Source organism: Melozone crissalis, unplaced genomic scaffold (assembly GCF_028551555.1).
Source record: "Melozone crissalis strain CALT ecotype California unplaced genomic scaffold, PUWL_Pcris_2 ptg000103l_1, whole genome shotgun sequence".
In the NCBI taxonomy this organism is placed as follows: domain Eukaryota; kingdom Metazoa; phylum Chordata; class Aves; order Passeriformes; family Passerellidae; genus Melozone; species Melozone crissalis.
In genome coordinates this window covers 438,121-581,382 of record NW_026535880.1, presented here as the reverse complement: position 1 = coordinate 581,382, position 143,262 = coordinate 438,121, and positions in this window count along the sequence as shown.

The following is a 143,262-nucleotide window of genomic DNA, read 5'->3' as shown; positions in this document are numbered from 1 at the left end:
TGCTTTTCCATGCCCGGGACTGCCCTCCCACTCCGTTCACTGGAGGGACTTCTTTGAATTGCCAATGCCCGGGCCAATGCGCTTGGGGAATAATTGTGCAGTCTGATCCCGTGTCGGCCCAGAACTGAAACCCTATGACGTGGGGATCCCGACCGCCATAAAGGCGGCATGTCCCCCACACCATCAAGGGTTCCTTCCCTATTCTCATGGCCAGGGCCACCCAGGGATCCCGCGCTGAGGCGTCCCCTGCTGGTCCTGTGACACCGGCGTGGCTTGTGGTGGTGGGGAGTGTGAAAGCATTACCGGTGGTGTTGTGCAGTTCTGGCATTGTGTTGTAGGTGGGGATGTAAAATTGACTGCTCCCTGTGGGGGCATGGGGTATGAGGGTCCCCACTGGGGGTTGCTGTAGCCGGGCCGCTGCATATTCCAGGCAGGAGGGGGCTGAGCACGGCCCGGCCACCCCCTCCCTCTGCCGTTTCCCTGAAGCCTGGATCTGCATTCCTTAGCTAAATGCCCCTTCTTCCCACATGCCCAGCATGGTCCCCTAAGTTCTCCCTGGCGTGGTGGAGCAGCTGCTGATCAGCGCCTTGGCTGGGGGCAGTTTACTGCCACGTGGCCTGCCTGGCCACACTTAAGGCACGCCATCACACTGGTTATTGCAGTGTGGACTGCTGCTTGGATGGGAGCAAGGTGTTCCTCCTTTGCGACGTGTCTGATCATGTCTGCTATGTTGGCCCCAGGTGGCAGTGATCTTAGAATGTCCTTGGTGGCTGAGTTGCATTGCTGGCATAGGCAGTCTGCCAGCACGGGACCCTTAGCCTCTGGGGGCAATGAGGAGGAATCTAACGCTGCCTGAAGTCTGTCCACAAAAGTGAAGCTCTCACTTTCACTCTGTCTTATGGTAGACCACTGTGAAGGTTTGGCTACTACTTTGGCAGTAGCACGGATGGCTTCCCGGGCAGCACGAGTGGTTGTCATAACTTCATGGGCCCTTAATCCCTCAGCCTGAGCCTGGGGGGTGATCATCGTGGGGTCTCTACCCATCAATCTCTGTATACTGGAGCCGTGCAGTGGATGGTCAGGCCCCGTTATCTGGGCCAGCTCCTTTGCGCATTGATCCTCCCACTCTTGTTTAAAAACAGTCATCCCCGTGCCATCAAAAATCATCCTACATATCTGTTTGATGTCAAAGGGAAGCATGTCATCCCCCCCAAAAACACCATCAATGAGTGTGGTAACCATGGCAGAATTAATTCCCTTGTCTGCAATCGCTTTAATAATTGCCTGTACCTCTTTTGGATTCACTGGAGAATAGGTCCTTCTTTGGTTTTCGCCTGCCCCCCCCACACGGACAGGAAACACTAGCTTGGCTGAAGGGGTGTACTTGGCGCAGGCTATCTTTATTTTTCGCCAATCTGTAAGAGGGGTCTGGTCTTTCTCTGATAACCCCTTCACCCATGCGGGAGCGCTGTGACTAGAGATCTTGTATGCTGCTGCTCTCCCTCTGTTAAGGCTAGTATCCAAACCGGAGCTCCCCGACTCCCTCTCGGACTCGTCCCGGCTCGAGTCTGAGTCGGAGTCGGAAGTGGAATGGCCAAGCATTTCCGGGCTGCTCTGCCTTTTTCTCGGGCTCCGACCCTGCCCCCTCCTGCGGGGGGCGGACCGTTCCCTCCCCCTGGGGTCTCCCCGCCTCCTGCTGAGGGAGGTCCTTGCCTTATACGGGCTTAATTTGAATAGAGCGCTCTGATTGGTCTCACCCCTCACCGCGGGGACCGCCCCCCCTCCCCGCTCTCCCGCGCATGCGATGTTGAGCGGGCTGATCCCACTTCCGCCCTTTGTCCCCTCTTCTCTTCCGCCCTGACCACGCGGCCGGCCGCCATCTTCGAGCCCATACGGCGGCGGAGAGATTGTATCGATCCGGGCGGTTTCTGACCGTCCCGCCGCTTCCCGCGCCTCCTCCGTCAGCCCCCCCCAAAAACACCGCGCACGTTGCTCTGCCTCTTCCGTCTGGTCGGCAGTCGGCGGGGGGGGGACGGGTAGAGGGGCCGCGGTTTTGTCGAGAGGCTCCGAGGAGGGGCTGGAATCTGGCGGGCTCCGCGGGGGGGCTGGGGGATCTCCCGGGGGTTTTGGGCTCGGGCGGGGGGGAGGTGGGACGCGCCTAGCCCCCGCACATCCCCATCTGCAATCTGATCGCTTTCCGGGGTGGTCTGTGTCGCTGCCCCCACCCCTAGCTGCGGAGTGACTATTAAACAACTTCTGGCAGCTTTCCAGGTTTCTTGCTCTTGTCGAGCTTTTTGGAGAGCCCGGATGACTCTGCCCCACGATTTTAGGGCTTTCTCCGAGCCTGAACACATGGTATCCTCGGCCAGGGTTTTCGTACAATTATCCCACACCTCCGGGTGTAAAATATCCATGGGGCTCTCTATAGCCCCCAGCTTAATCAATCTCGGCAATGCGAGAGTCATATCCTTGAGCTTACAATCGATTCCCCATTGTGCATGCATTTCACTGACTACCTTTGCGATCGCTTCCATGATTCGAGGGCGTACCCTCCGATGCACAAGGCCAGCTGTGCAGCCGCCGTCCTCTCTCCAGGCGATCCCCGTTCCCCGGGCACTGGTTCGGTCCCGGGTTTCCGGCACCATTTGTCGCCTTCTGATGCAAGGCGAGGCGACCTGGTTCTGAGGAAACGGCACGGCAACCCAAACTCTCCAGGGTCACTCGGGCCAAGAACACACGCTAGCACCAGTATGGTGGACGGTTCAAGACCTTTATTGTCCCGTCTCGTCGGGTTTTATACTCTGCAAGTTTTTTCTCTACGTCAGGGGGTCTTACCTTACTGTAATTGGTTAGCAAGGAGTAAAAGTTACTAATGTTAGGGGGAACTACATTCCTGGGTGATCCCTTATCACTAGAAGTTAGGGGGAGAGGAATCCTGCTGCTTTCCGTGACATCGCGAGATTTTCCGAGCGCCTCTCCCTGTCTACTACACTGTCTCCCTTGCCCATTGTCAGTGTGGCAAGCAGGGCTGGAGCTGCCAGTGCCACTGGGGGCCCTCAGCATTGGCCACAGAGGGGCCTCCCATCCCTGCAGGCCCATCACAAAGTGCTGCCGGAGCAGCTGCTTGTTGGAGAGGCCGTGCAGGACACGTTGCAGGGCTGTCCAAGGACGCTGTGCGGCACCTGTGGAGGGCACTGCTCCCCCTGGAACTCCTCAGGTGCTCCATAGGAAATTTTTGCAGGAGCTTTTGCTGTAGCACCTTGAGAAAGAAGCATTTAAATCAGAGAGAGAGGGGAAGAGCCTCAGGAGTCAGATGAGCTGGGCTGGACTCCTTCCCTCAGCTCCAAGAGCTCTCACTCTGAGTCTCCTCCTTTTCTAAAAGCAGGTAGTTTTAAAACTTTTTAAAGGAAAGCTGTGCATCAGAGAGAATTTCTACTGCCAGGAGCCATCCCAGTTCACTTTCATGTCATGTACTAATTAATGCATTGACCCATGAGTATGGGAGAAGATTTTCCCCATGGTCCCTGCACTGGTCAATGGCATGGATGCAGGATGAGGTGAGGGTGATTCTGGCAGTGTTTGGGGAATAGGCCCCTCTGGCTACAGCGGCACTTTGCTCCAAGATGCTCTTCTGCCTCCATTTCCATGCTCAACACCTCAATCTCTCCTGTCTTCCCTCCAGGCTTTCAATATCCTGCCACTGCCAGGTGTGTTGCAGCCAGGAGAGAGCCAGCAGGTCTCCTCCACCTTCTCTGGCCACCTCACCACCACCTGCAATGTCCCGGAGCTGTGCCACATGGAGGGAGGCTCCACCTCCGAGGTGCTAGTGCCCAGGGCGGCCTCACGTGTCAGCTCCTCCCTGAGCCCCCAGGAGATCAACTGTGGCTCACAGGCCCCTCTCAGGGACAGGTGAGTCAGCCTTCCATGGGTTCCTGCTCTGCCATGGGTTATTGTCCCTGCAGGGCTTCCCTGCTCCAAGGCCTCTGAGCTCAGAGGAGCTGCAGAGCAAAGGCCAGCAGCAACACAGGGATGGCTACTCTGAGCTCCCTGGCTGCCAAGAGAGGAAGGACCTTCTTCTGTTGAGACAGAACATCTTCTCTATTTGAGTTCTGAGCCCTGCTGGCTTAGCTGCTGTCTGTGGGGAGCTGGGCTCTGGGCTTGCCTTGGCACCACCTCTAGAGGTGTCTTGAAGTCCATGGTGTTGAGTGGCATCTTCTTCATCATCTGCCTTCTTCACCAGAACAGTGGGATTGTGGTATGGGCAGGCGTGGGGCACAGAGCAAACCTTGCTTTGGGTCCTGCTCCTGCCACAGATGAAGTCCTTGCACTGCTGATCTGCCAGGGTTCTCCTTATGGTGGCAGAGCAGCCAGAAAAGCTCCTGTCCTTTAGGCTCCCCTGCAGCTGCAGCCGTAGGCAAGCACAGGAGAAGCTCAGCTCCAGCAAGGCAGCCCAGCTCAGGACACACAGGCACAAGTGTGGAGCTGGGAGTGGAGGCTGCTTAAAGCAAGCATGTGCATCAGGACTTCTTCAGGCCAGGCTGAAGTTGGTTTCATGGGGAGGAGATGGATGAGGCTGCTTCCAATGGTTTCCATGGCAGCCAGCACTGGTTTGCTTGGTCCCAGCCGGGTTCCAGCAGGAAATCTGCCTGACAAGAGCCTGGCTTGCAGGAGAGGAGTTCCTGCAACCTTTGCTTTCTGACTGATAGGATTGTTCTCATGAAGGAGCAGGCTAGGAGTCTTTAAAACCGAAGATCACGGACAGAGACTCTCTAACTAATTAAAGTTAGACAGTGGGATGTTTATTAACACCGGTGGGCAGCACCAGAGTTGTCCATAAAAGGCATGACCACGCTGTCCAAGGTTCTTTGCCCTCTCTTTATTTCCCAAGATCTTACATACAATACATCTGCACAACCCCGGCACCTCCCATCCCTGCTCTGTATTCAAATGAGGTCATTGGTCCTTCACTCCTGTTCAATTCTTCCCTTGAATTGGGTTGGTGGTCTCGAATTGGGTCAGTGGTCTTAAGGGATGAAGTCAGGAATGTCTTCATCAGATCTCTGTGACCCTCTGGCACCATCCAAGGTCCCCAACTTAGTGATTGATTGACATCAAGCCCAGGTGCTAACCATTGTTCTACTGGTTTCAAGATGTTCTTATAACAGTTCACTTCCTCCACTTCCTTCTAGAAAGAAGCTCCTAATGGTAAACAATAGAACAATCAACTCCAGCTTAAGCATCTCATAATCATTAACCTATGGTCTGCCTATCTAACCTACATCCTGATCAATGGGAATTGCTTCTAACCCTCAGCTGAAATCTGAACTCTTTAAAATCATGCTTCAGCTATGCCCAGGGAGAAGGGAGCTGAATGAGCTGAGTAAGAACTGTAGGAGAGCTAAGCAGATGTCAGCAATCTGTGCTCTGCTTTAAACTGGGAAGCCAAGAGACAAAGGGCGTTTCCAGGCACCAGCGCAGAGAGCTGCTGGATCAGCCTTTGGCAGGGGCTGGAGGGGTCTGGCTGTGCCTTCAGAGGGAGCTGGCACAGTCAACACCTTATGATGGCAAAGCTCAGGTTTGGCTGGTCCTGGAGGTCCCCTTCCACCCATGCCCTCACTTGGGATGTTCCCAACCTCTGTGGGTTGAGGAGAATTCACGGAAATGGCCTCAGGGTCAAGGAATGAAGTGCAGGGCCAGTCAGGACTAGGGAGCCCAAGGTTCTGGTGGGACTCTCAGCCATGTTTTCTGTTTTGTCTGCAGAAGGGAGCTGAAGCAGCCAGCTCCAAAGGTCGAGGACGAGGCAAAAGCCTTAGAGAAAGAAGAGAGGCAGAAGAAGGAAAAGAAGAGTGTCTCTGTTGGGAAGCAACCTCCAAAACCAGCAAAGGGGGAAACCAAGACTCGAGAGAATAAGGAAACCAAAATCCCCAAAAAGGAAACCAAATCCCCAGAGAAGAAAGAAGCCAAAGCATCAGAGAGGAAGAAAACCAAAATCCCAGAGAAGAAAGAAACCAAAGCATCAGAGAAGAAGGACACCAAAGCATCAGAGAGGGAGGAAACCAAAATCCCAGAAAAGAAAACCACAATCCCAGAGAAGACGGAAACCAAAGCCCTAAAGAAGGCGGAACCTAAAGCCTCAAAGAAGGGGGGAACTGAAATCCCAGAGGAACCACCTGAGCTGGAGAACTCTTTAGTTTTTATTCACACAACTAATTTTACACAGTTTGACAGACCTTGTATGCAACTTTAGTTAGTTCATGGATTTCTTTCTAGTTATTCTATTATTGGTTAATAAAATAGATTTTACTTGTGCATCAAATCTCTCTATTGTATTGTTTACCTCTTCACTGATTCTCATGGGACAAATCCCTTGTTGTTGCAGGTGCATTTGTTTTTCAGCCTCAGAATAGATTGTTCACAAAGTCTCATTCTCAAAATAGCTTCACACGGGAACTTGTAACTGCTTAGCTGCACTCAGAAGAGATGACAGGCCAGCTATTAATATGGCAGAAGAAGGCCTGATTTCAAAAGGACTTTCTTTTATCATTATTCTACCTGTCTATGACATCTCCCCCTTTTCGTTCATTTAAAAAAGGCTCCTATGTCCTGATGTTGAAACAGCTCACTCTTGTGAGGGTATTATCTCATCACAGTTGTCACTGGTTATCTGTTAAATATGGGATAAGATAGATAAAAGACCAATTACAATCAACAAAACTTAGCAAATTCTATCAAGTCATTGACACAGGGTTTTGCAGCATGAGAAAACAAAAGAAAAATGTCCAATGTCTCTTAGGGAAATGAAAAGAAATGACCATTGTTTCCAATTAGTTGAGAAGGATGAGAAAGTCTGAGCTGGAAATGCTGATCTTTGACATCACTGAATGTCCTCCTGGGCACTGGAACAGGGAATAACTGCAGAAGGTTCGTAGGAGCACTGTACCATGAGGATGCCATGAGGCTTTTGTTGGCAAATTGCCTCTGTCAGTTTCCAGCCACAGCCATGTCTTGGCAGTGCTCCTTCTGCTCCTGCTCTGGCCACAAAGGCTGCAAGGTGATGGGGTTATTTCTCCTTTCACTGGGCCTTAATTTTTCAGAGCTGATCAGTATCTGATGGAATGAACAGGTGACTGCTTTGAGCTGCTGATGATAAAACACAGGCACATCTTCTCCTGAAGTTAATGAATTAATTAGGCTTCACTGTGGTACAGCCAATTGGAATTTAGATATGATGATTTTTTTTCCAAATTTCTAATGTAAATATTGCATTATTCAAAATGATTATTTATCCAAACTTCTCTTGTACATATTGCATTACTTGAACGTTCTTAAGGCGATCATTCCTCTTCTTTTTTGTTTTTTAAGAATGAGATGCATGTCTTTTGTTATGAGTATGATGAAACATCATAGCAAAATAATACATGCAGTGGACAAGAAACTTACAGCAATTAGGAATAATTTGGATACAACAATCAGGAATATTTCAAGTAGCAGACAAAGCTAACAACATAGGTGGAATTAGGTAAATAGCAATCTCTGAAAAAATGTCCCATCACCTCAGAGTCTGCAAACAGCTGACAAACCTCGATTCAGTGGGGACTTGGATAATTATTTCCAGATAATAATTCCCAAACTCCCTTTCAAAATAGTTCAACTGTCATGTCTAGAGGGTGAAATTGCCAAGTCAAAGCAACTCAAATCTAGCTTTGATGCAGAAAACATCTGGGTCTGTTGGCAAATTCCCATCCAGGTAGAGCTAAGGCCTGGCCACCACCCAAGCTGAAAGTGGGAGAGAATTCCTTAAACGTAATTTAAAACAAGGCTCTTGGGAATAGCACTTAGGAGTAAAGGTCTAGGGGTGACAGACTAATGAACCATCCAAGAGCTGTCTCCTCCAAAATTTCGTCAGCACAGAGATGCTTTAAACTCAGCAAACTGTTGGAGTGGGTCTGTAATAATAATTGGGGCTCCATCTGATTACTGAGAGTAGATGTCACAATACCATCAGTTTAGAGGAGGCTTCCAACAAAGCTGAGATCTCATTTCTTGGAACTCTGAAAAATACTTAAAAATGATGAGACAGCACTGGGTCAAAGCACAGAGCCACAGTGTGAAGCCCAGCTAGAGGGGTAGTCTGGTCTGAGAGATACATAAGCAGCTAGGGAACAAAAGGAGGATCCTGAAATGACACGTGTCTTGTAGATAACTACACCAAAAGATGGTAAGGCATATGGAAAGCTGGCTATAAAAACAGTGATACAAACATTTATATATTTATGACAGAATAAATGCATCAAAGGAAAACACTGAACAGCTCACTAGTAAAATTGATGATACCTCAGTTTAAATAACACTCAAACCTGATAGAATTTTATTTGGACAGCACTAGAGCTTAACAAGAGGAACTTAAACTCAACCCTAAAAGGATTTCAAATTCATTATCACCTTGGTAGTACAAAAAGCGCACTCAAGAGAACTCAAAGTTAATTCCTATTCAATACCAAACATAACTGGATGCATAAAAACTGGAATAGAACATTGTTCAAACTTAGTAATACTGAAACTTAACAGAAATAAAATCTACCAAAATTACCCAAATAAAACTTTGCCTTATTTAATTTAACAGAAGGTAACTGAGCATCAAAATATTGGGCTTTAATTTAACAGAATTAAAATGAACATCCTTAAAAGTTATAGATATGACATGATGTAATTTTGTCCAAGGTTATTAACACAAAAAGACTACTTGAAGGTGAATAAGCCAGAAGTGAAATAACCGCGTGATGGTGTACTGGAGGGATTCAAGTTGTAACAAGCATATTAGAATTATAAGTAAATCAGTTATGAGAAAAACCCATGGTAACTGCAAATTCCATGGAAAGAGAAATTCAGTAAGACTTTTTAAAGTGCAGGGTTACTGGAAAATAAACATAATAACGTGCAATTTAGCATATTGCTGAACAGCCCAACAGCTTTTTGTGACTGCATCTGGCATAATTTTATATGGCAAATTTGTGCGCATTCTTGTTAAAGAAATCAGACCATGTTAAAATTTGATAGGTAATAAGGCATTGCATTTACTGCTTTTCAGTATAGTTGATAGTTATCCATAGGGATAGTTACAGGCTTTGTTAATTGCTGATATGTCTTTTTGGTATGTGTTTTGTGTCCGGTCAATTTTTGGCCAATTGTTTTTCAGATGTCTAAAGTAAAATTTGACACAGGATGTGGCCTTGGAGGACCCCAACAGGTCCAATTCTTCGGATTCCTCTAGAGCATTGGGCAGCATTTTTGTCCACCTGTCCCAAGCATCTGCCAGGTTGGGTCTCTTACCTGTGGTGCAGAGGAGCTCTGAGTTATAGACGGGCCAGGCGTCTGCTGCAAAGGTGTCATAGTTTGACACTGGCGCAATGCCAGTGCCTCCATGAAAATACATTCTCCCTGGTGTCTGCTGTGAGATGTGACCAGGAATAAGGCAAAGCAGGCTCCAGCCTAGGAATAAAAGGGGAAAAAAAACCACTTTATTAACTTAGAATATATAAAAGAAACACACAGAACTCAGGATTAAAACCTTCCAAACATTCCTCCTCCCCTGACCAAATTCCCAATACATCACAGTAAGCAACAACTTGGACTCACAATTCAGTTACCACCCCTCAGATCACAAACTCTCAGTCCATCACCACCCTTTAGATAATCAATTCTCAGTTCATCAAGAGGAGAGGAGTCCCTCTTGTGCCATAGGCTTCCCCTGGAAACACAGTTGAGACCTCTTGTGTTTCCATGTCACATGTAGCACCACCCGGAGATCATTTGCCATGGTGACATCTTACTTCCATGCCCAGTGCTCTCACCACTGCACATGGACCAGAGCTGCTTCTAGGGCTCCTCTTTTAAGGATGCTTTGCCCAGTTCCAGAAAAAGTACAGTCTCTCACTTTGGGACACCCGTCCCCCCCAAATTCACCCCCTGGGGCCGAGGGGTCTTGAGAACAGAGATCTCTTCCCTGAAGACGGAGGGCACCACCACCCTCCTCGCCCGTTGCCTCTGTTCACACACTCCTTCACATAACACCACCATACTCTCTTGGTTCCAAGGCATTGCCTCCCTCTAAATGCAGTCTCTGTGTCACAAGAAAAATGGTTCTGTCCATGGCTATACAGGAGAAGTCCAGCCAAAGGCCATTCCATCATCTCCTCCCACCTAGGATTCTTCTCAGCTCTCCTGATATCTTTCACTTGCATGGACTTTCATCACACTTGTCCATTTCCTTCTATTTCATCTCAATCTCTCATCATTCAGATCCAGAAGGATCAGTATTTGTAAGGTTTCATCATCCAAGAAAAGAGTTCAAATCTCAGGCTCTGCCTGTCCAGGACTCCCACGCTGGCCCTGCCGGGCACCTGCTTGCCGCACCCTTGCTGCACGCCTGTAGAGGCGAAGGGAGACGACCCATCCTCTGATCAGCATCGAACTCCCATTTATTGATCCAACCATGCACATTTTATAACGGTGTTAATTAAGTTCATACATATTGCAAAACCCAAGCTCATCATAGGTTACAGATTAGACATCAACCCCTCCTTTTGTTTTCAATACCTGTGGTTTGTTACTTTTGTTTTCCCATATCAGCCAAGGACAGAATATTTACCTGTTATGAAAAAACAGCCTGAGAACTTTGTTGTTTACAGAAATGTGCCTGAGAACTTTGTTGTTTATAGAAATGTGCCTGAGAACTTTGTTGTTTATAGAAACAGGCTTGAGAATTGCTGCTTTCAGCTGCCTTTTACTTTTCCATCAGCTGTATATTTTCATGGCCTCTTTCTATAAGCCATGTTTGAACAAAATTCTCCAACAATTCCCCGTTTTTTCTTTTATGCACAAGGAGGTTAGTCTGCTAGGGTTTTTCTATTATTCTACTGACCGTATCTTGAATACAATCAAAAATACAAGGCAAAATAAGCAAAAGCAATTTAAAGCACACTTAGTATCTCTGTAAGGTTCTCCAGCCACGGTCTGAGCAATGGCTTTTACCCCAAAGGGTTAAAACCACCCCCAGCTGAGCCATAATGTCCTGCCTTATCAGACATTGCACGGTAGGTGGTAATTGGACTAAGAAAAGAAAGCTGTTAGCTGTTTTCATTCATGCCAACCCGGAGAGGAGGCAAACTGCTAGGGCTAATAATGCTGGAATCAACCCCAGTGTCCAATAAGCTTGAAAATGATCCTTTCTGTCCTTGAAATTCCACGTCCACCCTTTTCTTGAGTTTCTCAGAAAAGTTCAAAGTCAGTAAGGTAAGTCCTCCGGTGGATTCAAAACCATTTCCCCCCTCTCTTGTCCTTTTACAGTCTGTAATCCCTTAGTCATTTGGCTCAAATGGCACCAGCTGAGCGATTCTCGGTCCTTTGTTGATTTGGAGTGGTGGGAAAGTAGTATGCACCATAACATATAGTCCCAACAAATGCAGATCATAAAATAAACACCTAGCATAAATCTATCTAACATCACTCAAACTTAAGAGCACTTAAACTTAAAGCACTTAAAATATTTAAACTTAACAGACTTATTTTCAAATCAACAGAACTTACATGTAAAATCACTTAAACTTAACTTTAACAGAACTTAACTGACTTTAAATTCTACATAATTTAAACCTGATATAATTTAAACTTAACAGAATCAAACTTCACTTAAACTTAATAACACTTAAACTTAACAGAAATTAAACTGAACAGCACTTAAACCTAACAGAAGATAAACTTAACAAAACTTAAACTTAACAGTATTTAACATTTAATGACACTTAATAGATAATCTAACTTAAACTACTTAGCAACGAATAAAACTTACTATAGAAATAGAATATAGCATTTACTATAACTAACTTACAGGCCTGATTCTAAAATACTAAGCTAAAACAACTTTTTTCACATGTTTGCTGCAGCATTTTTATACCAAAAAGCACACTCATAACATCTTACTTATACAATCACTTTACACATTTTTAACATTTTTAAATTTTTCAAAATGCAATTTCGGAGTCTGATGTTCTACCGACTGAGTTATCCGGGCCATGTTAATGCAGGTGATTCTGACCGCATAATGGATGCTAAGCCAAATTGGCCAAAATTTGGCCTATGCATTCAGTACGCTGATTTCTGTTTCACAGTCTGTGCTAGGAAGAACAAAAGGTCTTTTTAACTTAGGCAAGGAACGTCTGGATAGTAATGCTCCTTGGTGTCGCTTGTTTATTATCACTGGTTTCTTAATTGCAGTAGGGGTCTTTTCTGTTGTTGACAAAAGTCACATTTATTACGGCTGTTAGGTCTAAAACTGAAGCTTTTTGCGGCTGCGGGGCGGAGGGAGAAACGCTTGCGCTGGAAAAGCGCTCCGGTCCCGCGCCGCTTGTGTCAGAGCGGGCGAACCCCCCCCACGCTGGGCTCCTTGTTTCACGAGACTCGCCGGCAGCGTGTGCCGATTGTGTTGGAGCGGGCGACCCCCCCCGCACTGGGCTTCTATGGCGGCTCCCTTCCCCCGCGGCTGCCTCCGCTACTGCGGCTGCAGCGCAGCATTTCAGGCGGTCACTTGCCGCGGCTGCTCTCCATGGCGCAGCGCCCATGCTGAGTTCGGAGCAGCACAGCCCTGCAAACGCCCCGAGCCGCGGCTGCTGCCTTGCACTCAGAGACATGCTGAAGCAGTCTATTGTGCACTACCCGCCATAGCTTACTTAACTTCTTGGCAGTTTTATCACTCTCTAAAGTAGCCTCCCATAATAAATCACTGAATTTACGCCACTCCGTTAACTCGTAAACCGCATGGAGGTTAATAAAAACTCCTCTACCGTAGCCGTAAGTCCAAAGTCCTTGTAAATCCTTTTGCAAATCTACCTCCTTAACCTGCCTTTTTTGTAAATATGCTGCTTGCCTTTCCACACCTAAAATCGTCAGCGCTGATTGCAGCCTCTTCAAGGTCCGTGCAGCACGTATCAGTCAGGCTCACCTGTACGACACCCAAGGCACGATGCGTCTCAGCTTCTTTTTTATCCCTTTAGTTGCGTTTACTGCGCCCGGGCTGCTCGGACCTGACCCGTTTCTTCGCTCCTTCATGGTGCGTTGCCGTATCCCGATCGGGTGTCACAATTTGTAGAGGCGAAGGGAGACGACCCATCCTCTGATCAGCATCGAACTCCCATTTATTGATCCAACCATGCACATTTTATAACGGTGTTAATTAAGTTCATACATATTGCAAAACCCAAGCTCATCATAGGTTACAGATTAGACATCAACCCCTCCTTTTGTTTTCAATACCTGTGGTTTGTTACTTTTGTTTTCCCATATCAGCCAAGGACAGAATATTTACCTGTTATGAAAAAACAGCCTGAGAACTTTGTTGTTTACAGAAATGTGCCTGAGAACTTTGTTGTTTATAGAAATGTGCCTGAGAACTTTGTTGTTTATAGAAACAGGCTTGAGAATTGCTGCTTTCAGCTGCCTTTTACTTTTCCATCAGCTGTATATTTTCATGGCCTCTTTCTATGAGCCATGTTTAAACAAAATTCTCCAACACACCCCCCCCTTCTCCTTCAGCCTCGCTGCCGGCACATGATATCAAATTTCAAAGTGGCACAAGCACAGGCACAGGCTCACTCTTTCTCTGTCTCGGGGGCCAGGGGGCTGCCTGCTGCCTCTCAGTGCTCCTCCACCCTTCCATCCTGCAGGGGCCTTCACCTCCCCTCTCTGTACAAGGCCCCGGCCTACCTCACCCGGCTCCATGGCTTCCCCTTCCCCACCCAGCCTGCAGCTGGGCAGGGGAGCTCTGACCTCTTTCACCCACCGGAACCAAAAGAAAGTTTTCTTGGCAGTTCTCTGCTTTTAACCCCCTGTGTTCTCAGAGGCGTATCCATGCCTTCAGTGGCCACACCACGTGCCAATATTCAAATCTAAGCTCCTATTAGTTTGACCACAGCATCCCAAAATCTCACTTCCTTTTCAAACCAGGACACCAGGATAAACAACCCCAGTTCCCTCAGTTGCTACTCACAGGACTTGTGTTCCAGACCCCTCACCAGCCTTGTTGCCCTTCTCTGGACACGCTCCAGCCCCTCCATGTCCTTCCTAAATTGGGGGCCTAGAACTGGACACAGCACTCCAGGTGCTGCCCCAGCAGTGCTGAGCACAGGGAAAGAATCCCTGTCCTGCTCCTGCTGGCCACACCATTCCTGATCCATAGAAGTCCCAGAGCTTGGACGAGGGAAATGGTAGGGAGGAGTTAGGCATAAAGTGTGATTCATTGTCAGCCATGAAGGGTTTTGATTTTCATGTCTATTCAGACTGCTTTAGGAGGTTCTGGAGGTCAATATCAATTGGACATTGCTGGTATCAGTCTACAAAGTAGAAAAGAATACAGGACAAGACAATTCTCTCTGTACTGTTTTCCATAGTGTATTTTGCAGTATCAAAATGGTCTCCTTGGTTCCACAAGGTCCTGCAGAGCCCCTTGGTTCAATGAGGCTTTGAAATGTCACAATGGGCTCCAGTATTCCATGAGGCCCTGCAATGTTACAATGAAGCTTTTGTTCCTTGAGCCCCACATTGTTCCATCAGTCCTTAGTTCCATGGAGCCCTGTAGTGTCACAATTTTCTCCTTGGTTCCAGAGTGCCATGCAGTGCCACAATTGCCCTTTGGCCCAACAGGGCTGCGTAGTGTCACAAGGGACTCCTTGGTTCCATGAGGCCTTGTAGTGTCCCAATGGACTCCTTGGTTCCTTGGGGATGCAAAGTGCCACAATGCCCCTTTGGTTTCACAAGGCCTCAAAGTGTAAAAATGGCCTCCATGGTTTCACGGGGCTGTGCTGTGTCAAAATGGACCCTTGACTCCATGATACCCCAGAGTGTCACAAGGGCCTCCTTGGTTCTGCACTTAAAGAATGCTCCTTTGGTCCCTTGGAGCCCCACAGTGTCACTGTTGTGCCCTTCGTTCCATGAGGCCCTGCAGTGCCACAATGGTCCCTTGGTTCCACATGGCCCCATGTGTCACAATGGTCCTTTGGTTCACACGGCCCCATGTGTCACAATGGTCTCCATGGTTCCATGAGGTCTTGCTGTGTCACAATGGCCTCCTTGGTTCCATGAGGCCCTGAAGCATAGCAATGGTCTCCTTGGTTCCACGGTGTCAGAATGGCCCCTTTGTTCCATGGAACCCCACAGTGTCACTGTGTTCCCCTTGGTTCCATGAGGCCCTGCCGTGCTACAATGGCCCCTTGGTTCCAATGGGTTCTGAAGGCTCATAGTGACCGCTGTGGTTCCATGAGGCCCTGCAATATCCCAACGGACCCTTGGTTTCAAAGGCCCTGCAGTGTCACAAGGCTGCCTTAGTTCAATGAGGCCCTGCAGTGTCGTAGTGGCCCCTTGATTCCATGAGGCAAAGCAGAATCAGAATGGCCCCTTGGTTCCATGAAGCCCCTTGATTCCAAGGAGCACCACGGTGTCACCATGGTCCCTTTGTTCCATGTAGCACCACAGTGTCATGATGGTCCCATTGGTTCCATAGGGCCCCATAGTGTAACAATGGACTATTGATTCCATGAGGTTCCTCAGTGTCTCAATGGCCCCTTGGTTCCATGAGGCCCCACAGTGTCAAAATTGTCTCCTTGGTTCTGTGAAACCCTACAGAGCCACAATGGACCCTTGGTTCCATGAGCTTCCGCACTGTCAACAATGGTCTGAGTTCCACAGTGTCACCTTGGATCCTTTGTTCCATGAGGTTCTATAGCATAACATGACCACTTTGATTCCAGAAGGTTCTGCAGTGTCACAATGGACCATTGGTTCCATGCACCCCCAAACTCTCACAATGACCCCATGGCTCCATGAGCTTCCATACTGTCAGTAATGGTCTCTTGGGTTCCAGGAGACCTTGCTCTGATACAATGGACTTTTGGTTCCATGGGGTTCCACTGCATCACAATGGACCCTTTGTTCCATGGGGTTCCAAGTGTTACAGCTGGATCCTTTGTTCTGTGTGCCTCTGCTGCCACCAAATGTCCAAAATATCAGAGTAAGACTCCTTAACACTAATTTGGTGTTTAGGAGAGCATCATTTATTGAGGCTGGTGGTCCAGCAGGTGATAACTCCTCACAATGGACTTGAGATTCTACAAGTGTTATCGCTTATATACAGTCACTATGTGTATATTAAAATTTACCCATTTCCATAAAACCCACCCCAAGTTCCCAGATTCAGTCCTTGCTTTTTCTATCACTGCATTCTTGAGCCAGATGTCTTCATCTTCTCTTCCAACCATCCTCGCTGGGAAAGCAGCCCCTGAATGCCTTGTTCCTGTGCTAAAAGCTCACAGGCACAGTAAAAATTAATTAACCCTTTTGATAATAAGCCCAAGGCTTTGTGTGGGAAGGCAGAGGCAGGCAGGAGGCAGAGCTGTCAGCAAAGGAAGGGCCCAGCCAGCTGGGGCAGCCAGGGGATGCCGACAGCCTGCAGGGACAGAGGCGCAGGGCAGGGACACCGTAGCACAGCCTGGGCTGCACAGGGCACAGGAATGGGCAGCAGCTGCAAGACAGCCCTGCCAGAGTCAACTTGGGCAGCACTTTGGCCATGGCTGCTGGCCCTGGGCCTGAGGCCACGAGGGGACAAGTGACCCTTGCAGGGCTGAGGCCTCATTGCCTCCTTGTCCCTGCTCAGCAGCCTGGCAGGGGCCGCCCCATGCTCCTGCCCTTGGCATTGCCCATCCCCACATGCCAGTGCCCATGCCGGGAAGAACCCTGAGCAAGGAGGGAGGGACAGGATCTGCCTGGCCAGGGGCTGGGGCTCAGGCCTTGGCCCTGTGCATTCCTGAAACACATCAAGCTTTGCTCAGCACCAGACACCTTTGCCTTCTTTGTCCCCAGCTGTCATCACTGCCTGCAGGGTTCTGCTCTGGATGGAACCTGGGGACACTTTCTTACTTGTGTCCCTGACAGGGATCTCTTCAAAGTACAAGAAACTTCAGTGTTTCAATAGAACTGAGTTCTTGAGGGTTCTGTGACATCACAGAGCTGGCTGCGAGGTCACAGAGTAGGGTGTGAGTCCATAGAGCAGAGTCTGCCATCATAGAGGGTGGCTCTGTGGCATCAGAGAGTGGGTTGTGACATCACCTGGTGGCTGTGTTACATCAGGGAGCAGGCTGTGACATCACAGAACAGATTGTGCCACTACAGGGTGACTTTGTGAAATCAGTCTTCTGTGACGTCACAGCACTGCTGTATTACATCAAAAGGTGACATAGAGATGGCTTTGTGACATCACAGGGGTTGTGTGACATCATGGGGATGTGTGGCATCACAAGGGCAGTGTGACATCACAGGGGCTGTGTAACATCACAGGTGGCAGTGTGACATCACAGGGGCTGTGTGAATTCACAGGGGCAGTGTGACATCACAGGGGCTGTGTGACATCACAGGGGCTGTGTGAGGTCACTGGAGACGTCACTCTTCCCCGGCTCCCCTCACAGCTCCCCCCAGAGCAGTCCAACCCTGCTCGTGCACAGCAGGGTCCCCTGTCCCCCCGGGTCCCCTGCCCCCGGCCCCACAGCCTCCCCCAGAGGATGTTCCACGAGATCGACCCCCGAGCCTGACACGGGGATGGGGGCCGGGGGATGGGGGTGGCACAGGGGGACACGGACCCCCCGGCAGCGTCCCCGTGTCCCCCAGGGCCAGAGCCTGGGCCAGGGCTCCCTCACCCTGCTACCAACAAGGCCTTGAGAGTGCTGAAAAAATCCCCAGCAAGGGATCAGGAAAAACCAGATTTAATATTAAGGGACAGCAGCACAAAGTTCCTTGGCAAGAGTCACTCTGCTCCTGACTGGACACTTCAGGCACACCAGGGAAACAAAGCAACAACAAAACCAAACAGAATCCAGGCAATCAAACCAGAAATTAACCCAGAACTGTCCCTCTGTGTGTGTGTGACACAAGGACAGTGAGGGCAAGGATCAAAGGAATATGGCCTAAAACCTTAACAGAGCTCAAACTTAACAGGACTTAATTTATATCTTAACCTTAACTGATACTTTCAACTTCACAATTTAGCAAAAGAGCAGAGCGTAACAGCATTTAACCTAAATAAAACCTATGACTTTGCAATTTAACAAAGGAATAACACTTTACAATATTTTGCTTAGCTTATAACTTACACTAAAGGTAGCAACTTAGCAAAAGAACACCTTAGCAAAAGAACAACTCTTAGCAGCAATTAACTTCACTTAGGCCTTGTGATTTAACCTTTCCTACGGGCCTGACTGACTCAGCTATCCAAGGCACTCAAACTCCTCAGAGAGCAGCATTTCTGCCACATTTCCCCAGCACAGGCACTCCTGTGTGCACACAGACGCAAAGAGTCAGTGCAAGGCACCTGGGAGGAATTCCCCTGAGGGCACAGAATGCTCACTGAGGATGCTTTGGCATCTTCCCAGTGGGCAGAGGGCTGAGCCTGGAGGAGTGGGGGGATCGGCCCAGGCTCTGTCATTGTTCAGGATCCCCGAGTGCAGCAAACAGGAGAGTTCCCGGCTGGGAAAGGCCCCACCCAGAGGGAGTCGCTGGCCCAGGAGAGCTCCAAGGGCTCCTTTTGGAGCGCTGTGTGCAGGGCCCCAAGAGAGGGGCTTCAGTCCCAGCAATGGTTCATCCTGGCCACACTTGGCACCAACAGCTTTCTTTGGCAGTTTGAGAACAGGGATGTTGTGCCACTGAGGGAACAAAAACAGCTCCCAGGGCTGGTCCTAAAGGAACCAGGAGCTGGTTGGGCAGCAGCAGTGCCTGGAGCTGACTGTGTTTGTACTGAGCTGCAGAGGAGCTGAGCCAAGGGGCTGTTGGCTAAGGCCCAGGCCCAAGGAGCATTTCTCAGCTGGCAAGGCGGCCTGAGAAGGGGAGGGGGGAATGCAGCAGTACAGGGCCCATGGAACCAAGGGACTGTGGGGCCTTGTGAGACCAAGGGACCACTGTGACACTGTGGGACCTCATGCAATCATGGAGACCACTGCGATATTGCTGAGCCTCATGGAACCAAGGGGACTGTCCTGACACTGTGTGGCTCCATGAAATGTAGGGATCATTGTGACACTGAGAGGCGCCATCAAACCAAGGGTGCATTGTGACACTCCCGGGAGTCCTCAAACTGTGGAGACCATTATGACACTTTGGGGTGTCATAGAACCAAGGGGCCATTGTGACACTGCAAGACTCCATGGAGCCAAGGGTCCAAACTGTGACATTGCAGGGCCTCATGGAACCGTGGAGAGACCATTAGGACACTTCACAGCCTCATGGAATGAAGGAGACCATTGTGACACTGAGGGGCACCATGGAATCATGGAGACCATTGTGACATTACGAAGACCCATGGAATAACCAAAGCATTGTGTCACTGTGAGGCCTCATGGAACCAGTGAGACCACTGGGACCCTGGAGGTCCCCACAGAAACCAAGAGGACCATTGTGATACTGTAAGGCCTCGTGAAACCAAGAGGCCTTTGTGACACTGCAGGGCTGCCTGGAACCAAAGGTCCAGTGTGACATTGCAGGCCCTCATGTCATCAATGGTCCATTGTGACACTGTGGAGCCAAAGGAGACCATTGTGGCACGGCAAACCCTCAGGGTCCTGAGGTCCATTGTGACATTGCAGACCTCATGGAACAGAGAGTCACGTGACATTGTGGGGCCTGGGGAACCATGGAGACCACTGTGACACTGCAAGGCCTCATGGAATCAGTGGGACCATTGTGAGACTTCAGGGCCTTGTGGAGCCGAGGGGACATTGTGACACTGCTGGACCCCATGGAAACAAGACACCAATATGTCACTGATATTTTTTCATAAAAATCGTTTCTTTGGGATTTTTCCTCTTCTGGGAAGCTGAGGCCCCAGAAGAAGAATGTAAACTATTGTTATCTGCTGCTGTGGAATGTAGCAGGTGCACCTATGATTGGCCCATGTTCCATGTTTACAATTAAGGGCCAATCAGGACCAAGCTCTCTGGGACAAGTTCACAGAGAGCTCTCTTATTTATTGCTATTCCTATTCTTTTCTTAGCTTAGCAGCTTCTGAACTTTTCTCTCTATTCCTTTTAGTATAGTCATAATGTATTATATATAATGAATTAATAAATCCAGCCTTCTGATCATGAAGCCAAGATTCTCGTCTATCTCTTCACCCCTGAGGAACCCTTGCAAAGCCATGTAACACCATTATGGCACTGTGGGGCCTTATGGATCCAAGGCACCATTGTGACACTATGGGGCCCCACAAAACCAAGGGAAGATGGAACAGGTCTTGCTGGTTTGGCCTCCCAGGGGCCACCTGACTGGTCCAGCTGACCTTGGAACATTAAGACTCTCTTGTCATCTGCTTCTGAAACACTGGTCCTCTGTGCTTTTCTTCCCAATGGAAAAGAACTGTTCTTTTCCGCCAGGCACCCATGGCCAGAATTGGGATTTCACCTCCAAATTTCCCTATATCCAGAGATTGTTTCAGTAGGAATATTGCCAGGACAAGTCTAGTTGCCAGTGGTTTTATGAGGGTCACTTCCCATCTGTCCCCAAAATACTGGGGAAGACTCCATGCTTTCCTTCCTGTGGAAAGAACTGTCCTGCTTTTCCAGGTGCCCATGGCCAAGACTGGCCTTCCACTTCCAAAATTCCTTCAGTTCAAAAATGCCTCCAGACAAAATCTGCCCTTATTGACAAGTCTGCCAGGCCTTGGCCTTGTGAGGCTCTCAGCTGCCTTCCAAACACTGGAGCCCTGTGTTTTCCTTCCTGTGGAATAGAACTGTCCTTCTCCTCCAGGCACCCATGGACAGAATTGGGATTTCACCTCCAACATTCCCTGTTGTGACAAACTGGAGGAGATTGTTGGCTCAAAACATTTTTGCACAGGGGAGGAAGGGGCAGGTCCAGCCTTGCCCTGCCCTGGAACTCCAATGCTGCTGTGCCCTGGAACCCCAATTGCCCCAGAGCCTCTATCCCAGCCCAGCAGTGTCTGCCAGTCCCTGGCACAGCACAGGCAATGCTCCACAGCCACCTCTGCAGCCCCCAACCCAGCTCCTGAGGGACCAAATGAGCCCAAGTCCCACCTGGGGGAAGGGTCCAGGGAAACCAAGCTGACCACAAGGCAAGCACACATCTTGACCCTACCTCCACTTGGAATTTCCATCTGAACACTCCTGGAATCCAGGACTTGGTAGCTGTGTGGGTGCTTCTGTACATGTTTTTTGTTTTTCTCTTTCTGTGTATATTTCTTCCATTTCTCTTCTCTTGCAAATCTTGAGTAACTTAAAACTACACAGGCTTAGAGTTTGTGAAGGTGAATGGTCCAATTTAAAGCTTTGATAAGTGGGTTTTTTTTTCATTGAATGTCATATTAAACCATTTGCCAAGTTTCCATAATTTTCTAATATAACTAGTAAAAGCTGTCTTGTTCATTTGAGCTCCTGATGATCTCTTGTCAGATTTTCTGCACTGCGTCCAACTCAGAGGAAACAAACAATTGCAATTTCTTTTAAATCTCTCATTGAGAAAGTTTTTTAGTGGATGGGAGTCAGGGCTTGTCTGTCCTTCTGGGCACAGCCCAGGCAGGGCTTTCCCAGCCACATTCCACACTCCATTTCCCAGCTGGAGCCTCTGGTGCCTCTGAGTTGTGCTGCCCCAGCCCCAGGGACGCTCTCCTTGTCTGCCCATTCCCCCATGGTCTCTGGGCAGGGATGGCCTCAGTGGGGGCTGCTGATATCCTCAGCAACTTGGAGGCTGCTGCTGAATTTTCCGGCTCCAGAGGCTTATTCAGCCTTCAGCTCTTCAGCGCAGGAATTCAGTGTCCCAGGGCTCATTGACATTGAGAACACCTTAACAAGCCAAGCCTCAGGGAATAATTTGATTTAATTTTCCAAATCACTTGTTCAGCTTTCAGCTCTTCAGTTCAGGAATTCAGTGGCCCAGGGCTCATTAACATTCAGAACACCTTAACAAGCCAAGCCTCTGGGAATAATTTGATTTCAGTTTTCATATCATCTGTGGTTAACTTGACCGATTTCAGTAGTGTGTTCAAACGGAATATATTCTATTTACAAAGATAATGAGAAAACTTTTTTTAGGTCCTTCTTCAGTTTTTTTCCTGTTCATAAATCAGTATGTGTAGTCTCCAATTGACATTGAATCCAAGTACCTCCTCATGCAATTTGAATAAAGATGAAAATCAAGACTCTTCATGGCTGACAATCAATCAGACTCTGTCACTACCCCCACGCCACCATTTCCCCCATCCGAGCCCTGGCACTCAGAGCAGCCTTGTGCAAATCTGAGCTCCCTCCAGCCCAGGCTGCACCTGCAGCTTTCAGCTCCTTGGCTCCAACTCCCACCTGCTTTCCTTGGAGAAGGAGCTTCCCAAGAAAAAGAGGGATGTTCATTTCTTGTCAGCCAACAAAGCCAAGGGAAGGCACAGCTCCATCAAATGCAAAAGTCATTCCTCTGCTGGATATTGAATCCACTTTCCACAGCAGACAGTCTCAGAGCAATGGAAAACACCTTCTGTGCCCAGCACAGATCCCAAGGTCCCCCAAAACCCTCCCTGCCCCAATTCTGCCCAGATTTGCTCTTTGCACACACGAGTCACATGCTGAAGTCAGGAGCTCCCTCCATGCCCAGAGCGAGGAAAAGAGAGAAAGTGGATGAAGAGCTCTCCTGTGCAGAGCCAAGGTCCAAGTGCAGCCCCTGCAGTGGGAACCACAACTCATCAGGGTTGTGTCCTTTGTGGTCAGGGACTGGTGGCATCCAGAGGCACAGAAAGGTTTCTTGCCAACAAACACAAGTTGAACATTTGAACAGTTTAAGAACCACCACAGCTCTTCCCTCAGCTCTCTGGGATGTCCCAGAAGCATCTGACATACCCCCGATCCCCAAGGGATTTCTGTACAGGAAGAGTTCTAAAAAAAGGACATAAGAAAACACAATACTGTGATAAATATAAACAGAAATGAGATGATGTTTAATTATATATTTATTTGAACTTCAGAAATATTGGGCAAATTCTTGCAGCTCAAAGCATGAAATCAGTCAGTTGAGAGGTACTTCAATGACCAGAGAGGACCTAGAGGAGTAAATCTGGGGGCAACAGGAAGTACATAGAGCCACCTGCTTTAAAAGAAGAGATGTCCTTAGACATGGCCATTTACCCAGGAGGGCTGGAAACACCTGATGGAAAAGAAAGATTAAATCATAGAATGAATATTGTGGACACAAGCAGAGGGGAAGATCAGTATTTTTTCTCCTTCTGCCATCAGTATGCTTCCAGGAAATCCCTGTTTTTGATGGGAAAACTTTGCTATAACTTCAAAGTACTCAGATTACCCAGATAATAAAGATTTGTTTGTATATTAGAAACTAACAAGTATTTAAACCTGTGCCCCTTTCCAGGCAGACATCAGCTGTGTGCCCATGAACAGGCAGTGCCACTTGTGCCCTGAGGTGCTGTCCTGGTTTAGGACAAATTAGGGGAAATCTCCAAAAGGGAGCCCCCCCCAAAAAACAAACCTCTAACCACCCCTCCCCTCAATACCGGGTTCGGGAAGGAATTTCTCGGAGGAGCAAAGTGGAAAACCAAACCTATTTATTGACAAATAACAAAAGAACACTCCCCAACACAAGAAAAGAAAAGAAGAGAAACCAGGCAGTGTTATGGAGGGCACCGAGCTTCTCTCGCAGACTCCGGGGATCCCGGAAATCTCAGGTCAGGTCCGGAGCCGGTCCAGTATCTTCAGGGGAGGGTAAGAAAGAGAGGACGAAAGAAAAGGGGAAAAAAAAACAGTGCAGAAAGCAGAAAGCAGCAAAGGGAAAAAAGGCAGCTATCAGCTAGGGCTAAGGCAGTAGCAAGCAAGCAAGCGGCAAGCAAAGCAAGCAGGCCAGCCAGCCAGCAAGCAAGCGGCAAGCAAAGCCAAAACAGCCAAAAACGAAAGTGCCCCAGTCCCCCACACTCCTCCCTCCCTGCCCCACCGCGGCAAGACGGCCGGTGGGGGGGGGAGAGAGAGAGAAAGAGAGAAAAAACACAGCTGCCAGACACAACACACGATACTGGGATAAAGGCTGTCACCCCGCGACACTCCACCCCTTATCCCATATTGTGAACATACAATAAAAAACTCTCATTTCACTTACTCACACCTTTGACACTTACGCATTCCTCTCATCTTACTTGCTCAGACCTTTGACACTTACAGTTTCCTTCTGTCTCACATTCAACAAACAATGACATTCATATATGAGTCTCATCCCACAATCAGGTCTCCCTGAGGTACACATCGCGTTGTTCCATCTTTCTGCATTATCCACCATGTATAACCTGGTCCTTGAGCAAAAACAATCCCACGGATGGGTTTGTCTGTACTCGAGGCAGGGTTGATCCATACTGTCTTTCCCAACAAACCTCTGACATGGGCCACTGGGGCTTTATCCCCATCTACTATATTAAGGAGCTCAGACTGAGCAGGACCCGCTCGGTTGGTGGAACCTCAAGTGTTAACTAATCAGGTAGCCTTTGCCAAATGCTGCTCCCAGTTTTTTAAAGACCCCCACCCAATGCTTTTAAGGTGGTTTTTAACAATCCATTATACCTTTCCACTTTCCCTGCAGCTGGTGCATGGTAGGGGATATGGTATACCCACTCGATGCCATGTTCCCTAGCCCAAGTATTAATAAGATTGTTTTTAAAATGAGTTCCATTATCCGACTCAATTCTCTCGGGAGTACCGTGCCTCCAAAGGACCTGCTTTTCAAGGCCCAAGATAGTGTAACGGGCTGTGGCATGGGACACAGGGTAGGTTTCCAACCATCCCGTGGTGGCTTCTACCATGGTTAGTACATAGCGCTTGCCTTGGCGGGTTTGAGGCAGTGTGATGTAATCAATCCGCCAGGCCTCCCCGTATTTGTACTTAGACCACCGCCCACCGTACCAGAGGGGCTTCACCCATTTGGCCTGCTTAATGGCAGCACACGTCTCACAGTCACGAATAACCTGAGAGATACTGTCCATGGTTAGATCCACCCCTCGGTCTCGTGCCCACTTATAGGTAGCATCTCTACCCTGGTGGCCTGAGGCATCATGGGCCCATCGTGCTAAGAATAACTCTCCCTTATGCTCCCAGTCGAGATCTATCTTCAACTCCCCTATCTTTGCAGCCTGATGTACTTGCTGGTGGTTTTGCTGCTCTTCATGAGCTCTACTTCTGGGGACATGGGCATCTACATGCCGAACCTTCACAGGTAACTTCTCTAACCGAGTAGCGATATCTTTCCACTCTTCCGCAGCCCAAATTGGTTTTCCTCTGCGCTGCCAGTTCGCCTCTTTCCATCTCTTCAGCCATCCCCGTAGAGCGTTGGCTACCATCCAAGAATCGGTATACAAATAGAGCCTTGGCCACTTCTCTCTCTCTGCAATACCTAGGGCCAGTTGATTAGCTTTGATTTCAGCAAATTGACTGGATTCACCTTCTCCTTCAGTAGCCTCTGCAACCCGTCGAGTGGGACTCCATACAGCTGCTTTCCACCTCTGTTTCATCCCTATGACGCGACAAGAACCATCGGTGAATAGAGCGTAACGTGTTTCTTCTGCTGGCAACTGATTGTATGGCAGAGCTTCCTCAACCCAGGTCACTGGCTCTTGTTCCTCATCTGCGACACTAAAGCTTTCACCTTCGGGCCAATTTGTAATTATTTCCACGATCCCAGGGCAATTTAACTTCCCAATTCCAGCGTGCTGCGTAATGAGGGCAATCCACTTACTCCAAGTAGCATTGGTGGCATGGTGGGTAGAGGGAACCTTTCCTCTGAACATCCATCCCAGCACCGGTAGTCGGGGTGCCAGAAGAAGTTGTGCCTCTGTACCAATCACCTCCGAGGCGGCTTGGACTCCTTCATAGGCGGCCAAGATTTCTTTTTCTGTTGGGGTATAGTTATCTTCAGACCCCCTGTAGCACCGACTCCAAAATCCCAATGGTCGGCCTCGGGTCTCGCCAGGCAGCTTTTGCCAAAGGCTCCAGGACAGACCATGGCTCCCGGCTGCAGAGTAGAGCACGTTCTTCACATCTGGTCCCGTCCTGACTGGACCAAGGGCTACAGCATGAGCAATCTCCTGCTTGATTTGGACGAAAGCTTGCTGCTGCTCAGGGCCCCAGTGGAAGTCGTTCTTCTTGCGGGTAACCAGATAAAGGGGTCTCACAATCTGACTATACTCAGGGATGTGCATCCTCCAGAAACCTATAGCGCCTAAGAAGGCTTGTGTTTCCTTCTTATCGGTTGGTGGGGACATAGCAGTGATTTTGTTAATAACATCTGCAGGAATCTGACGCCGTCCGTCTTGCCACTTCACCCCCAAGAACTGAATTTCTCGGGCAGGTCCCTTGACTTTGCTCTTCTTAATGGCAAATCTGGCTTTCAGGAGAATATGAATGATCTTCTCTCCTTTCTCGAGAACTTCTATTGCCGTGTTCCCCCAAACAATGGTCTCATAAATATATTGTAAATGTTCTGGAGCCTCACCCTCTTCTAGTGCAGACTGGATCAGTCCATGACAGATGGTAGGACTGTGTTTCCACCCCTGGGGCAGTCGGTTCCAGGTATACTGCACTCCCCTCCATGTAAAAGCAAACTGAGGCCTGCATTCTGCTGCCAGAGGGATGGAGAAAAATGCGTTAGCTATATCAATGGTCGCGTACCACTTTGCTGCCTTGGACTCCAGCTCGTACTGCAGTTCCAGTATGTCCGGCACAGCCGCACTCAGTGGTGGAGTCACTTCATTCAAGGCACGATAATCCACAGTCAATCTCCATTCTCCGTCAGATTTTCGCACAGGCCAGATAGGGCTGTTAAAGGGTGAGTGGGTTTTACTGACCACCCCTTGGCTCTCGGATCATCTTGTGGATGGGGATCACGGCATCTCGATTCATCCGGTACTGCCTGCGGTGCACTGTTGAGATGGCAATTGGTACTCGTTGCTCCTCTACCTTCAAGAGTCCTACTGTAGATGGGTTCTCTGATAGTCCAGACAAGGTATTCAATTGTTTAATAGCCTCTATCTCCACTGCAGCTATTCCAAAAGCCCACCTGAATCCCTTAGGATCTTTGTAATAGCCATTCCGGAGGAAGTCTATGCCCAAAATACACGGAGCCTCTGGACCAGTCACAATCGGATGTTCCTGCCACTCCTTCCCAGTCAAGCTCACCTCAGCTTCCAATAAAGTCAACTGTTGTGATCCCCCCGTCACTCCAGCAATGGAAACAGGTTCTGTCCCCACATGTTCCGATGGCATTAAGGTACACTGTGATCCAGTGTCAACCAATGCTTCATAGTCTTGTGGCTCTGATGTGCCAGGCCATCTGATCCACACCTTCCAAAAAACCCAGTTTTCCCGTGCCTCTTCCTGGCTAGAGGCAGGGCCCCTCTAAGCCAGATTGTCCTTCTTTCCTTGGGCGTATGCCTTAGAAGTTCCTTCAAGGGGATCGGACATGTCATCGTCATACTCAACATCTCAGCTACGAGCAACCGGAGCTGCTCTCTTTTTGGTGATACTTCCTCTTTTCTTCAAATCACGCACCCGTTGTGCCAAAGCAGTGGTGGGTTTTCCATCCCATCTCCTCATGTCTTCTCCAGACTCACGCAGAAAGACCCATAACTCAGCCCGTGGGGTGTACCTTCTCTCCCCATCAAAGGAGTGCCAGCGTTGGATACCAGGGCCTCTAATTTGCACAGCCGAGATTTGAATAAGGTCCTCCTTAATCTCTTCCTGGAGTTTCTTATGATTCTCCTCTATTTTGTCCTCTAGTTTCCGCAGTTGGGTTTCCACTGCTGCAATTCTGGCATGAGTTGGTCCATGCACAGCATCTGCATACGCTCGAAGCTTCTTCGCCATATCGAGCACAGTCTCATATGTATCATCCCGCTTCATTATTGCTAGGGCAGAAGTGTATTCAGGTGGCCCAAGTCGCACAAGTTTCCTCCACATTACGGGTGTGCATGGTACCAGGTCCAGATTCCTAGTTGTTATATCATCTGAGAAAATGAGCTCTGCCACCGCCATCTCTCTCAGGCGTTGGATCCCCTGTTCTATGGTTTTCCACCGTGTCTGTTCTATATAGAGATCATCTGCACATAAGTATCTTTGTGCTACACTATCCAGGACCCGTTCCCAGAGGCTGTGAGGGCTAGCCCTGCTCATCATACCTTGATCGATGACAGTATCATGTGACAGGGATCCCAAATGCCTCGCTTCAGTACCATCCAAAATCGTAACCTCCCCTGCAGCATCCCAAAGGCGGACTAACAAACTAATTATAGATTCATCAGGTTTTCGTCTGTAATCCTTTCTTAGGCCTCTGAGGTCCTTCAGAGAAAAGGAGTCAGTATTAGCACCAGAATCTGTGCCCCTTGATGTGGCCTCTGATTTTGGTGAGGGTCCTACTCCTGCATCATCATCATCATCTTCCACCTTTCGATCGGTCTTGCCTTAACACTTTCCACCTCTTGTATTAGCTGTGACAGCCATGGGTTGAGGCCTATTGTCTGATTCAGCTGCTAGCCTGGAGCTTGGGATGTTAGCTGCAGCCTGGGTCACTGGGATAGTAACTAACTTATCTCCCTGTTCCCTTTCTGCTATCTGCTGCTCCACAGTATCTAGCAGAGTACAGTAAACAAACGCCAAGACCTAGCTCACTGCAGTAAGCCTTTCCTCCTTAGTCTTACCATGGCACTTCTCCCTCAAATACTTTGCCACCTCGACTGGGTTCTGAATTTGATCAGATGGAAAGTCCCAGACTATAGGATCAGAAAATTCCTTTAAAGTCTGGCCCATATCCTCCCATTTCCCACTCCAGTCAAGATTTTTCTTTCTTTGTTTTACTCCTGAATCAGGAGTCTCTCTAACCCCTCTAGAAATCTCGGCTTTCATTTTATATACATTCCAGACAGTATAGAAAAGGCTTAATAAATTAAATGCCAGAAAGATGGTTTATTTTAAACTCAGGGGAAATTCAACATTTCCTAATAGAGATGTCAACAATTTGGAGGAGAAGAAGGAAGACAAAAGCTGAGAAGCCCCTTCCCCTTCTTCTCCCCAAACAAACTGAGTACACAGCCATGACAGCAATCCATACATTCCTGAAACAAGGTCTTTCATAAACCTCCGACAAATCAGCACACATAAGACCAGCCCAATGACTATTCTGGTTAGTGCCCCCTGCTTACAAAAGCTACTTATTAGGGACAACACCAGAGCTATTTTTGGGTGAGGAAATAACCCTAGGGACCACATAGGTATTAAAGCTTCAAAAACCCCAAGGGACCAGAAATACTGGCAAGCTTTCACCCCAAATGACATTTTGAATACCAATATGCCCAAAAAACAACCAAAACCAAAATATTATTGTTATAGGGGTTTTTTTCCACTGTCTTTGGCCTCCTCTTTCCCGGCCAACGCACCAAAAGGATGTCCTGGTTTAGGACAAATTAGGGGAAATCTCCAAAAGGGAGCCCCCCCAAAAAAAAAACCTCCAACCACCCCTCCCCCCAATACCGGGTTCGGGAAGGAATTTCTCGGAGGAGCAAAGTGGAAAACAAAACCTATTTATTGACAAGTAACAAAAGAACACTCCCCAACACAAGAAAAGAAAAGAAACCAGTCAGTGTTGTGGAGGGCGCCGAGCTTCTCTCACAGACTCCGGGGATCCCGGACGTCTCAGGTCAGGTCCAGAGCCGGTCCAGTATCTTCAGGGGAGGGTAAGAAAGAGAGGACGAAGGAAAAGGGAAAAAAAAAACAGCGCAGAAAGCAGAAAGCAGCAAAGGGAAAAAAGGCAGCTATCAGCTAGGGCTAAGGCAGTAGCAAGCAAGCAAGCGGCAAGCAAAGCAAGCAGGCCAGCCAGCCAGCAAGCAAGCGGCAAGCAAAGCCAAAACAGCCGAAAGCGAAAGTGCCCCAGTCCCCCACACTCCTCCCACCCCGCCCCACCACGGCAAGACGGCCGGGGGCGGGGGAGGGGGGAGAGAGAGAGAGAGAGAGAGAGAGAGAGAGAGAGAGAGAGAGAGAGAGAGAGAGAGAGAGAAAGAAAACACAGCTGCCAGACACAACACACAATACTGGGATAAAGGCTGTCACCCCACGAAAGGTGCCCAGCTGGAATTGGATCTCTCCGAGAGCACCTGAGAGACAGTAGAGCACCTTGCAAGCTGCAGGTCCCTGACAGCCCCACAGGGCTCCTGTCCCATCAACATCTGCTCTGCTCCAGTCTGAAACAGGGCCCAGCATGGTGCCGGGATCATCAGAGACCTGAGGTGCTGGAATTCAATGCCCTCCCCATCCCGCAGCAGCCCTGCATTTCCCTCCTGCAGCCTTGGTCTCCAGCACAGCCATGGAGGCTCTTTGGGCTCTGGACTGTTCCTGCAGCCCCAAGGGCAGCTGAGCTCTGCCTTTGGCACAGTCAGGCCTGGCCAGCGCAGGCCATGCTCAGCAATTGCTTGTGTGTGCCTGGCCTTGCTGTCAGCCCCGGCAGCGGCTGCATAGCCCCTTTGTGGCCCTGTGCCAGCCCAGCCATGGTGGCCCAGCCCCTGTGCAGGCCCAGCCCAGGCCAGGAGCATTGCGGCTGGGAACGGCCCCTGTGCCGTGGTGCCCACAGCAGCCTTGGGGCTCTGTGCCCCATGGCCTCCCTGCTGGGCAGCCTCTGCCAGCTCCTGCAGAGCCCGTGGCACCTGTGGGGCTGCACAGACAGCCCTGCCCTGGGCTCTTCTGGCCTCTGGGCCAGCAGAGAGGCAGCCAGGGGTAGCCATGGCTGGAAACAGGCCCTGAGCCCCACAGGAGGATGGAGCTGGGCCACAGCAAAACTCAGCCCAGGCCAAAGCTGGGCTCAGCAGCCAGGGCTGCCAATGCATGGGCACAGAGGCTGGTGCTGACAAATGTCCTGGGCCCCCTCCCTGCTCTGTCTGTGCCATGCAGGGCACAGAGCAGCCTCCTCTCTGGGCCACTTGCCTGTTTGCAATGCCTTGCACAGGCTCTGGCCCTGCCCCACAAGGCCTGGCCTGAGTCCTGTCCCTGCATGCTCAGCCAGGCTGAGATGGACACTGATGGTTTCTGGGCCAGGCTGTCTGAGCCCAGCCCAGCTCCCTGCAAGCTCTGCCAGCTGCCCTGAGCTCTGGGCAGCACCAAGGGCCTCTCCCCAGCCCAGCCCAGCTGGCTCTGGCCCCACAGCTCTGCTCAGGCCAGGCTGCTCTGGCCACTGCCCCACGGCCTCAGCCCCTGGCAAGGGCACAGCAGCAGCTGCAACTGCCACAGGACTCAGCCCCAGCCATGGGGGAAGGTGCTTGGCCAAAGCCAAAGGAGGCTCTCTGGCTGCCCTGCTTCCCTCGGGCTGAGGTGCTGAGAGCTCTGCAGCCCCTGCTGCCATCCCATCTGCCCAGGGCAGCACAAGAGCCCTGGCCTTGGGGCCCTCAAGAGCTGCTCCTGCTCCAGGCCCAGGGCCCATGCCAAAGCTGGGGCAGCCACAAAGCTGTGCCCATTTCTGTTCATTGCTGCTCTGATGGATTCTCAGCTGCTTGGAGGCTGCTGATGAATTTTCCTACTCCAGGGCCTCTTCTTCCTTGAGCTCTTCACTTCAGGAATTGAGAAAAGATCATAAATATTTGTTCAAAAGACCCAAAACAAGAAAAGTCCATGGGAATAATCTAAGTTTTCAATTCTTCTGTGGTTATTTAGACAGATTTCACTAGTCTATTCAGAGTGAATATACCATATTGAAAACAATGCAGAGAGAACTCTTTTGTCCTGTTTTATTTTCTTCTTTATAGATTGATATCAGCAATCCCCAGTGGATATTGATACCCAGCACCTCCTAATGCAGTTTGAACAGATATGAAAATCAAGACCCTTTGTGGCTGACAATCAATCACACTTTGTCACAATCCCCTCCCCACCATTTTCCTCACCCAACCCCTGGCACTCAGAGCAGCTGAGGAATGGAGTCACATCCAGGGCTGTCCCCAGGGCTTAGGATTGGGGCCAGGTCAGTGAAATCTCTTTATTGCTGATCTGGATGAGGCCATCAAGGGCACCCTCAGTCAGTTCCCAGGTGAGCCCAAGCTGGGTGGGAGTGTGGCTGGAGGGCAGGAAGCTCTGCAGAGGGATCTGGACAGGCTGGAGCCATGGGCCCAGGACAGCTGGATGAGGTTCACCAAGGCCAAGGGCCAGGTCCTGCCCTGGGCTCACAACGTGGTTCTGTGATAGATAGAAACATAATTAAGTTCTTGTATCAGGATGCTTAACCTGGAGTGGGGGCAAAAAAGCTCAAACAATTCCTGATTTGGAAAGCTGCCAGTGGTGGATGGAGAAGGGAGGTCAGGCTGCTTTTTGTGTTGAGGAAATGCTAAAACCAGCCTGACTCATTTCATCTCCTCCTGTCCTGGCTGATCTCCCCTCTTTCCCCTTCCACCCATTGGCTTTTGTCTCCCCCCAGCCCCCCGGTGAAGAGCCTGGCTCTGTGTTCTCCATCCCCTCCTCACTGGCACTGCCAAGCTGGGATGAGGAGCCCCTCAGCCTTCCCTGCTCCAGGCTGGACAAGCCCAGCTCACTCAGCCTCTGCTCACAGCCCAAGGGCTCCAGCCTCACCCTGGAGGCCCTTCCCAGACCCTGCTCCAGCTGCCAGACATCTTTCCTGCCCTGGGCAACCCAACCCAGGCCACGGTGACCTGGATAATCCCTGTACTTGATGTCCTGGTCACACAGCCCTGGCCCCTTGTCCCCTGTCAGGCTCTGGGGTGGATCCTGTGGAACATCCTTTGGTGGAGGCTGTGGCTCCAGATGGGCCGGGGGAATCCCGGGGGACAGGGACCCTGCTGGGCATGAACAGCATTGGAGTTGTTGGGAGAAACTGTGAGGGGGAGCTGGGGCAGAGTGACCAACCCAGTGACCTGACACAGCCTGCTGGGATGTCACACAGCCCCTCTGGGATGTCACAGCCTGCTCTGTGATGTCACAGCCCAGTCTCTAATGTCACACAACTGGTCTCTGATATCACAGCCAACTCTGTGACGTCATATTCTGCTCTGTAATGTCAGATCTCTGCCCTGTGGTGTCACAGTCTGCTCTGTGATGATGTCTATAATGTCATACCTGCTCAATAACCTTACATACTGCACTCTCTGATGTCATAGCCCACTCTGTGACCTCATGCTACCAGATGATAAATAGTCTACACCAGGTGAGCTGACACCTGGAGCTTGTTCTCCAAAATTCTAGGCCTATGGAAGCCACACAATGCCCATTGTGTGAGAAGGGGAACTGGAAGTTCAGCAGCCTCAGTGTCCTGCCAGGTCTGCCAGGCCTACGGGAACACTGGGGTCCATGACCACCAGGGACCACCAGAGAGACCCCCAGGACAGAAGAATGCATGCAAAAGGGGAGGGGAAATATGTTAATGATTTCAGGGAAATTATATCATATGTTTAGTCCAGGACAATCAATGAATATGTGTGCAAAATACAGAATATAAACAGAAACTTTCCTGTACTCAGTCTGCATAGCTTTGGGAAGAGCTCTCCCCCATCCATCCAGCTGAATAAAGAATGCTGCTTCTTAATGCTACATTGGGGTTAAGGAGTTTTCTTTTTTACCAAATTTTTGGTAACACTCCCACTGCCAAGGAAAGCTCTGTCTGCTGCTCTTCACAAACAGAGAAGGGCTGGTGGCAGATGTGGGGCTCAGAGGTTGCCTGGAGCACAGTGACCATGAAATAATCAAGTTTTCAATGTTCTGGGAAAGAAGGAGGGGCAGCAACAAAACTTCTACACTGGAATTAGGAAGGGCAGACTTTGGCTTATTTAGGATGCAGATTTGGGGAGTACTGAAGCAGGCACTGAATTTTTTTTAAGGAAAACATCCCTTAAAAACAAAGGGGTCCAGGAAGGATGGACACATTTCAAGAAAGTAATCTTAAGGGGGAAGGAGCAGCCTGTCCCAGTGTGGCAAAAGATGAGCTAGTGAGGAAAATGACTGGCCTGGCTGGCCGTGGAGATTTTGTGGGAACTCAAGGGTAACAAGAGGTGCATCAACTTTGGACAGAAGGTCAAGCAGCTTAGGAAATGTTTAAGGATGTTGTAAAGTCATGCAGAAAAAAAGTTAAGAGGTGAAAGCTCAATTAGAGTTTAACCTGACCACTTCTGTGAAAAAAAAATAGACAATGTTTCCACAATTAAATTAATAGCAAAACATGGGATAAGGAGAACCTCTACTCTTTATTGGATGCAGTGGGGAATATAGTAACTAAAGATAAGGAGAAGGCAGAGCTACTTAACATCTTGTTTCTCTCAATTTTTGATATTAGGACAGGCTGTCCTCAGGACAAGTGCTCTGCTGAGCTGGTAGATGGGCACAGGGAGCAGAACACTCCCTGTAATCCAGGAGGAAGGAGTTGGTGACCTGCTGAGCCACTCAGATGCTCACAGGTGTATGGGATTGGATGGGATCCATCCCAGGGGGATGAGGGAGCTGTGGATGAGCTCCCCAAGCTGCTCTCCATCATTTACCATAAGTGCTGCCTCAGCAGGGAGGTCCCAGGGGACTGGAGGTGCCAATGTGAGCCCATCCCCAAGAAGGGCTGGAAGGAGGAGCTGGGGAACTCCAGGCCTGTCAGCCTGACCTGGGTGCCTGGCAAGGTTCTGGAACAGATCACCTTGAGTACCATCAACAGGGCGCCCACAGGATGGCTGAGGGGTCAGAGCCAGCCAGCGTGGATTTCAATATCTGCATGGAATGGTCTGGATGAGGGGATTGTGTCCAACATCAGCAAATCTGCAGATGACACCAAACTGGGTGTGAGTGTGGATCTGATGGAGGATGGAGGTAGGAAGGCTCTGCACAGGGCCCTGGACAGGCTGGATCCAGGACCCAAATCCAACAAGGTGAGGTTTAACAAGTCCAAGTGCCGGGTCCTGCACTCTGGCCACAACAACCCCTGCAGCAATACAGCCTGGGGACAGAGCGGCTGGAGAGCAGCCAGGCAGAAAGGGACCTGCAGGGACTGATGGACAGCAGGCTGGGCATGAGGCAGCAGTGTGCCCAGGCGGGCAAGAAGACCAATGGCCTAGATCAGGAATGGTGTGGCCAGCAGGAGCAGGGCAGGGATTCTTCCCCTGTGCTCAGCACTGCTTGGGCAGCACCTCGAGTGCTGTGTCCAGTTCTGGGTCCCCTGAGGAGGGCAATTAGAAGAAATTTGTATCAGGAAGAGTAAAGAAAGCAAAGGTGAAGCAGAGGAAATGCTGAGGGCAGTTTGGGGGTGGCTGCCAGGCAGCCCTGGCTCTGAGCAACAGCGTCTACAGTGGCACAGGAAACTCCCAGCTGATGGGAACAAACTTTCTGGCTGACTGCAGAGGCCAGGACAAAGCTGAGTGGTTTCCCTGGTGTTCCCCAGCCCTTGCTGGCCCCAGGGGCTGATGGCATTTGTGCTCCCCCTCAGGTTCATATCCCCACAGCAACAGCATAGGGGTGCTCTCCCTGCTGTGTGCAATGCAAACAGGGGCTGCTGAGCCAGTGCTGCTGTGTCTGTGCCTGCAAGGATGGGGCACCTGTGTGAGCTGGAGGAGAGGCCAGGGCTGCAGAGGGGGGATGTTGTTGGCAGCTCCATGAGGATGCTCTGGGACGCTGCCCTGGGCTGTCCAGCGCACTGGGGATGGATCAGCCCCCGCTCTGCTGCTCCTTCCCATCTCCCACAGGGCCCTTGCAGAGCCCCAGCTGTTGCTGCCCTCAGCTGCCATGGCAGCCCTCAGGACAAAGCGGTGCCAGGGCTGTTCCATGTACAATTGCAGTCACACTCATTGGTGCCACCAGGTGCCATGGCAATGGCCATGGGGCCCGGTCCTTGGTTTGGTGCCATGGCAACCAATGCCCAGCCCCGTCATGATGGTTAGTGGCCATAGAAAGCTGCCCTGGCCCCTTGCTCAGGGCTGGTGTCAGTGCCCAGAGCCAGAGGGGATCCCTTGCTGGGGGCTGTGCCATGGCCACCTGCCCTGTGCCGTGCTGGCCACTCAGGCACCAGGAACCAGCAGCCAACGGCACTGCCAGGGCCAAAGGCCAGGTCAGCCAGACAGAAAGGGGCAGGGCTGGGCACTGTTTCCATGGCAATGGGCACTGGTGGGACACCTGGGTCACCTGGCCTGGCAGTTGCCATGGAAACCCCTGGCAGGGACTGAGGGCACAGCCCTGGCACTGAGACACTGCTGGGCCGGGTGCTGAGCACAGGGCTGAGCACGCAGAGATGGTTTTGTTCTTGCTGAGCTGCAGCACAGCCAAGGCCTGTCCTGCCCCTCGTCCAGCCATGCTGGGGAAGGGCTGGGGCTGCGGGGGAGCTGGACAGGGACACAGCCAGGACAGGGGACCCCAACTGACCCCGGGGTACCCAGACCAGAGCACATCATGCTCAGGGTGTGAAGCGGGGGAACAGGGAGGAAGGGGGGAATTTGGGAGGGAGGGCTTGTGCCTTCCCAGGGAACACTTAGGCAAGAGGGGGCCCTGTTTCACCAGTGGGCAAGGTCACTACCAAAGACACAGACACCAACTGAAGGAATTGTGTCATTTATATCATGCACAGCTGCAAAGATTTACAAAAGGATAAGCTCAGCAAAGCACATCATCATTAGCAAAGAATTACAAAAGAAGCTCAGCAATCCATCATAAGCCATCATTACATTTTGATGACCAATCCCTTGGTGAAACACTAGAGGTGTTTGTGGCAGACAAAGATTCTGGCTGACTATCAAGGTACACCTTACAGACATCAGCAGTACTTTTGTGACACCGTTCTTCATTTTTTCTCAATCTCTTTCCAATTAGGAACAAGAATTCTGTTGCGCATGGAGCTGGCCCTTTGCTGTTCAGCTTTACCATGCTGTCTGTGGCTAACAAGGCTTGGGGGGCCCTTTCCCCTCTGGCTGGAAGGGACCGGGTCCCAGTCCCTGAGGGGCACCCAGGCTCCTGGATGGAATTCCTGTGCAAGTCCCTCAGTGTCTGAGCAGCCTTCACATTGAGCCCTGTGGATCAGAGCATTTCCCAAAGGGTCCCTTGGGGCAAACAGGGAGATCTGGTTTGGCAGGATGTGTAAAACAATATCCTGTCAGATTTACTTCTTCTCACACAGAATCCTTGGCTGCAGGGATACATTCCCATTGTTCCTGCCCAGGGTTCAGGACTCAGAGTTGTCTTTCCTAGGAGCTGCTCCTTCAGCTGCCTCGGGAGGGCCATTTGGCCTCCGACCCACACTCTGGCTCCATTATTAGGGCTGCTGGATCCAAACCCTTTATCTCCACAAATGGTGGTGACTGGAGCTGGATCTCCTTTTTTATCAATTGCTCTTAGAGTTGCAATATCAATAATTGTGCTACCCTGTCACACGGTTGAATAATCCAATCTTGTTCATTATTGTTTAACAGAATTACTGTAATTTCTCCTGGATATTCTGCATCAATTCCTCCTGCCATGACAGGAACACTTTGCAAGGCCAAGCTCCAAGGGAGCAGTTACCAAAGCAAAGTGTCCTGGAGGAATCTGAATTCCTGTTTCAGTATTGACAGCTCTCATTTGCTTTGAATTTATCCTAATGAATTCCAATGCATGAAGGCCCAGCCCTGCAGCCTCTGGGCTGGCCCTGCCAGGGGCCATCACAGCCAGAACAATTTCCCAGGCAGTCCAAGTCTCACTGCCCATGGCTGGATTTGAAAATTGGGGGCAGCCGTGCACAGCCAGGGGGTTTCATTTCCCCCGTGGGCCATTGTTAAGGGCATGGAGCACATCTGGGAGATGGGTTCTCCATGGGCAAAGGTTCCCTTCTCCTCATCTTTCCAACTGCTCTTTTAAGAACCCCTTCACCCTTTCAACCAATCCTGCAGCTTGTGCATAGTCTGGTACATGAAAAACCCTGCAGACAAAATCGCTATATTTTTCACATGAACAGACAAAACACTCTGCATCACAGTATCAGCACACCCTGTAAAAATAGCCAATTTCCTCCCTTCCTCCTTTTTCCATTGTATACAATCTCACAAAGTTGACCACTGACATTAGGGTCCTGGCCAATCCTGTTCTGTAGGGTATTTCGTGTTACATCCCTGAGCAGCCAAAGATACCAAATTAGTATTGTCAGCACTATTTCACATTATTATTATATGTACATATTTATATATAAATACAGATATAGACATGTAGATATAGACATATATACATTAAAAGCTATAAATATAAACATGAAGGTCTTATTATACTATAAATATGCATATAGTTATTTGTTATATTGATATTTCACTTGCACAAGGGCATCTGAGCTCAAGGTGAAAACCTTCTTCTGTTGCTCCATGTGGGAGCATTCCAACAATCATTGTTCCTTCTGAAGGTGCTGTTTCCTATGTACTCTCAACAAAATCATCTTTGTCGGCCCAAATCCACAAGGTCTTTTCCTTTTCCATATACAATTTTTGGATGCATTTGAAGACATCCAGGGGTGCAGCTTCTTTTATCCGACTGCCCCACTGCCCACACAGGGATCCAACCTCAGCCCACTCCAGAGCCAGGGAACTCCAGGGAAGGGCTTCCCAGCTGGGAATTTCTGATGGGACTGATTCCTCACACTGACACTGAACAAGTGACATTTTGTTGGGATCTGGCCAGACTGTGCCAGTTTTGTTTTACCAGTGGCCAAAGTCAGCACCAAAGGCACAGACTCCAACTGAAGGAATCAGTGTCATTTCCTGCAGTTCAGAGCAGCAAAGAATCACAAAAGGAGCAGCTCAGCAATGCACCCAACCATCCCCACCAAAGATTGCCTGCAGAGATTAAGAAAGATCCAGCAGCATTTACCCTCAGGCTTTACCATCCCCCAGACCCACACAGCAGCTGGGGAAGCTGTCACAGCCAAGGGCTGCAGAGCCACTCCTGGGCACTGGGCATTCCTGCAGGTGCCTCCAGCCCCAGGTGAGGCTCCAACCCCGCTGGGAGAGGGCCCAGCTCTGACAGTGCTGAATGAACAAACTGACAGCACTGCTAGTGTGGGAACATCTGCTTTCATGCTCCTCTTGGGTCCCTCCCAAAGCCTGGCCAGGGATCAAGGAGGAACCAAGGGAGCTGACTTTGACCATACAGCCCCAAACAAGGCCAGATGTCAGATTTCATGGCCTTGTCTGGCTTCTAAATACACAAAGGTCAATCCATGTCTCACTAATGAGTGGCTACATCTATCTCAGTGCTAATGACCATGCACATTTCATTAGGGAGCAGATACAAAGATAACGTTTGCTTGGAAGGTTCATCCAGAGGCCACCTTTGGCTCAGGGCCTGCTGTCCAGGCCTCACTCAGGGCTGGTGTCCAGGCCTTGGCACTTCAGGGACGTGGTTTAGTGCTGGGCTTGGCACTGCTGGGTGAGCGGCTGCACTGGCTGAGCTCAGAGGGCTTTTCCAACAGAAAGGATTCTGTGATTCCATGATTCTATCCACTGCATTGAGCTGGGGCTATTTTAGCAGCATTACTTTGCTCCAAAAGTTCCCTCTTGCCCAGCTCCTGTGGCCTGAGGCTTCAGCTCCTTCAGCTCCTGGTGCTGACCTGCTCATGCTCAATGTGACGACTCGGAGAGAAGAACACAGTCCATGCAATTCCTTCTGGGACACGGAGAGGGGAGGCTGTGCAAACAGGAGCATTGTTTGCTGTGGCCTCCTCTCTGCCCTTCACGCCTTTCAGCGCTTTGAACCAGCCAAGAGCTTTCTCCAAGAGTGCAATGGAGCAGCTGTTCCTGCTCCCAGGCCTGGCTCTCTCCAGTCTCTGCCCTTGCCTGGTTCTGTCCCTTGTGCTGTGCCCTCTGTTTCCCCAGGGCTCGCTGGCTGCTGCCCAGGACTGTGGCACTGGCACAGATCCAGTGCTCCAGAGCCTCCTGTCTGTGCCCTTGGAGCTGCCTGGGCACAGCAGCCTTTTCCATCTGGAAGCTCCCCATGGACAGGGAGTGCCCAGCTCCGTTCCCTGCACAGCCTCCAGGAGCCCAGGGCTGCCATCTCCAGTCCCTGCTGGCACTGGGGGCTCCCAGGTGCCTCAGGCTGCTGTGACACCGCTGCACACGGGAGGGAAGAGGGGCAGGGGCTGTGCTCAAAGTCAGCTCCATCTGCTGCTGCTGCTGCTGCTGCTGCTGCTGCTGCTGCTGCTGCTGCTGTGGGGTCATTTGTGCAGCCCTGGCCCGGAGTCAGGGATCAGATCCTGCCAGTCTCTTCCAGCCCTGGCTGCTCAGAGTTTGGGCCTTGGAGCCTCAGGTGGCCAAAGGCAGCTGCTGCTGCTCCCTCTGTGTGCCCGTGTTCAGCAGTGCTGCTCCATCAGTCTGTGCCCAGCAACGGGGAAAAGCCTCAGCCCTGCAGGGCCAGGAGCTGCTGGGCTCTGCCTGAGCAGCTCAGCCAGCAGGAAGGGAGCTGCTCCACACGGGAACCAGGAGCAAAGGACATTCCTTTTATAGGACATGTTTTCTATTTAAAGGAAAAAAAAAAAGGAAAAAGGAAAAAAATTGATAAATTGTAAAAGATAAGAATAAAATCCTAGTGTTAGTGAAAAAACATAACATACAGGTAATGAGAAAAAAACCAAAACATAAATGCAAAGTTACATTATTTGCATTAAGAGGAAAATTATCTTTTTAAAGAAAACAACTCAGTTATTTACATTTTCAATGTGCTGATGGCATGGATCCATCTTTGTCACCTCAGTAGACTCTTAAAAGATTTTGGGCTTTGTTTCCAATATTGGTATTTGAAATTGTGGTCGAAGCAAGAGGAAATTGCTTTGTACCCTTCCAGATCCAAGCAGGACTGGGAATGGAAACTCTGTCAAACCCCAAATCCTTTAGAAAATGACCTTCCTTCTCAGCCTGGGAATGAGCTGCACATTCCCTTTGAAACTGGCAGGGATTTCTTAGAGACACAAAGTCCCACTTATGGCTTTTTGCTCTGGTTTGGCAGTGCAGAAGGGCAATTCTCCATCCACCAGCTCCAGACTGCACTGCCTCAGGAGCACGGCCCACTCGCCAGCTTTGGCCCACTCGTGGCACTTCTAGAGGAGGAACAAAGTGCAATTGCACAATTCCAGCCAATCAAGAAGGAAGAACGGGACAGACAAAACACCCTGTGCAGATCCAGGCGTTCAGCTGGGACTGTGGAGAGTTTGGGTCCTTGCCAGTTGGATGTGTGTCCCCAGCTGCAATCTCTGGGCCTGCAGCAGAGTCTCACTCACCTGCCAAAGCAGAAAGCTCAGGCACTGTGCTCGCAATGGGCTCGTCTGATGCAGAGCTGTCAGAGCAATGTGAGGGCAGAGCCAGCCCAGCTGGGCCCAGGGCTGAGCCCAGCAGAGCCCTGGCAGAGCCCAGAGCAGCCTCAGCACCTGCAGAGCCTGGCTGCAAGGAGAGAAAGCAGAAACCGCCCGTCAGCTGAGGGCTCCTGTGCCCTTGTGCCAAGGCCTGCGGTGCCCCGGCCATGCTGGCTGCGCCCAGAGCTGTGCCCAGAGCTGCCCATCCCTGCTGCCTTTGGCAGCAGAGCAGAAGGGCAGCACATGTGCCCAGCCTGCAGCCAGCCACGGCACATCCAGCCCTCAGCAGCTGCCCAGAGCAGGATGCTCCTGTGCTCACTGCCAGCTCCCAAAAGCTCTGATCCCACCCTGCCAAGCACACAGGGACCCACCTCACGCCAGCCACGGCTGCAAGAAAAGCTGCTCCCAAACCACGGCCTCAGCCTTCTCCAAGGGCATGGCCCATCCACACCACAGCTGCTCCCAAGCACTTCCCCATCCACACTGGACCACGTGGAATGCTTCCTCTGGAAAAACAAACAACACATTCTTGAAAAGAGATGAGATGCAAAAAGGGAAAACAAGAAAAACAGTAAAAACTCTTATCTCTGTCAGGGCCTTGAGGAAGGCCCAACCCCTGCATGCCAGTGAAAAACCCAGCCACGGGTGAGGGAAGCCCACACTTTCTCTCTTCCACCCTGCACTGCCCCCCAAAATCACGGTGATCCCAAACCAAACAAGGGCAGTGGAGCAGCCCAAGCCCTTCCTTGCCTGCACAGAAAGCAGCCCCAGCACAGGTTCTGGAGTCCCACCTCTGCTCCCACCATGGGGCTTTGTTTGTGTCGGGCTGGCTGCCTCAGCCCCAGCCCCAGCCCGGGGCACGGTGGGTGCTGGGGGCTGTTGGCAGGGCCAGGAGCCCACTCCCATTTCGTACCCACCCCAGCCCATGCCCCAGCCCTGCCAAAAGCAGCTGGGCAGCAACTGAAGAATGAGCTGCATCTGCCCCAGCAAAGGGGGAGCCTTTGGTTCCCAGCCAGGCTGAGCCATGCCCAAATCTGGCAGAATTTCCCCAGCTGGGGAATCATCTGCAAATTCCCTGTGGGCTTTGGCTTTGAAGAAGGTGCCAGAATCAAAGTCCATCACCTTCAGCCTCCAGTGGCCAGGCTGAGGAAGAGCTTGTCATCCTTGATGTCACCCTCACTGTCTCCAGCAGCAGCAGCAGCAACAGCAGCAGCAGCAGCAGCATCCCCACCTGGTACAGCTTCTCCAGGGGCTCCTTCTCCTTCCCTGGGGGCAGACCAGGCTCTCAGGGCTCTGCCCAGGGCCCCAGCTGTCAGGGAACCAGGACAAACAAAACCAGATGGGATGGATACTCCAGGGACCTGGAGAGCCATTCCCAGCAATTGGGAAAATCCTAGGTGCTCCATCCACCCATAGATGCGGTCTCCAAATTTGCCCCAAAATTGGGTCCAGCTTTTAGAGGCCATAACGAGCAAGTCCAAGTGACTTGATGACATTTTTAGCCCAGAAAGCCCTGCAGCTGATGGCACACTTCACAATCAGCAGGGGACAGGGGACACAGCTAGGCCAAAGCCCAGACCTCTGCTGGGAGCCTTTCTCCTCAAATACCCTTCAAACAAACCTCCATGCAAGTCACTTGGGAAAGTTTCTTCAAATGATCCATTTCTGGCACATGACTACACAGGCTTATGTGAAAGATTCTAAAGCAACTGCTCTGGAGTCAAAGAGGCAGCACTAAGGGTCCCTGTCATCTCTTTGTAGCTAAATCCCACTCTGCAGGAGTTGAAGGAGTTTGGAACGAGCTAGAGAGCAGACCTCTGAGTATTTTACATGATGCCATTGCATTTTCTTCACTTCTACATAGACAGGAAGGGTGAGTTTGGCTCACATCTCCACCGCATGGCTCACAGGGCCGCAAGACTTGTAGTTACAAGAGCTTTGAAGGATTTCTTGGCCAAGAAGACACGGCCAACAAAGATATTTGTGGTTTGAAGCCAACCCTTCAATATTTCGTCTTAGGGACTCATGCTACAGTGTAAGCTTCCTTAGCCAATCATGTTATGACACACAAACCTACAGCACTGCATCCTAAGCTTCTTGTTTTCCATTGTAACTACTTTTATTTTTTCTAGATCTTGGACTCTAAAACTCTAAACTTTCCTCCACTTCAACATTCCTCCCCGTGTCTCTGCTATAAACTAGAAATCTGCATTCTCGCTTCTAGCACCTAAGTTTGGAAGCCCTTTCCAAGGTCTCAGATCAAATCCTGTGCTTAATTCTAAGCTTTGCTGACAAGACCAAAGGTCTGAGATTTCCCTGCATTTGGGTTTCCCATAGCACCAATGATGTTAGTTACACAGTGCCCGGGATCCCTCTTGCAAGTCAACTCTGTCAGGATCAAGGCAGCTGCTGGGGGGCTGCTTATGGCCTCTTACAGCCCATTGCCCAGGGCTTGCCAGCGCCCCAGCCCCTCAGGGTCTCCCCCAGCCTGGCCAAGCTGCCCGGCAGCAGCGCCGCAGCCCCACAGCAGCTCCAGAGCAGCCCCATCCAGAGGCGCCTGGGAGCCCTCAGCAAGGCAGCCAGCAGCACGTGGCCAGGAGGACACGGATGGCACTTCCTGCCTGGCACAGGGCTTGTGGCCATCTCCAGGCACCACTCTGGCAGGGATCCCCACAGCCCCGGCCCCTGCCCAGCTGCTCTGTGGGCAGCACAAAGGCTTCAGCAGAGCCACCAAAGGCCAAGGGGCTTCTGGCCATTTTCCCTGCAACACTGCACACCTGGGCAGCTGGCTGAGCACAAGCACCCTTTTCCCCCTGCAGGGCCTCAGGACCCCTCAGCCTGCTGTGCTGCTGAGCACAAGCTCCCTTTTCACCCTTTCCTGCCTCTTGTCCTGCAGACCCTGGGCAGCAAAGAAAAGCTCCTGGCAGTCTGTGTATCATAATACATTCTATAATTATTTACAGTAATCTATAATCTATAATAATATATATAATTATATATACCCTATAATTTAGTTATTTTCAATATAGATAAAACAATGAAAAGAAGAACAGAAAAATATTAAAGAAAAGGAAAATTACCCCTGGCTCAGGTTGCCCCAGCCTCCAGGATCAGCTCTTCTCCTAAGTCTTCTGGCAGCACAGCGAGCCAAGCCCCGACAGACGAGGCCGAGCCCTCCATGCCCTGCGCAGCTGATCTTGCAGCCTCTGGATGGTGGAATATCGCCCACGCTGTATTTCCCCATGGACATGCAGTGTTTCAAGTGCCAGCTGCGACACGGCACTGCTCGTGTCCTCCGTCAGGCGTTCCAGGGCTGCAAGAGAGAGGAACAGAGGCACGGTCAGAGCCGGATCTGTGGGGAGCCGAGGAGAGCCCCCTGCAAGGGCCATCCCAGCCGGCTCTTGCCGTGGTCAGGAGGGAGCAGGGAGCAAGGGGATCAGCCCGAAGCTGCTGGCCACAAATGGCCCACGGGGCCCTGAAAGCTCCTTGTGCTCTGCCCACGGGAGCTGAGCCCTCCGCAGCCGGGGCAGGGCTTGCAGCTCCCCCCAGCAGCCCCCGCTGTCAGCCCGCTGCCCTCACTCACTCACCAGTGCAGATCAGCTGCAGCTCTTGCTGCTGCCCCCTCAGGCGCCGCCCGGCCATGCCTGTGAACACAGAGCCTGTCACAGCCCCAGCGGCACAGCTCCCTGCCAGCGGCGCTGCCGGCGCTGTGGCCACACGGGCTGCTGGCCCAGCAGGGCTCAGCCCGGCCCTTGCCGCATGCTGCCGCCCCAGGGCACGGCTGCCAGAGGGCGGCAGCAGTAATGCCCGGGCCAGGCGGGGCTCCACGGCGCCCCAGGGCACGGCTGGCGCTGCCGGGACAGCAGGCGGGGCCGGGGCCGAGATGCGGCAGGCCGGGGAGGGGAGGGGCAGCCCGGGCTCGGGACTCACCCATGAACCCGACGGCCGCCTCTCGCAGGGGCTCCTGTGGGCTCTCCACGTAGCGCAGAGCCCGGCGCAGGTGCTCGGCCACTCGGCTCCTGTCCTCTGCCAGCTGCAGAGAGCAGCAGGAAGGAAGGGTTGGCGCGGGCTCAGCCCCTGGGCCGGGCGCTGCCTGCGCCCAGCGCCGGCCTCCCCTGCCCGCACAGCCCTGAGGCGCAGCCAGCAGCCGCTGGCCAAGGGCTCCCGAGGGGAGGGGGCGGAGGGCCGGCTGCTGCCCGGGGAGCCCTGGTGCCGGCCCGCAGCCCCGCCGGGCCGGGGCTCCATGGGCACCCGGCTCGGGCCCACGGGAGCCTGGAGAAGAGCCCGCGGGGCCTCTGGCTGCAGCAGCGGGCAGGGGCACAGCTGCCAGCCCAGCACACTGAGCACCACCCTCAGGGGCCTTCTCCAGCCTGAGGCTGGGGCATGCAGGCCCTCCTTACCAGGAGTTCAGTGAACTTCAAGAGTTTCTGTTTCTTCACAGTTTTTTCAAGATCTTTCCTTTTCAGGAACTTGACTGCACAAAGCAGCGTTTCCCGAGAAGTCTGGAGAGCAGCAGAGATGCGGACATGGCCCCACAGCCCAGGGCACAGGAGCCGCAGCCTGGAGGAGGCTGCGGTCCAGCAGGTGCAGGGCAGGAAGCAGCCGAGCCCCCTGCCAGGGGGACAGCAGCAGCCCACGAGTCCTCACCTGTGCCACACGCAGATTCTCATCATGGCAGTGGAAGAGCAGTGGGAGCAGGCTCTGCCACACTTGTGTCATCAGGGGCTTTTTTCCTTCTTCTTCTACAGCAGAAATCAAGGTGTGAAAGACAATCATGGAGAGCTGCTGCACCTGGCTATCACCCTGTAGAACAGGAAGGCAGCAAGAGCTCAGCATCAGCTGGTTCTGGCCCACATTGGCACAGGCCTGCATCTGCACAGGGCCCCAAGTGTCCGGGCAGCAGCCAGTGGCCGTGGCTGGGGGCACAGAGCCTTACGTGGTCAATGAGTGGCAGGAACACCTTAGCCAAATGCAGGGCAATGGGACTGGGTATGCGGGCACCATTATCCAGGAACAGATAGCCCAGTAGCATGGTGGTCATCCTGACCCGCAGGAGCTCCACGAGCCTTTTGGTCAGGCTCCACATTCTTTCGGCCTGTGTGGAACACGACTTTGTGAAAGGCCACCCTGCTGCCGCAGGGCCCAGAGGCCAAAGGCCTGTCCTGAAGCACTGGGGCAGCTGAAGCGGGAGGCAGGAGAGCTGGGAGCAGCTGCCACAGCGCCCGAAGGCCAGGCAAGGCCAAGCGACTGCGTTGCCCAGCCCCACGCTGCCTGCACGGCTTCAGCCACTGCCCCCTTCTCACCAGCGGGGAATGGTCCCTGAGCGGGAGGAGGGCCCTGAGCAGCTGGCTGCCAATGTCTGCGCGGTCCCTCTGCAGGTGCCATGACAAGACAAGATCCATGATGCTGTCCCTGCATTCCCTCAAGTCCAGGCACTCGAGGACCTGCAAGGCACAGGGCAGTGACGGGGGAGCCGGCCGGCAGGAACCCGGAGCCGCACGGGGCTGGGCCCAGGCAGCAGCGCAGGGCACGGGCACCGTCCCAGGCGGCTGCGGCGACGAGAGGGCAGAGAGCTGGGAGGCAGCTCAGCCAGGCAGCGCTGGCCATCAGGCTCACCTCCACAAGGAATGCCAGGGCAGGGAAATCCCAGTATGGCATCTCTATGCTGAGCATCTCAAGGAGGCAGCATAAGATCCTTTTACACAAGGGCCTGGATGCATGGCACATCTCCCTGGAAGGTGGAAAGTGTCACTAAGACCTTGAGCCAGGGGGGGAAGCCTCTCCCAGCACTGACTCACATGGTTCTTGTCCTTCCCCACCACCCACTGCCAGGGGACCTGGGCCCTTTGAGATGTGGCCGCTCCTGGGCCACATCTGGCTCCCCCTTTTCCAGCCTTTTCCAGTCTGCTTGGCTGTCGCTCGTCCCTTTGACCCACAGCCATGAGGACTGTGTGGGACAGCCCGGGCACAGGGCACAAATGCCAGGAGCAATGGGGAGAAGGGGGTGTCTCACCTGGCTAGCAGAGCCACGGCAGAGTGATGGGTATCAACGCAGAGCAGCGTGTCCCAGCCACGCTTGCGCTCCATTGACACCACCACCTGCTGACACTGGAGAAGGCAGAGCAGGGACTTCAGGGTCTGCACTGCAAACCTGTGTGCACAGCAAAGCCCAGGTCACACTGGCAGCACTGGCTCCTTCGCAGGCCACGTGGCAGGGACAGGAGGAGTGGGATGGAGCACCTGTTGGGGCTGGTGGCAAGGCCGTGCTCTTCCTGGCATTGCTTCCAGAAGGTATCAACCTCCTCTGGCATCTCTTCTGTGCTGAAGAACACTTGGAAGAGCAGATGCACAAACAGGTGGGGGAAATGCGGCGCCACTATACGTGGGACAGGGGCCTCCTGAAGGATCTTCCACATCACCACAGTTGCCTGCAAGGGACAAAGCCCCCCGAGACAGCACTCAGTGCCGAGGGGTCCGTGTGGCAGGGCCCAAGCTTAGCAGGGAGAGGCCCCGAGAGACCTTGGCAGGGGGAGCACGGAGCCTGGTGGGCCTGAAGCTGCCCCTGGGCCAGGTTTCAGATCAGCGCCTGAGGCAGGGAGATGCAGTGGGGGAAGGAGGAAGGAGAGCTACTGGAGAGGGAGCCTTGGGGCCAGCAAAGGCCAGTGTCAGAAACTCACAGCCAGGCCAAAGACACCTGTTTTGTCCCTGTCAGAGGTGCACATGCTGTGCTCTGGCCAGCTCCCCAGCACATCCAGGAGTATCAGCTGCACTGGCTCTGCAGTCCTGAGCGAGCACATGATGGTCTTCCAGATGGTCAAAGCAGCTCTGTAGGGTTAGAGCTCTGTCTCAGGGGGGGTCTCAGACACGGCACCATGGCCTGGGCATCCCTAGGGGCCCGGCTGACCACGGGCTCTGCCTCTGTCCACTGGCCCTGGCCAGCAGCAGCCAGGCAGCCCAGCCCTGTGGAGACAGGGCCCTTAGGGGCAGCAAGGCAGCACAGCAGCAGGCTCGGGGGCTGACGTGCCAGGGCTGGGAAAAGGAGCAGCCAGAGGGCCCTGGAACTCTCTGTTGCTCAGACACCTGGGACAGGTGGTACAGGCTGATGGGCTGGGAAGGCCTGAGCCTTCTGGGCAGGTGGGCCCCATACCTGTCACAGGACGGGGCCACACGCAGGAGCGTCACGACTGCGTCACCCGGGTGTGCTGCGGTGAGATTCAGCAGGGCCTTGTCCAGCCTGTGCTCGGCAGAATCATTGGCCATGAGCCAGCGGTGAATGTACCTCACCATGGCGGGCACCTGGAGAAGGCACGGGGAGACTTGGAAAGCTGCCAGAGGGAACAATGTCCCCAGGGTCCCCAGAGAAGTCCTTCCCTTCCCAGCGCACTGCCATGGCCTCAAAGGCTCCCAGGGACCACCAGGCGTGGCTGGGGAAGGCACGGGACTCATGGCGGAATTGAAGCCTGGCCCCAGGCTGCTTACTTGTTCTGGCCTGGCAACACCCTTCTCCAGGAGAAAATCCAGCAGGGCGGCACTGGTCTCATGACTGAGGAGCTCTGAGTGTGCTCTGAGCCCAGTGCCCATGGTGCTGGTCTCTTCCTGCCAAATGCTCCTGATGAAGTCGCAAACAAGCTGTAGGAGAAGGGCAAGAAGCCGGGGATGTTGCACGGAATGCTGCACACAGGGGGCTGGGCTGAGCAGGGACAGCAGGCCCAGCCCAGGTGGGGGTGGCTGCAGGTACCTGTGCTGTGCTGCGGAAGCGGCCACGTCTGCGCTCCTGCTGCTGTGTGCGCTCCAGGGCTGCATCTGGCAAAGAGCGAGCGCAGCCAGAGCTGAGGGGCTGCGGGAGAGGCCGGAGAACACAGCCCAGCCCTGCGCTCCCCAGGCAGAGAGAGCCCCGGGATGGCCCAGGGGATGGAGCACGGCCCCTGCGGGATGTCTGCCCGGCCCCTCTTCCGTCCTGTCCTTGGGCATTTCCCCAGGGGATGGGATGGAGCCAAGTTGGCTGCAGGCACCAGTCCTGCAGCCCAGCTCTGCCACTCACCCTCCTGCGGTGGATGGAATGGCACCGCCTCTTCATTCTCCTGTGCTGGAGCAGCTCCAGGGCCTTCTTCCTCCTCCTCCTCCTCCTCCACAGTGGCCAGCTTGGGCACTCTCGAGGCTCTCTGGCGCCCCAGCACCGAACGCAGCCGGTGCCGCTCCTGCAGGGCCTCCTGCGCCTCACCTGCGAGCGGGACGCGGCAATCAGCGCTCGGCCCGGGGCCAGCAACGGCCCCCGAGCGCCCCTCACCCGCCCCGGGCCGGCCATGCCCAGGCGTTCGCTTCCGGGAACGCGGCACGGGAGGCTCGGGGCCGGCGGCCGCGCTGCCGAGCGGCGGAGCTCGGGCCGGGGAAGCCGCAGCGGAGGCGGCGGGAGCGGCCGCGCCGCGTGTGTCCTCTGCGGGCCCCGGGAGGAGCCGGAGCCGGGGCCGGGGCCGGGGCCGGGGCCGGGGCCGGGACTGGACCCTGGGTCGGGGCCGGGGCCGGGCTCGGGCCAGGCGGAGCCGAAGGGCGGCGATGCCGCCCCCGCACCAGCCACTGATTCCCGCCCAGCAGCGCCACCGCCAGTACGGCCAGAGCCAAGCGGAGGCGAGACCGCGGCGGGACGGTCGGGGCCGGGCACGGGGCAGCCCCGCCCGGGGCCGGGGGCGGGCCGGGAGCATGGCCCGGCCCGGCAGGGGAGAGGGAGGCGGGGAGAGGAGAGGGATGCCGGGCAAGGGACCCCGAGAGAAGGGTGCCCGGCAGCGGGAAAGGGAGAGAAAGAGAAATAAAGGGACAAAGAGAAAGAGGAAGAAAAATAGGAGAAAGCGAGTTTTAAATTATCGGTTTCGCTGCTCTCGCCGCTGCTGCTGCCGCTGCTGCCGCTGCTGCCGCTGCTGCTGCTGCCGCTGCTGCCGCTGCTGCAACTGAAGCGCCGGGGCCGTTCGTCCCCGTGTCCGTTCCCCGCTCGCCCCACGAGCCCCACGTTCGAGCCCCGCGCGCCCCGGGGACAGCCCCTCCGTCTGTCCAAACACGGGAAGTTTGCAGCCTTGAGCCCGGATGCAGAGCCCTGACTCCTGCACTCTGGCACAGCGATCCCCTCGCCTGCTGATGTGCATTGTCCCTGCTGAGGGTCAAACACTGTCGGGGCACCTTCCCTTGGGGTAGGATTCCTACCTGACCCAAGCACTGCACTTACATCTCCAGTGTTGCTTTCCAGTAAAAACAGGGGAAGGAAAACTGTGTGTGGCTCATGGGATTTTAGAGTGTCTAAAAATCACTAAGTCATCGATCTTAGAGATGAGGTGCATCTGGAATTACTGGGATGCAACATAAAAAAGGGGAGCATAGAAATAGATAGGGGAAAACATCTTGGATTGTTTCTTTCATTTTCATTTCACTTCTGGAAAGCTGTTTCAGTTTTCCAGGAATCTTCTCCTGTCTGCTCTTCCCAAGAATCTCTCATGGAGAGCAAGGTCAAGCTTCTGTCGCAAGATTTTCCACCAGGAATTTATGCCACTGGTGAAGTTTTCATTGTGACTGTTTGTGCTACTTTAGGGCAAATTTTGGGAGGAAATCTCCAAAAGGGGTCCATCTAGAAAGCAAGTTCAAGCGTCCCCTCCCCCTACTAGTTCAGGGAAAGACTTCCCTTGAGAAAAGTGAAAAAACCCCAGTTTATTTAACAAGTAAAGTATTCACAAGCATGAAAAATGAATAATATTAAATAAAACCTCTGACAGTGCTGAAGAGATGTCACATTCAGAAAGTCCTTTTTGTGGGTTGTAGTTGGCTCACTCGGTCTCTCCTGAGTCCCTCTGGTTCTGGAATGCAGCGTCCCAGAACTCGGTGGGCCACAGGTGTGAGCTGCCGGTGTTTGTCTGGGTTTTCAGTCCAGAGCAGGTTTAAACAGTTCCAAGAAAAAGGAAAGTCACAGCCCGAGGAACTTCTCTGCCCCAGCTAGCTAAAAAACAATTGCTAGACCTGGGCTGTGAAGGCATCAGGAATTTTCCAAATCTGGGCACTGGCGGTCCCAGCAAACACCAGAGCTGGATGGTGCTGGAGCCAGAACCTGCAAATTTCCAAACTTTGTCTTTCTGTGCCAGCAAATCACTGGACTTGGGCTGTGCCAGCACCAGGAAGTTTTCAGATCTGGGGCTGGCGCTGCCAGCAAACACCAGATCTGGGTGGTGTCATTGCCAGCAACAGAAATCTGCTGGATTTGGGCTCTGCTGGCACCAGGAAATTTCCAAATCTGGGTTCTGGTGCAGCAAACACAAGATGTGGGCAGTGCCAGACCCAGTAGCAGGAAGCTGCCACGGGCTTTGGATTTCTGTGCCAGCAAATTGCTGCCCTTGGGCTGTGCCAGAATAGGGAAATTTCCAGATCTGGGCACTGGCAGTGCCAGCAAACAGCCCATTTCAGGCTCCAGGCTCCAGGAAGGACTGGATCTGGATGCCTTCCTCTTTTCTTTCCTTCTTTCCTTCCTTCTTTCCAGGGGTCCTGCTGCCAGCAAACTCCAGATTGGGCAGTGCTGGCAAGGGGAAATTGCCAGGTTTTAGCTTTCTTTGCCAGCAAATTCTAGGCATGGGTGGTGCCAGAAGAGGGAAATTGCCAGATGTGGGCACTGGCAGTGCCAGCGCACACCAGATCTGGGTGGGGAATGTGCCAGCACCAGGAAATTGCCAAATGTGAACTTTCAGTGCCAGCATATTGCTGGAATTATGCTGTGCAGGCATCTGAAAAATTCTGGATCTGGACACTGTGGTGTCAGCAAACACAAGATTGGGTTGCTGTAGGTACCAGGTATTTGCAAGGTTTTGGCTTTCTTTGCCAGAAAATTACTAGACTTGGGCTGTGCTGGCACTGGGAAATTCCCGCATCTGGGCACTGGGGGTGCCAGCAAACACCGGATCTTGGCATTGCCAATGACGGTAGCAGGGAATTGCCAGATTGTGGCTTTCTTTATCAGAAAATTGCTGGACTTGGCTCTGCCAGAACAGGGAAATATCCAGATGTGAGCACTGGCAGTGGCAGCAAACACCAGGTCTGGGCACCTGTATTGGCATCAGGAAATTGCCAGATTTTGGCTTTCTGTGCCAGCAAATTGCTGGACTTGGCTGTGCCAGCACTGAGAAATTTCCAGATCTGGGCACTTGTGCAGCAAACACCAGACCTGGGTGGTGCTGGCGGCAGCACCGGGAAGCTGCTGGGTTCTGGCTTTCTTTGCCAGAAAATTGCTGCATTTAGGTTTTGCTGGCACTGAGAAATTTCCAGATGCTAATTTTCCAGTGCCAGCAAACTGCTGGAATTAGGCTGTGCAGGCATCTGAAACATTCCCAGTCTGGGTAGTGGTGGTGTCAGCAAACCCGAGATCGGTTTGCTGTAGGTACCAGGTCTTTGCTTGGTTTTGACTTTCTTTGCCAGCAAATTGCTGCACTTGGGCTGTGCCAGAATAGGGAAATATCAAGATCTGGGAACTGGCAGTGCCAGCAAACCCCACATTTCAGGAAGGACTGGATCTGGACCCATTCCCTCCCTGCCTCCCACCCTCAGCAAGGTGCCAGAGGGGCTGGACAGCAGCCAAGCACAAAGGGACCTGCAGAGACTGATGGACAGCAGGCTGGACAGGAGCCAGCAGTGTGCCCGGGTGGCCAAGAAGGCCAATGGCTCCTGGCCTGGATCAGGAATGGTGTGGCCAGCAGGAGCAGGGCAGGGATTCTTCCCCTGTGCTCAGCACTGCTTGGGCAGCACCTCAAGTGCTGTGTCCAGTTCTGGGCCCCCAATTTAGGAAGGACATGGAGGGGCTGGAGCGTGTCCAGAGATGGGCAGCAAGGCTGGGGAGGGGTCTGGAGCACAAGAGCTTTGAGGAGCAGCTGAGAGAGCTGGGCTTGTTTATCCTGGAGAAGAGGAGGCCCAGGGGAGACAGGGCAGTGTCAGGGCACAGGTTGGACTTGATGATCTCCATGGCCTGTTCCACCCTTGCTGATTCTGGGATTCCATGAAACCACCCTTGGAGCAGTTGCAGGATGAGCCCTGGGCCTCCTCTTCAGCAGCTCCAGCAGCCCAGGTCCCTCAGCTTCTCCTGCCAGCCCCAAAGCCCATCCTGTCAGTCCTGCAGAGCCTCTGCAGCTCCTCCTCACTGCCCAGAACAGGGAGCCCCAGAGCCAGACACAGCAGCCCAGATGTGCTCCCCTGGCCTGGGGTGCCTCTGGCAAGGGAGCAGCACCAGGCACTGCAGGAGCCTGCAGACAATTGATCTGAAGGCCAAACCTCCTTAGCTCCTTCTGGAAGAGCAGGAACAGTTCCTCATTCGAGTGTGGTGGAATGCTGGGCACCACAGCTCCAGGTGAGGACTGGACACAAGTTTGCTCCCACTGAGTGCTGTGATGGGTTCTGCAGGAGCTCTGGCCTCCTCCTGTGCTTGCCAGGCACAATGAGGAGAGAAGGAGCCAAGTGCACTGATGTGGGAAATGGATTTGTAGAAAGCTTTTAGGGCCTAATAGAAGGCCCACAAAGTATGCATCTGTATATAACCCTTGAGACAGGAAACGCTAACTTAAAAATGCCATGGAATAGGACAGATATTGTTGAGAGAGAAATGGAGCTGGAAAAAAGTTTCAAAAGATGGCCTTGCAAATAAGACTTTGGAAAAACAGAGCTATGAAAGATGCATTGTAGTGGGACACACAAGAGGTAGTTTTAAATAATTGGCTTTAAGGCATCTACAACATGGCATGGCAAAAAGCTGATAGACCAAGAAATACTGTAATTAGGAAATAGTTGGCTTCTTAACTGTGATGGCGTGAATTATAACATCTGTATTGTCTCACCCTTCTAATGAGACTGAAAATGGAATAAAAGTTATTAAAACACCTCTCAGTTTCCCCATCTCTAGGTCAAGAAAAGAGTATTATCCAACACACTGACACACCTTTGCCCTGAGCATAACCCAGCCTGGACCAAACACATTGAAAGGTTTCCCCTGTGGCCCATGTCTCGAAACATCAGGTCTGCTGTTTGACAACTCGGGTTGGTTTGGTGTCAAGGAGTTCCCTCAGAAATACTGGGTTTGTCTTCCTCTGTGCCTTCCCCTCAGCAGCCTTGGGGATGCTCCTGTGTGAAGCCATCTGTCTCACACAGTTTGAGACAACTTCAAACAGGATATTGTGCAATAAGTCGTCTCCTCTAAAGTGTTCCAACAATCCCTTTCCAGCAACAGGAAATTATTACTAATAGATGAAAGTGGAAAACTCCCAACAGTTTATTAACAAACAGAATCCCCCCATGATACGCGTTACAAGAAGGCGCCGGGGTCTCTCTCGGAAGAACAGGAGCTGTCACGGAGCAGTTCCAGCAGCTGATGGAAGCTCGGGGGCTCGTCCGGCGTTGGCTTTCTCCCATGGCAGAGCTCCATGGAGCGGGCAGGGCAGTGAAGCAGCTGGGCTGGAGCCCCTCGCTGCCTTTTCTCCCCGGCGTGGCTCAGCTCACAGACTCTCGGGCTGGGAGCGGGGCCGCTCCGCTCCTGCTGGCACCATGTCCCTGGGCTTGGACAAACAGTTTCCTGCCTGGAGAGCCCTGCACACTGCTCCACAGATCTTTCATAAAGGCCCAAACCAACTCCAAACACTCTGTCTGCAGCAGCTTTTCACAAAGGGCTGCAGAAATCCAGGACAGCTGCACGTGAGTGTTGGAAGGCTCATGTCTTGTTCCTGACAGCAGAATTCTTGATGATCTTGTGCAATTTTATTCAGATGTAACATGACAGCTAAGGTTTTTTTGTTATAATACTTTATGATGAATAACAAGCCTTGGGAGCATGAGGTACAGGACTGACATGCGAAAGCATGAGCATATCCTCCAAAGTGGCCAGTTTAATTGTCCATTTTATTACTCTTATATTTACTCCACACTAATAAGGAAAACCCAGCTTTGCTTGGAGGCAAAACAGGCATGGGATACACTACAGTCCCTCACAGGCTCAGCAGGGCTGGCAGTGACACAGCAGGCAGTCTGCTTCATTGTGAACCACTACAGAGATACATCCCAATCTAGTTTAAGTAGCGTGGTATTATTAAGAGCTCCTTTTCTGCATGAGATACAAAAAGGAGATCCCAAATGATTTTCATGCAAGCATGCAGTAAACAACTGCTCCTGCTGTCCTAACAAAGCGTTTCCTTTGGCAATTACACTCTTCCCATTCATCTTTTTATGCAGGCACTTCAGGTTTTCCCCCACACCCCTGCAAGGCTGGCAGTCGCTGTTTCCCATTTCCTGTTCTTCCCTAGAGATGGTGCAGTGGCTGCTTTGAAACAAAAAAGTCCTGGGATCTGGACAGCTTGAAGGAGCATGAAATTCTAATTAGGTGCTCATATTGGTAACACCCAGGTCTGCACTGCCCAGTCCTCAGAAGCAGCAGCAGCAGCAGGACCATGCATCATTCTTGTTGGTGGATGTTCATGCTTCTGGTGTGCAAGAGCAATGACTTTGAGGAGGGACAAAAATGCCCCTCTTCAAACAGTGGCTGTGCAAGGAGGTGTGAAGTTTCACAGCCTTTTCTAGGATATTTTAGAAACATCTAAGAGAATATTGTGGCATGGAGTAGGTCACTAAATTTGCCTCCAGAGAAATCCCCAAAGGGCACATTCACTCTGCTGCTGATGGCAACCCCATAAGCTCATGGACCAGTTTTCCTTGCAACGTGCCACCCTGCCTGGGCTTTACTAGGCTGGGACTAGACCCAGAGCTAAGCAAGCACATGCAGCCAGGTGACATTGTGTGACAACAGAAGCTGGCAACCATGAGCACTTTGCTGTCAGAAGGTTACAGTTTGCACTGGGCCCAGAAGTGTTTTTCCCTAAGGCAAAGCAAATTGAAATGTGAAGTTTCAAAGCTTCAAATGACTATGAAAGGAAACTGCAGAATAATTTCTGGAAGGGCAGCATTGTCAATGATCATGCGGCCCACCAAGAGCTGGAGCTGAATCCAGAATTGCTTCTTCCAACTGTGCAGGAATTCATTCCCCTGGCAAGCACTGGTCCATGGGAACAAATGATCCCCTAGCTCTGGGCTGAATGGCGCTCAGGCTGCAGTGCAGATTTGAGGAACCCTTGTCACTTGTTATTGGCCTCCCAGTGCACTCATCCTTCTGCAAACAAGGGGCAAACAACACAGCTGCACTGCTGTCCCCAGTAATATACATACAGGTGATGTTGCCAAAGCAGTGCATCGTTTCCCAGTGAAATACATGACCTCTTCTTACCTATGGAATTGTGATTGAAGACACCTGTGAGCCAGAGCCGTGGGAGATTGCAAAGGAGCAAAGCTTTGGGATTTGGGCACACTTCTCTTGGTTTCTTTGCTCAGGCCTTTGGTGAGCACAGAACACACCTAGGTAGAAAACCTTTGACTAGACAGGATCTTTTGGATCCATTGTCCCCCAAATGTGTGGCCCTCTTACAATGACAAGTTTAAAATAGCAGCAGAAATGACACAAAGAAAACATGGCCAAAGAGGAAGAGGAGAAGCCCAATGAGGAAAGGATGTGGTGAGGCACTGGCACATTGAGTGAGCTGCACTCCCATAATCTCTAGGCTAGCAGGTCCTGGTCTCACATTCTCCTTTTGGTTTTTTCAATTTTGTTTATTTATTTACTTTTTTTCATCATCAAACTAAAATATATAGAATTAAAAATATGTCATCAAAACTTAAAGACAGAATCAAAACACATTAATTCATAACTACATCTAAAGATCAGAACATATGTACAGCTGTAAGTATGAAGCCTAAAACATCAATCCTATTCTTCAAACACTCTCCATACAGGCAGGAGCTTCTTCCTGAGCTTGGAGGAAAGAGAGCTCCTCTGGATGGGAGGCGAGGACTTTGTGGGTAAGGGAACATGGGAAGTGTCCGAGAAAACTTCTCGGTAAGACTGTAACCAGTCAGCTCTGCAAAATGGAGACCCAAAGTTTAACAGAGGCCACCATGTAAACCTAAAGCAGCTGAAGCTCCATATTTCATGGGACACATTTCCTGGAAATGTCTATACAGCTGCACAGGGAAACATGCTCCTGCTGGCAGACACTGAGGAAGGCCGGGGCAAACCCTGAGCCACTTGCCCAGAGCTGGCACAGGCACAGCCCTGCCTCTGGGCTGCCCTGGGACAGCAGGGAGCCCAGAGCCCTGTGCTCCCCAGGAATGGCTCAGCTGCACACGCACCCTCCTGCTCCTCTGCCTGCCCCACAGCTCAGCAGCCCTACAGCTCCAGGGGCACTGGCACAGCACAGCTCATTGCAGGGGCACATGCAGGGCACAGCTGTTCCCTGGCACTGTGCACAGCCTCTCTGGGCTGCCACAAGACCCTTCCTCCCAGCAGAGACTGGCCCAGCTCCCCCTCACCTCTGTGTGAGGCTGAGCCATGATTGCCTTCACCTTGTCCTCCATCTGGAGCTGCTCCAGGTCCCCCATGCCATGACTAGGAAGGGCAATGGAGAGAGCGGGGCCAGATGCACACCCTTCCTTAGGATTTTGTCATTTTTGGCACAGCTCAAAAGGCAAATCCAGAGGTGTCCAACTCAGCGCTTCCTCAGCCTTCTGGAGAACATCTCGCCTTCACCAGCCCAGCGTTTTGGAGAGGTTTTCCCGCACATGTGGAGGCTTGCTGGCAGCACATTTCTTCAGCTGGGTGCCCATCACCTTGCAGAGGGCAGAGGCCAGCTTGGTGGCCACGGTGCGGACATTGGCGCTCCGCACAGGCAGCGCCTTGTTCTCCAGGCAGGACCAGAGCACGGGCAGGGCGTCGCGCTGGACGACTTCAGGGCTCCTGGCACGAACCCCCTGCACAAGCACTGCCGGGACAGAGACACAGCTCCTTACCCACCAGCCTCCATGCAAACAAGGATCTGCCTCTGCTTCTGCTTCTTGCCAGCCTCTCTGGCCAAGAGCAGCAAAATAGCACCCAGAGCCCCTTGATCCAGAAAAGGGCAAAGCAGCTGAGCATCCTGGAAACAGAACCACCAACCCCTCAGCACTAATTGCTCCAACCAGAGCCTTGGCCCTGTGGCAGACTTCTTACCTTTACTAAATTATTTCACAATCTCTTTCTGCATGAACAATGAATGAAATGTCCAATTGCCTTTGATTTCCATTAAGAAATTGTCTAAACCCACACTGAAGATTTGGAAATGCACCATAGAGAGGAAATGGAGAGACTTCTAATAAAAGTGATGATTCCATTTTTGTAACTTTGATGCCAAGTGCCAAATGTCTAATCTGGCTCTTCCCTGTGCTCAGTGGCACACAGCAAGGGGCAGGATTAGAACACACCTCAAAACTCCAGCCCACCAGAGATGGCTGCTGCCTGACAGCTGGATGAGAAACATCAGTGACCAGCTGGTGTCTTTGGCAGAATGCTTTTGGGGCTTCCAGCAAAGAGCTGTTTCAAACCTCAGGGTGTCTTAGATAATTACCCAGACCCCATTGCCTTGGCATTTGGGCATCTCTACATTTTAATGCCACTTCCCCTCCCAATGGTAATGGCATTTTCTCTTATAATATTCACTGAAATAGGGGCATAGAGAAAGAAAAATGCTACACAGGGGACTGAAATGTAACCAAAATATGAGTGTTTTCTCACATTGTCCCTGAAATATCTCTGCTCATTTTCTGAACTAAACTGTATCAAACACAGACAAATATTTACTACCAAAAGGCTTCTTGCTTGGCAGATTTGGCTGAGAGAAAAAAAACTGAAATGCTCTGGAGACCATTCTTATTTTCTGATCAGACAAAATGTTATCGAGTAGGCATTTAATATTCTGTGGTGGAAGAGACTTCATTTTCTCTATGCTGTTAATCCATCAGCATTGAAGGAGCTCCTGCAAGTAACCAAAACCAATTCTGCTAAGCAGGAAAGGGTTAAGGTACCCATTTTAAGATGGCAATTCATTTGAGTTTAAATATAATTAAAGATATCGGTGACTACTGAACGTGAGGAACAGCTGTCTGTTCCTACTAAATCTCAGAGAGAACATGTGCTTTTTCTAAAGTAGTCCTAATTTATGGTTAATTCCTTTTTTTGAAAAAGAGATCAAAAGAACTGCTAAACTAAATTCCCTATTGCTGGAGATCTGCTTTATTCAAATGCTCTTTAAAGGGCCTTTGACATTCCCAATTGCTGAACATGCCCTTTTGAGATTCCTAATGAAGACACAAAGTGTATTAAACCTTGCATTCAAAGATGTTGGCATATTTAGCAGTGGATTTAGCCCCAGTTCAATCATGGCTATCAATCACCTTCACTACTGTATATTGAGATTATCATTTTTCCATTCCTTGGCTCTTTCTGACATAGCAAGCTCCTCTGAGGAATCAATTATCAGCTGCATTTGCAGCATTTTGCACAGCGCTGACACAGGCAGACACTGTTTGCACACCCTGAAAGGCTCAGTCCAAGGCCACTGTGGCAGCACAGGCAGGGAGCCTCAGCACTCTGCTTCTGTCCCTGTGCCCCAGAGGTGCCTTGCACTAAACCCGTGCCTCTGATACCTCTGTTGAGTTCTGGCCTAAGCTGTGACCCCCAGGCTCTGCACGGTTCAGCCTCAAAACTTTCCAAGAGAAAAACAAGAAATCTGTGAGGACAAAACAAACTGATGCCCTGAAACAGCACTGGCCACCATTTCCCCTCAAAAATCACAGATGTCCCTGAGCTTCCCAGAGAGGAGCCAGCTGGGGCATTTTTAGCCCTCCCTTTGCTGGAGGTGGTTCTGAGATGCCCCAGTGAGAGCTCAGCCCCAGACCAAGCGCTGCCCCCATCTCAGATGCTGCCCAGCTCTGCAGCAGCCAGGGAAAACCTGCCAAACCCACCTGCCTTGGCTATGGGGCAGCAGGGACACGCTCAGCACCTCCTGGTTTGGAGGAGCTGCTCTGCTGTCTGCTCACAGGCATTCCCTGTAAATGCTCCCTGGGAAGAGCTCTTGGCTCAGAAGGGGAGGCCGTACCTGTGATACGCTCGGTGACATCCAGCAGGGCTTGGCCACTCAGGTGATTCCATTGGTGGCTGGACTCTTTCAGCAGTGACACTTTATCTACAAGGGAAACACAGGTTTCTGCTCACTTTCCTCAGGTCATAGGAGAAAGGGCAGGGCCAACCCCATTTTATAAAATCAAGCACATTTCTGCAGATGTTTGAATCCTATTCTTCTTTCCTTCCAGCATACTTGGCAGGGTTTTAAATTCCAAAAGAAAAGCTCTCCTTTCACATTTGTAAATCCAAACTTGTCTGCTGCAGCAGGAGCTGTGTTAAAACATTTCACATCAGGGACCTCGAGAGTTCAGACACATGGAAGCAGTGAAAAGGTTTTGCACCCCAGAGCAAAAAGGAAGAGCCCCATACTTGGGACACAGAAAGGCACTGAGTCAGGCAGTTCCTGAGCTCACAGAGCAGCTGGGGAGGAGAAAGTGGAAACTCCTCTTGAAGACCTGCCTCTTCAACACTCCTTTGTTCAGGCATATTCCCCCAGTGCAGCATTCTCAGAGCTGACATAAATCTGTGTGGCACAGGAATTTAGAGCAGCCCTTGCCTATGCAGTTAATTGCTGTGGCCACCTTGCCCCATGCAAAACAACAGGTGGAACAAGGCATCCTTGACAGCTGGGTTTATACCTCTTTGTTCTAAAGAAATGAACTTGGTGAATCACAAGTTCCCCTTTGAAAATAGAAGAAAAGAAGAAAAGTGGAAAATAGGCAGCTAATGCCTCTAATGTAGAGTCTTCCAGGTGGCTGCTCTGCAGAAGCTCTGATGGGTCAGTGTCCCTTCATGCACACAGCAAAGCTGTTCATTTGGGAAGTCAGACAGGGCCCAAGCAAACTCCAAACCCCCTTTGCCTCTGAACTGTAGCAGAGCTGTAGCCCAGGACTTGCTCTTCAGACAAGCAGCACAGAGCCAAGGGCTCCTGGGACTGTTGGGAAATGCTGATCCCATTCCAGCCTGTTGGGGATGGTGCATAAGGACTGCACCTGCACAGCCTCTGGTGGGTGTCAGCTGCAGTGTTCCACAGACAAGAGCAGCTGTCAAGGCACTCAGCGCTCTCTTGTGCAGGAGAGACAGAGACGAAGCTGAGGAGAGTCCCTGCCAGGGCTCAGCCTTACCCAAATGAGCAATGGATTCTTCCAGTGCTTTCACAGCTGCCCCATGAACCCTGGCATCCTTTGAGTTCAGGTTCTTTGTTATTCCTTCCACCAAACCAACGATCACCGGGTTCAAGGCATCTTTCAGGGCTCCTGTGATTTCAGCCAGCACGTCCAGCGCCCTCTGCTTCACTTTCTTTGGCTGTCAGATATTCTCAGGACAGACATAAATAATCAAAAATCTGTGAAGAGAACAAGCAACGTGAAAGCTGGATTCAAATGTCCTTGTTTGAAGAGTGGCTGTAGCAGTCAGCAATGTCAAAGATGAAAGTGATTCTTTCTGTCAGGTCAGCACTCACTTGCACAATTTCACTGTTTTCCTGTGGGCCACTCACTGGAATGGTGGCACAGCCTCATGCTGGTTGAAAGATTTTCTTCTGTTTTTAGGAGGTTTGGCTGGGGACCGAATAGTTCCTATGGTATTTCTCTCCATCTATAAATCATTAAATCAATTCCATTTATTAATGCTAAGAATACCTTTGCTTTGAATGCAAGCAGATGTTTACAATGTCCGGTTTTCTATACAGCTGTCTCAAGTACTGAGGGCAGTTATGATTTTACCATGGCTGGAGGAGATCTAAGTTTTCTTTTGTTTGTCTCAGAGGCAGTGTCTGGAGAAGTGCAGGGCTCTGATCAACTCTTCCAGGATCCAGACCATTTCTCTAAGTAACAGGTGGACTTCTGAAATGTAATGTGTTGAACAGTTCTAGGAACATGGATGGAAATGAGTAGCCAGAGCTGTGCCTGTGTAAGAAACGATGGAGTATATAGAAGTATTCTTAAAAAAAACAACTGGGTTTAAACCAACCCAGCCTGATACTTCTCTTCCCTATGCAAACCCATTTTTGGTCTAGGGAACAATTGCCATGCTTTCAGGGGCTGGATTCCCTTCACCCAGCTGGGAGTAGGAGAGAGCAGCAGTTACACCAGCAGAAAATTCTGCCATCATCTGATGAACAGCATCAATAGGCACCCGCCAGACAAATACAGCTGGACTGAAATAACTTGCCCTGAAGCCTGGACCTGAATTAAATTTTTTCTGGGTAAGAGGGACCAGAGTGTCCCAAACAGCCCGGACGGAGTGCCAAGACACACTGAATTAACTTTGCTGCTACAGGCTCAGGAAAGGAGCTAAATGAAAGGAGCAGTGAAGATACCCTACATACTTGGGCAATGTTAGTGGAGATGAGCTGGGGGCTGGTTTTGCAGAGGTCTCGGAGGAGTTCCACTCCTTCCATCCTTGTCTGAAACCCCTTGGCTTCCAGGAGATGATAAAGCTTCTGGAGCAGCTCCGTTTCTTCCACAGCTGGAGGTGACGTGACCTGGGCTTGTGCACAGTGTAGGAGGTGTCCATCAGAGGGAGATTCCACCCTGGAAAATAAAACCAAATGAGGACCTGGTGGTGATAATTATCGTAGCATGGCATCCCCATAGTGGAAATAATTAGCATTGACTCCATGATTCCAGAAGGCTGATCAATCACTTTATTATACTGTACTGTACTGTACTGTACTATACCTATACTATACTGAAACTCATCACCCTTACAGACAGTCTGATACAGACAGACCAGATTGGTCAATTGAATCCAAAACACCATCACCAGTGGCCAATTAAGAAATTACTCTTTGGTAAATAAATCTCCATAACACATCCCACGTGTTCACAACAACAGGTGCAGCAAGTGCAGGTAAGAATTGTTTCTGATTCTTTTCTCTGATCTTCTCACAGCCTTCCCCAGGACAATGCCTGGGAAAGTTGTGCCTGCTTTTCTCTGTGGAGAGAGCTGCAGCCACAGACAATACCTTCAGTTAAGTGTGAGAAAAACATCTTGAGCAGCTTTCCTAATTATGTCATTTCAAGCTGGAAAGTCATGAGGCTCTGAAGAACAACGTGGACCTCATGACAATCACTACAGGAGACAATCTGCCAGTGACATTCTCACCACTGCTCACTCAGGAAAACCAAGGATGAGATGCATCTGATCTATCTTCAGATGGCTGCTGGGGCACATAGGTCACATTGCTTTGTGGAGAAAGAGAGACACTACTGCCAAGTTTAAATGCCTCCTCAGAAGGGATGTGTGTGTCTTAGAATAAGGAAACTCATCACTCTGGAGAAGTGTCTCTACAACCAGGCATGACAATCTGCAAAAGCAGCTCAGATGCATCTGAACAAATGAACAGGGCCATATTTAAAGGATTCAGAAAATCAGTAAGAGAGATAAAAACAGAAACCAGAAATCCCAGAACTACACTCACATTTCATTTGCTTCCCTAGAGATCAGATGCACAGCTTTATAAACCCACTGGGAACAATTCTCCTGGATCAACCTGTCTCTTCCATGAGCACAGGAAGATGCTAGCTGTGCTACTGAGGCATGTGGTCACTTTCCTGCCACTGCTGAGCAAGACAGAGCTAAATAAATCCCCTCTGCTGTCAGAGGAGAACAGGCACAAGCAGCTCTGCAACTGCCATGAAGAGACAGCAAGGAGCAAATTCCTGTCTTAAATGCTGATTGCAGCACAGGGGGAAATAAACCAAACATGCTGTCCATCAAGCAAATTACATGGACGGCAGGAATATCAAGACAAAAAGTACACATTCAGACACCCGTTGACTGAAGTTGTTCAGGAATTGCCTTGCTCCTTGCTACTCAAACTTGGTACTGTTTGAGTGTAAGAAAACCATGATTCAGCCTGGACAAAGCACACGGATGAGAACTGCATCTTTGTGGAATGGCATCTTGCTTCCAGACTGAGATTTCTCATCAAAACATCCATCTGAAAACGATTCCACTCAGGTGAAAGAAAAGCCCTGTTTGAATTTACTTGTCCCAAGTCAGGCAGCAGAAACTTGGCCCTCTCCCAGCCTCCGCAACACTGCCCTTGCCACTGCCCTGGATCGTCTGAGCTGCAGTCAATGGGTGTCTGTTTGTCTCTCCATTTTTGTGGAAACCCCTCCAGAGAAGTTGTGTTCAGCACAATGCACAAGTAGACATTTTTTATCCTAGAGCATTTGTAGGGAAAGGAAACAATCTGTGGCATTGGTCATCTCTGCCAGAAAGTTCTTCCTGAGGAAGAGACATGTAAAGCTTGCCATGTGCTTTCTCACATCTGACAAAAGTGCTCAGTACCGTTTGCTAGCAGACAATGTGGCCTGGGGCTCCTCTGAGCCATCGTTCCTCTCCTCCACCGGCTCCTTGACAGATGGGCCTTCAGCCTTCTGGTGTTCCATCCCCTACAAAGACATAGAGAAACCCCATCAATCTTTAGAACATAAACCAGGAAATTCCCTGTTGAAAACAGAAGTTAGAACCAGGATCACTGCTACCAAGGCTTAGGGAAACATTTCCTAACTTACAGATGGAAACAGACCAGAGATTCAGTGATGCCAACTCTTTGTTTTCAACAGCCCAAGGCAGGTTATGGGTGCTGCCAGACTGAGCAGCAGTCTAAAATCCCAAATTCCTTAGTCTTGAGCAGAAATGGGAATAATGCAAACTGGCAGGCAATGAGTGTTTGTGAAGGAAGCAGCAGAACAAACTGGACTCTTTGGGGGTTGGCGCATTGTGTTGGAAGTCAATTTGGTTCAACACTCACTCTCCCTGTGCCTGCACAAAGGCAAGCTCTCTTCTGTAATGTTAATAATAAATATAAAATCCCCCCCCCATCAAACAAACAGAGGATTTTCCACTGGATGCTGCTGAATTCACCAAGCTTCTTCCAGCTCCACAGGGCTGGACAGCAGGGCAGTATTCCCAGAAGACAGACCGTAATTGTAGTAACTAGGATTGACCTGGACGTCTTTTGTAAATTTGGGAATTTTCTTGGCACTACTACTTCCAGTGTCCTTTGCAAAGACTCTGTTGTCTTCAGAAGCACAATTCTCACTTAATTGCTTTAGAGGGGGCAGAGTAGGGAGAACATGGTGGGGGCTTACGCTTAAATGTAAACCCATTTTCTCCCCTTTCCCTTTCCTCTTTGTGACCAATATTGAAAATATGCAAAACCCCACTTTTCCCCTAATAATATCAGTTCCTTTGTGGTCTGCAGATGAACAGGCTGAGGATTAACAGCTCATTCCCAGGAGCAAAATGATTCAGCAGAAGAGGAATGAGCTAAAGACAGATTGGGTATGTTTGATCTCATATTAGCAGTGGCAATACTTGCACAAAGGAGACATTTCTCCTGCCAAGCACTTACTCTCTTCTTAATTCTTGTCAGAATATCTTCATGGTCACAAGGGGAAAGAGATTGTTCCAAAAGCATTTTAAATTGTTGATGGCTGAGCAACATCTTCACCATCTCCTGTCCAAAATGCCTAAGGAAGGAAGGCAGGAAGGAAAAAAAACAAAAGTGAACAAACAAAGGAAGAGTGTTAACAGAAGAGGCTGATAACTTAAACTCATCAGGTGCAATCCTTGCATGAGAAGGCATTACCTACTCAGCAAAGAGGGAGATTTACCTCACTTGACACTGCACAGTGCTGTCAGCTGAACACAAGAGGAAAGAGGAGAATGTGGGGCAACAGAAAAATAGCATTTCACTCTGAAACTGGGGGTGTGCTTCTGTGGCATCAAAGCATCCCAGGGAACAAGCAAAACACATCTGCTTTGTTGTCAGAGCCTGTTAGCAGTGTCTTGCTGCCATTGCACAATAATTTGCCTTTCTTTACCTGGCAGGGAAGCCAGGACACAACACCTCATGCATCTTCTTGATTATTCTATACTATGTGTATGCAGAGGGGCAGCTAGTTGCTCGGGTGTTCTTGGCAGCTATTCATGGGAATTTAATCATCAAAGGGAGGGGATTTTGGTGTTTAGGGTTGATTTTGCCACTAGGAAACCACAGTTTTTTTCAAGAAGAAATGTGGAGCTCACTAAGCCACAGATAACAGCATTCTAAAAATCTGCAGAACAGGTTTAGAAAGACTGAATATGTTGGCTAAAGACCCCTGAAATATTTCTAGGCAAGTCTGAAGTTAATGAGAAATTTATGTTTGGGATCCTTCAGTGATGAACATTAGCCACCACTTTGGCTTTGTTTTGTGCACCTAAGGCCAATCAGAACTGTTGGACTGGCTGATCTGAGCTCCTTTGATCTCAGTAAAAAATCCTTCAAGCCACAGGAAAAAGTTGGCAATGCTTCTTTTTTCTGGCCAACCTCAGGTTTCCCAGTACAGCCATTTGCCCAGGCAGCCCAGAGCAGTGGTCACAGTGCCAAGGCTGACAGAGCTCAAGAAGAGTTTGGACAATGCTCTCAAGCACATGGAGTGACTCTTGGGGTGTCCTGCACATGGCCAGGGGATGGACTCGATGATCCTGATGGGCCCTTCCAACTCAGCATATTCCATGATTCTATGACCCTTATTCACACCGTTAGGTAACTTCATTTTCCCTTTAGTTTCCACTCTTGTGTGGTTTCACTTTTATAGCCAGACACAAAACGGTTTTCCTGTTTTGGGAGGTGAAATGAAGATCATTACCTTGTGTCCTTGTGACAGTCCTGAGCAAGCTTCCCTGCCACGTGTGGCAGCCTCTCAGCCCTGGGGGTGCCTGCGAGCTGGGTGACTCCAATTCTCTCCATCAGGGACAGGAGGAGTTGGGCCGCACACTCGCGCACCGGGGCGGGGCGGCTGCTGGGGAGGAGAGAGCAAACCCTGGGCACATACCTGATTCCCACTCTTTCCCATGAGTGTTAGAATCCTACCCATTGGCCCAGGCCCTGCTCTAGGAAAACACATCAAGCCCTTTGTGATTCTGCAGCACAACCCAATGAATCTGCTTCTTGCCCGTAACAGCTGCCAGTGCTGTGCTCTCAGATAAGACCTGGTGGGGCTGAGACCAGAGCCCAGTGGATTCTGTGTCTGCCATCACCTGTTGGGACAAAAAGGGCACTGATCCACCCCTCGGTGTGGCTGATCTCAAAGCCCATCCTGGTGTGTCCTGAATGGGGGCAACAGCTTGTCCGGGGCCCAGGCTCACTCTGGCTTCTTCCCATCAGTGCCTGTCAGTGCTCATGCTTGGGCTTTGCCAGCCTTGTTGTGCTAACTGCCCTGTCCCTGAGGGCTGGAGGGGCTGCAGAGGCTGGAGCCTTCCTTAGCTGGGAGAGGGGCATCTTGGAGCTCAGCCTGCTCATAAACAGGTCAGGGTCCTGATGCTGAAAGCCCCGTCAGGATCAGTTACAGCTTGAGGTGCTCTGGTTTACAAATGGGAAGGCATTCCTTTTGCAAATTGCTGAAAGGTGGGGAAGATGTCCTCCTCTCCTGGGATTGCAGGTCCCTGTGCTTTGTTTCCTGTCAAGAGAACTCTTCAAAAGACTGTACAAATCAGTCTCTGTGCTGGCCACTTGTGCTGCAGAGCTGTCTGCCTGGTTGTGGTCGTTGTTACCCTGCTGACCACAAAGGGCTCAGAGCCCCAGGCGCTGGGGCTGCCTTTTGTATCTCCTGGAAGCTGGGATCTCTGCTTTAAAGTCAGCATCTTGCATTTTGTTTCCCTCAGGGATAATAGTGAACCCTACTGAAAATCCCCATATGAAATACACACATCTGAATTATATTTGCAGCGGGTGAGTCCAACAGCAGTTACTCCTGTACAACCATGGGCCAGGTGTTTTTCTGGTGGAATGTCTATCCAGCGTGAAGTCAGGCCAGCTGCAAAGATGTTCACACACTGGGGATAGATTGTCCCATCTCTCAATGCTGCTCAGAATTTGTGAGTGGGCTCAGAAGGCATTGTCAGAGATGCCTTGCTCCGAGGTCTTGCCTGCATCAAGGAACAGGACCTGGAAGGTCTCCTTGTCTCTCAAGTGTGGGACAGCTCTGTGTCAATTTCTTTAGCATTTTTTGTATGTCTCAAAATCATACTGGCACACTAATGAAAAGAGAAGAAACTTGCTTGCCTGAAAGAGCAACCTATGCCCTATCAAAGCTGAGAGATAACAGTTCCCAGGAACAACTCTTTCCCCTGGTTTGAGGAAGAAAACACTCTGTGGTTAGGATAGGAACCACACCGTTTAGACAGTGAAACCCAAGAGGAAAGACTAAACTCCCTTTAGAAGTTGAACCCCAGTGCTTCAGGAACAGGCCCAGTGCCCATGCACTTGAGAGGAAAATGCATCATCTGCCTTCTGGCAGAGCCCTCCTGCATCCTGCAGATTTTGACACTTCCAGCAGAGATTTCCTGTGTGGGCTGGCTTTCACTGCAAGGTCTAAACAGCTTCTCCTTTCTCTGCTTCTGTTTTGTTTCTAGGGGGTTTGGAGATGTTTACAGAGCACTCGACACTGCCACAGGAGGAGAGGTAAATGTCAACAGCCCCTGCAGGCTCTGCTGCACTCGAGGGCTTTCCCCTCTGGTGTGAGCTGTGGCTGGAGCTTTGGGCAGAGCTGTGCTGAAAAGGCACAAGAAGCACAGACTGGTGCCAGCCCACAAAACACATTTGGGACTTTGTCCTCCTCAGCTGCCAGAAGGAAGGCACAGAGGGCAGCGGTTCCTTTCAGAGAAGGACGCGCTCACTCGCTCTCCATTGCTAAAACAAAGGTGGTGCCTTTGAGCACCTCACTGCTCTCTGGGGCTACAGCTTCAGAGTCCTGAATTCTCATTTCTGGCTGCTGGCAAATCCATCTGAAAGTTACTGGTAGTTCCTTGGCCACCTGCAGTGCTGCTCTTGGGAACTGCACGTAGGGAGAGATCTGCAAGGCGTCCCTGAAAGCCCTAAGCCCTGCCCATATCCCAAGATGTATCCATAGAGTATTAAGGCATGGATTACTTCTTCTGAGTGCCAAACAAAGCAGCAGAGAGTGTGGTCAGAGGTTTGTGGGTGATAACTGAGACACTGCTGTTACCAAGTGGTCAAGGCAAAATGTCAGTGCCCCCACGTGTCCTGTAACTGGCTCCCAAGGGAGCAGAGAAATGGGCTGTTGGAATGTCAGTTCCTAATTACTGCAGTGCCTAATCACAAGGCAATTTGGCACAGCTCAGCCGTGTCATTGCAAAATCACTCGCTCCACGTGCCTTGTGGTCTCGTGCCACCAACCTCCCAAGTTACTGATTTTCAATGTCATTTTAGGTGGCAATTAAAAACATAAATCTTCAAGGAGTGAGGAGGAAGGAGCTAACCTTTAATGAAATAATGATCATGAAGAGGTATAGGAGTCCCAATGTTGTGAATTATTTAGACAGGTGAGAGGCCATGGTCTTATCCCATGGATGTGTGTTTACATAAAGCAAACATTAGAGGTTAAAAACCCACTTTGGTCAGTGGCAGCAAGTAAAGCTGTTAATTTTTATTTATTCATATTTTTCTACTCATCTCCAATGGATGAGAAGAGAGTGCATCTTGTCTGCATGAGTCTTCCCTGGCACACCTAGTTTGATAATTACTCCAAAATTATTCAATACCTGGATCAGCTGTATCTTCCTAACTCAATAGCCTCAAAGTTCACTGCCTCCACATTTATTTGGGATTGATTTTTTAAAGTTTCTTAAGTGCAGATGAAGCATCCTAAAGTGGATTTCCCTTGGATTGTTGCCCCTCTTTGCCATTGCTATGCATGCCAGGAAGACTAGGTGCTTATTTCCAGAAACACCATGCCTGACAGGTTTTTTATCTGGGCTGTTTCTAAACTGCACTTTTCATCTGCTGCCCATCTAAGACATCTCCTTTTTCACAGGTGTGTCTTTCTCTCTGAGACTGCACAGATTGCAAACAATGCACAGCCAAGAGGGAATATCTATTCCTTTGATTCTGTCCTGGTGACAAAGGCATCTGGAAATAAGAAACCTGGAAGCAAAAATCAATGTAGCCATGCATGTTCATCTCCATGCCCTTGTTTCCTTCTTTCAGCTACCTTCTAGGCGAGGAACTCTTGCTGGTTATAGAGTACATGGATGGAGGTGTCCTGAGCGATATCGTCAGCCAGACCTGCCTGTCTGAAGATGAGACAGCAGCCATCAGTCGGGAGGTCAGCAATCCCAGCTGTGTTTCCAAGGGCTTGGGCAGGATTGTCTGGGAAACAGGGGCTCAGAACAGGAGAGGTTTCCTGTGCCAAGCTTTGTTTCTGTGTTGCTGGTATGCTATGGGCAAGTAAAAGCCTCTCAAGTGAAAGGCCTGCCAGTGCCCCTGCACTCCCTGTACTCAGTGCCAGTACTCTTATCTCCTGCTGTTGTATTCTCGCTCTGTCTCTTGTATTTGTATTTGCTGCTCTCCACCTTGCCTCTCTAAATGTTTGCCTGGAGTTTGTCTTCACTGCATTCCTTGCCTGTGAAAGCAAAGGTGCTGGTGGCAGGATTTGAAACAAACAGCAAAGAAAAAAGAGAGAGACTCGTTTCTCTCAGTCCTCAGCTAAAAAGGATAGGAGTGCAGCCACAATGCTCTTTGCTTCTGAGCACATGCACTGCAGCAGGAGTCATCCTGGCTGGTTGGCAGGGGACAGCCTACAACAGCAGGTGCTGTTGCTCTTTCAAAAGCTGACGTGCCTTTCCTCAGAAAGGTCCTGCTCTGCAGGTGTTGGAGCAGCAAGCTCTTCCTCTCAGTGGCCATTACTGTTCTGTCATTACTCCCCATTCCCCTGGAGAGGGAATCTTTCAGATTCTTTGTTTCCTTTCTTGTGTGATGAAATCACATCACTCATTTTTGCCCTTCTGTTTCTGTTTTCTCGCTCAGTGCCTGCAAGGACTGGATTTTCTTCATTCAAATGATGTGATCCATCGAGATGTGAAGAGTGACAACATCCTTCTCAAAACCAACGGTTCTGTCAAACTGGGTCAGTATATTCTTGGTCAGGTGCAGCATTCCAGGGATGTGGGTGTGGGGCTGCTTGGAGTGACTGCCAGCTCCCCAAAAATGGTGCTAGTGGCAGTGCAGGGACCCCTGCTGCGAGCTGAAGGCACAGTTGCAACATGCACAGAGGTATAAGGAGCCACAAGCAGTCAAGAGTGGCCTTGCTCTGTGTGTGTCCCTTCCAGAGGGAGGGAGTTACAAGTCCAAAGTTTCCAAAGAACAAAAGCCACTGCTAGAGGCAGTGAAAAAAATGGGGGGATTTTTAAAGTCACCAATGCCAGGAGATTCAACAGCACATTTTCAAACTTCCACTGGGGAATTCTTTTGCTTGCTTTCCTAATTGCACAGAATTCAGATAAAACCAGTATTTTGTTTTCTCCTTAGCTGATTTTGGCCTTGCTACTCAGCTCACCCCTGAGCAGAGCAGATGGTGCTCGGTAACCGGGACTCCTTGGTGGATGGCACCTGAAGTGGTGACAGGTCAACCATATGGCCCCAAAGTGGACATATGGTCTTTTGGAATTGTGGGAATTGAAATGATAGAACAAGAACCTCCTTACCTGAGTGAAAGTTCTGGCACGGTAAGGAGCAAATACTCACTGATCCCACTGTCTTTCTCACCTGTCCCATGTCCTGTGTGCCACTGGAAAAAATCCCATTGCCATCTGCTGGAACTACTTCCACCAAGGTCCCCTCCTACAAATGTCCCTGCAACACATCAGCATCTGCTGGACTTTTGGTTGTATCAGTGGGGAATTCAAGCCTTACCACATGCAAACAAACTCCAAACAAACAAAGTGTTCTCAGGCAACACTTTCATTTGGGTTAGTGGTTCCAGTTCTTTTGTCTGTGTAGATGGCTTAATAACAGGAAAAAGGCATCTTAAAAGTGTTGTTATATTTCCATAAATGAAGGAAGGAAACCCAAACCCAAACCCAACAAAGTTTCTAAAACCGTGGTCTTTAGAGAGGAACCTAACCCTGTGTGCAGTTTCTTCTCATTGGGAAACATGGGCATGTGGCTGTAAAGGCCACAGAGTCTCTTCTGCTTCTTGTGCAGTGCTGTTGAAACACTCAGTGACCGTGTTTCCCTCCTAGCCCAAGCAACATTCTGCACGTCACCAAGCCAGAGCCTGGTGATGCGGAGAGCCTGCCAAAACCTCCCAGTGATTCCTGGCACTTTCTGGGATGGGCCAACCATTCATGCATTGACTTGAGTAGCCAAATGAGCAGAGGGTGGCCATAGGGATGGAACCTCTCCTTCTTCTGACGTAGACAATTTTTCTTTTGCTGCAAAAATGGGAAGCTGAAATTTTCAGACTGCTGAGAGACAGAGCTGCAGGTGGCTCCTGTGTGCCCAAGCAGGCATTTTCATCCCAATACATTTGTGCAGGCATCCTAATGTGTCTGTGTTGAAGAGGAGATTGTAAATGTTTGTTTCCCTACCTGGGTATTAACTGATGGATTTCCTTTCTATTCTTCCAATTACCATTGTTTTCAAGAACAGCACAAAAAGCCTGATGAGTTTTGTTCTAGGGTACGTGCGCTTAAAGGACCAAAAAGCACTGCAGAGATGCCTTTCATGTACTAACCCTTGAAATTAGTTAGTATAGCAAAGTCCCTCTTCCAAAAAGCCTCTGAAGCTGGCATGAATCCTCAGAGAAGCAAATGTCCTTTTGCTGATGTAGTTCCCACTAACTAGGTCAGGCAATGAAATCAGCTGCCAAGGCAAGATCTGAGGGATAGTGGAAAAGCTGTGGCTGCATTGGGGTTTGGGTTTTTTGGTTCATAAAGGAAAGTCATCTCTGGGTCTGTGCCAGGGCAGAAAGTGCCACTGCAGAACAGAGGTTAAACAAAGGGATCTGGGAGAGCCTTAGAGATGTGAAAGCAGGAGGTGGAGCCTGGTGTCTCCTTTTTCTCCAGGCTACACACCTGATAGCCACAGTAGGGACTCCACAGCTGCGGCAGCCCAAGCTCCTCTCGGCTTTGCTGCGTGACTTCCTGAGTTGCTGCCTGCAGACAGACGAGGAGCAGCGCTGGTCTGCCAAGGAGCTCCTGCAGGTAAAATGTGAAGGGGCTGCAGGTGAAACAGGCTCTGAGGGATGGGCTCCTCTTCCACTCAAGTCCAAGGCAGCAGATGAGCCCCCTTCCTCCTCATCTCCACTCTTGCTGCTCTTCAAATGAAAATGGTGAGGAATCCTAGACTGGGCTGGGCTGGCAGGGCCCTGTAAAGGTCCTGTGGTGCAAGTGTCCTGCAATGAGCAGGGACATCTTTAAAGAGATCAGGTTGCTCAGAGCCCTTTGCCACCAGAGCTGGAATGGTTGCAGGGATGGAGCTCCTACAAGCTCTTGGGGCAAGCTGTGCCAGGGTGGCACCATGCTCCCAGTAAACAAGTTCTTCCTTAGACCTACTCTGATTAGATGCCCTTTGTGTTTAAAAATATTTGTCCATATCCTATTGTAACTGGCCCTGTTAAAAAAGATGTCCCCCACTTTCTTCAAAGCCACTGTGAAGTCTTGGAAAGTGGCAATAAAGTCTCCCCGGGGCCTGTTCTTCACAAAACTGAATAACTCCAGCTCCCTCTGCATTTCCTGACAGGAGAGGTGCTCTGTCCTCTGACTGTTTCTGTTGCCCTCTTTTGTGATTTGTTGGAGTGTTCAGTTTTATCTAAAGGCAAAAGAATTGAAGTAGAGCAATGTGGGGTACAGAGACATGAAATGGTGGTGGAGGAACCCAAGGAAGCCAGTCCCAGCCTAGGGGTCAGAGATTTGGCTGTGGGCAGGAGGGGCTGTGGGGGGCTCACTGTGAGCCTCTGAGGGGCCCTGGCTTGTGCCCCCCAGCCCACCCTCAGAGGTTTCTGCCACGCAAACAGGGACAGCTTGGAGGGAGTTGTCCCAGCCCCATCTGCTGCCTGGCACTCTCAAGCAGACGGGAACTGCGCCAGGGTTACTGCCAGGTTGTGTGGCAGAGAGGGAACTGCAGGGCCCAGTGCCACTGGGCTGGCCCTGCTGGGAAGGAAGGTGCCATCCAGCACACGAGGGCCAGGGTATGGAAAGGTAGACACTGCTTTCTGTCCCTGTGGGAATCAGCACAGTGCCTGTCTTTCAAAGGCAGGGGCCTGTGTGAGTCATTGGAGTTTCCTGAAAGGAAGAAAACCCAGGGACAGAAAGCGCCATTTCTAGAGCACTGGCAGGGCAAAAATCCCAGCATGATGAAGACATCACAATAAACAGATGAGTGGGATTCTGGGCCAGGATTGCCTGTGATGGCAAGGTCTTGCACACTGGAGATGACTGGGGAGCAGATGGTCCCATTGCTCCTCTTTCTGGATCTTTCCAGGAACTTGATGTATCCTGATTGAGTCCCTGAAGCAATGAGCTTGGAAAGTAATGGTTCACTGTTCTTTGTTGTATTTTTTTTTCCGGTGGACAGCATCCATTTGTAACTTCAGCCAGGCCACCATTCATCCTGGCACAACTCATCAACTCAGTGAAGAAGATGAAAAACCCTAACCCTAAACCCTAACCCTAAACCCTAACCCTAACCTTAAATGCTAACCCAAACCGAAACCCTAACCCTGTCCCTATCTCTAACCCTTACCCTATCCCTAACCTTACCCTAACCCCAACCCTAAGTCTAAGCCTAGGCCTAAACCTAAGCCTAAGCCTAAACCTAAGCCTAAACCTAAACCTAAGCCTAAGCCTAAGCCTAACTCTAACCCTAACCCTAGGAGACGAGAACATAGCAATCATGTCAAGATGTTATCTCTGTTACCAATTAAGAGTAGGATTGTAGAGTAGGATTGCTGAACAGATTTGTAGCATAGAATTATAGATTAGAGTTGTAATTAATAAAGTTTCTGAAACATCAACTCATTTGGAAGATTCTCCTCCTTCTGGCCCCTTCAGAAAATTCAACATTTCCTTCTGAATTACCAATTGTTTTTTATTGGTGCTAAGTCACACATATGGCTTCTTTTGTATGGTTCGTAAGTGAGGAGGGCTCCTCTTCATTCATCCTCTCCAGACCACACTGCCTTTGGAATATGAGCCACTGGCTGGTTATGGCACAGCTGTGGTATTTCTAGTTGAGGCAGTAAGGGCAATGGCATTTGAAGGCAAAACCAAAGGAAGAATGAGGCAGCCCAAACATCTTGTGCAGGTTCAGGCCTTCAGCTGTGACTGCAGAGCATTGGGGTTCCTGCCACTTGGATTTGTATCCCTAAATGCAATAATCTCTTTGGCTGGAGGAGAGCCTTGCTCAAGTGAGAAAGCAGAAAGATCAGAGAGGGTGCTCGGGAAGGTCTCCTGTGGTGCAGAGCTGTCAGCGCCTGTGAGGTGAGAGCGGGCCCGGCCTTGCCCGGGCTGGAGCCCCAGCAGAGCCCCGGCAGAGGCCGGAGCAGCCTGAGCCCCGGCAGAGGCAGGCTGGAAGGAGGCCCTTGGAGCTGCAAGAGGCAGCAGCCGGGCCCTGGGTGCCTCTTGCTGGGAGCGGGTGAATCCTCCGCTCTCAGAGCCCAGGTGGCAGCTGGCTGCTGCTGAGGGGAAGCGCAGCCATGCTGGGCACAGCCCGGCCTGGAGGCATTGGCCGTCTGGAGTGTGCCCAGGAGCAGGGAAAGGCCAAGGGCAGCCGCGGGCCGCTGGGCTGGCTGAGGATTCCTCCTCTTCTGCCGGCTGCCCTGCAACCCCTGGCAAAGGCCAGCAGTGTGTGCAGCACTCTGGGCACCGGGGCAGGGAGCCGGGCTGCTCGGCAGGCTGGAGCACAGGGCAGCTCCTTCAGGCCGGCACTTGTGCCAGGGGAAGCGAGGCCAGCGTGAGGCAGGGACAGCTTGACAGGGCACATCTGCAGGAGCCAGCGCCTCACGCAGCTCTGGGAGGAAGCACCTGCAATCCTGCAGTTCTGCACTGAGCCAGAGCAAAGGTGTGAGATGCAGAGTGATTGGCAGAAATATTCAGGCCCACCAGGCCAGCCTGCTTTGTGCTTTGTGGTGCACAGCATGCGCTGTGCAATGCAGCTCTGAGCTGCTGGGAGAGAGGCAGTCGGGGATGTGCCTGAGGTTTGTGCTTGTGGAGTGAACTGATTTGGAAGGGGGCAGAAGGGTTTGAGCAGGCAATTTGTGTTTTCTTCATTAATTTCTGAAAGAAAGTCATAATCTGTTGCACACAGGTAGGGTTATTAGAAAAGAAAGGCCTTATAAAATCAGGCCCTACTACAGTAAATTCCCAGATAGCCTGTTACATCTTCTACGTGCAGCCAGCTAACTTCCCATGGGAACAGTCATGAGTGCAGTTAGCACAACAAGCTATTGTGCTAAGAAAACTGTTTGCATCTGTAATAAACAAGAAATCTCTCCCATGAGCATCCACAAAAAAAAATGTAATCACCTGAGTAAGAGTGAGTCTTAAAAAGAGTGAGTCTTTGCATGTACACACTAATACACCTTCTAAGCAATAAATTGTGTGGCAAGGAAACTACCAGCCAGCTGGACTGAACATGAGATCTGTGAAAACCCTGTAAGAATGAGTTATGTGAATAAAGAATTGGCTTTCCCTGCTTGAAGAAACTGAGTCCCAGCTGTTTTATTGACACAGCAATGTGGCTTCACTCAGCAAGAGCACTTGCAGGGTGTATTGATGAAACGCTTGTGTTTGATTCCCAGAATAGGAAGAAGAGGCGTGTAACAAACAGGGCTTAGTCTTTTGAATTCTTTTAGCTTTAACAGGAGTGCTGAAGCCTGTATTCCCCCACTGCAGTGCTTACTGTGTGCAACTGGCGATCTTGGCCTTGAGAATAAGGAGAGTGCTCCTGCTAAGAACATAGCTGGAATGCATTCAAAGGGAAGAAAGTGTTTTTAGGAGGCTCTTGACCACCAAAGGAGAATTTGAGGAATGGGAATATTGCCCAAATGACTGTGTCAGCAACCAGAGACGTGCCCGAAGCCCTGCCATATTTGATCCATGTTTGAGCAGGTTGACAAGACAGTGAAGGAAAGTGTCTTGTTTAACATGGGGGACCTTGACCCTTGAAAGAGAAACAATGTATTGGTCAATCGGTGGGCAGTCAAGCTGTGAAAGGGGAACAATGGAGCCGTCAGTGGCAGGGAGTCATGGAGTCATCCTGAGCCATCATCTCACACGCCAGCCATGTGTGAGCTGGTGCTGTAACTGGGAAAATTCCACATCCTTAGCAGGAGATACAAGGCCTGGTTCTGAGCTGGAAGGGTGAGAAAGATATGATGCACAGCGTTTTGATCCAGGGGATGTCCTGGAAGTGCACTGCCTAACTGCCCCTGCTGCCGAGCACCACGCTCCATCTCCTTCTCCTGCTCAGCGGATTTTTGGGAATCCAGGGGTTGGTATGTATTATTTGCTACTGCAACTAATGGAATAAATTTGCTTTGCAAGCCCAGTTGTGTCTTAGGTTCTTTTGTGCATGGATCGCCTCCTGAACCTGTGGCAACGACCAGCAGGGACCTACAGGACACTCCTATTCTCATGTCAGTAAATTCTGAGAAGTGATTGAAATATGTCAATAAATTTGAGGTAATGTTTAGCCTATGAGTTTCAGCAAAGTATTGAATATGTCTTAGTTCCATGGATACAAAACGGGTAGGTGAGATTGCTGGGTGTGCAGGGCTTAGGGAAGTGATTCCCTATGCACCCACCACTGAAACAAAGTAATGCCTCCTTTCTAGCCCAGAGCTGGCAACAGGGATCAGGCCCTGCTTGGAAACTTTCGTTTTGGCAACTTCTGTTAGCAGGTAAGAAAGGTCAAAATGAAACATTTTCCAGCTGGTTTATCCTTTTAGGCACCAAAGCTCTGTGCCACGGGTGGCCTGGGTGTGTGCAGAGCAATGCAGCCCCCACAAAGCCCTTGGTTTCCCCTCAAGTTGCCAGTTTGACTGCTTCCAAAGGGAAAGAAAGGCAGAGATGTACATCCACAGGAACCCTGGGCTGTGGGCCATTTTCTTGGTCTGGTTTCCTTTGCTTGTATCCCATCTGAGTGCTCAGCTGGGGTACAGACTGTAGGTGCTTGGGGCACTCTTGGAGCTCCTCTTGGATCCCCTGAACAAAAGGGTTTGGCCCATGAGGGGAATTTGTGCTGCTTTGTGACAGAGAAAAACTTCCCAGGCTCTTCTGTGTTTGCTGTAGGGAAGGTTGGTTATTGCTTGGCATAAATTCACAGACCAACATGGAGCGTTTGCTTTGTGATGTCAGGGCATGGTTGCCACGTTGTCATAGTGGCATCAGAAGGTTGCCTTGGTGCATGGAAGGCCTGAGTGTCAGAGCAGCCCTAGGCTTGCTGAGAGCAGGAGTCCCCCCCAGTCCAAGCATTTGTCAGTGGGAAGCTGCCCACTGACAAGAGGCTTGTTCTTTTAGTGTTGGGGCAAACTTGCACAACACTAATAGCATGATTCACCACATTGCCAAAGCAGCTTTTGCTGCTTGTGGCGTTTCCTTTTCTATTTATTATATGACACACTTTGCACGTAAGAGGTTTCCCTTCTGCTTAGGTTAGGGTGTAAACTAACTTGGCATTTGTAGGTCTTCCTGCTCTTTCTTAGTGGCTGAGTTTCTGATTTTGAAAGAGAAAGAGCATTAGGATACCACTGCTTTGGTAAAGCTCCTGCCAAGGCTTTTAGCTAAAAAGGGGGTGTCTGTAGCCACAGGAGCAGCATTTGCAGGGGAACCTGCAGGGCTTCCGTTCCCTCCACAGGAGAGTCTGTGGCAGCAGAGTCTGTCAATTCCTCAGTTTCTGGGACAAGCAAGACAGCTTTGAAAATGTAGACTGGCAGACCTTCTTGGAATGCCTTTTAAAATCTCTGCAGTTGTTCCCAGAATTCAGGGAAAGCTTCTTTCTTCCTCAATTTTGTCATGAAAGGATTTACCTCTCTAACTTGAGCCTTTACCAAGTGCTTAACTAGTGATTCTCTTTGCAAGGAAGTGCAATCTATAAAGCAGTGAGTGTCTGTCACAGCTCAGGGGGATTTTGGGGAAGCATTTCTGGGCAAGCATTTCCAGCAAATTAAAGAGAATTAGTGCATGCAACTGATTAAAAAAAAAAAAAAAAAAAACAAAAAAACCCAGAAGGAGTGGATTTAAAAAGCTGTTTTATGTCTTTGGTAGAACAGGAGCATTGAGTGTTAAAGAACAATTTGGATTTTCTTGGTCATGTTTGTATTCATTTACTGGTTAAACAGGCTGAAGTGTAGGCAAAAGCAAGAATATTGTCCATATTGTCCATATCCCTTGCTGGCTGTGTGAATGAAATGTGTCCGCTGGAGGGATGTTGTGACATGGGAAATCATCTCTGTTTGGGCTGACTTGTTCTGTGGGATTCAGCAGCCCAGGCAGTTTTCTGACAGCATCTGCTTCATTTTCCCTTCCCACTAAAGGTCACATGAAGCGTGTATTCAGTGGTGCTGATCCTGAGCTGAGTGAGAAAGGGACATTTCATGTTCCTGGTGTTAAAGAATTGTAGAGCAAGCTGTCAGCTTGGCCAGTAGCAGTAGAGGGCCGGCTAGGGAGACCGAAAGAAAATCCATTTTCATGCCTTCAACAAAGGTAACAAAGGCATAAGTGGATAGTTCCTAGTTTCCATCTCAGAGCCCTGAAGAACTACAAACTCAGTTTTGCAGAGAAAATGTCGCTTGCTGACAGCAGCCAGAGGGGAACACTGAACTAAGAGAAACTTCCTAGAGAGCAGAATTAGCCCAGTTCCATTTAGTCAGAGGGACTGAGAATTCTATTCTGTAAATTCAATGCCATCTCCTTAGAAGATGCAATTATGGAACAAGAAGGCCATCTTGAAATGCTGTATTTGAAGTCAAACAGGCAACTTTGTGCCCGGAGAGCTGCATGGGCCCAAAGGACGCAGGGCTGGCGGCCTTGAGCAGCTGAAGATGAGGCAGTGTGTGGCCAGATGGCCAAGAAGGCCAAGGGCACGGTGGCCTGAGTCAGCAGCAGTGGGGCAGCAGGAGCAGGGCAGTGAGCATGGCCTGTGCTGGGGAGCGCTGCGGCCACACCTGAGGGCACTCTTGAGGCTCCTCTTGGATCCCGTGAACAACAGGCTTTGGCCCACAAGGGGAATTTGTGCTGCTTTGAGACGCAGGAGAACTTCCGATGCTATTTTCTGTTTGCTCTAGGGATGGTTGGTTATTGCTTTGCATAAATTCACAGACCAACACAGAGCATTTGCTTTGTCTTGTCGGGGTATGGTTGCCACGTCATTGTAGTGACATCAGAAGGTTGCCTTGGTGCACAGAAGGTCTGAGTGTCAGAGCAGCCCTAGGCCTTGCTCAGTGCAGGAGCATCCTCAGGCTTGAGGCATTTTTCGGTGGGCACTTGCACACTTACAAAAGCCTTGTTTTTTCTGGTGTTGCAGCACAGCCTGCAAACTTGCAGAGCAGTGCTATAATGATTCACCATCTTGCTCCTGCGCTTTTTGCTGTATATGATGTTTCCTTCTCAATCTACTATGTGACTCTTTTTGCGCATAGGTAGAGATTGGAGTAACATAGAATGCCATTGTTAAAAATGTTGATGAACTCTCCTTAGAAGATGTGGCTGTAGATGCGAGGAGAAATGGGGTTATAAGCACTAGGTAACAGCCTGTCCCCCTGTGATTCTCTCTTGCCACAGGTGATGAGAGCAAGAGCCGTCTTTCCCCTGGCTCTCTCTACTATTGCAGAAGAGGCCAGAGAAGAGGAAAATGAGAAAGATGACCACCGCCTTTGTCCAGCTGTGGTCACACCACAGGCTGCTCATCATCCCAAGAGAGTAAGTGTCCGTTGTGGGGGGTGCTGTCTTTAGTGCAAGGCAGAGGTGCAAGTTTCTGAGCACCCAGCGCTTGATGTTTCTGGCCGAGGATGCTGAGTGCTGGAGTCCTGCAGGACGTAGCTATTTCCTGCAGGCAGTGACAGCTAGAAATTGGCCTTTGACCTGTCTTGTTGGGGCAGTGCCGAGCTGGGGGCTCCGGCTGAGCTTCTGGCTGCTTGGCTCAGGGAAGCTCCATCTCTGGGCTTCTGCTGTGTGACGGCCAAGGGCACATGTGGTAGTTCTGGAGGGTCAAAAAAGTTTGCTGGTTTCTTTTCCCTTTTTGGAAATGTGTCTTTGGCTTGTGGAAGTGTTCTGCAGTTTTCTTGAGTCGTTCTTCACTTGTAGAGTCACTGTTGACCCAACTGCCTTTTGGCTTTTGAGAAGCTGCAAACAGCAGAAGGGGCAAGTTTCTGCTGATCCATTTTGCGCTGAAGTCTGCAGCTTTGGCAAGTGCATTGGAGCACAGAGTGGGGGTGAAGCTGCAAGTCCTTGACTGCTGTCTTGTGTTGCTCGGAAAAGGAAGGCCGTCTTGCAATGCTGCCTGCAGTATCTGAAGTGCAATGGGCACCTTTGTGGCTGGGGAGCTGCGTGGGCCCAAAGGACGCAGGACTGGCGGCCCTGAGCAGCTGAAGATGAGGCAGCGTGGGGCCAGGGGGCCAAGAAGGCCAAGGGCACGGTGGCTGTGCCAGCAGCAGTGGGGCAGCAGGAGCAGGGCAGTGAGCGTGGCCTGTGCTGGGCAGCGCTGCGGCCACAGCTGGAGTGCTGTGTGCAGCTGTGGGCCCTGGGAAGCAGAAAGTCATGGAGGGGCTGCAGCGAGTGCACAGAAGGACAGGGGAGCTGGGCAAGGGGGGGCAGCACAAGGCCAGGGAGGAGGGGCTGAGGGAGCTTTAACCTGGCCAATGGGAGCCTCGTGAGGGACCTTCAGAATCTCCTCAGTGCATCCAAATATTTGAGCCACTTTTGGAAGCGACTTTACCCCCTTTTTTTCCTTGAGTTTTTTTTGTTTGCTTGGAGGAAGAGGCTTATTCATTTTCTTTTTCTCCCAATTAAGGCTCTTTTCATCATTATTTTCTGCCCTTTTATAGCACTACGACTAGGTCTGCTAGAATTTTAATTTCCAAGGTGTCACTTCTGGAGAATACAGTATTTTTGCATGAGAATACATCATTCTGTGCAGGGACCTTGGTGCAGAAGGAGCTGTTGTGGTCCCAGGCCAGCCAGTAGGGCCTTAGAGGTCACTTTGAGCTTAGTAGTGCTTGTGCCTTTTTGCAGCCCAGGGAATCAGTGTGTGTTGTGTTCAGGAATTGAGCAGGAAATCAATGCCCTTGCATTCCAGCTGGTGCTCAGAGATCACAGGAGCTGGGAGGGGCTGGGCTGCATTTCTGATTCCAGCCACTTCAGCACCATCAGTGTGGTCAAGGGCAAGAGAAGAACTTGCCCGAGCACAGATGCACAAAAAGTCCAGTTTCAGCAATGCTCTGGGTCTGATTGCATTCCATAAGGACCTACATGCTCCAGATGCTCCAAGAGTGTGGTTTTTTGAGGCAACAGGAGAGCAATCTCAGGATTGTAGTTGAGCAGGGCACTGGCTACCAAGTTCTGATGTGTGTACTGGCAGACAGGAAAGAGAGATTTCAGTAATGAGATCTGTCTATCTATCTATCTATCTATCTATCTATCTATCTATCTATTTAACATTTACATAATTGCATCTTCCTGGTTCTGGTCCAAGGCAGCTGGAGGTGCAAAGCTCATCGAAAGCATCCCTTTCAGGAGAGGATTAGAGACATGTTCCCTTGACCAATTCTGAGCAGGCAGAGATATTTTCCCCTCCAGATATGGTGGGTTTTTTTCCCCCTCAGAGTTGTTTTCCTCCTCTGGCCTCTTCTGCCCTCAAGTCCCCAGTTAATTCTTTCAATTTCTGCCTGTCCCAGAGCTGCAACAATTCCATGTTTAGGTGGTGTTCCATGTGTTTGGTGACTCTGGTCACACATGCTTTATGTGACACCTGGTTTCCTTCACTGGCATCCCCAGGGCTGCGTAAGTGCATTCGTTCATGGGGCCTTAGGAGAGTCTTCTCTTTCCCTCAGCAGCAGCAGCAGCAGCAGCAGCAGGGAGCGGTGGCAGGGTCAGGACGAGGAGGAGGTGGCTGCCCTGGCCCTTTGCTCCCGGGCCCCAGGCCAGGAGGGCTCTGGCTGCAGCAGGGCGCTCTTCGGGCAGCCCCTGGCAGCCTCTGCACGGAGCACAGCACGCTGCTCTGTCCTGCTGGTGCCACTTTTCTTCAGCACTACCCTAGCTCCTCTTCACAAGGAAAAAACTCCAGCAATCTAAAAAGAGACCATTCAAGTACAGTTCTACCTGCCTTTGCATTGTAGTTCAGGGCATGTATTTTTTGGTCTATAATTTCATGATTTTTATGAAAACATGCATTCATATCTTCACATTTTTTTGGTTTTAATTATTCATATACCTAAACACTCCATTTTAAACTCTTGATTTATTGCAGTTGGTAATTTTGAGGTAGTATATTTTAAAATGTCACAAAACAACACCTTTTGGGTAGTTTTTCTCACTCTTAAAAAAACCCCCATAAGCCATTTTAGTCTCTGTCTCTCCAAATTGGTTCATATCGGCCTATTTTAAATCAGGGCTACAATACTTTTATAGGATTGAGAGAGCTCCAATGAAATGCACACCAGTGATTCTTCTTGTGGAATATCACGGCCCCACCGTAAAGCTTCTATTTACTTTTTTTTTCTCTCATTAGCTCAACTGCAAACACGTTTAGTTGCAAACTTACACAAGATGAGCAAAATCAAAATGATGTGATGGGCCTTTGGGAGCTCCTTGCTGATCTTTATGCTTCTTCAGCTGAGCAAAGCTCTGATCCAGGAAAAGAGATTGCACTTAGTGCTACACAACCATTTGGCTGGAACTTGCTGATTTCTAGGAACAGCTGGAGGCCTCTCTCTCCCCAGGATGTTTTGGCTGAGCCAAGCTTTGCTGGGTTTTGGCTGCAAATACCATTGCCCTTGCTTTCTTCTATCCACAAGTACCATGGCTGGGCAAAAACTGCCACGTGGGCCATCTTCCAAAGGCACTTTGGTCTGGAGTTTGTGAATGAACAAGAGCCTCATCCACTTCCAAACCACATGAAAAAAATCAGGAAAGAAAACTTCCCATCCTTAACAAACAACTGACAATTCACAAGTGGATCTAGAGCTTCTTTACGCAATGAAAAGGAAGGCAATCTTCCAATGGAGTTGTGCTTTCGGGAGTTTTTCTTCTGACTCCCACTCCCAGCTGGCACTGGAAAAAGTCACGTCTCTGCAAGGTTCAGTGTGTTCTGTCTGCCATGAGTTGTTTTGCTGCAACAATCAGAACAGGCATCAGGCTGGAGAGAGGCTCAGCTGATGCTAGGAACAGGAGCTGCCCCAAGGAGAAAAAAGACATGAACTTTTACCTCCCAAACCCATCTCCCCAGAGGCTCAAGTAGGATTCCTCTGGTTCCCAGAAATACAAAGAAATAGGGCTGAGAAGACCCTTTGCAGCTACGTCTTCATGCCCAAGACTTTGCTGATGCCATTTGGGTTTTGCCTTTTTTCTTTTCTGTCTTTTCTGTATTCCTTGCACATTAATTTAGAGCTCTGTAGACTACTCGATTTGTGACTACTTTTCCCAGTCCTTTTCCATGGCCTTTGCCTAAGCAGAAAGACAAACTTCCAGAGCTCCAAGCGCCGGGGGGTAGAAGGCCCCAGTGTTATCTTGGTTCTTCCTGGGACAGACCCCTGCAGGGAGCTGGTGGACTCACCATCCCTGCAAGCCTTTGAAAGAAGACTGGATGTGGCACTCGGTGCCGTGCTTTAGTTGAGGTATTAGGCCACAGATTGAACTCGATCATCTTGAAAGTGTCTGTCTTCCAAGCCAGGGATTCTGTGATTCTGTGACTGAGGCAGCTTTTCCTGCAGCCCTGCAAAGGGCTGCGGGGGCCCTTGGCCAAGGACGGGGATCAGGGCTCATGGAAAAGAAGCAAAGGGCTCAAGGCGAAGGCTGACAGGGCAGAGCTGCCCCAGCGCGACCCAGAGCGAGCCTCATGTCCTCCTCCTCACCCTGCGCCCTCTGCACTGCCCTTTGCGGCGCCGGCGGCTCCTCTGGCTGCGGGGTTCCAGGGCGTGCCGGGGGCCGGGCCCCTCGCCTTCGGGAAGCGCCGGAGCCTCGGAGGCGAGCGGCTGCTGCTGTGGCCGGCCGGGGAGAGCTGCGGCTGCGGCCCCGGGCACGGCGAGCTGCCGCTATGGCCGGCTCCTGCCGCGGCGCCTTCCTCTGCTGCGGGCTCTGCTCCTGCCCTGTGCGCACAGACACGGCCGGGGGCTGCCCGGCAGCTCCATGCCGCTCCGCAGCGGGCCCGGCCGGGCTGCTGCTCTCTGCGGCCTCTGCCCGCCGCTGCCGGCCCCGCCGCGCTCCCGCCTGCCTCTGCCGCAGCCGGGCCCACACGGGAGGCAGCACATTGCGGCCGGCTCGGAAAAGCCCTGCCCGCAAACCGCCCGCCACGGCCTCGGTCTCAGGGCACAGGCTGCCGGCGTCGTCGCAGCTGCGAGCCGGCCCGGGCCGCCTGCCGGCCTCGGCCACAGCTCCCGCCTGTGTCTCCATGGCCGCGGCTGCTCCGCACAGCGGGCTGAGCACAGCCAGCGCCAGCAACAGCTCCTCAGGGGCCCAGGCTCTGGGCGCTCCGAGCCTGCCCTCCCCCGAATCCCAGCCATGAGGGGCTTGGCGTCCCAATGCATCCCCTGGGGACAGCAGAGTCGGCCGCTGAGCTCAGCCCATGGTGACACCACCAAGTGACCAATGGAAAATTCACCAAATCCTCATCAGAGACAAGAGAAAACTCCCATGGTGCCTGACAGCCTGAAGCAACTGCCAATTCCAGATCATTCCATCCATGTATGAAAAGAGGCTTTTGCATTAAAGCAGAAAAGAGTTATCAAAAAGGAGGGCAGGAACAAACAACAAAGTTATTTGGACTCATGCTTCTTGTGTCTGTTAGAAAGGCCAAGAAAATGCACTCCTTGCTCTTCTGACACAGCTCTCTCTGTTCATGATGTGGGACAGCGAGTGCTGATGATGTGCAGGAGCTGATGCAAGGGACAGGGACAAGGATGCAGCAGGCACAGTGCCAAGCTGACAGAGGGATGATCTCTGCCAATGGCACTGAAGAAGAAGAGTTTGCAGACAGCACAGAAAATGGCTCTTTGTTTCACCTCTTCTTTCAGTGCTGCTAAGAATATAGCCTGGAGCAAGCTGGGAACACCAGAGCATGGAGCCCTTTCCAGGCAGGGCTGCATCAGACACAAACCAGCAGGGGACTGAGGAGCCCCTGGGGTGGCAGTGAGCAACCTCGGGCTCTGCTCACTGCTGCTGGCATTTTCTATTGAACCATCTCCAAGGACTTCTGTTGTGCTCTGTATTTCTAAGGGTTTTCCCCCTTGGTTTGTTTTTTGTTGTCTCCTGCACCTTTTTTTCTCCATATTTTCCTATCCTGTCAGCAGCAGCCCTTGTCCAGAACTGGCTCTAAAATATCAGCAAAGTAGCTAGGAACAACAATGGGTGGAATCCTGCGGCTCAGGAATTCATATGCCAGAGCCCTGCCTGTGCCTCATGCTTTGTCAGGACCTCCTTCTCTGTGCAAAACTAGGGATTAGTGGAGTTTTTTTGCTGAAGACCTCCTGAGAAGCAAATGTTGTGCTAAGTGTCGGAGGAAGGAGACCCAGACACCAGTTGGTTCATCCAAGTCCAATTTATTGATCGAATACGGCGGGTTAAATATAGTTCTTAATAAGCTTCATACATATTGCAAAAGTTGAGCTCCGGATTGGTTAGTTACATATCAACAACTACACCTACTTCTACATTCTTGTGCTTATTCTTCTGTTACATTCTGCAGATATTCAGGACTAATCTCACCTCCCTTTCCTCATGTTGCAGCAAGGTCATCCGGCATTCTTGCCTGTCAGCAGTCACTGAATCAGAGACTGCTGACCTCCCTCTTTCAGCTTAACCAGCGGCATTATGTCAGTATGGCCTTTCTCAGCTAACTAACTCTTAATAAAATCCTCCACATTTCCCCCGTTTTCTTCTTGAGCAAGAAGACTAGTCTGCATTTTTGCTATCATACGACTGACCATGTTTTGAATACAATTAAAGACACAAGGCAAAATAAGCAAAAACAGTAAAACTACACCCAGTAGTCCTATAGCATAGATCACAAGGTTCCTCAGCCATGGCCCAAGTCCTAAGTTTTTAAGCCACTCATCAATTCCTAAACCTTCTTCTTCCTTGAGATTGTCAAGTTCTTGTTGCAGTTCTTTTATCTTAGTGTGAATGGACACCGAATGATCAGACAGATTCATGCAACACATTCCCTCAAACTCTTCACATCCATGCCCTTGTGCTAAGAGCAAAAAATCTACAGCAGCTCTATTTTGCAAAACAGTATGGTTAACACTCTGTACATCTGCAGTTAACATGTCTAGAATTTGGGATGTCTTGTTCAGCTCATTTTTTGCCCAGCACCCTAATTGCTTTGCTAAATTTATAGCCTTATTGGCAGATCCTCCTGGTAAAATAGTTGAAACTACTACTTGCCTGAATGTACCCCAAAACTTTGGGTCTCCTATCTGGCTGCAGTCCAAGTCATGTATACTACGCTTTTTCCTGTTTGATGTTCGACTGAGCTGCATTAGCAAGGACACATTAGGATGAAACAAGGACAATTTTCCCAAATAACAGGGTCCACCCTGTGACTTAGCTGGTACACCATTCCACGCCCTGTCTCCACAAATTAAAAATATCCCTGTAGGTAATTTCATTGGTGCCGTGATTTTTGTACTATTACATTGACTGTAATACTGCGGAGAGAATTCACTCAAATTCAGGGATGAATCTAAGGTGGCCCATGTTTCTTTAGGTTGATTTAAATTTTGAACATACTGGCATTTGCACTTCCAAAAAGATCTAATTCCTCAGGAGGAGAATGCAAAGAGGTGTTAAGTGATTGGATTAGTAAGCATTGGCGATAGCCATCACTCTGACCTGCAGTATACCCTTGCTGCACTGGCAATGTGATGTTTGACATGTTAGACATACATAAAGTTTGATTATTTATCAAACCGCAAAATTCTCCTGGAGACCACACCGGAAGTCCTACCAGGCATGTTCGAAATGGGTTAGTAATTCCTCCATGACTAAGACAAAGCGATGATTGATTAATTTGATTAGCAAGTGTTACCCATAAATTCTCTCTTGGCTGACTAAAATGCGTTATTCCTACTGCTTCACTTGCTACAGCATTGAGCAATATAATAAAAACAAACCTCATTTTTCTTTCTGCTTTCTCTCTTTTTCCTTTCTTCGTTGTCTTTTCCCTGGTTTGTTAGAATGTCTATTGTAAGGCTGAGTCAATTTCCGAATACACTGGTCTAATTCCAAATCAGCATCCTTGCTTACAGGTATAGTGTGAGGTAAGTTTAAAGGCAAATCAGCTTTACAGCGAGCTGCTATGATGCGTGAGGATGTAGTAATTTCAAGCTCTCTAAGTACTTGCTGTAATTTTCACCTTATATATGCTATGGCCACTTGTTCTGTACTCTCATAAAGTTGTAATCTTGACCTTCCTGGTAGACCAGTACTTTGCTTAAGAGCTCTATACCAGGAAGAATATCGAATCCACTTCCCAAAACAAGAGTGACACCATAAAATTCCTACTGTCCTCTGTGAATACCAATAAACCTTATTGCAATCAGCACAATGCAAAGCTACCCAAGCATAACACTTATCATTATCCTTTTTGCAAACATAACAAGGAAGTGTATATAGGAAAGGATCAGTATTAAAATTTGTCTGTGTGATCCAATCCAACCAGTTCAATGGTGGTGATTGCAAAGCCTCTTCAGCTTTCTTACTATATACGGCTACCAATTCAAGCTCCTTCTTTAATGCAAAATGTATCTTATCTCGTAATCGCTGTTCTTGTTCTTCAACACCTATAGCATGCCACGAAGCAGGGTCCCATGGAGCTACAGCATCCCACAAGGCAGGGTCCCATAGATGTGAAATTGCCCTAATCATAGAAAACTAATTAGCAATCACTAATAGCCTTATTTAGATGAGGTCGTTCCCTATCTTACCTTCTTTTTCTTGTGTGTTTTCAGTTTTGCTGCTCCTAACTTTACTGGTCCTGTTACTTGCAAACTTAATTTTTTCAACTTTTCAATGCAGCAGTCTAGTGCTCTTTCAGGATTCCTTCTGAAGTGTCCTACAATAGAACGTTGCGTTAAAGGTACTAATTTTCTACACCTTACAGAGACTATACGTGATTTACTTTGAACCTTAATTCTATTTACAACACATTGTACTTCCCATCGATAATAAGCAAGAATTTTCTGTTCAGGAGACTCATAAAGATTTAAAGCTATATATGCATTTTGCCCTGTTTGTCTCCTTAATTCATCTTGCCAGCTTTTACCCCACGTGTGCTCGTGCTTACAAAAGTGACACCATAAATCCCATAATAATGATTGTTCTAACCAAAAAGTTCTATCACAACCCCCACAACGTAGGGCTATCCAGGCAGCACAATGTGGATTGTGACAGTCAAGGCAATGTTCCTTTGCTGGATTTGTTAAACGAAAAGTTGATAATGAGTCAATATAACCAATCAGCTCCTGGGACGTCCGATAGTGACGTGTCAGTGCTTTGTCCAACACTTTCGAGTGTCCCTTCAACTGTAACAGTAGTGGTCGTAGGACTAGAAACAGTTTCTTCCCCAGTCACTCCCTGGCCTCCTCCGTGAGGTGGTCCACCAGAGGCTGCATCAAAAACAGGTTTAGTCCACTTAGCAGGCACCCACAAAGGTCCTGTAGGTGAGGAAACACAAAGATATCCCCGACCCCAGTATAATACTTTTGCAGGTTTTTCCCATAATCCTGTAGTCGGGTTTTAATTTCCTGACCTGACCTCGGATGATGTTTAATTGCAGGAGGGATATCGTCTTCCCCAAAAATACATAAATGATTGATCACATACAGAACCTTAGCTAAACATGATTGTGGGTCCTTTATATCTTGATGCTTTTCAATATACTGCTTAAGGTACCATTTGCTCTTTCCACTATTGCCTATCCAGTAGGAGAGTGTGGAATACCTGTCACATGCTTAACAGACCACTGATTCAACAATTTCTGGACCCTAGCACTTACATAAGCTCGACCATTATCCGTTTTGATACTCTTTGGGACTCCCATGACAGCAAAGCAACTTAACAGGTGCCTGATAACATGTGTAGCTTTTTCCCCGGCCTAAGCCATAGCCCATATGTAATGACTATATGTATCTATAGTGACATGCACGTACTTAACTTTACCAAATCTAGCTATATGTGTAACATCCATTTGCCATTTCTCATTTATTTCTAAACCTCGAGGATTAACTCCAATGCCTAAACCTATTCCACCATTATGATAACTACATGTTGGACATGCTCTAACAATAGCCTTAGCTTCTGACAAACTCAGCTCAAAGTGCTTTGCTAATCCCTTTGCATTTTGATGATATTTACTATGTGCTTCTCTGGCCAATGTATGCTTATCAATAGGACAAGAGTTATCAATGGGTAGGGTAACCAATTTGTCTGCATGTTCATTCCCTTCTCCTAAACCTTCAGACCATTTATGACTCCCAATATGAATCACAATACACTGCATTTCTTTCTCGTAGAGCTTTCCTTAATTGTATCAATAACTCATACAATCGTTTATTATTCACTTCCTTAATTGCTGCTTCCTCTATTCGTCTGACTACTCCTGCGACATACATAGAGTCTGTGACCACATTTAAAGGCTCCTGTAAGTTGGACACTGCCCATACTACTGCTAACAATTCCAAAGTTTGTAAGCTATCTGCAGGGTCTGCTGTGAGAAGTTGATGCTTCCATTGTCCTTTTTCTTGCCAGGTGACAGCAGCACGCCTTGATTTCTTTCCTGCATCTGTAAAAGCTGTAATAGCTCCTGTGTCCAATAATCCATAAAGGGTTATGCTTTGATGCCCATGGGTAATTTCCACTTTTTGTTTTGGTCTATTTTGTAAATCCACAGTTAAAAGTGTAACACCAGTAGAGCCAAAACCCTTTTCATCCCGCGTTTGTCCAGTAAATGATGGTATACCAGATGTCATTTGTGATAGTGGTATTAATTGTGCAATGCGTTGTCCTTTTGTTATTTTAATAGGAGGATAAAGGGTGTAAACCATGATTTGTATTTCCCCTGTATAATCCGCATCGATAACACCAGGTAATACAAATAATCCCAGCATAGTTATTGAAGAACGTCCTAATAACAATGCTCCACATCTTTATCCATTTAATATAAGAGGACCCTTTACTCCAGTTTGTATCCTCTCAGGCCAGTTCGTCATTAGTGTGACGTCTACTGCTGCTGATAAATCCAAATCGAGGCTCTCTGCTGTAGCTGGTTGCAGACAGGAGGTAACAGCGATGTTGCGTCGGCAGCTGGTGTCTCCGATGTCACAGGGGCTACTTGTGTCTGGGTGTGTATGTCCCTCATTGCCGCATCGGTAACACTTGATGAATGGTCTCGAGCTCTGCGTGTCCGCCAGTGAGCCGCTTCGGAGAGGAGCAAGAGCAGCTAACACCTGATTCTGAGCAGCTAACACCTGATTTTGAGTAGACTCTGCTTGCTTTTGTAACCCTAATCCTAATTCCTTTAAAGTTTCTGCTATAAATGCCTGTGAAGCTGTTGGCATTAATGCCATTCGCTCTAAAGCTTCCTCAATGGTCCAATTTGCCCCTAAAGTAGCTAACACTCTTGCATTTGCCTAACAGGTTCACTTTTTACTCCAAACTAACTAACCGTAGAACGTAATTGAGCTAACATCTTCCAATCTAAGGGATTATATTCCGCTATATTATGTGTAAGGTTCCCCTGTGCATCCTACTGTGGTGTGTATGTGACCGGACATGCAAGATTAGAAGCTACTTCCACCGCCTCGCCATCCCCCATCTGCATTACTTCTTTTGCCAAAGCAGCCCAAGCTTCCCTTCTCTGTTTAGCCATCTCCCCCCATAGGTCACTGTGTGCCCCCGGGATAGGATCTGGCCCTTTAAGGGTGCTATGCTGCTGGCACTTCGGTACCGAGACCGAGCTCTCGCATGGGGAAGGCGGTGGAGCAGGGGCTGACTCACGCGGGGAAAGCGGCCCCCCCGCTGCTGGAGCTGACAGTGAAACCGGAGATGACTCGTGCGGGGGAAGCGACCCCCCCGTCAGAGCCGGCCCACTCGGGGGAAGCGGCGGAGGCAAAGGTGGCGGCAGAGGCGAAGCTGGCTTGCTCCCACCCCCACCATCCGACCCGCCTGAAGCTGGCGGCGGAGGCAAAGCTGGCTGGCTCTTACCTCCACCATCCAACTCGCCCTCCCCCTCTGACAGGAAGGGTGCAGATGGTTCCACTGTATCTAAGGGAAAATTCTCCACACCATTTTGCTGGGGACCCTTAGGCATAAGTATCTGAGTTACAGAAGGTGCTAAGGGATCATCCTCATGACCATACCCTATATTCTTCTTATAAGCTTCTGTTGCCCTTTCTGCTGCCTTTCTCTCAGAGACCTGCTGAAGTAACGTATTATACACCACCCGCCATAACTTGCCAAATTTCTTTGCTGACTTATCATCATCTAACACTGTATCCCACAGGATATCCCCAAACTTTTTCCACTCTGCTATCTCATGAACTGTATGTGAATTAGCAAAAATTCCTTTAGAATGACCATAAGCTAATAACCCTGGTAATTCCTTTTTTAAATCTATCCCTTTTACTCCTCGTCTTTCTAAATATGAGGAGAAGGGATCGTATGTCGCTTGCCTATCCATACCTATATATCAGCGCACGCTGTTGCAGCCTTCCAGGCTTCCGGCGACACGTAGAGACTTGAGTCACCTTTGTGATCCTCAAGGGTGCTTTTAAAATCCGGCACCGTCCCGGCTGCAAGAACTCTCACCCAACTTCCTCGACCGTGGCGAATTTATAATCCAAGAAAGCGAATGTTCAGAGTGCTGCCCGCATTCTCCACCATTTGTCGGAGGAAGGAGACCCAGACACCAATTGGTTCATCCAAGTCCGATTTATTGATCGAATACGGCGGGTTAAATATAGTTCTTAATAAGCTTCATACATATTGCAAAAGTTGAGCTCAGGATTTGTTAGTTACATATCAACAACTACACCTACTTCTACATTCTTGTGCTTATTCTTCTGTTACATTCTGCAGATATTCAGGACTAATCTCACCTCCCTTTCCTCATGTTGCAGCAAGGTCATCCGGCATTCTTGCCTGTCAGCAGTCACTGAATCAGAGACTGCTGACCTCCCTCTTTCAGCTTAACCAGCGGCATTATGTCAGTATGGCCTTTCTCAGCTAACCAACTCTTAATAAAATCCTCCACAGAGGAGACTCAAAAATGGACCTTACAAGGAAAAGTTGAAGTACATACTCCTCATGACCTTAAGGCGGTACCGAGACAAAAGGCTCAGCAGTGGCTAACTGATGCCAGAATATTAAAGTATGAGATAATACTAATGAACACAGAGGACTTAGAATTTATGACTTCCAATACCCTCAATCCAGCACAATTCCTAATGGGAGAGCCTATAGAGAATTTAGAACATGATTGCCTTGAATTGGTTAACCTCCAAACAAAAGTAAGAGAAGATTTAGAAGATCAGCCTCTAGCAACTGGAAGAATCTTATTCATAGATGGCTCTTTGAGGGTAGTAGATGGAAAAAGGGCTTCAAGTTATGCTATTACAGATGGAGAAACATTGCAAATTGATGAAAAAGGGAAACTACCCCCAAATTGGTCAGCTCAAAGCTGTGAAATATATGCCCTGAAGAGGGGACTGGACTTACTGGAGGGGGACCGGGGAACTATTTATACGCACTCCCAATATGCATATGGGATAGTTCACACAGTTGGGAAATATGGGAGGAATGTGGATATTTAAGTTCAAAAGGAAAAAGCTTAGCCCATGAGAACTTAGAGCAGTGTTAGAAGCTCTTCAGAAACCTACAGAAATAGCAGTGGTCCATATAAAGGGGCATCAAAAAGGAGACAGTCTTGAAGTTAGAGGAAACCAACTGGCTGATCAGATAGCAAAAGAAGCAGCTTTAGAACCAGGGGATCCAGTAAAAAATGTTAAAGCAGGAACAACACCTGAAGAAGGAGAAAGAAGAGAAGAACCTGTATTTAGTGAAAAAGAATTGGAGGCTATAAAATATTTAAAGTTACTCCAAGGGCAACGAGGGGAATGGTTAACGTCAGATGAACGGGTGTTTTTGAATAAAGCACTGGCTCGGACAGTGCTAACAGAATTAGATAAATTAACTAATTGGGGAGTTCAAGGACTATGTGATCATTTCTTAAGAAATAACCTATGCATAGGTGTATATGGCCTAGCCAAAGCAATTACAAGAGGGTGTGTCATTTGTCAAAAAGGGAACCAGAAAGTCATGAGAAAAGTAGCACCTGGAGGGAGAGAATTAGCTTTAAGACTTTTCCAAAGCATACAGATAGATTTCACAGAGATGGCCCCAGTGCAAGGATACAAATATTTACTGGTTATAGTAGATCATCTCACCCATTGGGTAGAAGCCTTCCCAACCAGAAGGGAAACAACTCAAGTTGTAGCAAAAGTAATCCTAGACAACATTATCCCCAGATATGGAATGGTGAACACAATAGACTCAGACCGAGGTCCACATTTTGTGTCCCAAACATTGCAAAATATAATTGGAGCTTTAGGAATAAAATGGAAATTACATACTCCGTGGCACCCCCAGAGTTCTGGGAGGGTGGAGCGGATGAACAAAATTCTCAAAAATGTATTAACTAAATTGATTGAAGAAATAAAAATGAATTGGCGGAAGTGTTTGCCCCTAGCGCTTTTGCGCATCAGAACAAGACCTCGGTCTGACATAAGAATTTCACCTTATGAAATGATGTTTGGACTGCCATTCTTGTTAACACCCCATAGCACAGGAGACTATCTGGAAGGGGAAGAGGCTACCAGAAAGTACTTAGAGATAATTGGAAGAACTCTGGAAGGACTTAGAAAAAGAGGATACCTCCCCCAAACTTCCCCTCTTGACATGAAAGTTGAAGACATAACTAAGCCCAGGAGACTGGGTTTTGATAAAATCATGGAATACAGGACCATTAATGCCTAAATTTGAAGGCCCCTTTCAGGTACTCCTCATCACTAATTCGGCTGTGCGGACCAGACAAAAAGGTTGGACTCACATTACAAGAATAAAAGGGCCAGTCTCATCCCCAGGTATAGGACCAGATCTGACATCAGCTTCTCCCTCTGGCATTGGACCAGATTCTGCATCACTCTCGTCTCCGGGCACTGGACAGGATTCAACCACATCACAAGTTAATTCATCCAAGTATACTGCGATAAAAAGACCAAAAGATTTAAAGTTGACTCTCAGAAGGAGGAGTCAAAAAGACTGAACTGTATAGGAAAATAATTGGTATTAGAGCCCTAACATAGCTTAAAATGTTTCTAGACAGTTCTGTGTGTAAAATAAGTTTGTAAAAAGTTTAAGACTGTAAATAAGTCATTCTAGTTAAGTTCCCCAATTTGGCTCTAAAGACTCCAGGTTAATCCCCTACAGAGCACTCCGCTAAGAGAAACCAAAATTGGTAGAGAAAAGACCAAGAGAAGTTTAACCAGAGAAGCGGGTAGAAGAGACTCTAAAGAGCTTGGAAGCTTCTTCTCAGTAAAATTCCCCAAGAGGCAAGGCCGGGTGGGCAGGCTCTGCAAGATGACCCATACAGGACTCTTGGGAAGGGTAGTAATGATGACTCTGATTGCTGGTGGTGCTCTGGGGAGCCCAGGAGAGCCGGGCAGTGAGTGCTACCAACCCCTCTATGAGGAGGAAGTGAGCTCCTTGTCTGGAGTCCTCATCAATTCTAACCCTACTTGCGTTAACCTCTCCCAATTGGTCCTTTATCAGAAAAATAAGACAATGCATTAGATGGCCCAGAATACTGCCACTTTTAGGCAGCCACTCCTGGGAGAGTGCCCTATAGGAGAAGCCTGGTTGTGCTTTGAGTGGGATGCTGCTGAAACAAGCTCAGTAGATCTAGTAAAAAGAAAAGAAATTGTAAAAACAGTAAGAAAGATGGTTTGTAACAAGTATTTAGCAGTAAAATATTCAGCTACCCAGGGGATCCCAAGAGATCCAAACAAATTGGAGTCTGTTGAAAAAAAGAAAGAACAAGTGTACCCACTATGAAGTATATGAATGTTATGAGTGTACTGAAAAAGAGATAAACTCGTTTGGAAAATGAAAGAACTGTGTAAATATTGGAAATGCCCAACAGAAACTGATGACACATTTCGGGAGAGCTCTAAACACCTGGTTTTGATCTCTAGTACTACAGCATACACTAAATTGTCAGAAGACTGGTCTGGCAGCTGCACAGCTAGAATAATAAAACCAGCTTTCTTCTTATTACCCAAAGAAACTGGATCAAGTTTAGGAGTGCCTATATGCAATGATTTAGGAGAAACCAAACAGAAGAAGCAAAGTGCAATAGAAATAGAGAAAGTCCAAAATTGTAAAGCCAAGTTCAGACCCCAATATCTATGTTAAATAGAATCATCAGGCTCCAGGGAGTATTAAAGATGAAGGATGCAATTATTAGAAACATTTCAAATGAAATAAAAAAAAAATTAGCATGTGTAAATAACCAAGAACAAACTCTTACACTTGATTCCAGTTGGTGAGATAACCTATGGATTTTCAATAAGGATGTATGGGAAAAAGTAGTTTTTCTCACTCTGTGTATACATGGAGGATTGCTCTTTTTACTGTGCTTGTTTTCCTGTCCTGGAGTGACGTTATGATGCTTGTATCCCCATTCATCTGTTCTGTGCCTTTAAGACTGGCTCTGAAGAATGGAAGTTTTGTTTGGGTTTCTCTTATCAGGGACACACAGACGGGCAGTACTTGGGGCTGTTATTCACTTCTTGCTTTCAGCTTGCTGCTTTGCTTGCTCTCTTTTCTGCTCTTGCTTCTGCTCTCGCTTTTGCTTCTGCTTATTAGCTAGTTCTAGCTAAACAGTCCAAATTCCTTCCTGGACTGTTTCTCCTCTCCTGTTCCTGTGACCACCTCGAACCTGCTCCGGACTGGGACCCGGGAACACCGAAGGTTTGGCTGCAGCAGCTGCCCCAGCGCCGGAGGGACTGAGAACAGAGCAACCACCCCCGAAAGAGACTTTCTGATTTTGTCATCTTTCTCAGAGCAGTGTCATCTGGTATTGTTCATTTTGTGTGCTGGGGGGTGCTGGGCCAGTCAAATAAACAGGTTCTTTCCACCTCTCTCCGAGGAATTTTTTCCCGAACCGGTTGGGGGGAGGGGCCGTGTGGGTTTTGCTTTCTGGAGGATCCTTTGCAGATTCTTTAACAAATTTGCCCTAAACCAGAACAATTAAAATAGTAGCATTGGCCATGCAGACCAACCTAAAGAAACCAAGAAAGGTAACGAAGTTAAGTAACCACGATTACCAGAGTGCGCAAGAAATTTATAATCAATACCAAAAATTAAAGAAATATGAAGCTCATCGGTCAGAAATTGCAAGTTGATGCAAGCTTAAATTTAAGCTCGATCAAAGAAGAAGAGGGGGGACTGTTATAAACAAAATTCTGCCAATTTTTCTGTAAAAAAAAGTTACAAAAACTAGTCAGACCACTGTTGCTGTGCTGCTAAAGTGGTACTTGTTTGTTATGATAATTACAAGTCGTTATCATTAATGGTTCTTTTTTGTATCAGTAAAGGCCCCTGCTGGAGCTAAATTAATGGCTCTTCTCCTGAGAAGGGTGGGGACTTCCCCAAACGGTGAAGAGAAGGGACTGAGACTTGGGAGGGGGTGCATGCAAACTAACTTCAGGACCAGCATGCCATGAGAAGCTACTACTCCAAACTTACTGAAAAGACCCCCAAAACAATGAGCTAACATAAAGTTAGGAAATTAGAGTGATGTCTGAATGTGAGGAGCAGAGTGCTGAGCCTGCAGAGATACTGGAGACCTTTGTAGCCCCTCACCCTGAGCACAAAAGTCATCCTGAAACCAGGACCTGGAGGGGGCGAGGCTGCGAAGATTAACATTTGGCTCCTACGAGGACTGGACCCCCAGCTCTGCTCCTAGTGGATAAAGCTGTGCATATCCTTCTCCTCCTCATCACGCTGGGACAGCCGACGGAGACTGCAGACCCGTGGAGCTGCCCAATTATGAGCTGATCACTTTAATTAAAGGCATTAAAAGGAGAAAAAGTCTCCTGCCATGTTTATTTCATCAGGGAGATAAGACTTCTGTTCCCAGAGATGAAGATGATTTCAGAAATAGATGAAGAGAACCTTTGCTCTTAAACAAGAGAACGTTTGCTCTTAAACAGCTCATCTTTAATATCCCATAAGTTGACATGGCCCATAAACACAGCTGTGGAAAAAGTGGTGATAAAATTGGAGGGACTTGACAATTTCAGATTTTTTAGGCGACTGCTATTTGTGGAATTGAGAGCCACGAGAGAACGGTTTTCTTGTGGAGAAGTCTCCATAGCACAATAGAGAGACTCCTCTCCTTAAGTGAACTGAACAAAACTATTCCCGAGGTGCTAAACTGACTGAAAATTTTACGTTTTGTCTCCTTACATTTTCAGTAAGGAAGAAAAGTTTTTAAGGAGAAGAAAAGTGTTCTGAAAGTTTTGTTCTGATTCTTATTCCTCTTTCTTTTAGTTACCATTGATAAACTTTTCTTATAGCCTTTTATTACTTAATCTTTTAGTTACTATTATAATTTTTCTTTATACCATTTTAAAGTTTTGAGCCTACTTTGCCTTCCTCCTAATCCTATCTCACAGCAAGAAATGAATAAGTATATTCCAGTGAGTGCACTGGTAATTAGCCAACACTGAACCCATCACAGTAATTAAAGCATTTGCCAAGAAATCTCAAAATGGCAAACCAAAACCACTACAGAAACCTTCCTGATGAACGGCACAAGAATAGAGGGAAATCGAAGGAGAGCCATGGTTTGTCAGGACTTGCCTGATTCTAATGAGCTCCGTGGTGCATTTGGAGCTGAGCCCTTGAACCTCAGGGCTTGAGAGGAGATTGCACAAACCTTGCCAGGAGTCAGAGTCAGAGGAAGCACCCAAACAGTCTCAAAGCATGAATGGCCCCCACTGAGGTCCATCCCCAACACAGACTCCTCATGGACTCCTTGGAGGAGAGAATTGGAGGCCAGGATGGCACAAAAACCTCTCAGAGAATCAGTGTGGAAAAGAAAATCAAAAGTCCCTTAAAAACCTTGAGTATCTCAAGGTATTAATAAGCTCCACTGAGTGTCAGTACAAAACTCTCAAGGGACTCATTAAACCAGATAATTGGGGCCATGATTGCACAAATTTGTCATAGAGTTTGTATGAAATGGGGAAACACCAAGTACCCTAAAGTAACCAAAGAACCTTGAAGCATTAATAACCCCATGGACTCTCATTAATGATAAGGCCTCTACAGGGACTAATTAAAGTAGATAATTGGAGGCTGTGACTGCACAATCCTTCTCATAGTCTGTATCAAAAGTAAAACACCAAGTAGCTTAAAAAACTGAAGTACCTTGAAGCATTAATGAGCCCCACTGTCTGTTGTTACTGACAAAGCCTCTCCAGGGACTAATTAAAGTACATAATTGGAGGCTATGATTGCACATCACTGTCGCTTTTCCAGCCTCCTCAGGGTTGCTCTGACGTTGCCATCTGATCCTGCAGAGCCAGAGCATCCGCTGGGCAGTGCTAGAGCTGAGAGGGGTCTGCAGGGCAGAGTTGAGCCCCCAGGGCTGGGCTGGGCTGGGCTCTGGCAGCACTGGCAGGGCCCAGCCCTGGGCACAGAGAAGCAACTGCTGGCAGGGACAGCTCCAGGCAGCAGAGCCCTGGGCAGGGGGGGAAAGTGCCCCAAGGCTGTGCAGGGATATTTCAAGTCCTCTCCAAACCCAACTATTCCATGGTTACTTTTTGTTACAGATCCCCATGCCAAGACACAGCAAATGTCCAACAGCAGCTCCATCAGGCACTTCCTCCTGCTGGCATTGACAGACATGCGGCAGCTGCAGCTCCTGCACTTCTGCCTCTTGCTGGGCATCTCCCTGGCTGCCCTCCTGGGCAATGGCCTCATCATCAGCGCCGTAGCCTGCAGCCACCACCTGCACACGCCCATGTTCTTCTTCCTGCTCAACCTGGCCCTCAGTGACCTGGGCTGCATCTGTACCACTGTCCCCAAAGCCATGCACAATTTCCTCTGGGACACCAGGAACATCTCCTACACAGGATGTGCTGCACAGCTCTTTTTCTTTTTGTTCTTCATCTCAGGAGAGCTTTCCCTCCTGACCATCATGTGCTATGACTGCTCCGTGTCCATCTGCAAACCTCTGCACTACGGGACCCTCCTGGGCAGCAGAGCTTGTGCCCACATGGCAGCAGCTGCCTGGGCCAGTGCCTTTCTCACTGCTGCATACAGCCAATACATTTTCCCTGCCCCTGTGCCATGGCAATGCCCTGGGTGTGAGAGTCTGTCAGAATTTTCCCTCATCTGCCTCAGGATCGTCCTTGGGAGACCACTGAAGAGAAGACCCCTCCCGTCTATATCTGGCTCTGAAGGAGAAAAGTCACACGCCACGGGCCCTGAGACCTGAAACCTCAGTGTTGAGCTATTGTTTTCACAGGACTGTTTGCTGTATGCTAGAGAAGGGGGCACCATGCCCCGTTTGCAACAATAGCGGCTCTGGAAGCTGTCCCATCTCTCGGCCTGACTGGACTTCTCCTGAGTTTCAGGTGGTCTCCTACCGAAGACCCTCACCTGTTTTACAACCACCGTGACAGACAGATGGAGATGTGAGAAGCTTCTCCACCAAGGACTGAGACATGAAACTCCTGAAAGGCCCCTCTGCTCCTTCCAAGGACTGGGACTGAAACCCCCAGCCCGGGGGAGGTGTGTGGGGCAGGCAAGCTGACCGAAGCGAGATGTTTGCCTGCAGATTGTGATCACTGAACCAAGAAAACAATGGCTCTCGCTTACTGCTGAGAACATAGACTACCTGTTACATCTATCAAGCTCATTTACTGCTGAGAACATGGACTACCTGTTACATCTGTTCCCTATTGTATCTGTTTCTCCCCCCCTCACAATTTTCAGTAATAAAAACCTCTGAGTTAGCTAGAGCCTTTGAGATCTCCCCAGCGTAGCAGGCGGACCCTCGGCTGGACTGCACCAAAGGACTTCATCTCTGCGTTGGTAGCTATATTCCCTCTCCCTCCCGCTCTCCCTCTCTCTCTTTCTCTATCTTTTTCTCTCCCTTAATCCCTCTATCGCATTTTTGCTGTGACTATTTCAATAAAATTGCATTTGATTTGATTATCACTGCAAACCCCCTTCTACCGTGTTGGTGTTTTTCACTCTGAGATCATTCCTACGAACCATCAGGTCATCTGTCCACTAGGACAGACCCTGACAGGCCAAAGGCTTTTCCCTCAGGAGGTTGGACTGTCCCTCTCTCTGTGGACTCAATTTCCATTTTGTGGGATGGGAGAAGCCGGCTCTACCTTGGAAAGGTCTGGAATGGTCTCTACACTGCAGTGGGAGCTGCTGGCTCGGTGCATTCCTGGTGTTCTGCTCACCAAAGGCGCTGCTGGGAATTCACCCCAGGAACAGGCAGTGGGAATTTCCTTGTCCAGAAGCTCTGAGGGGTCTTTAACCTTAGAAAATTTAGGAAATGGATTGGAAGTGGAAGCTAAAATCCCTTTGATCCACAGCTGATTCCTCTTCCCATTCTTTTCTTTCCGCTTTTCCCCTTTCCCCCTCCTTTTCCCTCCCCTCTCCTTCTCTTCCCTCTGGAATTTTTCAGATCCTTCATGCACCCCATCCATTCCCAGGGGCCTCCATCTCCAGGATTCTTCTTGCCGAGCTCCTCACAGTGAATTCCCCTGACAGACCCCAAGTCAGGGAATTTTCCCAAATCCTGGTGGAAAATGACTCAATCCCTGTCAGAACAGGAACCCCAGAAATTTTTCCGCGTCATGGGGCCCTTGCTCATCCGTGTTGGCCTGATGGGAATTCTGCTTCATTCTCACGCTTTGCCAGCAGCTCTGCTCTTCCCAATGGAAGATTCCCAGATCCCAGGATCTCCCAGCCTTTGCCAGCAGCTCCGTTTTTCCCAATAGAAGAATTCCAGATCCCGCCCCAGCTGGTGGATGAGATGTTTTCCACACTGCCTCCATTATATCTAGGGAATATTGCACTGGGCTGAGGAGCTTCTTCCCAGCTCCCTGGAAAAGGGGTGGGAGAGGAATTCCATGAGCTTCCACCCACTGAATCCAAAGCTTTTCACATGGTAATTTCCCATAGAATGAAGGAAAAAGAGGCTATTCCATCCTGTATTGGGAAATGCCAGAACCTCCTGCTCTGGGTAGAGCCCCTTCCACATTCCCAAAAAAAGGGATTTATCAGAGGAAGTTGCTCCTGGAATGCTGCTGGGAATGGCTCTCCTCAATTTCCCATCCATCTCTAAAGCTGCCAGAATCAAAGGCAAGGGGGCAGGGAGGACCCTCAGGTGCTGGCTGCCACCTGGGGCTGGGCAGAGCAGGGCTGGGCAATGGCCATCCCTGTGCAGTGGGGCTGGGCCATGACTGGGCCCCACACATGGATGGCCACCCCAACAACATCAGCCACTCCACAATGCACATCACTGTCCCAACAACATCACAATATTTAATCAACAATATGATCAATAATGTTATATCAATTTGTAAAATATCCAGCGAAAGTCAACTTCCATTAACTTATTTCTCACAATACATACCAGTGAAGAACTGTTATTCCTGTTCCCACATCTTTGCCTAAAAGCCCCATAATTTCAAAGTTACAATAGTTCAGAGAGAAGGGGGTCATATTTTCCATTCCGAGGGAGGTTCCCACCTTGTTCAGCTTCCTTGACAGAGCTGAACAAAGAAACACCATTTCTGCCAGGTTAACCAAAGAGCTGCATTTTTGTCCCAGGAGCAAAGAACCAGGTCCTGTGCCCCCTTGGAACTGGGACGGGCACCAGTAAGCCACCTTAGCGGGAGCACTGGGAGGGGGATTGCAGAGCCACTAAGCACATGGGGGTTAAGAGGAACAAATCTGGTTTTGATTTACGTCTCAACATACGCTACACATGAGGTGGAAAATGACTCTGTGGATTGTACATGTGCTGGGAACCCTGTCCCTGGCTAGGCTTCACATAACAGAGAATCAGGGGAGAGAAAGCTTCAGTGATTGGGCTGTGAGTGACCCCCACTGGCTGGTGGGACAGATGGCCAGGAAAAATGTGTGGGGAAAAATGCCTGGGAAAATCGGGCTCTGGAAGGACCCTTTGCAAATAAAAGCAGCAGACTGTGACACAACAGGAGCGTTTTGCTTTGGGTTTCTTGGAGGGATCAGGGGCTCGCTCAGAGGGTCAGCTTCACCCTCCTTCCCTGTGCGATTCACATTCTCTGAACCTGGGAGAAGTATTGAGAGAAGGAAAGAATGATCCAAACAATTCTTATCTCATTTACTGCTCCTGTGTTCTTCGCAAGCAGAATGAATTGTGGAAGATTGTTTACCTGAAGGGAATTAATAATTGGATTCTGGTGTGAGTGTTTTGATTCACTGACCAGTTGAATCCAGGTGTGTGTGTGTGTGGGGACTGTCGGCTGAAAGTCATGAGACTGTGCAGTGGAGTGCAGTTGAGTGCTTGTCAGATTCCGTTTAAATGTAATGTAATATCATATAGAATAATTTAGTATACTAATTATTAGCCTTCTGATAAGATGGAGTCAGATGCATCATTCCTCCTAGTCGTCAGGCAAAAATATCACTGGTACTCCCCCCGCCTCAACTTTTCCTCCCGGTGGTCCTTCTTCCCTGCCTGCATCCATTCTTCCCTGCTTTGCTGCTTCCCCGAGGCAGCTCATTCCTGTTCGTCCTGGATGTTCCTTCATTGCTCCCCAATGGAGCAGATGCTGCCTGCACCCACCCACCGCCTCTGCCGCATTTCCCGTGCTGCCCACAGCACCGAGCCTGCTGCACCTGCCCACTGCAGCCCCAGCCCACAGCAGCCAGCCCAGAGCCACCAGTGCCGCAGCACCAGCCCGCAGCCAGCCCGCAGCAGCCAGCCTGCAGCCATCGCTCGCCCATGCCAGAGACACGCAGGTGCCCTCCTTGGAAATCACGCCCAGCCACTCACAAAAGCCATGTGGGCTTGCCCTGGCTTGCAGCACACACACTCCATCTGCTTAGCTGATGCCCACAGAGCGCCCGGGCTCCTTGCGGTAACGCTGTCCCTGTCTTCTGTTTCTGTCTCTATCCTTTTCCCGTTCTACTCCCTTCTCTTCCCCTTCGGTACAAACGCTTATCCTCCTTTATCAAGAAACTGTTCTCAGATATAATTTTGCCACTTTTGTGCTTCATTTTCATCTGAGAAACCTTTCAGCAAAATCTTCCCCGACTCCCCCTTTTACAGCGGGATGGGACAGGGGTAGTGGGAGGGGGAATGGGGAAGCCCTGGGTGTACTGCAAGCACTGTGGGGAGAGAATGGGGCAGTCCCTGAGGGTACTTGGGCACTTGGATGGGGCTGGGGAGCCCCTGCAGGTAGCAGCAAAGGGATGGGGGAGCCCTTGGGGGTACTGGGAGAGGAAATGGGGAGCACAGGGTGCCCTGTGTAGCCTCCCCCTGACTCATGACCACCTCCCTTGGAAGGATGGGCAACCACAGGAGGCATGGAGGGAGCATCCCCAGTGTCACCCAGTTCCTCCCGCTTCCCAGAGCATCACAACTTTTGGTGTAGATTTTCATAGATGTCACTGGGTTCCCACGGTTGCCTGTGCAGCTCCATGTACGTTGCCTGAGGATCCTCCACTGGGAGTGCCAGGGGATCTAGGGGGGGCCTGTGGGAATAAGGGGGTGTGTGGAAGGGGATGGGAGGTGCTGGGAGTTTGGGTAAAAGGTGTATCATGGCTGGAGGCTGCACTCACCTTTCCTGGTGCTTCCTGGCATCTGCAAAGGAAAACTGGAGGGGTGAGTTTGGAGACCCAGGGGCTCCCATCCACCCTTGGGAATGCTGAACCACCACCAGACACACAATTCCTCCCAGGGTCCCCCAGTATCCCTGATGCACCCCCAGTATCCCTGACCCACGCCACTTGCACCAACACCCTGAGCTCCCAGAACCCCGCGCCTGGCAGGGAGGGGGACCCCTGATAGAACCCCCAACATCCCTGCAGGACCCTCCAACAGCTCCCAGAGCTCTGAGCCATGGTCACTGGGGGCTCAGCCCCTCCCAAGTCAGGGGCTGTGTGTGCAGCCCTATGGCCCCCTTCTCTGGGGGCCTTCCCACTGATCTCCAGGACCCCTGTTCCCCTATTGTCACCTACCCAGGCAGTGCGAGTGGTACCAAGCCACAATGACACCCATAAGCAGGAGCAGGAACAAAAAGGCCCCACTCACCCCTGCGGCCGCTGCAAGTAACAGAGGGAGACACATCAGGCTCACCCATCACCCCAGGGGTCCTGCACTCCCTGGTGACACTGTGTGACCCCACCTGTGTCCCTGTGTGTCCCTGTGTCCCGTGGTGTCAGCTCCAGGACACCGGGTGTGATGGTGGCATTGTCCACAGGCACTGCGGGGACACAGACAGGGCTGAGGCCACAGCGAGGGGCTGGCAGCCAGTGTGAGGGGATAGGGAGGGAGGGGATGGGTGTGGTGGGAGATGTCAGGAATGGGGTCACACCACAGAGGGGAGAGGGGACACTGGGCAGAGGGACCCAACAATGTGTCTGGGGGACATGGAGGTGCCCAACCAGAGCGCTCAAGGAGGCTGTGGGGGCTCCCAGTGCCCATCCCCGCTTTCACTGCGCACCGTGACGTGGAGCCGGGCGCTGCTCTTCAGCACGGCCCCCCCCTCAGAGCGCACCTGGCAGCTGTAATTCCACGAGTGGGAGACCCCCACGGTGGGCACCAGCAGATGTGGGGACCCCTGTGGGCCCCCCATCACCTGCCCGTCCCAATAGAACATGTGCAGGAGGGGGGCTCGGGGCCACAGGGGGCTGGGGGTGCTGAGGCAGCTGAGAGTCAGGGGGGACCACAGAGTGGGTTTGGGGGAATCCTCCAGCACTTGCACAGGGAAGAGCTCAGGGAAGGAGAGGGGAGGTGAGGACTGTCACTCTGAGTCTGCTGGGAGGTATTTTTGGGGGTATGAGGAGATTGGAGTTCCAGCCATGGGGGTGCTCACCATGCACTGTCACTGTCACTGGTGCTGACCGTGATGGCCAGGACCTCAGAAAGCCCTCGCAGAGGTAGTGGCCGCTGTGGTGCCGCTGCAGGGGTTGCAGGGACAGCTCGGTCCCTCTGAGGGACTCTGTCAGGTCCTTCTCGTCCTGGTAAAATCGCATCCTGGGTACTGGGCTGTTCCACCGGCCCCGGCAGCGCAGTGTCACTGTGTCCCCCTCCAGCAGTGCCCATGCTGGCATCTGCAGCACCAGCTCGTCTGTAGGACAGGAGACTACCATCTCACTGAGGGGCTTGAGAGAGGTCCTAGGTGGGTCCCCACGGCACCGAGGACATCTGGGTGCACTGAGGTGCACTGGGGTGCAATGGGATTTCCCTGTGTGCAGGGCACAGGCTCTCGCCATGCGGGGGGTGTGAGGCCACCTACGAAATGGAGCCCACCCAGACCTATCAAGGGCCACCGTGATGAGTTAAGATTCCCCCTTACCATCTACGACTCTCACGGGGGGGCTGCGCCCACTGCCAGGCCTGTCACATGTGTAGGTGCCACTCTCGGTGACATTGAGGTGGTCGCATTCCACCTGCCCCCAGTGCTTCCCGTCCTTGTACCAGGTGGTGGCACCAATGGTCCCCGAGCCCTGACAGGTCAGTGTCACCCGGTCCCACAGCACCGCTGGCCTCCAGGGGGGCTCCACGAGGAGCTGGGTGGTCTGGGCACCTGTGGGTGACAGGAGACACCAGCCTGCCAGGCCCAGTGTGGGACTGGGGACAGCAGGGTGGGGACATGGCATCCCCAAGGACTCACCAGTGAGGCCAAGGGTCTGGGCTGGAAGGCAGAAGGGACATGGCTCAGTGGGGGTGGCACCATGGGGACAGAGGCACAGGGGTAGGGGGGGTGGGGGGCTGTCCCCACCTGTCCTTGTATGACATGGACTCCTTGTGGACAGGGACACTGCAGCCACCCCTTGCTCAGGCAGGACATAGGGACACTGTGGACACCTCTGAACTGAGGATGCCACGGCCACCCTGTGCTGGCACAGGTCACCCCCACCAGCCCCATGATGCCTCCCCAAACCCTTGTCCCGCCTTTTTTGTCCCCATGTTCCTGTCCCCCTTCTCCTGTCCCCATGACCACTCCACGACCCCAGCAGACCCCATGCTTTGGCTCTGCTGGCATTGAGGACATCAGGGGACCCCACAGCCCCTCTGTGCCCCCTCCCCTCCCCATCCCTGGGGTGTCAGGCCCGTGCCCAGGGCACTCACGCCACAGGAGCAGTGCCACCTTCCCGGCCATCCCGGTGTCCCCCGCCATGTGCACTGGCTGTCACTCGCTGCAGGGGGTGGCTGTCCCCTGGGTGGTTGCTCTTCAGCCAAAGGGGAAAGAAGCGAGGTCAGGTCTCATCCCCATGCGTAGGTGGCCCTTGGTGGGGGCAGGATGGCCACAAGCTGGGCACAGGCTGTGAGCAGGGCGGGGACAGGATGGGGACAAGCCTGGGTGGGACAAGGTGGGACATGGGGTTCCCAGGACTGGGGGGCTCAGGGCCTTGGGGGGACATGGACATGACTGTCCAGGGGAATGGGGGGTCCCTGGGAATGGGGGTGCTGATGAGGGGGAATCACTGGGGATTCACTGGGTTGGGAGGACTCAGGGATGGGAGTTCCAGGGGAATGTGGGCTCCAGGGATTTGGGGTCATGAGGTGGGGATGCTGGGGAAATGAGGGATCCCGTGGGAATAGGGGTTCCTTAGAGAATCAAGGTCCTGGGGAAAGGGGCCTTTCAGGGGTTGGAATGAACAGGAGAGGATTCCTTGAGAATCGGGTGCTGGGACAGGGAGGTCCTGGGGAATGGGAGTACAAGGATGGGAGGCCCAGGGGAGGGCGGATGGAAGGAATCGGGGTCCCATGATTGGGATCCCTGGGGAATGAGGGTGCCAGGAATGGGCAGTGGCTTGGTGAGCCCGTGGGTCAAAGCTCCTTCCCTGGCTGGATCAGATTTTGGGGTGACCCAGGGCTCAGCAAAGTCCCCCCAGGGTGCTTGTGGTTTGGGAGGGTCATGGCAGGGAGATTCTGACAGGGTCTGGGTCTGTGTTCCCCCAGCCCCCAAGGGCTTTTTCCCCACTTTATTTCCATTTCCATTATTTTTCTCAATTTCTCTCAATTTCACAAGACCCCAGTTCATCCCTTCATGATCCTGGGGGGCACCTGAGCAGGGAACAGATTGAGGGAAGCCCAGCGTGGGGGAAGCCGAGTTGAAGGGTGTGCAGGGAGGGCTGAGGAGGCTGTGGGGGATGTGGGTGTCTGACAGTGCCCCCCCAACAATTTCTCTTTCCTGCACAGAAGAAGGAAGAGGCCTTTTGTGCTGAGTGTCACACGGGGGAGGGCAGATTCTGTCCTGGGAGGGCACAACCAGGGGGTACCTGTCCTGGGGGAACCCTATTCCAGGGGCGACACATGCTGGACAAGGGACTCCTGTCCTGGTGCATGGCAGCTCCGGGGGGGTCCAGACTTCTCCATTCTTGCTCGTCCCCTGCAGGATCTGAGCCGGCAAGAGCCGCTGGGGAATGGAGCCCTGGGCAGGAAGGAGCTCCCAAACTCCTGCTCTGTGAAGCCAGTGGCCATCCAAGGGTGAGGCTCAGCCATGGTCCAGCCCCACTGCACAGGGATGGCCATTGCCCAGCCCTGCTCTGGCCAGCCCAGGTGGCAGCCAGCACCTGAGGGTCCCCCCTGCCCCCTTGGCTTTGATTCTGGCAGCTTTAGAGCTGCTGCAGAGGTGAGAATTCTGTGGGTGGAAAAAGGCCTGCCTGTGGTTTGCTCAGCTCTGCAAGAAGCACAAAACCCAAAGGGAGCCGAAGCAGAGGCTCTGGGAGGGCCTTTGATGGTTTTCAGAGCAGGGCTGGCTGCAAACTGCCGCTGCAGGGGGACATGTGGGGGAACCAGTCCAGAAATGCAGCAATATATAATTTTGTACCTGTCCCCAAGACACTGAGATAGCCCAAGAACAACTGCAAATCCCACACCAGTCTGCTCAACAACCTGACCTGGACCCTCCTCCTCCTCCCTGCCTGGCTGTGGATGGACAGTGGCCGGATGCCCTGCACCCACCACAGCCTCTCTCTCACTGCTCTCCACACCTGGATGGGGAGAGAAAATTGAGCAAAGGCTTCCTGGGTTGAGACAAGGACTAGGAGAGATCACTCATCAAATCCTGTCACGGGTAAAACTGCTTATGATTTAGAGATATGAATTGAATTTATTGATGATAAAATCAGAGTAGGATAAGAAGAAGTTAAATAAATCCTCCAGTACACCTTTTCTCTGTTATGAAGGACTACGTAGTCATTGGCTTTCACTATTATATTGGTTATTGCAAATTATTCTGATATAATGCACTTTCTAGTCACTTTTTAACTGTTTTGATACACTAAAAATTGTCAGCCTTTTTACCCTAATCTCAGTGTAGAAAATATATTTTAATGTGATAAATATTTTATAGTTTAGTGTAGGAAACACATTCTGTGCTGTTCTTGTGAGCCGGCAAAGGCTTCCTGATTATAAGGAAAGTCCTCTATCTCTCCTGAGGAAGACACAATGGTTGTCATCATGGAGACACGATGAAGGAGAGAAAGACAAGAGATACAGACTCTAGCTGGCTTACAGAATGATGTAGCTCCTTGGTCACTCACTGAGAACTTTGTTTCTCTCTTATGACCTATGGGCACTGAATGTGTCTCAAGTAAATGTAAATATCTTGAAAAACTATAAAAGCAACATGTTGCTCTAATAAATCTCTCTTTCACACTCTTCTGATGGAGTTGTGGTGTTTTGCTCTGTGTCGCGCTCTATAGCCACATCTGGTGCCTGCCCCCTGTGATTGCAACTGGACTGTAAAAAATGGAAAGAAAAAAGAGAGAAAAAAGGTGAAGTGTACCCTAAAACTGAGTGAAGGCAGCAAGGATGCTGCAGAGGTCCAGACCTAATTCAGACATCTGATTCGAGGTGAATAATTGGGAAAAATAATGGGACATAATTTATCAAACAAGGAAAGGACTATTTTGTCCACATGGAAATCTTTATTGAAAAGGAAAAATGTTAAAGCTTCTGATTATGCTCTTTGTAGCTTACTGATATGGTGTAAATCACAGGACTTTGAAGCTGATGCCGACAATGCCTTCAGTGTCTGGGCATGGAAAGAGGTTTGGAAGAGACTATGGGAAGTGATATCTAAGGGGGATAAGACGGTTGTCCATTTGGCTACTACCTGGAGACTGTTGTATGAGGCATTGAAGGAATGGAAAGCAGAATAAGATAGCGAGGAGGAACTGGAGGAGCAGGAATTAGAGCAAGAAACTGAAGTAGAGGAACAGGTGGAAGATGAGGCCGAGCCTGTCAATGTATCTCCCCCTGAGGAGGCTGCTGCAGCTGTTGTGGAGGTTCCCCCAGGGTTTGCTATTGTGAGAATCAAACGGCAGGCTAAGACTGTTTCTTGGTATTTATCTCCAGAAGACCATGTTAAACCTGTGCATAGTTCACCTGCTCAGCTGTTAATTGAACTGAGTACAAAACCAAAGTATCTTACGCCTGCACAGCAGTTAGCAAAAATGAAGTTACAGAAGTGAAGTGAAAAACAGGCTGGGTCATTGGCCCTTTTGTCTCCCCCTGGGCCATCTGCTCCCCCCTCACCCTCCTCTTGGTCGGCTGCTCCAGCCCCTGCTTTCCCTTGAGCCATCCACCCCTTCTCTGCCCTCCTTCGAGTCATCTGCCTCTGCTCAGTCCCCTGTTGCACCGTCTGCCCCCCTCCTCCCTCCTGAACTGGTTGAAAAATGCAATCCTTAACATTGTGTCCTTCTTTGTCTAGTGATAGTTCTGACAATGAACTGCCAGTTGAAAGTACACCTAAAAAGACCCAGGAATTTGTTAGACCTCGTAGCAGATCCAGGCCAGTTGTTTCTTGTGCTCTGCCTCCCTGCCAGGTGGCTGTGACTCCTTTACACTCTTTACAATTTTGGGAGCATGTGAGAATGAAAGCAGCTGAAGTGGGAGATTGGAATTTGTTAGAGAAAATAGGTCCACCTAAAAGGATGGAGATGGCTGCTGCTGCTGCTGCTTCTGGTGGGCTTGTGGCTTTTCCTGTTTTCAAAGCTGCTCCTAATTCAGGACAAGATAGTCATCAGGTTTTTGCATGGAGGGTTGTACAGGACTTTCAGTCAAAAGTAGATCAGTATGGTGTTAACTCTTCACAGGTGATGCAAGTGATTCGTGTTTTAAATGCTGATGTACTCGCCCCTTATGATATTGTTCACCTTTCTAGGATTCTGTTTCAGCCAGTGCAGTATGGTGTGTCTCAAGCTACCTGGAAACAAATGGTTGAAAGAATAGCATTGGACAATATGCAGTTACCTCAGCACGATCCACGTCATGCTTTGGGAGTTGATGCCTTGCTGGGCAATGGAACATTCTCTAACCTGGATTTGCAGGCAAGATGGGACCCCCTGGTTCTGGCACAGGCCCAGCAGCTGGGTATGAGTGCCTTACTTAAAACAATGGAGATGGCAGCTCCTAAAACAAGGTATATTACCATCCAGCAAGGGGTGAAGGAACTTTTTCTGCAGTTTTTGGAGAGGGTTGCTGCAGCCCTTGAGAAGCAAGTAGAAGATGATAAGTTGAGGTAAATTTTATGCAGACAGCTAGCACAGGAAAATGCGAACAATGATTGCAGGGGAATTATTGATTCTTTACCGGGAGATCCCTTGCTGTCTGATCTTGTAGTTGCTTGCTCAAAGGTTGGTTCGGTTGAGCATAAAATGACTGCTTCGGCAAAGTCATAAAGTCCTCACCCAGATGTTCAGCTTGTGAAGAATCAGGGCATGTGAAGACCCAATGCCCTCAAACTGCTGGATGATGTGTACACTCTAGTTGGTTTGGTTATCGCCCCAGAGGAAGTTCAAAGACAGATGCCTTGGAAATATTTGGGGTTGATAGTCACCAATACACAAATTGTGCCTTAACCTGTAAAATTGGACATTGAAATTAAAACCTCTGCTGATGTGCAGAAATTGGTTGTTGCAATAGGTTGGCTTAGGCCATACTTGGGGATAACTAATCACCAACTACAACCTTTGTATGACTTACTATCAGAGAAAACTTCCTCTACCGATGAGAGACATTTGACCACTGCAGCAAAAAAGGCTGTAGAAGTTGAATTAGCCTTGACATCTGGATTTGTTACAAGGATAGATGTTTCTGTTGGTGTGCAATTCTTTATTTTGAGAGATGATGAAATATCATGCAGATTGTTGTGTCAATAGAATGATAAAAGGGAAGAAAAATTGCATATCTTTTGGACTGGATATTTTTATCTTTCAGGTCCTGAAAAACAGCTCCAGGTCTGTACAAGCTTTTTGCAGATATCATTATCAAAGGTCGCAGACGCTGCCATGACACCTTAGGCCGTGGTCCTGTAACTATTGTCATACCAGTACAACAATGGTATTTTGAGTGGTGTTTTCACTACTCAATCATGAGCTACAATCTGCTTTATCTTCCTTTACAGGTCAAATAGTATATCATTTACTTTCTGTCATGGTTGGACTCTGACACAACGCTAGTGCCTCTATGAGAATACCTTCTCTCTGGTGTCTGCTGTGTGATGTGACTAGGAATAAGCAAAGCAGACTCTTCAGACTCTTGCTTAGAAATAAAGAAAACTTTATTAACTAAACTACAAGAAAAGAAGAAAAAAAATACAAGGAAAATGAAAACCTTACAAAAGTAATTTTCTCCTCCCCCCCCCCCCCCCCAATTTCTCAAAGCAATACATTCTCCTAAATCACTCAGTCTGGCACCACTCTTTAGAATACTCAATCCTCAGTTCATGAAGAGGAGAGGAGTCCTTCTTGCACTATAGGCTTCTCCTGGAAACACGTTGAAACTTCGTGTGCTTCTATGTCACTCAGCACTGCTCGGAAAGTTCTTTGCTATTGTGACACCTTCCTTCTATGCTTAGTGCTTTCACTACTGTGCATGGACCAGAACTGCTTCTAGGGTTGTCTTTCAAGGATGTCTTGTTTCACTCTAAAAAAGGCACAGTCTTTCCTTCCGGACATCTGTCCCCTCTAGTTTTTCCACCCCCTGGGGCTGAGGGGTACCCACACTGAACCCTCCTGGTTCTGAGGCACTGCCTCCCCCTAAATGCAGTCTCTATGTCACAGGAAAAAAAATGGTTCAGTCTATGGCTACACAAAAAAAGTCCAGCCAAAAGGCTACTCTATCATCTCTCCCTTCATTCAAGAGTCTTCTCTACTTTCTTCGTGGCTAATCCCTTCTTATCTCATCGCTTATCTCTCTTCTCATTCAGCTTCAGGAGGATCAGCATTTGCAAGGTCTCAATCATGCAAGAAAAGGGTTAAAAATTTCAGTCTCTGCTTGTCTTAGAGCTCCGGAACTCCCACGCTGCTCTGGCCGGACACCTTCTCCCCACCCTCCCCCCTCTTCTCGTTCCGGGCCAGCCGCTATCAAATTCAGATGCCGGCTCTCCCTCTCTCTCTCTCCTGGGGATGGGGGGAGGGGAGGCTGCCCGATGTCTCTTGGTGCTCCTCCACCCTTCTATCTTCAAGGGCCTCCTCACTCCCCCATCTCTGTCCAGGCCCAGGCCTACCACATGGCTGCCTCTCCCCCACCCAGCAGCAGCAGCTGGACGGTGGAGGGAGATCTGACTTCTTTCCCTCGAAGTCTCAAGACAGCTTCCCAGGGCTGCAGCTCTGGTTTTTAACTCCTGCGTGTTCTCAGAGGTGTGTCCAAACCTCACTGGCTACATCAGGTGCCAATATTAAAATCTGAGCACACATTGGTTTGACTACAGCATCCCAGAATTTCCATTTCCCCATCAAACCAGCACACCTTCTCATCCTATTTTGAATTTCACTAAGAGGATTCCTTTTCAGGGGAAACAACTTTGCTCTTCTGTGCCAGGGGAAGTTGTGACAGTTTTTAGCTGTGCCAGTTTTTACAGATGGATCAGGAAGAACTGGAAAAGCTGCTGTAGCCTGGAAGAAAGATGACCACTAGGAATATGAAGTAATGGTTCAACAAGAGTCTCCTCAATTAATTGAACTTTGTGCCATACTCTTAGCCTTTACCTTATTTCCTAGTTCCGTAAATATAGTTACTGATTCTGTTCATGATGCTAATTTAGTAATACAGTTGGATCAAGCTGTGTTTTATAATGTAAAGGAGAAACCATTATTTGTTATGTTGTTGAAATTGTGGACTGTTATTCATAATTAAAAGCATTCTTATTTCATTATGCATATTTGTAGCCATACATCGCTACCTGGATTCTTTGTTGAAGGTAACGCCTATGTGGATTCCCTTGTGGCTGCCTCAGCAGTAAAAATGGTGCCTAATGTGTTATAGCAAGCTGTTCTATCTCACCAAATTTTCATCACGGTGCTCAGACACTACAGCAGCAATTTAAATTATCACATAGTGAAGCAAAGTCAATTATTTCTTCTTGCCCTCATCGTCATACATCTCATGTTTCACAATATTACGGTACTAATCCTAGAGGCTTACTCCCTTTGCAAGAATGGCAAACAGATGTTACAAAAATGCCTGAATTTGGCTGTCAAAGTATGTTCATGTTACAATTGACACCTTTTCTCATGCCATGGTTGCCTCAGCGTTGGCAGGTGAAACATCTCGGGATGTTATTTATCATTTTTGCCACACCTTTTCCATCTTAGTTGTTCCATCACATGTAAAGATGGATAACGGCCCGGCATATGTTTCAAAGAAATTCCAGGTGGTTTTTTGTGCCTGGGGTGTTGATCATTCCACTGGTATTCCTTATGCCTCAACAGGCCAAGCAATTATTGGACGTGATCATGGTGTGTTGAAGTGCTAGGTACAAAAACAAAAATGGGGAATGCAAAGGGAATTGCCTCAAGTGAGATTAGACAAAGCCATTTATGTCTTAAACTTTTTGCATCCTTTACCTGACTTACATGTGTCTCCTATATTCTATCATTTTCTGTCTTTGAATTCAAAACAGCCAAGCTTTAAGAAAGGTATTAAGGTATGGGTAAAAGACTTAATCACAGAAAGGTGGACTGGCCCAGTGGAATTAGTAACATGGGGAAGAGGATATGCATGCATTTTAACAGAAAATGGAAATCGTTGTGTCTCTGTCCATTTCGTTAAACCTTATTTGGAACCCAAAGAAAAGGACAGGATAAGTAGTTCTACAGCAGAAGTAAAATGAGTAGGTAATTGCGTTGATTATTAGGTGGATGGAAGCATGGACCCTCAAGGAATGTATGGTAAAGATGGTAATTCAAGACAGAGTAAAGGGAGTTACAGGCTTACGCTGAAAATCAAAAATTTAAGGTAATGGATGTTACTTTTGCTTCTTTTCTTTGAATTCTCCTATAGAGAGGTTGGTAGTACTGAGAAATGTGTCTTGTACCATTTCCTTTTGCAGGGCACACACAGTTCCAAAAATAGGGGAATTTGATGTACCTCAGGGAGAAATGTTGCCTTTGCATAAGGGTTGAATTAGTTGCTGAAGTCCAGACTTCGAGCAATTAGGTTGGTTATGAGAGCAGCAACCAATTGTAAAGTTAAGTGGATGCTACTTGGTTCTAAGTGGTGACTAGGCAGATGACTTGGTCTCTGATTCTGTGTGGGAGAAAGTTATTTGATTAGAGGTGAAGGTGTCATTCTGCTACAAATGTGTCATCTGAAAATTGTGAGGTCTGTAACGGTATTTGAAGATCTGTTTTTATGGACCTTGTTTGTATATGAATGTTAGGATTGTGAGGGTGTGTGTTGTGGAGTTGGAAGAAGTTGGTTATCTGTAAGTGAATGAAGAATGGATCCTCTGTCTGCTTGGATTATTGCAAGGACCCTGCAAAAGTCCTTAGCAGTTGTGTTTCTGGGTCAAATACAAAAAGGGGGAATTGTAGGAAAGGCACTTTGTGCTGTTCTTGTGCGTCAGTAAAGGCTTCCTAAAGATAAGGAAAGCCTCGTATCTCTCCCGAGGAAGATGCCGAGGCTGTCACCACGGAGACATGATGAAGGAGAGAAAGCTAAAAGATACGGACTCTAGCTGGCTCACAGAATGACGTGGCTCCTTGTACACCTACTGAGAACTTTGTTTCTCTCTTACGACCAATGGGCACTGAATGTGTCTTTTAAGTAAATGTAAATATCTTGAAAAACTATTAAAAAAACTATAATAAATCTCTCTTTTACACCCTTCTGATGGAGTTGTGGTGTTTTTTGCTCTGTTGTGCTCTATAGCGACACCCCCACAGTGCCCCAAACCAACCCCTTCCTGAGGTCCCCCCTCTTCTTCTCCAAGTGTCCTCTCCCTGAACCCGCATCCTTCTTCAGAGTTCCTTTCCATACCCCTCATCTCTGCACCCCCTTGCCCTCACTGGGGTTCCCCTGCCCCTCCCTGACAGCCCCCCAGGTCCCTCACTGTCCCCTGCTGTCCCCCCCTCCTGCAGAGGTCCCACACTCAGGGGTCCCCCAGTGGGCGCAGTCCCCCAGGGGCACAGGTGGCACTCAAGGACCGCCTGGTGTTGAGCTGTGCGGTGGCTGCTGGGACAGGTCCTCTGTCCTCCTGGCACCGGGAGGGCTCAGGGGCACTGCCAGGCACCGGCCCCCACCTGGAGCTGCGCCATGTTGGGGACAATGACAGTGGTCAGTACCAATGCCAGGACAGTGTGGCTGAGTGTCCTCCTGAATGTCACCATCCTGGGTGAGCAGGACCCTCGGGCTGGGGGTGACTCCACCCACAGCACCGCTATTCCACCTTGCCCAGTGCCCTCAGCCCTGTCTCTGTCCTCGCAGTGCCCGTGGCCAATGCCACCATCGCCCCTGGTCCCCTGGCACACCAGGTGCATGCAGGTAATGCCGTGACCCTGCGCTGCTCAGTGCAGGTGGGCTCAGCACTTGTCACCTGGCTGCACAAGGGGCACGAGGTGGCTCGGGGTCCCCTCCTGGAGCTTGGGGACATCGATGTGAGACATTCAGGCACCTACCAGTGCATGGCCACCAACCTGCTGGGACAGGACGGGCACTACGCGTTCAAGGCACTCACACCTTAGGTGGTCCTGGAGGTGACATCTGGCTCACCCTGGGTCACAGGTGGAGTCACGCAGGGTCGCCGGGATGTTCAGGACTCCCAGGGTCGAAGGTGTGTCCCCTCTGGCCCCAGTAGTGGCTGTGAATATTGGCAGGACCCCCCTGTTCCTGCTCGTGGCTGTCAGTAGGGGCTGTCACTGGTGGCACCACGGAGTGAGTGACAATGGAGGGGATGGGCATCCTGAGTGAGGAAAAGCCCTCAGAGTGGGGAAAGAGACTGGCAGCACCCAGGTCTCCTGAGCTCGGGGAAACTGAGCCCACAGTGGCTTGGCTGGGCGTTCTAGAGGAATATAGAGGGTCTTGGTTCTGCTTCAGGGTCATCCAGAGTGGGCTTTGAGGAAAATTGGGATGTCACTGGGATGTCCTGCAGGGTTTGGAGAGCTTCCGGAGGGCTGTACAGAGATGTGGGGGATCATTTTGGAGTCCTGGGAGTGTTCAGGGATCTGAACTTATTTGGGTTCGACTTATTTCCTAGCTTCCAATCTTCAAGGGTATTGCTTTCTGACTGCCCTAACTCTTGTCTGTAGCTCAATTTTCATAGGGTCTGCTCGTTTGGATTTTCCTGGGCTATCAGTATCCCATACTCTTGGGTATACCTGATTCAATACTTCCTCTAACTAGTTCTTCTTGTTTGTTGGTCTGGTGTCAATTGTCAGTCCTACTGCTAAAACCGCACATTTGTCTTCAGGTACCTTCCATTGAAGTTTTCTTTTTCTAAATGGAACTGTTGCTTCCAAATTTTCAAGCAAATCCCTGCATAGGACAGATTTGGGTGAGTTTGGTAAATAAAGAAACTGATGTATTCCCATTTTCTTCTTGATTTTATATCGAAGTGGTTTCAGGAAGAATGCATTTTATGGATGCTCTATAGTTGCTCCTAGTGCTTGACGATAGTTTTCACTTTTGGGTATCAGTGCTTGATTCAAGAGTGAAAATGTGTTTCCACTATTTCTTAAAATTTCAACTTCTTCATCATTCTTTAGCTGTATTTTAAACAGTGGCCTGCCAGGGTAAGAACTGCCAGTCTCGGTCATTTCTTATCATCTAGAGTGGCTGCAAGAGTTTAGTGTACTTTGTCTGCTAACTCTGGGCACTGGCCCTATTTCCAGCGTCCTGATTTCTTACAAGATGCACATTGATTTGGCCCCAGCTTGGTCTGTGGCTGCTTTGAACCTCCTCTGCCTCTGCTATTTTCGCCCCTGCCTCTGCTTCAACCACGCCTACATCAGTCCTCTCCCTGGTGCCGATCCAGAGCTGCCACCATGGCTGCAGGGAGCTCTTTTTCCCGCTCTTGACTATCGTACACTTTCTACTTTTGATGTAGTGTCTAAAAGCTTGCGTGACTGCTCCAAGTTGTTCAAACACTTCTCAAAGTCAGACGGGATTGATGCTGTGCCCATTTCCCTGGGGTGTTCCGGTTCGTGTTTATTTATCAGTTATGGTAGAATGGTTTCTTTTCATGTACCCCGTATTTTCCCCAAGTTGGTTTACCCCTAGGTTTTTCCCTCCCTCAAAGCTGTCCCTCATGCCATTCCCCGCTCTTTGTTCCAGCTCCTTCCCTGCCTCTCAAGATAATCCAGCTCTTTATTCCTGAACCTTCCCTGTCACTTTTGCCTTGGACCAATCCCTGACTGCACCACCCCTTTGGAATTCCCTATTGCTGGAAGTCCCTCTGGCCCATGTGACCTACCCTTTCCTCTCATCTGTCCTAATTAGTGCCAAGCAACTGATGGAATCCCCTCGCTCCTCCCCTGCAGATTCCTTTTTGCTCAATCCTTTGTATCCGCCCCCCTGAGTTGTACCCCGATAAAATCTCATGAACACAAGTGCGGGTGGATCTATGCTGCTGAATCCTTCCCTAGGGATAAACTTTTCGCTGTGGAACCTCACAACTGAGGAGCCTCCTCCTTCTTTTTGGCTGCTCCGTGCTGCAGTTAGTAGATCCTGAACCACTGAGCAGTGGCTCAGCAGGGTCAGCTGCAGGCAGGACCCACGCCTTGGCCGTTCCCCACTCCTGGCGCAGCGCCGCAGTTTTCCCAAGAGCCAGCCCGGGCTCCGCTGGGCTGCGTCCATGGGGAACCCGTCCCAGTGCCCGACCGTGCTGCAGCGTGCTACCCAGGGCCCTTGCACACACTGCCTTCTGCCCTGGGGCCGCCCCCAGCCCAGCCAAAGTGGCCCAGGCTGGAAGGAATGCCTGGCCCCCCCAGGAGTCTAAGACAGCCCGCACAGGATCTTTGGGAAGGGCTCAGACCACCAGCAAATGCTGCCCGGCTCTGCGGGCACAGTCCTATCCCCATATCTTTCCCTGAGAGCATTTGAATTACTAAATGAGAATCATTTGAAGGGAGGACATTTACATTTTCCATTTCAGAGAAGGCTTCTGCCTTCTTTAGCAGGCACCTCTCTCTTCAAACCAAGACAATTGTTTATCATCTTGCAGATGCGCAGTTGCTGGGGAGCCCCGTTTTACACCAGGGACCCGGAGAACCATTCCCAGCAATTGGGAAAATCCTAGGTGGTCCATCCACCCACAGATGAGGTCTCCAAATGTGCCTGAAATTGTGTCCAGCTCTTAGAGGCCTAAAAGAGCAAGTCCAAGTGACTTGATGATATTTTTAGCCCAGAAAGCCCTGCAGCTGATGGCACACTTCACAATCAGCAGGGGACACAGCTAGGCCAAGGCCTGCTGGGAGCCTTTCTCCTCAAATACCCTTCAAACAAACCTCCATGCAAGTCACTTGGAAAGTTTCTTCAAATGATCCATTTCTGGCACATGACTACACAGGGTTAAGTGAAAGATTCTAAAGCAGCTGCTGTGGAGTCAAAGAGCCAGCACTAAGAGTCCTTGTCACCTCTTTGTAGCTAAATGCCACTTTGGGGGATTTGAGGGAGTTTGGAACGAGCTAGAGAGCAGACCTCCGAGTTTTTTAGATGATGCCATTGCTTTTTCTTCTCTTCTACATAGACAGGAAAGGTGAGTTTGGCTCACATCTGCACTGCATGGCTCACAAGGCCCGCAAGACTTGTAGTTACAAGAGCTTTGAAGGATTTCTTGGCCAAGAAGACACTGCCAACAATAATCTTTATGTTTTGCCACCAATCCTTCAATATTTCGTCTTAGGGACTCATGCTACAGTGTAAGCTTCCTTAGCCAATTATGACACACAAACTCAAAGAACTGCATCCTAAGCTTCTTGTTTACCATTGTTACTACTTTGATTTTTTCTAGATCTTCAGCACTAAAACTCTAAACTTTCCTCCACTTCAACGTTCCTCCCCGTGTCTCTGCTATAATAAACTAGAAATCCACATTCTCGCTTCTAGCACCTAGCTTTGGAAGCCCTTTCCAAGGTCTCCCTTCAAATCCTGTGTTTAATTCAAAGCTTTGCTGACAAGACCAAAGGTCTGAGATTTCCCTGCATTTGGATTTCCAACAACACTGATGCTGTTAGTTCCAGAGTGCCCGGGATCCCTCTTGCAAGTCAGCTCTGGTAGGAACAACATGGCTGGCAGGGGGCTGCTTGTGGCCTCTGACAGCCCATTGCTTAGGGCTTGCCAGCGCCCCAGCCCCTCAGGGGCTGCCCCAGCCCGGCCAAGCTGCCCGGCAGCAGCGCCGCAGCCCCACAGCAGCTCCAGAGCAGCCCTATCCAGAGGCACCTGGGAGCCCTCAGCAAGGCAGCCAGCAGCACACGGGCAGGAGGACACGGATGCGCTTTCTGCCCGGCACAGGGCTTGTGGCCATCTCCAGGCACTGCTCTCACAGGGATCCCCGCAGCCCCGGCCCCTGCCCACCCGCTCTGTCACCAGCACAAAGGCTTCAGCAGAACCACCACAGGCCAAGGGGCTTCTGGCCATTTTCCCTGCAACACTGCACGCCTGGGCAGCTTGCTGAGCCATGGCACCCTTCTCCCCCTCTTCCCCAATGCCCTGCAGACCCTGGGCAGCAAAAGAAAGCTCCTGGGAGTCTGTGTATTATAACATACTCTATATTTATACACTAAAGAAAAAACAAATAGAAGAAAAGAAACAGAACAATCTTTCAGAAATGGAAAATTCCCGCTGGCTCAGGTGGCCTCAGCAGACAGAGCCTCTGGGATCAGCTCTCTGCAGAGCTCCAGCAGCGCAACCAGCCGAGCCCCGACAGACGAGGCCGTGTCCTCCATGCCCTGCAGAGCTGATCTTGCAGCCTCGGGAAGACGGAATATCGCTCACTCTGCAGTGCCTGGATGACATACAATGTTTCAAGTGCCAGATCTGACACGGCACTGCTGATGTCCTCTGTCAGGTGTTCCAGGGCTGAAAGAGAAGGGAACAGAGCCATGGTCAGATCGCGGATCTGCGGGGAGCCGAGGAGAGCCCCCTGCCAGGGCCATCGCAGCCGGCTCTAGCCATGGCCAGGAGGGAGCAGGGACCAACGGGACCAGCCCAAAGCTGCTGGCCAGGAATCGCCCAGGTGGCCCTGAAATCTCTGTGTGCTCTCCCCACGCCGCCCCTCGTCCGCACAGGGAGCAGAGCCCTCTGCAGCCGGGCCAGGGCTTGCAGCTCCCCCGGCAGCCCCCGCTGCCAGCCCGCTGCCCTCACTCACCGTGGCAGATGAGCCAGAGCTCTTCCTTCTTCCCCCTCAGGTGCCGCACGGCCATGCCTGTGAACACAGAGCCTGTCACGGCCCCAGCGGCACAGCTCCCTGCCAGCGGCGCTGCCGGCGCTGTGGCCACACGGGCTGCTGGCCCGGCAGGGCTCAGCCCGGGCCCTTGCCGCACGCTGCCGCCCCAGGGCACGGCTGCCAGAGGGCGGCGGCAGCAATGCCCGGGCCAGGCGGGGCTTCACGGCGCCGGGTCGGGCTGGCGCTGCCGGGGCAACAGGCGGGGCCGGGGCCGAGCTGCGCCGGCCGGGCCGGGGAGGGAGCCCGGGCTCGGGACTCACCCGCGAACCTGACGGCCGCCGCTCGCAGGGGCTCCTGTGGGCTCTGCAGGTAGGGCAGGACCCGGCGCAGGTGCTCGGCCGCTCGGCTCCTGTCCTCTGCCAGCTGCAGAGAGCGGCAGGAGGAAGGGTTGGCGCGGGCTCAGCCCCTGGGCCAGGCGCTGCCTGCGCCCCGCCCTGGCCTCCCCTGCCCGCACAGCCCTGAGGCGCGGCCAGCAGCCGCTGGCGCCGGGCTCCCGAGGGGAGAGGCAGAGGGCCGGCTGCTGCCGGGGAGCCGCGGTGCCGGCCCGCAGCCCCGCAGCCCCTCCGGGCCGGGGCGCCATCGGCCCCCGGTTCGGGCCCAAGGGAGCCTGGAGCAGAGCCTTCACGGCTTCTGGGTGCAGCACCGGGCAGGGGCACAGCTGCCAGCCCCACACACTGAGCACCGCGCTCAGGGGGCTTCTCCGGGCTGAGGCTGGGGCTTGCAGGCCCTCCTTACCAGGCACTCGCTGAACTTCCACAGATTCTGCCTCTTCACCAGTCTCTCAAGATTCCTCCTCTTCAGGAACTCGGCCACACAAAGCAGAGTTTCCTGAGAAGCCTGGAGAAGAGCAGAAACGCAGAGATGGAGAGATGGCCCCACAGCCCAGGGTGCAAGGCCCGCGTCCCCTGTGCCAAGGCCTGGAGGAGGCTGCAGCCCGGCAGGTACCAGGGCAGGAGGCAGACGAGCCCCCTGCCAGGGGGACAGCAGCAGCCCACGAGCCCTCACCTGTGCCACAAGCCGCTTCTCATCGTGGCAGTGAAAGAAGAGGGGCAGCAGGCTCTGGTGCAGGGGTGTCTTCAGGGCCTTTTTTTCCTTTTCCCCTTCTGGAAGAGTCACCAGTGTTCGGAAGAGCAGTATGGAGAGCAGCTGCACCTGCCAATTGTTCTGTATGGAAGGAAGAAAAAAAGACCTCAGCATTGCAGCTGCATGGGGCTCAGCTTGGCGCAGGCCTGCAAATCCACAGGGCACAAAGTGTCCGGGCGGCACCCAGTGGCCGTGGCTGGGAGCAGTGAGCCTTACGTGGTCAAAGAGTGGCAGGAGCGCCTCAAGCAGCTGCAGTGTGATGGGGCCGGGCATCAGCATGTCTTTGTCCAAGATGATAAAGCTGAGTAGCATGACTGTCATGAAAACGATCTCTCCATCTGCATCCCACAGGAAGTCCACAAGACTTTCAGTCAGGCTCCACATTTTTTTGGTCTGTGCGGAACACAAGTTTGAGAAACGCCATCCTGCTGCCGCAGGGCCCAGAGGCCAAAGGCCTGTCCTGGAGCCCTGGGGCAGCTGAACTGGGAGGCAGGAGGGGTGGGAGCAGCTGCCCCAGCACCCAAAGCCCAGCCAAGCCCAAGCGACCACATTCCCCAGCTCAGACTCAGCCACTGCCCCCTTCTCACCATTGAGGGCTCCTCAATGAGCTCAAGAAGGGCCCTGAGCGCCAGGCGACGCCTCTCCCTGCACTCGCTCTGCAGCTGCCTTGACAAAATTTGCAGGACTCTGTTAGCACCACGTTCACTCAAGTCCAGGAACTCGAGGACCTGAAAGGTACAGGGCAGTGACAGGGACCCGGCCGGCAGGAGCCCGGAGACGCACGGGGCCGGGCCCAGGCAGCAGCACAGGGCACGGGCACCGTGCCAGGCAGCTGCGGCTCCGAGAGGGCAGAGAGCTGGGAGGCAGCTCAGCCAGGCAGCACTGGCCGTCAGGCTCACCTCTGCAAGGAACGCCATGGCGGGCAGCTCCCAGCGTGGCTCCTGTGTGCTGAGCAGCCGGAGCAGGTAGCGAGCGATCCGGGAACACAAGGGGATGGAGACACAGCACATCTCCCTGGCAGGAGGAAAAGGAACCAAGACTGTGGGCCAGGGGGACAAACCTTTGCCAGGACTGACACACAGAGGTCTGGTCTTTCCCCAGCATCCTGCAAGGGGCCCTGGGCTATTTGGGAGGCAGCTCCTGGTGGGCGCCCTCCTCTCCCAGCCTTTCCCAGTCTGCTTGGCCATCCCTCGGTGACAAGGCCTTCTGGGCCACGACCTCGGGGACTGTGTGGAGCTCCCTGGGCACAGAGCACAAATGTCAGAGGCAGCAGTGGGGAGAAGGGGGTCTCACCTGGCCAGCAGAGCCACGGCATAGTGGTGGGTGTCAGCGCACAGCAGCGTGTCCCAGCCACAATTGCCTTCCATTGCCACCACCACATCCTCGTGCTGCATTCGGCAGAGCAGGGACTTCAGGGTGCGCACTGCAAACCTGCGTGCACAGCAAAGCCCTGGTCACGCTGGGAACACTGGCTCCTGCCCGGGGACGTAGCAGGGAAAGGAGGATTGGGATGGAGCACCTGTTGGGGCTGGTGGCAAGGCCGTATTCCTCCTGGCATCCCTTCCAGAATGCATCGACCTCCTCTGGCGTATCCAGAGTGCTGGAAAACACTTGGGAGAGCAGATGTAGAAAGAGGCGGGGCAAATACACCGTCACCATATGTGGGACGCAGGGCATCTGGAGGATCTTCCACATAACCACGGTTGCCTGCAAAAGACAAAGCCCCCCGAGACAGGGCTCAGTGCCGAGGTGTCGGTGTGGCAGGGCCCGAGCAGGGCAGGGAGAGGCTCAGACAGACGCAGGGGGAGCACGGGGCCTGGTGGGCCTGAAGCTGCCCCTGGGCCGGGTTTCCACCCGGTGCCTAAGGCAGGGAGATGCAGTGGGGGAAGGAGGACGGAGAGCTGCTGGAGAGGCAGCCTTGGGGCCAGCAAAGGCCAGTTACAGAAACTCACAGCCAGGACAAAGACACCCGTTTTGTCCCCATCCGAGGTGCACATGCTGTGCTCTGGCCAGCTGCCCAGCACATCCAGGAGTATCAGCAGCGCTGGCTCTGCAGTCCTGGGCGAGCACATGATGCTCTTCCACATGGTCAAAGCAGCTCTGTGGGGTTAGAGCTCTGTCTCATACACAGCACCGTGGCCTGGGCAGCAGTGGGGACCTGAGCTGGCTGCCAGCTCTGCCTGTGCCCATTGCCACTCGCCAGCAGCACCCAGGCAGCCCAGGCCACTGGGGACAGGCCCCTGAGGGGCAGCGAGGGAGCACGGCAGCAGGCTCGGGGGCTGACGTGCCGGGGCTGGCCAAGGGAGCAGCCAGAAGGCCCTGGAACTCTCTGTTGGTCACACACCTGGGCCAGGCTGTACAGGCTGATGGGCTGGCGAGCCCTGAGCCCTCTGGGCATTTTGGCCCCATACCTGTCACAGGACGGGGCCACACGCAGGAGCGTCATGACTACGTCAGCAGGCTGTGCTTCGGTGAGATCCAGCAGGGTCCTGTTCAGCCTGTGCTCAGCAAACTGATTGGCCAGGAGCCACTGGTGGATGTACCTGACCAGGGCAGGAACCTGGAGAAGGCACGGGGAGACTTGGAAAGCTGCCAGAGGGAGCAATGTCACCAGCTTCCCCACAGAAGTGCCTCCCTTCCCACCACACTGCCATGGCCTCAAAGAGTTCCAGTGACCAGCAGGCGTGGCTTGGGAGACCAAGCAATTTCCTGGGAGCATGAAACCCTTGCCACAGGCTGCTTACTTGCTTTGGACTGGAGAAGCCCTCCTCTACGAGCATATCCAGCAGGGCAGCACTGGTCTTGGTTTTGAAGATGTGCGAATATGCTCTGAGCCCAGGACCCATGGTGCTGGTCTCTTCCGCCCGAATTTTCTTGATGAATTTGCAAACCAGCTGTAGGAGAAGGGCAAGAAGCCAGGGATGTTGCAGGGAATGCTCCAAGCGCGGTGCCAGCAGGCCCAGCCCAGGTGGGGATGGCTGCAGGTACCTGGGCTGTGCTGCGGAAGAGGCCACGGGTGGGGTCCTGCTCCTGTGTGCGCTGCAGGGCTGCACCTGGAAAAGAGCGAGCGCAGCCAGAGCTGAGGGGCTGCAGGAGAGGCCGGAGAACACGGCCCAGCCCTGCGCTCCCCAGGCAGGGACAGCCCCGGGACGCCCCAGGGGATGGAGCATGGCCCCTGCGGGGTGTCTGCCCGGCCCCTCTTCTGTCCTGTCCGTGGGTATGGGACGGGAGAAACTGGGATGGGATAAAATGGGATGAGATGGAATGGTGCCAAGTTGGCTGCAGGCACCAACCCTGTGGCCCAGCTCTGCCACTCACCTTCCTGCGGCAGCTCAGACGGCACCACCGCTTTGGTTTCATGTGCGCGGGCAGCTCCAGGGCTTTCTTCCTCCTCTTCCCCCCAGGCCACCTTGGGCGCTTTCAGGGGTCTCTGCTCCATGAAAATGACTGGATTTGTGAGGGCACCTGCAGAAGAGAAGCCTTGGGAAGGCCACAGGTCACCAAGTCCTGTGGTCTGGCCTCGAGCTCAGCTGCAGGAATAACGCCTTGGAAAGGCTCCGGGTCAGACAGGACCGAGTGTGCTGTGTGGGGGCTCCTCACGGCGCCGCTCTGTCCCGTTCTGCCCTGTTGTGCGTTCCCAGCAGCTGGGCAAGCTTCTATTTCCCACGTGTCACAAAGGGCCCTTGGTCACCGGGTTCCGTTCCATGGCACCGAGACCGTGCTGCAGCGTGCCACCCAGGGCCCTTGCACACACTGCCTTCTGCCCTGGGGCCGCCCCCAGCCCAGCCAAAGTGGCCCAGGCTGGAAGGAATGCCTGGCCCCCCCAGGTGTCTAAGACAGCCCGCACAGGATCTTTGGGAAGGGCTCAGACCACCAGCAAACGCTGCCCGGCTCTGCGGGCACAGTCCTATCCCCATATCTTTCCCTGAGAGCATTTGAATTACTAAATGAGAATCATTTGAAGGGAGGACATTTACATTTTCCATTTCAGAGAAGGCTTCTGCCTTCCTTAGCAGGCACCTCTCTCTTCAAACCAAGACAATTGTTTATCATCTTGCAGATGCGCAGTTGCTGGGGAGCCCCGTTTTACACCAGGGACCCGGAGAACCATTCCCAGCAATTGGGAAAATCCTAGGTGGTCCATCCACCCACAGATGAGGTCTCCAAATGTGCCCGAAATTGGGTCCAGCTCTTAGAGGCCTAAAAGAGCAAGTCCAAGTGACTTGATGATATTTTTAGCCCAGAAAGCCCTGCAGCTGATGGCACACTTCACAATCAGCAGGGGACACAGCTAGGCCAAAGCCCAGGCCTCTGCTGGGAGCCTTTCTCCTCAAATACCCTTCAAACAAACCTCCATGCAAGTCAGTTGGGAAAGTTTCTTCAAATGATCCATTTCTGGCACATGACTACACAGGGTTAAGTGAAAGATTCTAAAGCAGCTGCTGTGGAGTCAAAGAGCCAGCACTAAGGGTCCTTGTCATCTCTTTGTAGCTAAATGCCACTTTGGGGGATTTGAGGGAGTTTGGAACGAGCTAGAGAGCAGACCTCCGAGTTTTTTAGATGATGCCATTGCTTTTTCTTCTCTTCTACATAGACAGGAAAGGTGAGTTTGGCTCACATCTGCACTGCATGGCTCACAAGGCCCGCAAGACTTGTAGTTACAAGAGCTTTGAAGGATTTCTTGGCCAAGAAGACACTGCCAAAAATAATATTTATGTTTTGGACCCAGTCTCCAATATCTCGTCTTATGGAGTCGTGCTCTCGGGGTCTCTAGCTGGTCAGAGTGACCCCGAGATATGTTAGAAAGTCTCTTTTCCCAGCCCGGCGGTTGAAGAAGGAGTCAGAGCTCTTCATTTCTCGGTCTCCAGGTTGTTTATTGTATCTTATCTATAAAATTCTTTCTCCTGTCTTTCGAGGTCCGCACAGCCAGACAGTCTAAGGCACTCTGCCTCCCGTGGGGCGGTGTTATCTTTTTATACTAAAAACAACTATGTGTACAATATTTGCCATTACTTTCCCATACATATCATCTACGTTAGACAGTGAGCTTCTTCTCTAAACCAATCTAAAAGTGCCAACATCACAGCCGCAGATGGAGGCCAAGAAGAAGAAGGAGAAAGGCTGGACATGCCCAGATTCCTCATCTTCCCCCCTGAAGCCCCATTCTAAAACGCCCCAAAATCTATTTTTCCACTCGGTGATAAATTCACTGTCATTCTGCTTAAACCTTTGTGGCTTGTCATTCTTCCTACAAGGTTGGGAATTGTTTTTTCCAAGGGCTAAATCAAAGGCACATGGGTCTTGGGCTCTGTGCCAAGGCCTCTGAGCCCTCTGACAGGGTCTCGAGTCCTGCAGGGCAGCCAGAGGAATTTCCTGGGTTCCCACATCCTGCTACAGTGTAAGCCTCCTTAGCCAATCATGCTATGACACACAAACTTACAGCACTGCATCCTAAACTTCTTGTTTACCACTGTAACTGATTTGATTTTTTCTAGATCTTGAACTCTAAAACTCTAAACTTTCCTCCACTTCAACGTTCCTCCCCGTGTCTCTGCTATAATAAACTAGAAATCCACCTTCTCGCTTCTAGCCACCTAGCTTTGGAAGCCCTTTCCAAGGTCTCCCTTCAAATCCTATGTTTAATTCAAAGCTTTGCTGACAAGACCAAAGGTCTGAGATTTCCCTGCGTTTGGATTTCCAACAACACTGATGCTGTTAGTTCCAGAGTGCCCGGGATCCCTCTTGCAAGTCAACTCTGGTAGGAACAAGACGGCTGGCAGGGGGCTGCTTGTGGCCTCTGACAGCCCATTGCTTAGGGCTTGCCAGCGCCCCAGCCCCTCAGGGGCTGCCCCAGCCCGGCCAAGCTGCCCGGCAGCAGCGCCGCAGCCCCACAGCAGCTCCAGAGCAGCCCTATCCAGAGGCACCTGGGAGCCCTCAGCACTGCAGCCAGCAGCACACGGGCAGGAGGACACGGATGGCGCTTCCTGCCTGGCACAGGGCTTGTGGCCATCTCCAGGCACTGCTCTCACAGGGATCCCCGCAGCCCCGGCCCCTGCCCACCCGCTCTGTCACCAGCACAAAGGCTTCAGCAGAACCACCACAGGCCAAGGGGCTTCTGGCCATTTTCCCTGCAACACTGCACGCCTGGGCAGCTTGCTGAGCCATGGCACCCTTCTCCCCCTCTTCCCCAATGCCCTGCGGACCCTGGGCAGCAAAAGAAAGATCCTTGCAGTCTGTGTATTATAACATAGTCTCTATTTACATTGTAAAGGAAAAGAAAAAATGAAAAGAGCAATCTTGAAGAAAAAGAAAATTCCGCCTGACTCTGGAGGCCCCAGCAAATAGAGCTTCTGGGATCAGCTCTCCACAGAGCTCTGGCCTGGCAGGCAGGCAGCCGAGCCATGACAGACGAGTCCTTGTCTTCCATGCCCTGCGCAGATGACTTCGGAGCCACTGGAACCTCGAGATGGCAGCCCGCTCTCCTGACTTGAAGATGCACAGTGTTTGAATTGCCAGGCTTCCGACGGCGAGGCTGATGTCTTCTGTTTTGTCTTCAGGGGCTGCGAGAGAGAGGAACAGAGCCACGATCAGAAGCTGGAGCTGCGGGGAGCCGAGGAGAGCCCCCTGCCAGGGCCATCCCAGCTGGCTCCTGCCATGGCCAGGAGGGAACAGGGAGCAAGGGGATCAGCCCGAAGCTGCTGACCACCAATGGCACACGTGGCCCTGAAAGCTCCGTGTGCTCTCCCCACGGGAGCAGAGCCCTCCGCAGCCGGGGCAGGGCTTGCAGCTTTTCCCCCTGGCAGCCCCCGCTGCCAGCCCGCTGCCCTCACTCACTCACCGCTGCAAATCAGCTGCAGCTCTTCCTTCTTCCCCCTCAGGCGCCGCCCGGCCATGCCTGTGAACACAGAGCCTGTCACGGACCCAGCGGCACAGCTCCCTGCCAGCAGCGCTGCCGGCGCTGTGGCCACACGGGCTGCTGGCCCGGCAGGGCTCAGCCCGGGCCCTTGCCGCACGCTGCCGCCCCAGGGCACGGCTGCCAGAGGGCGGCAGCAGCAATGCCCGGGCCAGGCGGGGCTCCACGGCGCCGGGCCGGGCTGGCGCTGCCGGGGCAGCAGGCGGGGCCGGGGCCGAGCTGCGGCGGGCCGCGAAGGGAAAGGGCAGCCTGGGCTCATGGCTCACCCATGAGCCTGATGGCTGTTTTGCGGAGAAAAGAAGAGAACCCCACATTTTTCTAGAAGTTGTAAAGCTGGTATTGTTATTACAGCGCTGGACGCATGTGGAGATTGTTCTCCTAAGAAAAGGCATGCGTACCTCTGAGAACTTCAGGTCTCTTTTTATCTCTCTCTCAAATACATACGCATACAGTTTCACAATAGGGTCATACATGATCATTTTTATGGGTTTCGCGTGACATTTACTGCTAGTTCCTTTTTATCAGAAAAAAATCCGAGGTCAGGTTGACTTGCCCTTACAGCAGTTCCTGTCTCTCTCTATCATCTTCTGTCTCCCCCCTTTATCTCTGTCCTTCACTGCAGTAACTTCACTGAGCTTAGGCCTTGCAATCTGGCTGAATAACTAGGGTTTCTAACCACAGACTCAACTCAAAAATGTACATTTCACCTAAATTAAAATGGATTTCTGTCCTGGAAAATTTTTGCTTTGCCTCAGCGTCCTGATGGGATTAGAGTACACTGTGCACCAGTGTTGACAAAAGCCTTGTATATCTATGGCTCTGGTGAGTCAGGGATCCACACAGCCCAAGAGACACAATTTTCCCTGGCCTCCACCTGTCTAGAGGCAGGCCCTCTCTAGTCCTGGCTACCGTTCCCTCCCTGGGTGTATGTTCTGGATGTTCCTTCAAGGAGATCTGACATATCATCCTCCCTTCTGCTATACCTGGCAGCTCGGTCACAGGGAGCTGGGGTTTCATTCATTTGGGTGGAAATCTCTCTTCTAGTAGGTTCCTCTTTTAGCTCTCATACCCATGCTGCTAGGACAGAGATGAGTTTTCCATTCCACCCTCTCATGTCTTGCCCATGTTCATACAGGAAGAACCACAGGTCCACTCGTGGGGTGTACTCCCTCTCCCTAGCTGGGGTTGTTGGGCTCTGACACTGGGGCCTCTGGTTTGCACTGGTGCCACATGGGAACTGTCCTTGCTCATCTCCTTCCTCATCTTTTCTCTGAATTTTTCCTGTTCATCCTTGAGACAACCACAGCAGAGACATGAGTGTGCATCAGGCCATGGACGATGGTCTCATCATTCCTGAGTTTGCTTGCTACAGAACTCACTGTCTCTTGGTCATCCACGAAATGCTTTGTTCCCATGAAGCTGGAGTATTCAGATGGCCCCTGTTGTGAACGGCTCCACCACATTTGCACTGTGCACCTGACCTTGTCAGGCTCAATGTGTTGTCCATTCCCTGCAAAACGTTATCTCCAATACGGCCATTTGTTTTAGTGTTGGAGGTCAGAATTTTTCCTTTATTTTTCTTGGGCAGCACCCACCCCTCTGCCCCCTCCAGCCCCGGCCCCAGTGGCTGCTGGCTGCCTCACAGGGCTGTGTGGGCAGAGGAGGCCAGTGCTGGCCACAGGGACAGCCCGGTCAAGGGGCTGAGTCTGCACCAGCTGCACCCTCCTGGCACTCTCCAGCTGGCAGAGGACAGGAGCAGAGCAGCCGAGCACCTGCGCCGGGCCCTGCAGTGCTAGGACAGCCCACAGGAGGCCCTGCAAGAGGCGGCCATCAGGTTCATGGGTGAGCCACGAGCCCGGGCTCTCTGCCTGCCCCACCCTCCTTAGCACCACCCAGCCCCACCCTTCCCCACCTTGCCCAACCTCTGTCTGCCCAGCCCTGCCCAACCCCACAGTGCTCTGCCCCGCACTGCTCCACACAATCCAGCCCCTCCCTACCCCACCCTGCTCACCCCTGCGCCATCCTGCCCCACCCTACTCTGCCCCACCCTACCACACCTTGCACCAGCCTGCCAAACCGTGCCCCTCCCCTCCCCACCCTGCTGCAGCCCGGCCGTACCTCACCATGCTCCACCCTATACTGCGCCATCCAACCCGGCCCTGCCCTGCCCCACCCTGCCCCACCCTGCCACAGCTCGGCCCTATCATTGCCTGGGGGTCTTTGCACAAATCACCAACGGGATGGGACTGCTGGGGAACGCGTCTTGGGCTGTTCATTTTCCAGCATCAGTCTCATTACATGGTTATGACAATGGGAAAATGCCAGCAGCTCACATCTGTCGCAGACGTCTTTTGTGAAAAATCCTTTCTTAGGATTTTTCTCCTTTCTGAGAAGCTGCAGTTTCAGCAACAAGATGTAAACAATGATTATCTGCTGATGTAGAATGCAACAGGTCCACCTGTGATTAGCCCCTCTTAGATGTTTATAATTAATGGCCAATCAAGATGGAGCTGTCTCGGACAGGGTCTGAGAGACCTGCCTGTGTTATCATTCTTTTCTATTCTATTCTTAGCAGAGCTAGCTTCTGAGGAAACCTTTTCCTTTCTTTTCTTTTAGTATAGGTTTAATGTAAAATATATATATAAAATAAAATAATAAATCAAGCCTTCTGAACATGAAGTCAATATTCTCGTCTCTCCTTTCACCTGAAAACCCCTGTGACCACAGTCACACACATCCCCAGAAGCAAAGAACTTCATGTTAGAATTTACTTTAAAAGTTTTTGACTAATCACACAAAGCAGAAGCATATTGACAAGAGTTCTATCCAAGCACTGTAAGCACATGTACCTTCAGTCAAACAATGCTCGCTTATTTTGAATATAATACCTGCTTGTAAGCATTAACATACAATCCACAGGGCTCCATTATTAAGCTTAAAACTTCCTAATATCTTGGTAGATAAACTTTTCTGTAGCTTAGGGAGGTATTCTAGCCAAGCATTAATACTCAGACCATTGTCCTATTTGTCCGTAGTTTTCTACTTCTTATAAAAACTTTCTGCTGACGAATCTTATGGCTACTGCCTAACTCTAATTGCACTTCTGCTGTCTCTGAGGCCTGCCTTTTGTAGCATTCCTAAAACGCTCTGATTTTCAGGATTCCCACAGGCCCCAGCCCCGCCTGCTGTCCCCGCAGCGCCAGCCGGGCCCGGCGCCGTGGAGCCCCGCCTGGCCCGGGCATTGCTGCTGCCGCCCTCTGGCAGCCATGCCCTGGGGCGGCAGCGTGCGGCAAGGGCCGGGCTGAGCCCTGCCTGGCCAGCAGCCCGTGTGGCCACAGCGCCGGCAGCGCCGCTGGCAGGGAGCTGTGCCGCTGGGGCCAAGATGAACTCTTTTTTCTCAGAGATGGCCGGGTTACCCATGATGAAGGAGCAGCAGGAAGAGTTCCAGGATCTCAGTCAGGGTGAGTGAGGGCAGCGGCCTGGCCAGGCGAGCTGCAAAGCCTGAGCAGGGAGCTTCAATCCCTGTCCCACGTGCAGTGGGAAAAACTCCACTGCAGAGGAGGATGTGTCAGGCCTGATTCCGGGCTGGAGGGATGAAAAGGACAAAATGCCCATCCTTTTGATGCAGGGGATGCCCTGAATGTGGGAGGCCTGCCTGCCCTTCCCACTGGAGCGCCATGCTGAGATACCCTGAGAGCAGCCCAGTGCTCCTCGCTCCTCTCTGCTGACCTGCGAGTGTTTCTCTGCTTTCAGGATAGCCCTGGCTGTGTCAGGGCTGCTATGTGGACATGAGACAGCCGGTCCTGTCCCGCTGGGTCCCAGCAGTTCCTTGCAGCAGCCCTGCACCCACGCCAGGATGCTGGCCAAGAGAGGCCCTAGAAGCTGAGGCAGCTGATTTGAAGCTTTTGCAGATCCACACAGGGGATGGCCGCACACAGGGGATGGCCGCACACAGGGGATGGCCAACAGCTGTCCTGAGGGGTCTCCCTAATTCAAAGAAATCGGCAGACAAATGCATTGTCCGCCAAAAGCCCTTTTATTGAGCTGGCAGGAGGGCAGGGTCTGCACCCCACTAAAATGCTTCTCTGCCACATGTACATTTCAGTGGGATGATGTCAGAAATTGATCTCAAAATTACCACCCATCTTGACTCTGCTGAGGTGATTCGATAGGCAGGGCGTTAGAAATACATTCTGTCAGGTTCCTGTACTTGAAGCTGATGTCCAGGCGCTGGCCAGGAGCGGCCTCCATGCCCTAAAGCAGCACTTCTTCCTCATGGCTTCCCTGCACAGGGCTCATTTTACACTTGCCCTTAGTTCTTCTGGTGGAATGTGTCTAAAGCTTTTTGTCAAGTCCCTCTCCTGTCAAGTTAGGCCAGCCAGGTTTTTCTTATGCTAACTGGTGCTAAGTGCTTGTGTAGGTCTGTGCCAAGTACTTGTTTACTTATGTGAATTGCTTGTGCTTATGTCAAACAAAGGCCTTGTTTCATTCAGCTCTTCTCTTTATCCTGATGCAAATTCTTTTGCAAGATCCTCTGGACAGTTCACAGTACATATGTACTGTTCTGCTGCTGTTTTAATTTTCTACCAAATTCATAGATTTATGATGCTTCAGAGGAGGGTTAATTTTTTTAAAATTAGAACTGGTTTGCTGAGGAAGCTAAAAATCTGAGGAGCTGTTGGTGGTTCCAGATTTGTCCATCACAAGACGACATCTGACTCATGATGTTCTCTTTCTTTCTCTCTTTTGGTGATGATTTCGATAACAACTTTGATACCGGATTTGAGTGTCCATCAGGCTCTGTGAGATGCATTTTTGACTTCTGCCACTAGCCATTCTATATTAGGCTGGTAGGGCATTTGCTTTAGAATGTGAGCGTCCCGTGCAGTTTGGAATCTGGGCACTTGGTGATACCCATCATGTGCATTCTGCAGAATCTCAAGAGAAGTTCTTGTGTGGTGCAGCTGAAGTCGCATCCACTTTTGGTTGTTGTGAAATTACAAATAGAGAAGTTAGTACCATTAGGAGTTTCCTTAAAAGACTCTATTGTAATAGTTGTGCAAGCAGATCTCACACAGGCACAGCCCCTTCCCACATAACACACCTGTGATTGTGCACGGGGAACTGGGCTCATTTCAAAAATACAACTGCTGCCCTCAGCAAGCAGACACCGATCCTCTCTTTCAAGCACCGCATTTTTGCACACAAAATTCAGTGCGTCCCTTGGCACACATGCTTTGATACTAAGAGTTTGTCAGCTTCTAGTTTTCTTGTTGAAAATGGCCCAGACATTATGCTGAATGGGGCTTACAGTTATGTGAGTTCTTATAACTCCAAGGGCCAAAATTGGAATGACACGGTATTTTTTTTGCATTCTTAATGGTTAATACAAAAGACTGCAGGGTTTTGTTCATTCTATGTGAAATGGACCAATTGCAACCAAGTGTGGAAGTCTTTTTCAAATTGCTTTGTGGTTTCATTTTTAGCCATGATTTAGTTAATTCTTGTGGCAATTTCCCCAGCTCTCCTTTTTTGAAGTTTTCCTCAGATTACAGACCATAGCCACACACAGTTGAGCTTGTAAACATTGAAATACTTAAGAAATGTTACTCTGTAGTTTTCCCATAAAGCCAACAACTGCTTGAAAATCCTGCAGTGTATTGTTGGCCAGGGTGGTTAATAGGTTAGCTGCCAGGCTTTGGTTTTGGGCAAGTGACAGCAGGGTTGATCTGAGAGGAGTTTGTATCTGTCCAATATAAGAACTCACAGTGCTTACTGTCTTGAATAAGACTTCCTGATCAATAGAATTTAATACTCCCAGTTCAGACCCAAACCATCCCCTTAAGTCTTTTTCATACCTATGATTTGGTGTCTGGGAATGTATCCACAGCTCCCATTCTTTTAGGCTTTGCTGTATGAGTGGGCAGAATTGCTGTTTAATTATGGAAATATTAGCTTGTACTCTTCACCTCCAGCTTTTTCAGAGAGTACTGTGGATTTAGAGGCAACAATTCTTCATTTGTTTGTCTTACCCCAGAGTGAAAGACTCTATTATTTCACATATGGGTCCTATTCTACGGAGTTGTTTGCTGATGTAAAGTTGTTTGTTTTGATTTTAATTTTAAATGTCTGTGATGTGACCCATTCCGTTTCGCTCCTTGTTGCGTACCCAAGGCATGGTAAGTGGTTTCTTCAGATACATTGCCAGCCTTTAGGGAGGCATTTCGGAAACCTCCAGAAACCTTACACTGGCCCCTGGTAGTATTACAAAGGATACTTTACCAAGTTCCCAGTACAAATAGTTGAGTTTCCTGAGTACCTCAGCCCATTAGAGGATGCAGTTGAGCTATTGGATTCCATGCATATCTGGGTTGCAATCATGTGGCCATGAAATCGGACATGATATACCCTAATAGGCTGATTGTGCTCCTGCCTACCCCTCCAGCTTGATTGCTTACTATTTATGATGGCCTGGAATATCCCAAGAATGAAATTCAATTCTCAAAAGCAGATCCTGTATGAGACCTGTTCCATGTACTAAGCGCACAAGCAGGAAAACCTTCTGCCCTTGCCCAGGTTCCTGCCAGCTTCACCAGGGAAAATGGCTGCTCGTGCCAGTCCATTCTCTTGCCCAGAAGGCTCCCACTTGTGTTTGGACACCAGCTGCTGGCCACAGCCAGAAAGGCAGCGCCCGCAGCATTGGCCATCAGAGGCTAGGCTGATGATTTTATCCAGAGAGCAAAAAAAATAGCCAGAAGGCACCTTGACGGTATCTCTGTAAGAATGTCATTGTCCTGTGAAACTCAATAGTGGATGGTGGTTTTGTGCTGCAGATAATGACTTCCGAGCAAACATCATTCCAAGAAGGGACAGCTTCTGCCTTCTGACGGATACCCAGTGTGGCTACCAATTGCTCCAGGTGCTCCTGCCAACAGCCACCTGTTGGCAGGAAAGATTGCACAGACACCAAGGCACGTTGGCTTTGGCTGTCCTCTGGCAGAGATGTCCCCCGGGGCCACAGGCCTCTGTGGCAGGAGACAGGCACCAGCATTGGCAGGCCTTGGGGATGGCAAATCTCCTTTGGCAGGGACTCTTCCACAGCTGCTGCTGTAAGCGCTGCCCAGAGGACAGAGCAGCATTGGTGCTCTGGGCCACAGGTCCCGTGCCTGTGACACGCCCCTGCGAGTGTGCCGGCCACCCAGCACCGGGACTGGTCCCAAAGAGGCCGTGGCAGGGCCTGTGGAAGGCCCTGGTGCCCTTCCTGCTCTGCTGTGTGTGCAGCCGTGGGGGCTCATTCTGCTGCCTTGAGCAGGCAGAGCAGAGGAGCAGCTGCTTCTTGTTTGGGCCCTTGCTAAAGTTCATGCTGGGCTTCAACACTTGGGGCAAGGTCTTGCCTGCAAGCTGGTGCAGTTTGGGTGGGGTGGGGGTGTCCCCAGGGCACGTGGAGATGTGTCCTGGGGCTCTCTGTGACACAGTGCACCGTGGTCACTGTGGGATGGAAAGGGACAGAGTGTGCAAGGGTGACCCTTTGTGACACGCCGTGACATAGGTGCTGGCGGCACCACGGCCACGCCACAGTGCTCGGTGCACGCGACGGGACAGGACGGGACAGAGCAGTGCTGTGAGGAGCCCCCCCACAGCCAGCTTGTTCCTTGCTGACCCGGAGCTTTTCCCAGGCGTTCCCTGTGCAGGTGACCTCGAGGCCAGGCTGCAGGACTCGGTGACGTGGAGCATTTCCTAAGCGTCTGCCATCCCTGCAGCCGGTGCCCTTGAGGACAGACTGCGGGACTTGCAGTCCTTTTTCCTTCTTGAAACTTCTCTGTTGCTGGTGCCTTTGAGGACGTACTGCAGGACTTCCTATCCTGTAGCCTTCCCGAGGCTCCTCTGTTGCAGGTGCCTTCAAGGCACAACTGCAGCATTTGCTCATCTTCAGCCCTTCCAAGGCCTCTCTGCTTCAGCAAGCGCTCCTAACTGCAAGGAGTGACATGGAGCAGAGAGCCCCCAGCGTGCCCAAGTTGGCCTGGCTGGAGGAGGAAGAGGCTGGAGCTACCTCAGCACAGCAGCCGGAAGAACTGGAGCAGTTCCGGCTGCTGCAGGAGCGTGAGTGTCTGAGATGGGCTGCAGGGCTGGTGCCTGTAGCCAGTTTGGCCCCATCCCATCCCATCCCATCCCATCCCATTCCATCCCATCCCATCCCATCCCATTCCATCCCTGTGGACACATCCATGGATAGGACAGAAGCTGGGCTGGAGCACCTGGCAGCTGCACTCCATCCCCCGGGGCATCCTGAGGGTCTCCCTGCCTGGGCAGCGCAGGGCTGGGCTGTGTTCTCCGGCCTCTCCTGCAGCCCCTCAGCTCTGGCTGCGCTCGCTCTTTGCCAGATGCAGCCAAGGACCGGACAGAGGAAGAAGAGGCCGCCCATGGCCACTTTGGCAGAACGGCGCAGGTACCTGCAGCCATCCCCACCTGGGCTGGGCCTGCGGGCACTGCTCAGCCAAGCACCAGGCTTGGAGCGCCCCATGGATTCTCCCTCCCTTGCTGCCCTTCTCCGGAACACCCTCTGTGAATTCATCACGTGTCTTTTGCAGGAAGTGACCGCCGGTGCCGGCACGGGCATCTTGGAGAACCTTCCGTTCCTCGATGCCGAGACCGGTGCTGCCATGCTGGATTTGCTTGTGGAGAAGGGTGTCTCCAATGCAACGCAAGTAAGCAGCCTGGGGCAAGGGCTCGATGGCCCCAGCAGTGGTGTGGCAACTCGAGCCGGCTCTGCCGGGCTCCCTCGGCCTTTGAGGCCCGACCCAATGCTGCGCTTGGAAGGGAAGCACTTCTCAGGGGAAGGTGCTGCTCTGGCAGCTCTGTGAGTCTGCCCGTGCCTTCTGCAGGTGCCCGCCATGGTGATGTACATCCACCAGCGGCTCACGGCCAATGAGTCTGTTGGGCACAGGCTGGACAAGGCCCTTCTGGAGCTGACCCAGGAATACCCCTGTGACGTGCTGATCACCCTCTTGCGCTGGGCCCCATCGTGTGACAGGTAGGGCAGCCCCACCTGCCTGGAGGGCTTGGAGTTCAGCGGCCCGGCACCCTGTAGAGCCTGTCCCTGCTGAGTGCCAGACAGGCAGGGAGTTCCAGGATCCTCTGGCTCCTCTGTTTTCCAGTGCTGCCATGTCAGCTCCAGAGCCTGGTGCCATGCTCCCTCCCTGCCCCTCGCGGCCCCTGTACCCACATGGGCTGGCTGGCTGCTGCTGGCCAGGGGCAGTGGGCAGGGGCAGGGCTGAGGGCCAGTGCGGGCCCCTGCAGCTGCCCAGGCCACGGCGCTGTGGCCGAGACAGCCCTGACACAGACCTCTGACCCCACAGAGCTGCCGCCACCATGTGGGCATCCATCATGTCCTCGAGCAGGACTGCGGAGCCTGCGCTGCAGCTGCTCCTCGATGTGCTGAGCGCCTGGCCAGTGCACAGCGTGTACACCTCCGATGGGGACGACGCAGGGGTCTTTGCCCTGGCTGTGAGTTTCTGGAGCTGGCCTTTGCCAGCCCCTAGGCTGCCTCTCCAGCAGCCAGCTCTCTGTGCTGCCCCCAGCCGCATCCTTCTGCCTCAGACACTGCGCTGAATCCCGCCTTAGGGGCAGGCTTCAGGGGACCAAGGCCAGCTGCTCCACCCGTGTCTCCCCCGGCCTCTCTCTCGCACGCTCGGGCCCTGCCACGTGCATGTCTTGGCCACTGAGCCTTGTCTCTGGCTGTTTTATTTCTTGCAGGCAATCGTGGCGCTGTGGAGAGTCTTCAATCTGCCTGGCGCTCACGTGTCATCCTGGAGTATTTCCCTAATCTCTTTCTGCGTCTGCTCTACCAAACTTACATCAGCACGCAGGAGATGCCAGAAGACGTTGAGACCTTCTGGAAGGGATGCCAGGAGCAACACGGCCTCTCCACCAACCCCAACAGGTGCTCCATGCCAGTCCTCCCAGTCTCCCCATCCCTCCCATGCCCCCAGGGCAGGAGCCAGGGCTCCCAGCTTGACCTGGCCTTTGCTCTGCCCACAGCTTTGCGCTGCAGACCCTGAAGGCCCTGCTCTGCCAAATGCGCTATGAGCACGTGGTGCTGTCCATGGAACGCAAGCATGCCTGGGACACGCTGCTCTGTGCCGACACCCACCACTGCGCCGTGGGTCTGCTGGCCAGGTGAGACCTCGTTCTCCCCACCGCCCCTCTCCTTCGTGCCCGCAATGCCCCACACAGTTCCTGTGGTCATGGGCAGCAGGGCCTTGTCACCAAGGGAGGGATGAGCAGACTGGAAAAGGCCGGCAGAGGAGGGTGCCCGGGAACAGCCGCCTCCCAAAGTGCCCCCGGGCTGCTCGGGAGCAGACCAGAGCTCTGCCAGTCAGCCCTGAGAGAGGTTTGCCTGCCCGGCCCAGGAGCAATGGTGCATTTTCCTCCCTGCCAGGGAGATGCACCATGTCTCCATCGGCTGGTGTTGCGACATGGCATCCTGCCTCTTGGACCTGCTCAGCCAAGGCATTTCAGACTGGGAACTGCCCGCCCTGGCCTTCCTGGTGGAGGTGAGCCCCATGGCCAGCGCTGCCTGGCTGAGCTGCCTCCCAGCCCTCTGCCCTCTCGTAGCCGCAGCTGCCTGGGACGCTGCCTGTGCCCTGTGCTGCTGCCTTGGCTCGGCCCTGTGCACTTCTGAGCTCCTGCCAGCTGGGCACCTCTGTGCCTGCTGTGTGCCTTTTAGGTCCTGGATTGCCTGGACTTGAGCGAATGCGGTGAAAAAGTCCTGGAGATCTTGACGAGGCACCTGCAGAGCCAGTCCAGGCAGATGCGTTGTGTCGCGCTCCGAGGCCTCGTGGTGCTCACTTCCATGGTGAGAAGGAAGCAGCAGCTGAAGCTGTGCTGGCAGCGTGGGGCTGGGGCAAGCAGCCCCTTGGGCTTAGCTGGTCTTTGGCAGCTGTGGCAGCTGCTCCCAGCTCTCCAGGGTCACTCTTCAGCTGCCTGAGTGCTTCAGGACAGGCCTTTGGCCTCTGAGCCCTGCAGCAGCAGCAGCAGCAGTGTGGGGTTGCCCAGCCTTGTTTTGCATACAGAATCCAAGCATGTACAGCCTGACTGAAAGCCTTGGGAAGCTACTGTGGGATAGGGATGGAGACATCGTTGAGATGACCCTCGTTGTGCTACGCCTCCTGCTGCTGCAGAAAAACCTGGCAATAGCCAGCCCCATCGCCCTGCAGCTGACTGAGGCGCTCTGGCACCACTTTGACAATGTGAGGCTCTGTGCCCCCAGCCACGGGCACTTGGGTGGTGCCTTGGGCCTGGCCACAGGGGGGCCTGCAGCAGCTGATGTGGAGGCCTTTTGCTTCCTTTCCAACAGGACAACAGCCTTGTGCAGCTGCTCTCCATTCGCCTCTTCCAAGAGGTGATCACGCGGGTAGTGGCAAAGGGAGAAAAGGCCCTGAAGAAGCATGTGAGCCAGAGCCTGCTCCCACTCTTCTTCCACTGCCACCATGAGGACCGGCCTGTGGCACAGGTGAGGCCTCCTGGGCGTCCCCATGGCACGGGGCTCAGCTGTCTCCCCACGCCCTGGCACCTGACGGGCTCCAGCCTCCTCCTGGCCTGGGCACAGAGATGCAGCTCCTGTGCCCTGGGCTGCGCTGCCATCTCTGGCTCTCTGCTGTTCTGCAGGCCTCTCGGGAAACGCTGCTTTCTGCACTAAGGGTCCTGAAGAGGAAGGATCTCAAGTAGCTGCTGAAGACCGATCAGATGTGGAGAATTGCTGAGCGCTTGGTAAGGACAGGCTGTAATCCCCAACCCGATGCCTGCAGAAGCCGCCTGCCCACGGCGCCCAGTCTGTGGGGCTGGCGGCTGTGGCTCCTGCCCAGTGCCGCAGGCAGGGGCACCAGCCTGCGCCCCACACGCTGCTCCCTTCCCTGGGCCGTGCGGGCCCTTCTCCAGGCTCCTCCAGCCCCAAGCGCGGTGTGGGCCCTCCGCCCCGTCCCGAGCCCGGCGCCTTCGTCTACTGGTCGCGCCTCAGGGCTCTCTGGGCAGGGCCAGTGGCGCTGGCCCTAGAGAGCGCCCGGCCCAGGGGCAGGGCCCCCATCAACCCTTTCCCTCCGTGCCCTGCCGCTCTCTGCAGCTGGCAGAGGACAAGAGCCGAGCATCCGAGCACCTGCGCCTGGCCCTTCCGTACCTGCGGAGCGCACAGGAGCCCCTGCGAGAGGCGGCCGTCAGGTTCATGGGTGAGTCCCAAGCCTGGCTCCCTCCCCGGCCCCCCCCATTGCCGCAGCTGGGCCTCAGCCCCACCTGCTGTGCCGGCAGCAGGATCCGGGCGTGGGCATGGGCAGCCCCCGCTGGCCTGGGTATTGCTGCTGCCGCCGTCTGGCAGCCGTGCCCTGGGGCACCAGCGTGCACCAGGGGCCTGGGCTGAGCCTTGCCGGGCCAACAGGGCGTGTGGCCTCAGGGCTGGCAGCGGCCGTGTGCGGCAGCTGTGGCTCTGAAGGCAGGACACGCTCTGTGTTCCCCAGGGATGGCCGGGCGCTACCTGACAGGGCAGCGGCCGGAGTTCCGCATCATCTGCAGCGGTGAGTGAGGCCCGTGGGCTCTCGGCGGGGTCTGCCGCTCGCAGCTGCCCTCCCTGGCATGCCCGCCGATGGCTCCGCTCCCTGCGTGCCCCAAGGGCAGTGTGGCCACCGCACAGACACTTTGCAGGGGCCTGCGGCACATTCCTGGCCAGCAGCTGCCAGCTCATCCTTCTTGGCTCCTGCTTCCTCCAGGCTGTGCCAGGAGCTGCGTGCCATGGACGAGGCTGGAGGCTCTGCCCAGCTCCCCACAGATCCAGCCTTTGACTGTGCCTCTGTTTCTCTCTC